The following is a 144,179-nucleotide window of genomic DNA, read 5'->3' as shown; positions in this document are numbered from 1 at the left end:
TTGTTAATGGATCCTATGAATGCCTTTAGTGATCTTTGTGTTTTCTCATCCTGCTCTCTCAATTCCTGTATTACTCTTTGCTTAGCTTCCTCCTGCTCCTGTTCATGCTATTCCTGTAGTTCTCTTTGAGTGTTCTCAGGCTGTTCACGCCATTCCTGTGTTTTTCTTTGAGTGTTATCAAGCTGCTACGTAAATCCTGTATCAGTTTTTGAGTAGCTTCCTCATGCTCATGATAAGGTCCTCATCTAGCTCTTCCTCCAGTCATCTGGGGTTTTATTGGTAGAATATCTGGGACTAACTCCAATGGAAATTTGGGGCTTTTCCAGAGGCTATTTGGGAACTCTTCTATAGTTTACCTGGGAATTCCTGTGGAGGTCATGTGGGGTTCCTGAAGAGCCAATTTGGGAATTCCCCACTTGTCATCTGGGAACTAAAGTGAGAAGGCATCTGGGACTTCTCCAGGGGTCATCTTAGGCCTTCTCAACAGGTCATCTCACATGTCCTCAGTACCTTAATTGGAAGCTTATCATGAGGCCATCTGGGACCTCCTCCGGAGGTCAACTGGAGACTTCAACAGGTCATCTGGAGAGTCCATTAAAGTCATCTGAGAACTCCTTGCATGGTTTTTTGTAGCCTCCTTGAAAGGCCATCTGGGACCTTCTCCAGCGGTCATCTGGGATCTCCTCAGAAGCCCTTATGGGATCTCCTCCAGAGGTCATCTCATACCTCCTCAAGAGGGCATCACTGAGAGATATGGGACATGTGGGTTTAGGGTTTATGGCTATTTCTGTGTGCTGATAGTTCTGTTTCCTGTATACACTTCTGCTTACTCCTTTTTTTTCCAGGATGGGAGTACAATATGTTAAAGTTCGTGTAACTGAAATATCATCCTTCTGCTGTTACAATTTCCCCCAGAAGAAGAAGCATCCTCCTAATCTGTGCCATCAGCATCTCTGATGTTCAGTCCCTCCATACCAGATTTAGTTTCTTGAACCAGCCTAGGTGGTACACAACAGGCAAATTGGGGAGAGGGTGGGCCAGCCAACTTTCTAATGCAATTTCCTTTTTCAATTAGTGTCATGTATTAGGGGAAATAGCAAAATCCGTTCTTTTCTGAAAAAGTGCAGGGCCTCATCTCTTTACATCAGCCCACCTGTGATGACTGAAGGCAACTTTTACATCTGCTTTCCACCTGGGAAGAAGGGAACGAATCCGGCACAATGGCTTGAAGGTGGTCCTTGGACCTGATCATTCCCTCACTGAAGACCCATTCCTATTGGAGCAAGTCTTTCCCCAGACTCAACCAAGCTGCGAGTAGAACAGCCATAAAGGTAAGAATGTGCTTAGCACTATTGAAAGCCTGTTAGCAGGCTAAGGGCAGTGGCTAGGAAGCCACCTAATTTAATTAAGTTAAAGGAGACTACAGTTCCCCAATGAATCCACTAATGATTTTCTAGAAAGCCTCCAAGAGGCCTATGGAAACTATATGCCTATAGATCCTGAGGCCCAGGATAATTGAAGAGCTCTAAATATGGCTTTCACTACACCATCGGCCCAGATATTAGGAAAAAAAGCTTCACAGTTTAGAAGGATTTGAGAAAAGGTACTATCTGAGTTGGTAGCAGTTGTCCAACAGATGTTTAATAACAGTTATACAGTGGAAGAAAAACAGTCTAAGAAGGGGTTTCAAATAGCAGCACCAGGACAGGGATCAAGAGACTCATAGTGAAGACAGTTTAATTCATTTGCAAATATCAATAGGGAATCTCTAGGACTAGATCTGTGTGTTTACTGGAAGTAAACAGCAAGGGGAAAAGGAATTTTTAAGGAAGAGAAGAATTAAAAATGACATGTTAAGTAGGCAGGATGTCACTGGGAAACTGTTATATCTCCTGAGAACAAGGCAAATGAGCTGGGGAGTCTGAAATCCAACTGTGGTAAACTTAAAAATCAGCCCTCTGAACTTAAGAAAAAAAATGTGTGATGAAAAATTTCACATATTTCTTTTTGAAAACAAAGGCTAAAAAATATTTTAAATCTCAAATACATGGCAATCAAAACCCACAAATAGGTAAAAAGTGCATTAAACAGCACAGTGGGGAAAAGAAAGAATTATCAGATGTGAAGGAAAGATTTCATGACATAAATTATAAAATTGTGAGATTCAAAAATAAGAACAAAAATTCACAAAATGAAACTGAGAAAAAGGCAGAATCAAATGAAATCCAAGTACTTCAGACAAGGTGTGCCTGTTACAAAGGTCGAGCCCACAGGTCACAGGCTGAGGACAAGGACACCAATGCTTCCATCCTTGCTGACTACAAGCAAGGCAGGGAGAAGATCCTGAAACTGTACGTGAAATCAAGGCCAGGTAAATGGAGCTGGTCATGATACAAGCGTGCATTAAGCTTTTACATTTGAAGGGTGTGAGCAAAAATGCAAATCACCAGAGGAAGAACAGAAAGGCCAGTTAGAAGAATAGACCCCAAATTCCTGTGTCATTGAAGAGGAGGCCGAGAAAAGTGAGCAGGATAATAAATGGGTCAAAATACGGATTGTTACACTTTAGAAAGAGTCAAGGACACTCATATTTTGATGGGGAATATCCGGGAAAAACAGCATTAGGCACAAAAAAACAAGAGTTAAACAGTTGAAAGACTTGTCATAAAAAGACAAGGAAGTGTAAAACAAGAAAGAGGAGCTGCTAGAGGAAAACACAAATACAATGACAAGATCCTCACCATAAATGTAATGCAGAAGTAGCATGTCCCAATGAAACAGATGGAGGTGAAAAAAAACCCCTCTCAATAGCACCACTGACAATTGAACAGAGGAGATGAAGAGCAAGAAAAGCTGCTGCTGAAAAAGAAGCAGTTGAATATTCAAAGGAACTTTCCTGTGACCCTGGCAGAACACTTGCAAGGTCAGGAGGATTTAAAAAGGAGATTGGGATCATAAAAGCAAGCTTTAAAGAGTGAAAAGGAGGAAGATAAATGGAAGAAGTCTCCAACCTCCAAACAGGTTCAGAAAAATAAAAAGGAGTTAAAGAAACGAGAGAACATGTAGGTGCAGAGAAACAACTGAGCTGATCAGGTAGCTCAGGAGACCACTCTAAAATCAGTCGTGGTTCTAGAGCTACTACTCATTAAGATTAAAGAATGAAGCAAAAAAGAGTGGTAACAAGTGTGTAAATGTGGATATTGATCTTGTGAAAAGAATTACATGCTCAAACCTTCTGTCTCTATCTGGTTATTTGACATGTTGGTAATTTGCCACCAGCCACTGCAAAAACTATCTTGAAAACCATTGAGGCGGCTGCCTGACAAACTTGTATAGAGAAAGTTGCCAACAGGTAAATTCTAGAAAGCTCCAACATGTAGTTCTCAAAAGAAAATTCAAGTCACAATATGATCATGATGTCACATCAGCAATTAGATATCACAGTGCTGATGAGGTCTCAATGGATTTGGGATGTCACAATGAGCTTGTAATATCACAATGATATGTCCGACTTCAGTTGCTACTAGTTCACAATGAATTCAATGTTCACAATGTTCAAGGAAGGAGCTTGATATCTAAAATGTTATGAGGTCATGATGAAGTGGGGAGGTCAGTTCTGGCCATCACCTTATTGGTCACATGGTTGGTTGAGGGGTCTAGCATCTTGCTTTCATGCTGGGGGAAGAAAACCCCCTCCCTATCACCTAACTACAAGGTAATGTGCATGACCATATCCCTGGAGACAGGGGTGGGTACTTGGCTGACAGGTAACTGAATTTGCTTGGACTGGGAATTTCCTGATGATCTGACCTCTGCACTGACCTACTTAGGTCTGAACCAGCTTAGACATCATTATGTCATGCCAATTGTCTCACTAATCATGTCCTGTGTCCTGTCTCCTGGCTCAGCTTCGGTCATCATTGCAACCCAATTAAGCTATCCATGCCATTGTTGGCAAGGTTTTTGTTTTTTGTTTCTCTTTAGCATGTTTCCTAGCTGTGTTACTTTTATTTGCTTGCTGTAGGTCTTTGTAACAATTGGCTACCTGCAAACTGTAAACTCTATTATAAATTTTACAATATACTATATTTGAAAATGAGGCTTCTGGGATGATTTCCCGTACAGCAATTAAAGTGTTCAGAAAACACTATGGGATAGTGATATTACAATGAAAATATGGTCAAAATATCATGTCATAATATTTTGAAGTCACCATTAGCTGTTGATGCCTACTGTGCTAAGGTCACAGTAGGTTTGAGATGTCACAAAGAGGTACGGATAGCAAAATGATATGCAGGATCACAATTTTCACTAACTCATAATGAATATATGAGTTCACAGAAGAACTGTGATGTCTCTAATGTATGTATTGTGAAAACTGTGTTGAAGTGCTTGCAGGTTTCTGATTTCACTATGTGACAGAATGGTCATGACATCTGGCAGTGTAATGTCAGAGTGGCCTTGATATCAGAGAAGATGTCTTTTATAACATGTCATATCTGAAATATTATGTTTGCAAACAAATTATTAGCTCACAAATTGAAAACAAATTATTAGCCTAAAGTATCACATGACAAAGAATGTTTGTGGAGAAGACAGGTTTGTGATGGCACAGTGGGTTACTGATATCATTATGGCAATATGATGTCACAATGGTTATTAGTTCACAATGGGTTTCTGATAATACACATGCCACATTTGAAATAGGATGACATTGCAGAATAGGCATTTACAATGTGTCTATAATGTCACAATGCAAGGTGATGTCATAGGGTATGATATGATTGTAAGTTTTGTGATATCACTATGATATGATCTGATGCTATCATAAGGACAATGTGAGACAGTTGGTGTCAAAAAAGGTTTTGATGTTACAATGGAAGGTTGAATCTCAATTGTCTGTAATTCACAATGAATATATGGGTATACTAGAGACTATTGTGTCACAAAGGACATGTGTTTTTTAAAAGTGCTTAGAGGTCCTAATAGTGTTAATCAACATCTCTCATAAAAACCAGTTTTATTGTTACAGTGCAAAGTCCAAGACTTTAGACTCACATGACGTGCCATAATAATAAAGAGAGCTTGGTCAGAGGGGAAAAATGCATGCAGCTTGGTTATGGAGACAGACTTGAGCTCTCAAAATTGTCCTTAGCAGTAGCTACAGCAGCTGCTACCATTGCCACCTCAGAAACAAATACAGCCCAGAACACAGTCAACAGAAGTGGTGTGTGAGCAGATTATAGTCACCACCAGCAAAAACTGACAAGGAGCAAACATCTTCATCCTGCTCACCACAGACATTTGCAGACCATAGATGGCCTGGAAACCCATGGAAAGGCGTGAGTACCACACAATCAAGACTTCCTTAATCCTTTCCACAGAGCAAGAGATGGAAAGTAGATACTCCTCAACCACAAGAGGAGAACTTCAACCTTGATACTGACAAAGACATGGCAGAACACCCCATACTAAGACCTTTGAAGAAACCAGTATGAGCCATTTAACACATCAAATGAACCTGACATGCCAGGTTCAGATCCAGGCAAGGAGAAAGTTTTACTTTACAGGCAGAGGAATCTCTGCCTGTAGATGTCTGACTTTACTCACTGGGTAAGAGGCTACCTCACCACAATATAGCACAGTCAGCAGACTTAGCTGCCTAAAAGTAAAAGAAAAAAAGTGGAAACTCAGTAAATATAAATCCTGAAAATGGATCCAGGCTGGGTTATATGAGTGTCGCAGGAGCTAGCCACTCAGGGAAAAGCTACACATTCTGACATGCCTCAAAATTACCCTGAGCCTAGCCCAATCAGAGCAATCCAAGCTAGAAGAAACAGGCACCTCTCTCTTTTGTGACACTCAAAGGAATTCACCATCACATTGAATTACCCTAGGAAGGTGTTATAAAATCTCTAGCAAGAAAGAGCATTGTTCTGCCTGCTGAAACAAACTGATTTAAGAAACCAATGAAGCCACAGGAAAATCAAACACTGTAAGCAAACCAGAGCACCAATAAACTGGTTAAGGTCTCAGGGGAGATAGAAGATCCTGCGTGAAAAAAAATTGAAGAACACTTGCCTATCTGTTTTTAGAAATTTTAAAATATTGTTTTCTAATTTTTCATCATTTTTATTTTAGATTTTATTGTTTTTACTTTTTTCTCTTGGTACTTTTGTGCTTCCTTTGCTATATTTAATAGCTGTTCAATTCATCTTCAGATATATATCCATATTCAATTATTTGACCTTATTCTTAATTGCGCACATACTAACTAATGTATTGATTACTTAATTCACAAACACTCATCATTAAATCCCTTAGTTGTATTATTCCTTTATACATTTTAAGTGTTTCATTTAAAAATGATTCCTTTTTCCTTTTCCTTTTCCTGTATCTCCCTTCTCCTTTCCTTCTATCCATTACCTCTCTCAGCACTTTAGGTATCATGTTATCTCTCTCCCTTTCCATCCCCACATGTCTCTAATTTTATTTTCTCCTCACAATTCTCCCTAAACTTACTAATTTCTGGTCTTCTGACTTCTTCTTTGATTTTCTTAGTCTATCCCTAGTTGTTTGTTGTTGAACTGGATTGTATCTAATGCACTGGATTGTATATGTACTTATTTTGATTGTGTTAAACAATTTGTGTAACTACAGAGCGTAGGTTGATGATTTCCTAAAACATTGTGTTGCACAGTATTTGTTTTGACTTCATACAAAAATTGGCAGAACACGGTGGAGAAAGACAAGAAAAATGGTATGGCCAGGTATCTCTACCCCCACTAACAATGAGTTGGAGTCCTTATCTTGGGGTTCATTTTGCCTAACATCACCTTATCTGACCGTTTCTGCTTGTTTCAGACATATACTAGTTATTGCAAATAAGGAAAACCATGAGACCTATTTTTCTTTGAGCCTGGATTGCTTCACTTAATAAATTTTTTCCAAGTTCTTCTATTTCCTAAAAAATGGGGCAATGCCATTCTGTCTGAGGGAGGCAGACAATTCAATTGTGTCTATATACTACATTTTCTTGATCCATTGATTTATTAAGGGGCATCTGTGGTGGTTCCATATATAGTAATCATAAATAATGCTGAAATAAAAATAGTTGTGCTGTAGCTTTAATGTGGTCTTGGTCTTGTTTGTGATTCTTCAGATAAATGCCCAAAAGTGGGATTTCCGGGTCAAGAAGAGGCCTATATGGAGTCTTTTGAGGAACCTGCAACACTACTTTCCAAATTGGTTGAATAAATTTACAATACAAGTTCTCAATTTTTTTCTAACATATTTATGATTTTTTGTTGATTTGCATGCCCCCCCCCCCCAAGGAATAACCCCTGTTTTCATTGTATTTGTGCAGGGGAAGGGAAAAACCAATTGTTTATATAGGGATACTGGTGGACCCATTGCAACAGTGAAATGTACAATACCTAATGACAAAAAACGAACTTTACAACATTAGTGCAGAAGTGGTGGTGGGATGGAAAGATTTGGAAAGATGAAACAAAGGAAGAGGCAATTATGAGTGATAGGAAATGTACTAATTAATTGCTTATGTAATTCTAACCCCTCTGTATAGTATTTTTACAATAAAAATAATATAATAAATAAATATAATAATCCACAGGAGAGGTCCCAAAATCCTCTACAAACACTACTGGTACATATGTTGAAAGAAATGTTTGAAAGCCTGCAAAAGCCTCTGTGTGAACGTGATAGGGAAATACAAGAGCATGATGAGGCCAAGGATAGATTAATACAGGAATTAATGAGCCTGAGAGGCTGATCAAAGAGTAATCGAGGAATTGCATGAGCAAGATGAGAAAAAAATGATTAATAGATGCACTAATGGAATCCATAAACAGAAAGCTTGGGCAATCCCTAGAGGCTACAAAGGAAATGCTGGATGAAGCCCAATGAAAGGAAAGTTTGTCCAATTAACTTATAACCAATCAATGATTTTAGAATACATACTGAAAACCAAGTTAAGAAGGTAAAGAAGTCCATACAAGACATAAAACAATGCTCCAACAAAGAATCTGAAGCCATCAAATCTGACCAATTAGAAGGAAAGGAAATAAGAACACAATAGAAAGCCTTGAGAGTAGGTTAGTCTGTGCAGGGGATCCAGTCTCTGGGACTGAAGACACCCTCGACATTATAAAAAAAAGTACAAATCTAAGAAATATGATAGATCTATTCAATAGTTAGAAGACACCACCAAAAGGCCTAATTTAAAGTTAATAATTGTAGAGGAAGGCTAAGAGAAGTGAAACGACTAGGACATTTATTTTACAGGATCCTAGCAGAGAACTTTCCAAACATGCAAAATGATATGTCCCTTTATACACAAGAAGACTTTAGAACACCAGATAGAACAGACCAGAATAGAACATCCCACTGTCACATTGTAATCCACACAGGATCAAATGAGAGAAAGGAAAGGCTGATTAAAGCTTTCAGGGAGAAAAATTAATCACATATAAAGGGAAACCAATCAGAATAATTTCAGAATTCTCAGCAGAGTCAATGAAAGTAAAAGGGCCTGGAATGGGCTGGGAAGGTGGCTCAGGCCCTAGGTTTGATTCCTCAGCACACCATAAGCAAAAAGAAAAAAGCCAGAAGTGGCTCTGTGGCTGAAGTGGTTCAGCGTTAGCCTTGAGCTGAAGAGCTGAGGAACAGCGCCCAGGCCTAGAGTTCAGGCCCCACGACTGGACCCCCACCCAAAAAAAAGGTCTTGTAATGATGCATGCCACATCCTAAAGACCAACAACTATCAACTAAGAATACACCACTCAGCTAAATTCTCCTTCATAACATCAGGACAAATAAAAATCTTTCAGAAAAAACAAACACTGAAACCATATATCTCCACCAAATAGACATGTAAATGTATCCTACACATAGAAAACCAGCAAGAGCACAATAAAAGCCAAGAAGTAGCCCACGATCAGAGAGTCTAGGAATCATAGGAAGAATCAAGTTGGTACAGCCACAAACAGGATGGATACCATAGAAGCAGTTACCAAACACCTCAGTCCTAATATCAGTTTAAATGGAATCAACTCTCCAATTAAGCGACATAGATTGTCTACTGGGATAAAAAAATCTGCCTTCAAGAAACATACCTTGTCCACAAAAACAAACGTCTTGTGAAAATGGAAGGATAAAGTAAAGTTTAGCAAACGAACAGCCACCATGAACAGGTGGGAGTTGAAATCCAAATGTCAGGTACAATGGACTTCAAGTTAAAATTAGCAAGAAGAGATAAAGAATATCATTACATATTCATTAAGGGATCTCTCCTTGAGAAGTATATTACAATTTTAAATATCTGTTCACCAAAAAAACAGAGGACCCAAATTAATCCAAGGAACATTCCTTGCCCTAAAATCTCATATAGATTGAAAGACATTAATTGCTGGGGACTTTAAATTACCACTATCCTATCTGGATAGAACAACACAGCAAAACTCAAGAGAGAAACCTCAAATATAAAGAACTGAATAGATCAACTGGAGATCACAGACATGTACAGAACACCCATCAGCATCTAAATACATATTCTTCTCAGCAGCTCATGGAACATTCTCCAAAATAGATCATATTTTAGGTCACAGGGGATTTCATGAAACAACATACTTCTGCAGGGGAAAGTACATAGCTACCAAGATCAAAGGAAAGCCCAGAGATTAGGAAAAAACCTTCATTACCCATCAAACAGACAAGGGTCTCTTACCTAAAATATAATTAGAACTAACAAAATTGAACCCAACACCAACAAATTCTCAAAGAAACCGTCGCCCCACTAATAAATGGGTTAAAGGCTTGCAGAAAAACAATAGCAAGAAAGAAAAAAATCACTTGTTTCGCTACCTTGGTTTGATTTCACTTAACATCATCTTATCTGGTCAATAGGTACATAGAATTTAACTTTTTTCTGCTTGCCCAGACATATACTAGTTATAGCAAATAACTTTTTTTTTTTTTTTTTGCTTTGTATGTTCCTCACCTACAGTATAACTCGTGTTTTCACTGTATATAATGTTGGTGCCTTGCATCTTGTATATACACTTCTCTAATTTGGGGAGAGAAAGAGAAAGAAAAAGTTTATATAGGGATACAGGTTGTCCATTGTAACAATGTCATCTACAAGACACTTCGTTGAAAAAGGAACTTTACAATAGGGGTGGGGAGAGAGAACGTAGTTGTGGAGGCGGAAGGGATGGTAGGGGAAAAACAAACGAAGAAGCAATGCTTGATAGGAAATGTACTCATTACCTTGCTCAGATAGCTGTTACCCCTCTGTAAGGTATTCTATTTTTATTGTGAAAATACCGTACAGAGGGGTTATAATTACATGGGCAATGAAATGAGTGCATTTCTACTTAAGCATTGTTGCATCCTTCTTTGTTTCCCCTTACTATCCCTTCCCATTTCCTCCCACAATAGCCATTCACCCCGCATACACCCCTGACAAAGTTGAAAAGTTCATTTTCGACATAATATCTTGTACATCTCTTTGTTGTAATGGGTCCACGTGTATTCCAATTTAAACAATTTGTTTTTCGTTTTCCCTCCACAAATTATACTAACATCAAATACAGTGAAAACAGGGGTGATACCGTCTGCAAGGGTCCAACAAAGCAACAAAGAAATATCTCTAAAATATGTTAGAAACAATAGCAAGCAAGAAAAAAAAATTAGGTCTTATCTAGGGGTTCATTTCGCCTAACATCAACTTGTCTTAATGTTTCTGCTTGTTTCAGATATACTAGGTACTACAAATATGGGAAACAATGGGAATTATTTTTCTTTGGGCCTGGCTTACTTCACTTCATATAATTTTTTCCAAGTCTTTGCATTTCCTAGCAAATGGGGCAATGTCAGTTTCCTAGCAAATGGGGCAATGTCAGTTTTTCTGATGGAGGCATTGAATTCCATTGTACATATATATATATATATATATATATATATATATATACCACATTTTCTTGATCCATTGATTTGCTGAGGAGCATCTACTTTGGAATACAGTATGGAGGTTCCTCAAAAGACTCCACGTAGAATTCCTCTATGACCCAGCAATCCCACTTTTGGGCATTTACCCAAATGATCACAATCAAGACAATAGTGAATCTACCAGCACAACTATGGTTACTGCAGCATTTTGTACCATAGCTAAGATATATACAGTATTTTACCGTTAAAAAAAAACATTTAAAAAGACTTTAAGAGAGACTTCTCTGAAGAGGAAATAAGAATGGCCAACAGACTCATGAAGAAATACTCAACTTCTCTAGGCACAAAAGATATGCAAATCAACACAACAGTGAGATTCCACATCTCCTTAGTTAAAATGAGTATGATCAAGAAATCTAATAAAAGATCCTGGAATGGATGTGGTCAAATTTATACCCTAGTTCATTTTTGGTGGGAGAATTAACTTGTTCAACCACCTTTGAAAGGAGTATGGAAGCTCCCCAAAGGACAATGCAGAGAGCTCACGCATCATCCAGCAATCCCATGTTTGGCCATTGGCACAAATGATCACAAACAAGGCCATAAAACAGCTGTCAGAATAAGAATATTTATCACAGCATTATTCACCCCCAAAACCTCAGTAGATGAACTAATCAAAAAAATGTGATAGATAGATAGATATAGAGAGAGGGAGAATGTATTTTATTGAATATATAGTTCAAATGTATGAACATATATGTATAAACATATATATACATGTTTATACATATATTCATATACATACATATATGCATATATATACATATATGTATATACATATTTATTCTTATATATATGTATATACGTATATGTATGTATATCGATGCATATATGTATATTAAAAACATTATTTATATATTAGATGTGTATATGTATTCATACACTGTATATATTGTATATGTATTATATAAGTATATATAGTATATATAATATATATTTCTATATATTTTTTTATATAATATATACAATATTTGTGTATATACATATATTTATATATAAATATATAGTATATATTGTTATTATAAATAATATTATAACATAAAATATATCAAATATATTATATAAAATACATAATAAATATATTATCATTTATATATACATATCTATCGATAGAAATTTATGTAATATGTAATATGTAATATAATATATAGGTATATATATGGATATTTTATTTGATATATAAGCATATATATTACACATAAGATGTATGTTATGTGTTTTTAGGTATATATATTAAATATAAATATGTCATATATAGTTATATAATTCTATGATATATATTTTATTTAATATATAATATGTAATATATTCTGTATATTTATATATAATATATATAGATATATGTATATATCAGCCTATATATACTTAAATTTTATAAATATATATCTGTATATATTCCTTTATATTAACATATATACCTAAACATTATATGTAGATGTCTGTATATATACCTATATATTATATATGACATATGTAGTATATATATATATACATATGATATGTATTCACATTATGTATGCATCTATATATACATGTTATATATATTATATATTTCATATTTTACATTACATATTTATGAATTTTGTATAATATATTACATATATACCTATATAATACTTATTAGATAGGTACATATATGTATATACCTATATATATGTAATTATATATATATTTATATAAATAATATTTATTATATTGTTTTATATATATAATATACGATATAGAGGCATATATGTATATATTATATATTATGGTAATATTCTTAATAGACTGTACTCATTATTTTACTCATGTAACTCAAACATCTTTGGTTTATTTTTTGGGGGGGTCTAGAAAGAGTGTCAATGCCCCATTTGTTAGGAAGTAGAAAGACTTAGAATAAATTATATAAAGTGAAGTATGCCAGGGCCAAAAACATAGGTCCCATGTTTTCCCTTATGTGCAATAACTAGTATATTTCTAAGAGAAGCAGAAACGGTCAAATAAGTTGATGTTTGGTGAAATGAAGTGCAATATAAGGACCCAAATGTTTTATTTCTTTTTTGCCATTGTTTCTAACACATTTATAAGATGATTTTTTTTTTTGCTTTGTATGTCCCTCCCCCATGACATCACCCCTGTTTTCATTGTATTTGTTGTTGGTATACTTTGTGGAGGAGAAAGAAAATAAATGTTTAAATAGGAATACAGGTGGAACCATTGCAATGAGATGTGCAAGATGTTATGTCGAAAATGAACTTTACGACTTTGACCAGGTGTGGGGGTGAGGGTGGGGTGTGGGGAAGGGGTAAGCAAGGCAGGAGAGTGGGGTCAGGGTGTAGGGATGAGAAGTGGGATGGGAAGTTGAAACAAAGGAAGAAGCAACAATGCTTGATAAGAAAGGTACTCATTACTTTGCCCATGTAATTTTTACTCCTGTATACAGAATTTTCACAGTAAAAATAAATGAATAAATAAATAAATAAATAGAATAAATCTCGTTGGACTGTATCTTTACAATGAAGTATATAATGAAATAAGTTAGGACTTCATAACTTTGCTTACAAACCATGACTTTGGAGACATCACAGCCCTTTTGTGAACATTTGTGCATTAATGACAATTGAGATTTGGCATTCCATTGTGACATCACCAACCAATTATGGCTTCACAAATGTATTGTGATTTCAACATGCTTGTGGCAACACCAATTGTGACATTAAAACATTATTACATAATATTATTACATCACATTGCCTTATGATATAACTGCCCATTGTGTTTTCAAAATCCTAGTATGTTCTCATAATATTTTAGAAAATTCCTGGCCTTTGGGACTCCCAGGTCTTTCCTTGAACTTCTGTACTCCTGTACTAGGAGCAAATAAAACTGAAGAAGTACTTGTGTTATTTCAATCTCACTTTTTTAATCTCAAACACAATTTGACCTAATCACCCCGCTTATATAACAACCCCATTATGATGTTACATTGCCATTTTGAAATCATGATCACATTGTGTCGATCATAGGTTTGTGAAAACCCCATGGGACAGTAATATCACCCTGACAATGTGATACCACAATATCATGTCATGATTAATTCTTAGCATATGAATAGCTCCTTGGAATAAACACAAGTCCATTGTGACATCACAATCCCTTTTTCTACTAGACCATATTCTCATTATGAACTAGTGAAAATTGAGATCAGATATGCCATGGTAATATCACAAACCCCTTGTTACATCATCACTATTTGGACATCACATTCCTGGTATAACACCATCAGCACATTTTGGCCTCACAATAGTACAATTTCATAATAGTATTATGATATCACATATGTATTGTTATATCATACATCCAATGTGGATGTGTATCATATGAAATCCTTTTATTTCAAATGTGACATGTGCTTGTTATCAGAAACCCATCGTGACTGCATAACCATTGTGGTATCAATAATCCATTGTGACATCACAAACTCCTGTTCTCATAATTTTGGTAAAATATTACCTTTGTGATATCTTAGGCCATTTGTGAGCTCATTATCTGTTTTCAACTTCCTAATATTTCATGTATGACATGTCAAGGAAACCACTGTGACAACATAGCTGCTGTAACATCACACTTCCAGATGTCATGCACATTGTGTCACATAGCAACATCTCAAACCTCTTTGGACTTTATCGCATTTGTGTTGAGACCTGCATTTGGAGATATCCCAAGCCCTTTTTGAACTTATATATTTATTTAGAATAAATGACAATAGAGATCTACCATTACATTTTGATTTCAGCATCCCATTGTGACCTCAGAAACCTGCTGTGACCTCATCACAATTATGGTATCAACAACTATTTATGACATCAAATCATTATGTCATGGTATGGTGACATCACATTTTGTTGTGATATCATTGTCCCATTTTGTTTTCACAAACCTATTTTAACTCCATCACATGTTAGAAAACTGATGTGCTTTCGGACTTCTAACTCCTTCCTTGAAATCAGATCCTCATTGGAAAACAGTAGCAATTGAAATCAGACCTGTGATTGAAATATTACAAGTGTGGTCACATCATTATCCTATTGCTGATGTCATAACCACTGTGACATCACAAAATAATTGTGACATCATATTGCTGTTGTGACATGATTATCACATTGAGAAATCCCAACCTGTTATGACCTCTCAGAACCACTGAAAAAACACAAGTCCTCCTTTGTGACATCAAAGTCCCTTTATTGACATCCTCATTGTGGATTAAGGACAACACACCTTACATTGCAACATCAGAAACCTATGGTGAACTCATAACCAGCATGACATCACAAGCTTGTTCCCTAGTCATAACTTTTGAAATGCTGCCAGTGTGATACTTACGCCCTTTGTGAACTCATATTCTGTTTTCAAGCACATAATATTTATGACATGTGATATTATAAAAACACTGTGACATCATGAAAATTGTGACATAACATTGTCAGAGGTCATGACCACTTTTCCACATTTTAAAAATCATAAGCTTGTTATGAATTCATCACATCCTGCCAACACATGCCTTTGAAGAACACACAGACCCTTTCTGAGCTCATATATTCATTAGCAGTTAGACAACCCGTAGGGACATCACAAAATTCTTGTGACATCTTCAACATTATGACATCAACAAATAATTGTGACAACATTACATAATCATGACACATCATATTGCCATTGTGATATTTCTGTTCCATTGGGTTTTCACAAACATCATGATTTTATTACATTTTAGAAAATTCATAGGCTTTGGGACTTTAGGCTCCATATGTACTTGTATATTATGACCCATAAAATCAAGACAATCCTTCGAGACACATTTAAGATAACAAACAAATTTATTTACAATAGAAAAGGACCTGTAACTACCCTGTACTGGACTAGATACCCAGAGACATGAGCAGCCTCGACCACCTCAGACCAACAATGGGCAGCCCTGTCCTTTACTAATTGGTCTGCAAAACAAGAGCCCCCCAAATTAAAATCTCCAAAGCTCCAAACTTCAAAGGGGAAGGCTTTTTTTCTTTTCGCTTCCTCCCACCTTTTCTACACAGCTCTCCTATCTTCCAGGTTCTTCTCCTTTCCCCTTCCACCACTTTCTTCTCTTCAATCCCCTCCACTCTCCACATGATTGACCTGCTCTACCCTAGTGGCCAATTGTCATGCTTCCCCTCCTACTCTTTCCCAACTCCGTTTCCTCCCAGGATTTTCCCATCCTATTGTCTCACGACTATCTTCCTTCCAGGACTTTCTCCTCTTTCTCTCCTGGTCTACTGTTCTGAACACACAGCCTATAGATAGGTTGTACCCCTCTGTCACATCAATGGCTCTCCTAAATCATCTCAAACTGCACACTTCCCAGTCACTCATGACAGCTCACCATGTCAGGCTTGAAACACTATCCCCTCCAGCAGCATGCTTTGTCCCATTTGGTGGAAATCCTTGTCCACTCCAGCATATCCAGCCAACGGGCTACACTGATTATTGTGCCGTGGTGACCATTGGAGCCCCATTGGCTAGTATATTCCCCACTGGTTTTCATGTACAATCTCTCCCCTGCCCTCAACAGATTTAAAATACAATTATAACAAATAATAAGGAGTAAACCATATAAACACAGTAGTTAGCAATAACTAACACTTGGTAAATCTTTCCCGAATGGATTCTTTGAGTTTCTCCTAATGCTGCCTTCTCTGGATGTTGTTCCACTTGAGAATGATGGATCCAGTGCTGTTTTCTGGCATCATTAATAGCCGATGATGTAATTAGCAACACCAAGTAAGTTTCTTTACAAATGGGCTCAAATTTAGGAGCAGGATGCATTTTTATCCAGACCAGCTCTCCAGGCAAGAAAGAGTGGTGTTTTTCTCCGGAGGCCAGCGGACAAGCCAAAGAACATGTTGCAAAGACTGCAGGGACTGTACAGATTGTGGTTAGATATTTCTGTTGATATAGCTTTCCCAAGTTTAGAAACAAAGGGGACCACAGATCAGAGGCTGAAGAAGGCACAGGATGCAATGCTGCCATCCTTGCTGACTACAAATAGGGCAGGAGAATATCCTGACACTCTACATGGAAATCAAGGCCCAGAGAAAGGAGCTGGACATGATGCAAAAATGTATTAAGATGAAGTGCATAGTAATTATAAACTATGAAACATGTGAGCTGAAATTCAACAAAGAAAGAATAGAAAAAACAGCAGATGGGGCTGACTAGAGGTGCCATGTCATAGAAGAAGAGGCCATGAAAACTGAACAGCAAAATATCAGAATCAAGAAAGAGATTGTTATTCTTCAGAAAGAGTTAAAGGACAGCCATGCTCTGATGGGGAATGCCCAGGAAAGGGAAAGAGCATTAGGCAGAAAAACAGAACAATTTAACAGTTAAAAGGTCTGTCACAAAATACACTAAAGGGAAAAGTAATAGAAGCTATTAGAGGAAAAGGCCAAAGAGACTTTTGACATCTCACCAAAAATGTAATGCAGAAGTAGCAGGTGTCAATGGAAATGAGGGAGGTGGAAAAAACCCTCTGAATAGCACCATTTCAAACTTAAAGGAGGAGCTGAAGACCAGTTACAGGTGTTGAGAGAAAGAGCAGCTGTTGGAGAGTGTAAGGAATTGTGTGCTCCTGGAAGAACACTTGCAGGATAAGGAGGACTTTGAAATGGAGATTGGGATCATGAAAGCTAGCTTCAAAGAAAAGGAGGAGGATAAAAGGGAAGAGGATTCCAAGTTCCAGACTGAGGTTAGAGTACAAAATAGGAGTTAAAGAAAATAGAGATACCTGAGGCTCAGAGAAACAACTGAGATTATCAAGTAGCTCAGGAGACCACTCTAAACACAGTGGAGTGTCAACAGCTACTAATCATTATGGTTGAAAGAAGGAGGAAAAATAGTGATATCAAGTGTGCATGTGTGGACACTAAATGTCTGTAAAATGGTTATAGACTCAAGCCTTCTGTCTGTTTATTTCTGGTTATCAGGCACCCTGGTAAATTGTCCCAAGCCAATGCCTAAAACAGTTGGTCTTCAGCCTTAAAAGCATATGTAATGTACGTAGAAATTTCCCAGCAGGTAAATGCTGGAAAGATTGAACTCATGAAGAGAGTGTTTATGCAAGTCACCTCACATGGTTAATTTGGAGAAGTGGATTCATAGAGGTAAAGTCTAAAATATGGGTATCAATATGATAATGTGATGTCAAGATGCTATGAATCATTATAGTTTGGTGATATCACTGTAAGCTGATAGTTTCATAATGACAATGTGATGTCACACTGGTGATGACACAAAGTGTATGTAATGTTAAAAGGCATGTCTGATATAAATTGTCCTAGGATCACATCAGGATATGGTACACAAAGGGACTGTGATGTCACAAAGGCTCTGAGTTGTGTCGAAGTTGCTAAGTGGTAAAACTAGGTTTGGGATATCACAACGTGATAGTGATATCACAAAGACAATGAGATGTCACAGTGGGTTTGTAATCTCACAGTAGTAATGAAGTCAGGATGTGAGAGTGATGTCAACATGAGTTTGGAATATGATCATCTCATGTCCGATATCATTTGAGAATGTTTCACAATGAGGATACTAGTTCATAGAAAGAGCTTGAAGTCCAAGGACCATGGATTTTGTAAAATGTTATGAAGTCAAAATAGAATTGTGAAAACACATTAGGACAGTAATGTCCTAATGGAAATGTGATGTTACAATATCATGTCATAGAAATATTTTGATGACACAATTGGTGATCCATAATGGTGATACTTTCACAATAATTTTGGGAGATGACAATGAGTTGGTGATGTCAAAATGGCATGGTGGATATCAATTATCCTTAACTCTAAATGAGTACATGTGTTCAAAAAGGGATGGTTATGTCCCAAAGGCATGTGTTGTCACAAATGAGAGGAAGTCCTAACAGGTTTGTGATGTCACAATGTGACAAAATGGTCATAATGTCTGGCAGTGTGATATCACACTGGTCATAATATCACTGTGGATTTCTTCTACATGTCACACCTTACATATGACAAGGTCAAAAACGGATCATGAGTTCAAAAATGGCATTAGAAATCACAATGGCAGAATGTCACATAAGTTATGAGGACAGCGCAGGTTTGTGATATAACAGTGATATCATAATGGCAAAATGATGTCACAGCATTGTAATTTCACAATGGTTATGAAATCATAATGGGTTTCTCATTTCAACACACATGCCACATTTGAAATGGAATGAACTCACAGAATAGGAATTCCTAATGTATGATGTCATTTTAGTTTAGTGATGTAACACTGAGTTGATGGTGTAAAAATGACAATATGAACTCAAAATGGTGTTGTCACAAAGGAAAGGTGAGCTTACAATGGAATGTATAATCTCATTTCAAGTTTACATTTAGACTAAGGATATGCAAAGAGACTGTGATGTCACAAAGGATATTTGTGTATTTACAGGTGCTAATAGGTCATAATAGGTTTAGGATATCACAATGGGATCAGGATGTCATAACAGCAATGTGTTGTCACAATGGGTTTGTGATGTCACATATATCTTTGAAATATCACAATTACATGTCCAAATTCACTTGCTATGAGGATACAAGTTCACAGAAGGACCTTGAAGTCCCAATGGCGAATTTTCGAAAAGATTATAAGGTCATAATTCATGAAATCACAAAGGGACAGTGATATCATGATGGCAAGTTGTCAAAATATCATTTCATAATAATGTTTTTATGTCACAATGAGTTGGTAATGCCCTAAGGGAGATGAAATTACAATAGGTTTGTGATGTAACAATGTGTTCCTGTCACAATGGCATTCTGGATCTCAATTTTCATAAATTCCCAATTAGTTTATGGGTTCAAAAATGGACTCTGATGTCTCTAAAGTCATGTTTTGTTACAAATGTGATGAAGTCCAAACAAGTGTGTGATGCACTAGGTGGCAGAGTGATGATGTCTGACAGTGTGGAGTCACAGTGGGCATGATGTTACAGTGGATTTCTGAAATCACATATCATATCAGGAATATTATGAGGCTGAAAACAGATTATGAGCTCACAAAGGCCTAAGATATAATAATGGAACCGAATCATAAAAAAAGGGGACAGGATAGGTTTATGACATCACAGTGTGTTAGTGATATCACAATGGCTTGCAATAATACAAAGAGGTTTTGATGTCACAATGGTTATTAGGTCACAATGGGTTTCTAATATCAACCAGTATGCATTACATTTAAAACAGAATGAAATTACAGAATAGGTATTCAAATTAATCTATGATCTCACAGTGACAACTATATGTCATAATGGTATGATCTCATTACAGTTTGACGATGTCACAATGGGTTTATGATGTTATAATGATAATGCAATTTGGCAATGATAATGATCTCACAAAAGTTTTGTGATATTAAAATGGCATGTCCTTTGTTCACCATAAATATGTGGATAAACAAAATTTCTAAGATATCACAAAGACCGTGTGTTTTTTTCAAAAATGCTAAGAGGTCATATAAAGTTTGGAATGTCACAATTTATTCGTGGTGTCACAAAGGCAATGTGATTTCAAAATGGGTTTATGAGGTCAGTTTTGGTGAGGTGTTAATGAGTTAGTCACAACTAGTGATATTACAAACTTTTTATGAAGTTTGTAATATCAAAATGAAATGTACAAATTCAATACCTTCTAGTTCAAAACGAGGCCACCATGATAACCAAGGGAGTATGTAAATTCTGCAGAAACTGAAAATCATCATGGCCCTTTGCTCTAGCTGTCTGGAGGAGGCAGGACATGTTGCTACAGTCAGATGGGCATTCTGCTGGGGGGGGGGGATATCAAGCTCCACGTGTTTGGCAATCAAGTAGTGATTGGGCAGTGGGCAGTTTGGGAAGTGACCATTGAAATATGTTAGACAGGAGACTGGTTGCTGTTGCATAGGGATACAGGCTATGTGTCCTGAGCAACTGAATAGGAGTAAACGTGGGGAAAATACGTGGATGGAAGGACATGGGAGATAGCAGGAAGGGAAAGACCTGGGAGGAGAGGAATTGAAGGAAAGTCATAGGGCAAAAATGGCAACTGGCCACTGGGGCAGAAGGGCAATCCTGTGGAATGTCCAAAGTCCTAAACCCAAGATAGGAAAAAGGGAAAGACCTTGGAAGGAAGGACAATCCAGTAGAGAGGGAGGGAGGAAGATAAAAGTAAAAAGCCTGCCTTTTGAAGTATGGAGATTTGGAGATCATAATTGTGGGGGGTGGTGATTTGCAGACCAATAAACAAAGGGTGGGGCTGCCCATTCAAGGTCAGAGATTTGTTGGTCAAGGCTGCTTTTGTCTCTGGATATCCATCACACAATCAGGCATTCTCAGGCCCTTTTTTTGTAAATAAATTTGTTTATTCTCTTAAATGTGCCTCTATGCACTGTTTTGTGCTTTAGAGGTTATTATTTTGGAGGCTTCAGTGAGATGGCTGTGGGCCTGGACTCAAGGAAACCCCTCTTATGTAAGTTTCTCAGGCCTCAGAACTGAAAGTCTCCCTGGAGTGTTTATTTCCCAAGGACCAACAAAGTTGAGACTCATTTAGAAATCCTCTAGTGTTGAGTCTGGTAAGCATTATAGCGTGTTTTGCAGACCTTTTCTGGAGGTCATTTGTGGCTTTCTTGAGATTCCATCTGGGACCTTGTCGAGAGGTCTTTTGGGCTTCCTTGAGAAGCCATCACTGTGATATCTTAGGACTTTTGTCAGCTCATAATTGGTTTATCTGTTTTATGCCTTATAAGGTTTCAGTTATAACATTGCTTGTGATATTAATATTGGAAATGTCATTGTGATATTACAAACTCATGTGATATTACAAACCCAATATGAGCTCACGGTCATTCACAAACCCACTGTGAAATCACACTGACATTGTGACATCATGATCACATTGTGACAAACCAAACATATTTTGACCTCCTACCAATTTTGAAAAAACACATGGTCTTTGTGTCGTCATGGTTTGTGTATCCATATCTTCATTTTGACCGGACTTAAGATCACAGTTTTAAATACATCATCACAAACCCTTTGTGACATCATCTTCAGAGTGACATTAAATTGTTAATATGCTATCAACCGGTCATTGTGACATCACTGAACTATGTTGATAGCATTATAACATCATATTTTTGTTGGGATGTGATAGGCACATTGTGAATGCATATTCTTTTTTTTTTTTTTTTGCATCCAGTCATGGGGTCTGAACTCAGGGCATGGGCGCTGTCTCTCAGCTCTTCAGCTCAAGGCTAGCGCTTTACCACTTGAACCACAGCGCCACTTCTGGCTTTTTTCTTTTTGCTTATGTGGTGCTGAGGAATTGAACCCAGGGCCTCAGGCATGCAAGGCAAGCACTCTACCATTGAGCCACCTTCTCAGCCCTGTGAATGCATATTCTGTGATTTCATTCCATTTCACATTTCCATGTGGGTTGATAGCAGAAACTCATTATGTCTCCATAATCATTGTCACATCACAATTTCTTTTTGATATCCCCATTGCATCAGCACTGCAACATTTCAAACACATTGTGCTTTCACAATCACATTGTGACATTGCAAACCTACTATGAACTGTTTTCTTTGAAAAAACACATTGCCTTTGTGACATCACAATCCCTATCTTTATCATTATCCTGTTTGTGATCTAATGATAATTGAGATGTCATGTCATGCCCTGGTAACATCACAACCCATTTGTGTTATCATCACCAGTATAACATCACATTTTTGTTATGACAAAATCAGCTCATTGGGACATCAAAAAACTACAGTGACATCATTGCATTCTCACATCTCAGTGTCATTATGATGCCATAGACACAGTGGGCATGCCTATTCTGTGATTTCATTCTATTTCTAAATGTGTCATGTGTTTTGATATAAAAAATGCAATGTGACATCACAATTATTGTGATATCACAGTGCAAATATGTTACAACTACCACACTGTGACATCACAAACCTGTCTCTCCTCATAACTTTTATGACATACTGCCTATGTGATATCAGAAATCCACTGAGATGTCATGACCACACTGACATTACTCTGCCAGATTTCATGACCATTGTATCACATGGTGACATCACTAATCGCATAGGACTTCATCATAGTTATGACAACACATGTATTTTAAGACATCATGGTCCCTATGTGAATTCATATACTCATTGATACTACAAATACATTGTGACCTCACAGACATTGTCACTGCATCATCACTGTGGTATGGCAAACCCATTGTGACATCACATTGCCATTGTTATATCAGAGGCACATTGTGACATCCTAAACCTGGTATGACCTCTTAGAGACACAATATCTCCCCAAAAAGATCTATGTGATTTTTTAAAATTAAATTGCTGTCCAGTTTTTTCATTTTTATTGAACTTTTGAATTCTTTTTACTTTATTTCCTATTTTTGTTTTTTAGCTTTACATGATTGCTCTTCTATTCATTCATTCTATTCATTCTAAACACACATCTTACATAAGACCATTTCCTTAATTGTGTATGCATGCTTAATTCAGATATCAATTACTCAATTAACAAACCCTCAGCTGTGACTCCTATAACGGGAGCATTATTTTTTATACTTATATAATTTTTTATGTTCCAATGTCGTTATTCTTTTATTAATAAGATTTTTTTAATTGTGAAAATACAGAGTGGTTACAATTACATGAACAAGGTAAGGACTCATATGTTTTCCTTTCTTGCTATTGTTTAACAATTTATATAATTTTTTGTTTCACTTTTAAATTTTTTATTTTTCATTTTCCTTTGTATCTCTCTTCTTTCTTTCTATCCTTTCCCTCTCTCTGCATATATCCTGGTATAGCCCCTCTCTCCCATTCCATCTCCACATTCATCTAATCTTATTTTTCTTTACACAATTCTCCCTAATCCTATCAATTTCTGGTCTGCTGACTCCTTCTTTGATTTTCTTAGTCCCTAATTATTTGTTGTTGAACTAGATATATCTACTGTACTTGAATATACATGTATTCGTTTTGACTGTTTCAAAAAATCTGTGCCACTAGAGAACTCTGATTGACGATTGCCATAAAATAGTGTCCTTGAATGGTATTGGTTTTGCTTTAATACCCGAAGCGGAAGAAAAAGAGGAGAAACACAAGAAAAATGGCAACTCCAGGTATCTCAACTCCCACTCATGATAATCAGGAAATAGAGCAGTTAATAATCGGAGGGGAGTTCCACAAATGGTCTACAACACTGATAAAAACTAATAAAAATGCTAAATAAAAAGATTGAACACCTGCAAAAGACTCTGTAATAAGGTGAAATGAAAAGGCGTGAGTGTGATAGGAAAATTCATGAGAATGACGAGGCTAATCAAAGATTAATTGAGGGATTGCTCAGGTGGGATGGGAATAAATACAAATTAATAGAGTATTCATCGAGTCCACAATCAGAAATGTGGAAGAATCTGAGGCCAGAAAAGGTATTCTGAATGAAACGCAGCAGACGGAAAGAGAGTCCAATGAAAGTATAACCCATCCTTGCATTCATGTGAGATATACATGGTAATTGTCAGACACATTTGCAGATCATCAACAATCCATGCAATATAAGAATATTTGTAAAAGCTCAAGCAATACTTCTATCAGAAAATACTCATTGATAATGCTATTGTATAATATTGTATTGTATTTCACCAAATCTGAAATTAGGAAACAGATAATTCCATTGACAACTATCAGAAATCCACATAGAACATCAAATTGCAATAATTTTGAGGAGAGAAATTTAAAAGGTATTTGAATAGGTGCATATTCTGCATATTCTGCTTTCATATAAAGGCTTGCTAGCTCACCTCTTCCTTGATCCACCAAGATTCCTTTATTTCATGGAACAGTACACTGAGATGGAAAATGCTAGTTAACTGGCAATCATGAGAGGGCCAAGAATAGAACTTAGGTTTGTAGAACCACTAAAATCAAGTTTTTTTACGTTGGGAGGGGTGGGCAAGTGTAAGAATCATGGGTAGAAAAAGGTAGCTTCTTTTTTTAAGCAACTCTAAATTCTATTGCTTGTATAATAATGACAGGGCTATGTTTCATAAAACCTTATACATCTCAATCAGTGTAGATTTTAACTCTTGGCAGCTAGCTCCCATGAATGTCAGAGATAATTTGCTCAAATTATATGACTTTATATGCAATGCTCAATATTCTTTTTCCTCTTTCAGAAATAACACCTGACATTTTCTGTTTGGATCCTTTTATTCAGAGGTTAGTTTTCTTGACCAGGAGGAACCTTCAAATAGTCTACAATCGGTATATCATGCTTTGATCTGGAGCTAAGAATATTTTTCTACAGTTTTAAGTGATGGTAAAAATAGACAAAACCCGAAAGTACTAATTATTTTAAACTATAGGGAATCTGTATCTTTTAATACATTTTACCATGCCCAGCTTTATCCTCATTCAGGTTGCCTGTAGCTACTTTAGCACCACAATATTCAGGACTGAGGTTCAGGTAAGAGACTATGTGGCCTGCCATCCCTATATTTTTTACAATCTGCATCCTCTATAAAAAGTTCATTCCCTCTGCACTCTGTTCTTTTCTCTTTTCACATCATACAATTCCAGAATAACCACTTGACGTAGGTTCTTGTCTCTATGTATATAATTACTTGAGTTTTCGCTTTGAACATTCACCAACAGAAGTCCAGAAGAGATCAAGTCTTTGCTTAAAACTTTTTCACATAATTCAAAAAATTATGACTTTTGAAATAACTTCCCAATTTAGTAAAAATTCATTCACTTTCCTATTTAAAATATAGTAGCTACTTTGTAAGTAAAACATGCTTTCCCAAAAAAATTATGCCCTTTTATGGTATTGTTGAAAAATCTGTGTTGGTCTGGGAGCTGACTTGATCATCTCCTGTTCTAACTTTGCTCACCTATATTATTCCTTAACACGCTTCTTATCATGGATAAACAATTAATTGGTTATTGCTGACACCTAATATAAACCACATTTAAAATTATTGGTAAGCTTGCTGCTGTTGCCTTCCCTGCCTAAAATAACTCAGGAAACTCCTCTATCAATTTTTAGACACAAAGAGGGAAATTGGTTGATGGAAGAATGCTGAAGCAAGCTTTCAAAACGTTGCTTGCTCTTAAATGGGGAAGCGTAATTAATGTCTGAACTTTCCTCTATGAATTTCATTAGTTCCAATACTGCCCAAGTTCACAAAATTTGGGAATTGAAGGAATTAAACATACGATATTAAAAAATTATATTGATTACAAATTTGATATTTCCATTCATAAATTTAAAAAAAGCCCTTAATAGGTTAAAGACCTCTGGTTATCTAAAAGAAACAACACAATAAAAAATCCAGAATGGGAAATTATGTTATGACATACACAACACATAAACCAAAAACAGGAATGGACATGTTTTAGATATAAGAGAGGATATTATTCATGTCAAAGTGACTCTTTATTATAAATCCAGATTTTACCACAGTTTGAGTGTTCCTGAAAATAAAATTAATCACAAATTAGTCTGGGCTTTCACAGGCTTTACAGTTATTAAGAAATCCTATAAACTGATTATTGTTTTGAATCTGTTATGGATCAAAGGGGTATGGATAAAGACAGAGACAGAGAGAAAGTCAGAGAGAAAAGGGAGATAATTGAGGAAAAACTGACAAAGTCGATAGTAAGAAAAGAATTGAGAAGAAGAGGCAGAGAGAGTCTACTACTTTGGGGAAAATTAGAAATTTGTTCAATTCAAATTTAGGATTACTATTGAAAGATAATAACATGTGTTCACTCTGACAATTTTATAAAGCTAACAAAATATTGGTTTTGGAAATCCAAACCCTCCAGATTCTATAACAAATCTGCTATGAGCAGCTAAAACTATGAGCACCATTTTTCAGAAAACATAAATTGAAATCCAGACATGTAGACTAATTTACACCAGCTAGTAAGTGGTAGGACTCAGAATTTGAAGATTTAATTTCAGAATCCCTACTGTAAATCACCATAAGATGCTTCTTTTCAACGAAGTAATCACACTCAGGCTTCAATTAATGTAATCTGTTTTTGTCACCAATAACTTTGTATTTTTTAATGCATTTTGCAAATATACATCATGAAACTACATTTTTAAAACATTTTTCATAGCCAACAAGCTTTTAAAAAAGTAATATTTAAGATGGTAAATGAGGGTGCCAGTATTATAATGCATTTAATATATCAACAATGTTTTATTATGAACTAAGTTATAGTATGTGATACATTGACATACTTAAACACTACTGTGATAAACACAGTAAAGATCAGTCAAATATGGCTTTTCTTTACCTCACATAAAGTTACCAAAAAGCTTACTAAATATTAACACAAGTAGTATGATTGAGGAGAAAGATGTAAATTTATTAATTCATTCTGAAGTGGAAAGAGTAGGTCTGGCCAGAGACATCTTGGCCACGTGGTGAATGGGAGGGTCTGGCTTCTCGTCTTCATGGTGAAGGAAAGAGAAGCCCCTACCTCCTACATGATTTGCAACCTTGAATTTCTGGAGGCAGGGGCTTGCACCTGAATGATAATTACCAAACCTGTCAGGCCCAGTCCCTGGAACTGGGAGTTTCCTGTTACTCTGCTCCTTAACCTGGACCAGTTCAGGTGCCTTTATGTCATTCTATGTGCTTCTGTGTTTGTGTCCTGTGTCCTGGTTCCTGGCTCCTTGCATTCTCTGTTCACCCTGGAGTCCCAAATCAGCTCCCAATTGGATCCTGAATTGGTTTGATGGTATTGTTTTTGTTCTTTTGTTCCTCTCCATCCTTCAAGGTTCAGTGTTAATACATTTGCTTCCTGTTGGTCTTTGAGACTTTAGTCCACCATTCAATCACTGGCCTTTTAATAGAGACTGAGATTTAACATCTAAAAATATGGCTTCTCAGTTTTCTCACTGTATGAAAGTCCCTAAGATTGGCATTCAGTCTATATATGTGATTCAGCAAATGAAAAATTAGGAAGCCCAGTCAATTTAAGATGAGGGAAAGAAATCACTAGCTGGGATATCTTGCTTTGGAAATCAACACTGGCTAATTCAAACTCATGGCCGAAGGAGTCTGGAACCAAACATCCTTACCATTGGAGTCAGTACTTTAAAGCATCTTCTGGTTAGTAGAGATGCATGAGGGAAAGTTGTGAGATGCCAGAAAGGCATGTCACTTATTTGTTACTTTTTCCTTACACTGAATGGGAATGTCAAGTCATGGTAATGTATTATGTAAAATATCAAAATCACAAGTTTATATAAAAATTGTCTTATTTATGCTATTATTGAAAGTAAATAAGACAATGTAAAAATATAAAACTTTAAGTATTTTAAAACTGTTTGATTGAGCCACCATAAAGAACTCACCCCGCAAGCACTATAGTATAGCTTAGTTCAGACGCGCTACCATGTTCTCCATAGACATAAAAAAGAAGGAAAAAATAGAGAAAGAAAGAGAGGGAGCGGGAGAGAAGTGAAAAAATGAAAATAGACAGGAAGGAGGGAGGGAGGGAGAAAAGACAAAAACAATGTATCTCTGTTGATTGTGTATTAAAAGGATATGATATAAAGAGTTCAGATGGAAATGTCTTCCAGAAAATGTATGTTGTTATTTGGGAATATTTTTCTACTTTCAATTTTTCTTCAGACTTCATGAATCATATTCTTCTATCTTCCCTCAATCATTATTTGCTTTTACTCTTTGTGACAGGAAGTTTCCATTTTAACTGTAATACCTCCATTTCCTTCCTAGCAGCTTCCACTCATGTGTAGTCTTATTTTCCATGATAGCCTCCTGAACTATCAAGGCTGCATCTCTGAAAGGATGAATTTTAGTTTAGTTGGTTTGTTCTTTCTTCTCAACTTAGATATTCCCCCACATTCTCACACTTGTATCTACAACTTGCGGGAAGGCACATCTGTGTTATGTGTATCTGTATCATCAATTCCTACCAAATTTACCTCTATGAGTTTTCTCAGCTCAATCCTTGTGTCAAAGTAATTTAAAAAATATCTGCGATATTTATCATTTAATCTTCATAGTACAGTTATTTACAAGAAAAGCATCGTCAGTGATCAAATCAATGCACATTAAAAATAAAATGACATCACAAAATATGTATGAAAATTACTTCACATAATATAACAATGACCATGTTAAATGCAAGAAACAGACAAAGTGGATGATGGCAGGAATGTCAAATAGAAAACCTACTTCTGAAAAGTTTGACAGGGTCCTAGAATATGAAATATTCAATGACTATATACCACAGGAATTGAGCTCTTCAGGCTTTCTCTCATATAAATAAAATGTAACATTCAGCAAAAGGCCAAAACAGGTTTATAAATAGGTTTATATAGCATTATTTCCTGTAGACAAAGAAATGGAAATCAATTCAGGCTTTCTTCAGGTGAATGGGAAGTGAATTGTGCTACATTCCCTAATAACAGAACCAAAAAGCAACTCGAGTTGCCTTAAGGCATACAACTGAGAATAATCTATCATAGATTTGAAGGCAATCCTAGAAACTTATTTACTGCATGACCTAGAAATTGGAGAAGAGCTATCGGTTTCCAGAACAAAATAAGTTTTAGATGGGACTAAGGGAAGAAATGGGTTTAATTATAAAAGGGGCGCAGGAGAAAGACTTATTTTTGGGAAAAATAAAGTTTCTGAAAATATAGAGTTGATACAAAATTATATAGGACTTAATATGTGCACAAAATAAAACAACTGAAGTCTGCATAGGTACTTGTGAAATATCGATGTCCTCGTGATACCATACTTTAAACATTTAAAGAAACTGGAAAAAATATTCGAGGGATTTCTCTATGCTCTTCTGCTAACATCAGAAAAATACTGAATAATCTCAATAGAATTTAAGGATATCTCGAAAACAGAAGTCAATATTGAATGTTTCATTGAAAAATTGTCTGGGTCCAAGCTTGAGACGAAATATGCCTTCCTGATTAGAAGGCAGAGATTTAGAAAACTGGGAACCAGGGCCAGTTCTGACAAAAAATATAGTGAGAAACTATAACAACAGAGAAAGCTGGATTTCATGTAATTTCCCTGTTATCTCACATTTGTGGAAGGCATAGGTAAGAGATTATTAATGGAGGCTTGGCCAAAAAGTAAGACCTCATCTGAAAAATAGTCTAAAGTAGTCAGAGCCTTAGCAACTTCAAGCACCAGTAATGACAAAGGAAAGAAAGAAAGAAGAAAGTAAAAAAGGAAAATAAAGAATAGAAAAGGCAAACTCTTTCCTCTACATTCTTGCAGATTCATGTCATTAGGTACAAGTGTTGATATATTTTGTTTACTATTTGAGGATATAGGCCTGTCTAATATGAAAGCATTTATTCCAAGTAATTATTTTATTTTATTTATTCTTACTATTTATTAACTGATTATTTGGCTTTCTTTGGGATTGAACCCATGGTTTTGTACACATTAGATAATTCTACAACAAGCACGAGCGCTTCCCCTAACATGTCAAAACTTCCAAAAATCCTGAACCACAAAACTCAGAGTAAATCTGGATAAATGGGATTACATCAAATCAAATCAATCAGTGTTTAGACTCTAAAGCCATGGAGGAAAAAAAAAGTAAATGTGTAGCACAGATTTACTAGGGAGCAAACCTACGCATGAGAGCCTCGGTCAATGCTAAACCTTTACTCGCTTTTATAACTAGGATATTTATACTGAGTTTACATGAACATAAGAGTTTTCCTGCAGGGATTAGTAAGAAAACAACTGATGGTAAAACATAGATAACATGTGAGATGGTTTGAAGCACGAGAAAGGAGAGATTAAGGCATGGGGTGAAGCTCGAAGACTTGCTTGGTGCCAGCTAAAGAAGGTATAGTTACACAGGGAAGGGCAGTAAATCAGGGGTGTTTAACGACAAAAGCAGAGCTCTGAAGCCTCAAAATAAGGACCTCTGTCTATGTGGGCTGAACAGTCTCTACCGTGATGTTTCATTTAAATTAAGAAGCACGATTTGAGATTTTTGCAGTATGGGATAGTGCATAGTCACAGGCAATCTCTGCTCTGTCAGCTAATCCAATCTAGTATTTATGTGTAACCTAATAGACAGGTTTCAACACAAACCAGTACAATGAGATTATACAAATAAAACTTTGACATTTCCCTTCACTGAATGAAAATTCTGCGAATTAATTTATCTTCCATTTATTTACAAAACATTTCTCATGATCTTTTCTACTAATTTGGCAACATTACTGATGTTCATAGTACTTTTCTTTGCAAAAGGGGGGTTCGTGGAGCCTGTACTGTGCCTGGGCCATGTCCCTCAGCTCTTCAGCTCAAGACTAAAGCTCTACCCCTTTAACCACATCGCCACTTCTGGCTTTTTCTTTCTGCTTATGTGGTGCTGAGAAATTGAACCCAGATCCTCATGCATGCAAGGGAAGTGCTGTACCACTGAGCCAGATTTGTGGGGCTTAAACTCAGTGTTTTATGGTCTCCTTAGATTTTTTTGCTAATGAATGATGACACTCTATTCTTTGAGCCATATCCTCACATTCTTCTTCTTGTGGGATAATTGGAGATGTTTTCACATTTTTGTCTGTTTAGGCTGATATTGAACCAAAATCTTCAGGTCTTATCCTCCTGATTTTCTAGGATTCTACACAAGAAGCCACTAACATCAAGCTTTGTGTTACTGTTCTTTAAATTATGCAGTAGAACAATGTGGAATTATATTTGTGTTAAGTATGTAATTTTCAAAAACAAGTTTGAATCAACTTGTTATAATGTAACTGATAGCAATTTTAACTGTTAAACCAATTAATGTTTAACATTCCCACAGACATATAATTGAAAACAAAAGGTATATTTGTTTTCTTAAAGCAAGTATTGGACCATGAATTTCTTTCACTTCACATTCATGCTTTATACCTTAATTAGCAGACTTCAATGAAGAAAATAAATATATTAATTGTATACCACAATAAGCAAAGTGATTGTAGTTAAGAATAGATATTTCAACGCAGCCAAAAGACAAGTTTTGAGCAGTCTCCTAAAAATGTAATGTTACTTAAACAACTAATGGATATTATATAGTTTGATCATTACACAACATATAAATTTATGGGATACCATTAAATTCTTCATAACTATTAAAAAATAATTGTGTAGGTAGGGGCCATTGGATAATGGTTGTAAATGTAGCTACTATAGAGGCTCAGATCTGGAAAGGCCTAGGCTGGAAAGTCCATGAGACTCTTATCTCCAATGAACCACCAAAAAAACTGGCAGTGGCATAAGTGTACAGCATTAGCCTTGACCTGAAAAGCTGGGGGAGAGCATCCAGTCACACATTTCAAGCCCCATGACTAAAAAAATTAAAATTAAACAATTAAAAATAAACTAATATTTTGACATGAATGTTAAAATATATATTCTAAAAACAAACTAAATCCTCACTAGATATACTAGTTTATATAAATGTAGAGATGTGTTTTCCGGTTTTAGTTGTCAGTGAATTGTGTAAATCAAACAATTCTCACTCAATTCACATTTATATGTTTATATGCCATAAGTATAATTGTTAAAAGATAGGCAGTGCTGTTTTAGGAATCTCCCTTGGCTTTCTAACATTAACCCTTCTGAGCTAAAATCGATATGCCCTCCAACCTTGTCAGGGTTTTCATTGACAGTAGTCACTCATCTCAATGGAGTAGGAAAGTATAAGCCAAAATAATTGTTTGGAACAACTGTCACATTTTACATGCTTTTCACTTCGTTTAAGATCTAAAGTATTGAAGACAACTTAACCATAACAGGAATAGCAAAATGTCTTCTGAGCCTTTCAATCTCTTAAGAGATGAAACACTTTAGTTATACATGTATTTTTTTTTATCCTCACTAACCTCCTATTCCTTAGGATAATCTTTTTATTTAACCCGTTCCTGATTAAAATAATAAAATTAATAAAAATAATAATTGTGCAAACACTTATATATTAAAAAAGAGTCATTTCCTTAGGAAGGAAAGTTGTGGTGTAAAGAAAACTAAAAAATAAAAGAAAGCATATTGGAAACTATTTTCTAGCAATATCAGTCTGTAGGTGTAGATTTTGTTTCCTATTGTTTCAGGGGGCCCATTTTTGTTATCCTCCTTTTCTCCACCTGGTGATCCTATAATATCTAATAACATCTTGGAATTGTTGTATCTTTACTGGATTCTCTCATTTCTGTTGGAAGGGTCGGAAGGATAAAAAATTGAATTTCTGTTTTGGTTTTACCTTTTTTTTTTTTTTATTATTTTAGGAACTGTCACTTAAAATGACATATATCAGGAGACAGATTTCATTTCCATATTCCTAACCTAGTCTTTGGTACTTAGTGATGCTCAAATGTGAAAATAAATATAGGGTGCTGCCTATTTAGGTATTCTTTAGAATTTCAAGACTTCATTAACGCAAAGCCCTTAGTATGTACATCATACATGTGTATAAATATGGTGGCAATTTTTACTTATTCTCAGAAACTAGGATATGTGGTGTCCCTGTAGTTGCATCAGGAAAACTGTAGTTGAGTTTAGCTTACTAAACCAAGACTGCTGTAACAAGTGTCTTCAACCTTAATGGATTGCATTTTCCATATTTATAATTTTACAGTTTTAAAGGACAGATATCTAAAAGAAGTCTCACCAGATTAAAATCTAGCCACAAACAGAGCTGAAATATTTTCAGAGATTCTAGGGGAGGCATTTATTTTTCTTTTCTTAATTGTGAGAATAACACAGAGAGGAGTTACAATTACATGGGCAAGATAACGAGTAGATTTCTTATCAAGCATTGTTGCCTCCTCTTTGTTTCCCCTTCGCATCCCTTCCCATACTATCCCTAGGTCGCCACACTCGGTCGTAACCCCCACACCAAAGTTGAAGTTGATGTTGGTATAATTTGTGGAGGGAAGGGCAAAAACAAATCATTTAACTAGGGATACAGGTGGACCAATTGCAACAGTGACATGCACAAGGCATTTACTTTCTGTTCCACTTTCCAGAAATTTCACAATACTGTTGTTGTCTTTTCCTTTATTTTCAATTTCACAATCTGGTTGTTCTTTTTTCCTTCATTTTCAAATGTACCATCTTTACACTTTTCTGATGGTTAGGCCCCAATCATTGCCCTTTCCAACTAAATCTGGGACATTTAAGTACCCATTTGAGTATAGTTCCTCCACGTGATAATTATTCAAATTTGCATTCCTTGGGTAAGGAAAGGTGATTATATTACTGATAACCCAAATCTATATTTGAGGGATTACATATTTGGGGACAATAGATGTTTTGGAAAGGCCTACCACAATGAATGTGTAGCATTCTTTCTACTATGTCCTCTTATACTCTCATTAGATTTGAACAAAGTATTTCTTCAATGAAATCTAACTTAAAAAAATTAAAATTATTCCCTGAAAGTAATACTGATTAAAACATTGTCACCTCCTAGAAACTTTAAATCCCAGAGAGCAGCTCCTGAAACAATTCTGGCACTGTCACTTTTTATACACTCTGTTTAAAAAGTTTCTCTTTTCAAGAGTATTCGACTGCTTTTTTCGGTAATATGGTTTATATTTATTTGACTGCTTTTTTTAAAGAATGCATCAGCCAATACTTGTTCTCTTTTTCTACCTTTCTTGTGCCTAACCTATTTCTGAAATAAACATAATTATTTGAATTATTTGAACTGCTTATTGAAGTTGAATCAGTATGGAGAGGAAAAGAAAAAAAAAATCTCTTTGTATATGTCCCGTTCAAAATGTACCTACAAGCTATTTAAATTAAAATCATCTATTTTTCATTATGTTTAGATTCTGATAAAATTTAGCCTCTCAACACACAATGTTTTTGCAACATTATTTCAGATCTCTCAAAAGCAAATAAAAACTTCCTATTTATTCCTTTTTAAAGCTTAGCTAAATCAAATGGTTTATTAGATATTTAGAGTCATGTTCAGACACTATGTTAGAAACCAGAGAAGGAAAGAAAATCATGTTTTTATTCTTCTATGAGCCACTGTGATTTATTTAAGCGATTTCTGAAAGAATGAAATTCTTGCATGGATGCCTTTTGCTTAATATCCACAATGAGTCATTCATCCTTTATTATTAGGAGATATTGGAGAAAGGATGAAATCATATTAGTAAAAGCAGAAGGTGAATATGAAGGAGAAATGTAGGCATTTTGTTTCTCCACATCTCAATCACAATGTCTGGATAATGATTGTGGATATTAGATATCATGCTCAAGAGTGATTAAACTCATGTATAGAAAAGATAACCCCACATGCAAGTGACCACATGGAGAATGCTTATTGATAGAAAAAAATGTAATAGCATCAAGCAGGAAATTTTATCTATTTGTTTACTTCTTGTCTATAATTTGTTAATTTCTGGTGTTCTATAGTCAATTCTTATGAAGGAACACAAGGATGGTAAGAAACTAACATCTAAATATTATGTCCTAATATTAGCTTAGTTTTTGCTATGTTACATGAGGTTGCATTTGAGTTTTGCCTTTGTTTCTCATGCTTTAGTCTTCAAGAATATAATTTGAAGGAAGACCCCCTCAGGAAATAAGCTACTTTTATTTATTTATTTTTCTTATTTTGAGTCCTGTCGTGGGCCTGAATTCTGAGACTGGGCGCTGCCCCTCACCTCTTCAGCTCAAGACTAACACTGTTCCACTGGAGCCACAAAATATGCTACTTTTATAGATATGGGAATACAATCATCTGTTGGGAACAGTCAATGGGATAAAAATCTTCCTCTATAAATAGTTTTTCAGTACTTGCTTCTGGTTCAATTTTGTAAGCTGAAGTTAGTCATATGACCTATCTTGACATTCTGGATTAGAAGGAAATCTCACTTACAGGAAGCTGATGTAGGTCATACAGTTATTTGCAAGGATTTGTAACACTTGAGAAAAAGAGAATAAAGAAGAGTATTATAATACAATCAATAATACTTTCCATCACACGTCTCTGCAGGAAGGTAGCTATTAGGTACCTTTGTTTATAAAACTATTAGAATTTCAAATCATGTTTTCATGACTTGGATGTTACAGGAATTAGAGAATATTGTGATACTAAGTTCATAAAATCTCAAAGAAAACTGGAGCAATCTTTTCAATATTAGCAGAAGAACTTTATAGTTTGAAATGTAGTATCTTTTCTTTTTATATAAATATATTTTGTTAACTATATGTGACTATCCACAAGAATAAATTTCTACATTTATCTGCATCTTGTGCAGAGAGCATAGTCAATTAGATAAAAATGGGAGTTAATCAGTAGCACTTTTTAAAATGCGAAATAAGTGGAGAGCAAGCTAATACACATATTTTCACCCTATTGCCTTCCACCTCCTCCTCCTTCCTTCCTAGAAAACACTCTCAACCAAAAAAAAAATGCATAGGTATTTGGCTCTTGACCTTGAAACTGGAAGCAGAATGGTATGGATGTTGGAGCTGACTGTTAATGCTGTTTTACATAATAATGCTACACGCAACAGTTCTATGAGTCCTGCAGGTCTTAACTGTACTTTCTTATGATGTGACATGAATGTCAGCCTTACTGGACTTAGAATTGTTTTCTACTGCATTTTCAGCACCTGGTCAAAATTGTGATACCGTGTAATGGAATGAAAATGTAATACCATCTTAAGAAAGTCATTTAGGGCTCTGGAAATGTGGCTTCATGGTACAGTGATTGCCTAGCATGCATGGAACCCTGAGTTCAATTCCTCAGTACCACATAAACAGAAAAAGAAATATTGGAAGTTGTGCTGTGGCTCAAGCTGTAGATTGCTAGCCTTGAGGGGGAAAAAAAGCTTTGAATTCAAACACCAGGACTGGCAGAAAAAAGTCATTTAAATAGTAAATGCAAAATAAAGAATCTATACTTTGAATATATAATTGCTCCATCCATACTGATACCTGACAAGAGCCCCTAATTCATGTGCTTACCTATATTAGGATACTGTGTTGAAAAAATTTGTATTGTTCATTAGGTCATGGCAATTAATGCCAGGAATGTGCTTAGAAAATAGGTGAAGATTAATCCTAGAAATCCAAAGATTCCAGGTTTTTGATTGGTCACTTCTAATTACAATGAAAAGGTTAATCTCAGTGAGATTTAGAAAACTTTTTGGTCAGGAACAGCACCAAAAACGCAGAGGGTAGTTAATAGTTGTGATAAAAGAGAAGGAATAATTCCATATGGAAGGAATGAATGATAGTAAGTAAGGTATACCAGAAACTGTTCCATGGAGCCATTTTTGGATATTGAAGAATTAGTCTTATTTATCTAGGCTTATTCCTCATTGCATTTAGCATTCTAAATATCTTACGCTAGATCTTAACCTCTGTGTACCAAGTTATATCTCCTTCTATGCTGATCTTTCATACCTGATCGCCTTTGCTTTCTAAAAATATCAGTCTTTCTCTCTTTGTCTATGAACATTTCCTGGCATAGAGTCCACCTATCTAGTAGGCAGAGGATGATAATGTAAGGGTCCAATAGCCAATCAGTCATTAAGGTAACACCCAAAAAGATGACATATTTATTGCTATTTCAACTATTCTGAATAGATGCAATGTCATTATTTCATTCAAATTTCCATGATTTGTCTACATAGTGTCATTAAGTACACACAAATGTAAATATTAGCTGGGTGCCAGTGACTCATGTCTGCAATCATAGCTAATCAGGAGGCTGAGACCAGAGGATTGATGTTCAAAGTCCCCTTGAGAAGGAAAGTCCATGATAATCTTATCTTCAATTAAGTAAGCACCAGAAAACTGGAAGCAGTGAGGCACATAAAGTGATAGAGCAATCATCTTGAGCTGAAGATTTGAGGGATAATGCCCAGAAGCAGAGTTCAAATCCCAAGACCAAAAATTTAAAAAAAAATATATGATTTTGGGTATCCCCAAGAGAAAATATGATGTAAATAGTAATCTTCCCAAGCGGAAAAAAAGTAATTTAGTGCACCTACTTTTGCTGAGTTAAAGCTATGGCTTCTTTGCTAGACATATTCTCTTTCAAAAATCGTCAAATATTAGCTTTATAATAGATTTCTACTAATATTTCTCGGTTCAAAACAGAACTCTTGATACAATTGGTGTCACTTGTCTTAGTTATTATCTCATTTCACAGCCAACCCAGGATGGACAGAATGTCAAACTAATAATTAAAACCAAAAAACCATAAGTGGAGTTGTGGCTCAAGCAGTAGAGTTCTAGCTTTGGGGCAGGTGGACAAAGAAATCAATTCTTCTGGCAAAAGGTTCAGAGTCTGAATTTAAGCCCCAGAATCAGCACAAACTAAACAATCAAACAAAAACAAAAACAAAAACCCCACCAGATATATCTTTGTGACCCTTCTTAAAGCAGTAATAGTCTGAGAAGAGTCTCCTTTTGCTAATTATATTCACTGGATCCTGCTTTTTTGCAATCCTTCTTGCTATGGAGAACCCAGGACCTGACTATAGGAATTAATAACTGATTCGTGCCACAAGAGAATCATTTCAGGAGTGAAATATCCACCAAAAAGGCACTTTAAAACCTCCATGTTTTTGTTTCTCTGCAGTAGAACACTTTGAAAACAAAGTTATTTCCTTTTTTTTGATGTTGGCCTTCAAATTGCATAAAGTTTCCTTTTGTAATACTCTCAACTAGAATTTTACAGACAAGGTTTATATGAGTAATGAACACACTCAAACAAGTCAGGAACAAAGTTTCCTTTAAGCCTTTGATTCTTTTCTTGTACAGTAAAAAGGAGAGCACAAATTATGTTGAACTTTGTCATCCTCTGTGTTCAATTCCTCTCCTTGATCAGTTTCCACTTCCAGTCACAGTTCCTTCCAGTTACTTCTAATAAAAATCTATGGTGCTGCTTTTTTAAAGGTGTTAATGTACAATGAATGTTTTCTTGCTTCACTGAAATAGCACAAGGATATCTTTGGACATGAGATAACATGTGTTTCAGAGACAACTTAGTAAAGAGAAAAAATGAAATTTAAATGGCTTATAAAAACATTAACCATGAGTAAATTGAGTTCAAATTTTGTAAGTGCTCCGTAAATTAAGGACATTTTAAATAGGAAAAAGATTCTCAGAAAATTGTGTGTGTGTGTGTGTGTGCGTGTGTGTGTGTGTGTGTGTGTGTGTGTTGTGCATTATTTCCCAAGTGTACACTAGTTACCAGTAGGGGAACAAGAGGAATAAATGAAAGAGAAGTACTGTCTTTAAGTATAAGGGCTCAAGACACTATAGAAGACTCTATAGTAGAAGACTCTATAAATAAGACAACATTGAAAAAGTAAAGCAAGGGCCAATATGTTCATCTATGGGAGTGATATAGAGAAAGCATTACTAAGTGGAACATGAAGGATGAAGTCACAGTCTTTCATCTCCTGGCTCTAAATCATAGTTGCTAATCCCACAAATTGGTAAAAAGTAGGAAGGAAGAATAATTCTGGTTCCAAAGCAAGTCAGATATAAGAGCATGGACTTAACTGGAAAAAAGACCATATTGAGAAAGCAGGGATTGTACTAGCAATGAATTGGTGGCAAAATCAAATTTCCTTTCTTTTCTTTTCCTTTCCTTTCCTTTTCTTTCCTTCTCTTTCCTTTGCTTTCCTTTTGTTGGTTCTGGGGCCTGAATTCTGGGCTTAGATGTTGTCCCTCATCTCTGCAGCTCAATGCCAAAGTCCTACCATTTGAGCCACAGTGCCATTTCCAGATTTCTTGTGATTAATTGGATAACAGTCTCATTGAGCTGGGAACTGGTGGCTCATGCCTTTAATCCTAGCTACTTAGGAGGCTGAGAAGTGAGGATCTCGGTCCAAAGCCTGTCAGAGCAGGAAAGTCTGTGAAACTCTTGAGTCTCCATAAACCACTTAGAAAACCGGAAGTAGCACTGAGGCTCAAATGGTAGAGTAACGCCTCAAGCTGAAGAGCTGAGGGGCAGTGCCCAAGCCCAGAGTTCAAGCCCCATGACTGACCAAGGGAAAACAAAAACAAAATCAAAAATAAAAAACAAAAAAAATTTAAAAAAAAAAAAGTCTCAAGGACTTTTCTATCTGAGATGGCTTTGAACTCCAAGTCTCAAAACTCAGTCTTTTGCGTAGATAGGGTTACAAGCATGAGCCACAGACACCTGGTTTAAGATCTCATTTTGAACAGTGTACAATCAGGATGTGTAATGTGTATGAACATCTTCATTTGTATGAATTCTGGGGTTTAAAATTAGGGGCTACAACTTACACTTCACAATCAAGTTTAAAAATTGACACTCCTAGAAAAATTAAACCTAAGTATGTATAGGGGGATGGGAAATGCAGTTTGCAGGCAGCGTTGGCAGAACAGTCTTTGAGACACTACCTATTATTAACCAGTCCAAAGCTGCTTTGGAAGAATGGCTCAAGTGATGGAATACTGTTCATGAGCAAGATTGCTTAATAAGAGCTTGAGGCTTTTGCTTACATACATACAAACCTACACATACACACAGAGGGACCTTATATGTGCAAACACATATACACAAATGATAAAAAATGATAACAAATTATAAAAATGGTAATAAATGATAAGAAAGATAAAAAATTATAAAAAAGAAACATAATCTATAGCTTCCAGATTAAAAAGAGACCAATATAATATGTCCCCCTTATGTAGGAACATGTGAAATATTTACTTGGTTTTCCCAAAATAAATGAGTACATAAAAAATAAAATAAATGAAGGCATAAAAGTAATTTTTTTCCAAATCTTTTCCTTTCCTAACGAATGGAGCAATGTCATAGAACCCATTAGAATTCCATTTTGTATATATAGCACATTTTCTTGATCCAATTATCTACTGAGGGGCATCTGGGTTGGTTCCATATCTTAGCTCTGGTAAATAAAGCTGAAATAAAAGTAGTTGTGCTGGCCTTATTTGTGAACATTTGGGTAAATATCCCAAAGTGGGATTGCTTTATCATAGGGGAGCTCTATGTGTCTTCTGAGAAAACTCCATACTGCTCTCCAAAGTGGTTGAACAACTTTACAATCCCACCAACAATGCAGTAAAGTTCCCTACTTTCCACATCCCCTCCAGCCGCTGTTGTTCTTAGAGTTCTTGATTTTAGCAATTCTAACTGGTTGTTTTGATTTGCATTTCTTTTACGGCTAGAGAGGTTGAGCATTTCTTCATGTGTCTATTGGCCATCCTTCTTTCCTCTTCAGAGAAGTTTCTCTTTATATCTTTAGACCACTTATTTATTGGGCAGTTGTTTCTTTGAAGATTTGTTGTTGGGGGGTTTTAAATTTTTGGGTTGCAGTTACATTTTTGATATGAGACTTTTGTCCATTGTATGGTCAGTGAAGATCTACTTCAAATCCGTGGGCTTTCTATTTAGCGTGCTAGCTATGTCTTTTGCCATGCAGAAACTCTGTAATTTCATGCAATCACATTTGTCCAACTTTCTGTGATTTTTGTATTTCTGGGTCTCTATTAAGAAAATTTTGGCCTGTGCCAAGGAGACCTAGGGTTTCTCCTATTCCATTCTGTAATGTTTTCAGAGTGGCTGCTTTGACTCTGAGGTCTTTAATCCATTTGGCGTTGATTCTGATGCAGGGTGATGCATAAGAGTCAAGCTTTAGTTTTCTACAAGTAGTTAACTAATTTTGCCAGCAACATTTACTGAAGAGGCTGTCTTTTTTCCTTTCTGTTTTTTAGCTTCCTTATTGAAGTTTAGGTGACTATAAGTCTTTATATTCATTTTGGGATTTATATGGAACAATAAAAGGCCCTAAATAGCAAAAAACGATCCTTAACAGAAAGAACAGTCCTGGAGGAATATCTATACCAAATTTCAAACTGTACTATACAGTCATAGTAATCAAAACAGCTTGGTACTGGCACAAGAACCGACCCCAGTACCAATTTTTTAAGAATTTTATTTTATTTTTTTAATGTCTCCTTTCTATCCCTCACCTACTCTCATCCAATCCTTGCTCTTCTCTCAATTTCATCTTTAAAATTAGATAATTTTTGTTTCACTTTTTTAATTTAAATTATTGTTTTTCCATTTTTTTCTTGTCTCTTTTCTTCTCTCTCTATCATTCTGTAGAAACCATTTCCCTCTTTGAGATTAGGACTTGGTTAATTTCACTCTCCTTTTACCTTTCCATGTCCCTCTAATCCTATTTTTCTGATTTCTCATTAACCTAATAATTTCTGGTTTGCTAAATTCTTCTTTGTTTTCTTAGCTCATTAATACATAGTTGTCTGATGTTGAATAGATTGGTATCTGTTGAACTAGATTGTATCTGCAGCCTGTGTAACTATAGGTCTTTGGTTTAAACTTGCCTTGAAATAGTTTGCTAGCAAAAACTGGTGTTAGTTTCACACCAAATGGATAGAACAAGCTGGAAAAACACAAGAAAAATGTCAAGTAAGGGTATCTCAACTGCAACTCATGATAATCAGAGGACATAATAGATAATGAATAACCCAGAGGAGAGTTCCCAAAAAGCTCTACAAACACTAATGGTAAACATGATGAATGCAAAATTGAAAACCCATAAAGGACTCAGTGTTAGCATAATAGGGAGGGAGAAGAGGCTAACCAAAGGTCAATAAAGGAATATCATGAGTGTGAGGAAGTTTCTCAAAGTTTTATACAGGAATTGTGTGAGGAGGTTAAGAAGACTCAAAGAGAACTAACAGAATTGTGTGAGCAGTCAGAGAACAGACAAAGAGATAGAACAGAAATATGTGAGCAACCTGAGAACAGACATAGAGAAAGTCAGGAATGGCATGAGCAGGCTGAGAACTGTCAAGGAGAACTACAGGAATTGGGTGAACGTGAGGAAGCTAATCAAAGAGTAATACAGGATCTGCAAGAGCAGGATGAGAATAGGCAAAGATCAATAGAGGCATTCGTGAGATCCATAAAGAGACAGACGAAAGATTCAGGGAGACCAAAAAGGGAATGCTGAATGGAGCCCAACAGAAGAAATGCGAGTCCAAGGAAACCATAACCAATCAACTAAGTGATTTCAGAATAAACATTGAACACCAAATTAAGGAAGTATAGAAGTTCACACAAGATCTAAAACAAAGTTACAAAAAAAATGAAGCCATCAACGCACACCAATTAGAAGGAAAAGAAATTTAAAAAGAAACAAACTATAAAGTCTTGATAATAGGTTACAGCATTCAGAAGATCAAATCTTGGGGATTGAAGACAGTCTAGATATTATAGAGGAATAACATACAGCTATCCAAGACAAATTCAAGAAATATTATAGATTTATTCAACATTTGGAAGACACTATGAAAAGGCATAATCTCAGGATAATTGGTGTAGAGGAGCACCTAGAGACCGAATTCAATGGTCTAGGAAGTTTATTTAGCAGGATCCTAGTAGAGAACTTCCCAAACATGCAAAAAGATAGGCCTATTCAGATACAAGAAGCTTTTGGGAACCCAAAGAGACAAGACCAGAAGAGGACATCCCACTGTCACATTATAAAGATCAATTCAGACCAAGGAAAAGATCCTTAATGATATCAGTGAGAAAAGATCAATCACATAGAAAGGGAAACCAAATATAATCACATCAGATTTCTCAGCAGAGACAATTAAGTGCCTGGAATGATGCATAGAATGCCCTACAGACAAACAACTATAAACAAAGAATAATGTGCCCAGCTAAACTCTCCTTCATAACCAAAGGTAAAATAAAAACTTTCCATAGCAAAGAAAAAGTAAGACCTCATATCTCAAGCAAACATCCTACAAAAGTTATACAGATGTCCTACACATAGAAAACCAACAATACCACAATAAATGCCAAGAAATCACACTCAAACTACGAATCCAAGAACCATAGGAAGAAGCCAGTTGCCACAGCCCCAAGAAGGTAGATAAAATGGCTGGAACTTCCAAATACCTCTCAGTCCTATCTCTCAATATAAACAGACTTAACTCTCCAATTAAACGACATAGACTGTCTAGTTGGATTAAAAACAGATCCTTCTATCTGCTGCATTCAGGAGTCACACCTTGCCCATAAAAACAAACACAGTTTGAAAGTGAAAGGTAAGAACAAAATCAATCAAGCAAATCGCCCCCATAAACAAGCAGGAGTTGCAGTCCTAATATCAGATAAAATAGACTTCAAATTAAATTTAGTGAGAAGAGATAAAGAAGGTCGCTAAATACTAATTAAGGGATCTGTCCTTAAGGAGGATATTACAATTCTATATTTCTATTTGCCAAACACTGGAGCACTGAAATTTATACAAGAAACACCAGGTTCCATCAAACCTCACATAGATCCAAAGACATTAATTGTTGGGGACTTTAACACACCACTATCGCCACCAGCTAGATAAACTCTGCAAAAACTAAACAGAAAAACCGCAGATCTAAACAACTGCATAGATCAACTAGATAAAACAGACTTCTAACGAATATGTCACCCAGCAGCATAAAAATACACGTTTTTCTCAACAGCACATGGAACATTTTCCAAAATATACCACATTTTAGGTAACAAAGCAATTTTGTCCACATTAAGAAACATTGAACATTATACCTTGCATTCTCTCACACCACAAGGAAATAAAGTTCGAACTCAAGAGAAAAAGCCAACAAAGAATGTCTTGTATCATATGGAGGCTGAACAACACACTGCTGAAACATGACTGGGTCATAGAATAGATTAGAAAGAAATTCAACTGTTCATGATATTCAATAAAAATGAACAATTACCAGTTTCTCTGGAACACAACAAAGTCAGTATTCAGAGGCAAGTTTATCACTCTGAGTTCGACATCAACAAATTGGAGAGATCTGAAAACAACAATTTATTGAGACATCTGAACCTCCTTGAAAAAGAGCTGCAAAATATGCTCCAAATCCAGTACCAGGAAAGAAATAATTAAAAATCAATCAGAATTACATGAACTAGAATTTAAAAAAATACACAGAAAGAATCAAGAAAACCAAGATTTGGTTGTTTGGAAATATTAACAAAATTGACAGACCCTTAGCAAATCTTATCAGAAAAAGAAGAGAACACACACAAATAAATAAACTCAGAGATGAGAATGGAAATATCACCACAGAAACAACCAAGTTTCAGAACATTATAAAGGAATAATTCTCAAAACTTTATACTAATATGTTTGAAAACTTGGCAGAAATGGACCTTTTCCTAGGAAATATTGACATGCCAAAACTAAACCAAGATGAGCTAAACTATATTAACAGGCCTATATCAAGCATTGAAATAGAAACAACAATAAGAGACCTCCCAGCTAAGAAAAGTCCAGGACCAGTTGGTTTTACAGCGGAATTCTACAAGGCCTTCAAAGCAGAGCTCACACCAATACTCCTCCAACTCTTCAATGAAATTGAAAGAAAAAGTTCACTACCGAACACATTCTATGAAGCCATCATAACCCTCATCCCGAAACCAGGCAGGGACTCATCAAAGAAATTGAACTATAGACCAATTTCTTTGATGAACATTGATGCAAAACTTCTCAACAAAATTTTGGCCAATTGACTTCAACAATTCATCCAAAAATTCATACACCACGATCAAACAGAATTCATTTCAGGGACGCAAAGCTGGTTCAATATACCCAAATCAATTAATATAATTCATCACATCAACAAGACCAAGGATAAGAACCACATAGTTATCTCAATAGATTCAGAAAAAAAAAAACAAAAAACAAAAAAACATTTGACAAGACCCAACACCCTTTTATGATGAAGGATCTGGAAAAATTAGTAATCCAGGGAACATTCCTCAATAAAATAAAAGTTGTATATGACAAAACTGCTGCAAGTATTATACTCCGAGGTGAACAACTAAAGCTATTTCCTCTTAATTCAGGACCAAGACAAGGATGTCCTCCCTTTCCACTTCTGTTCAATCTAGTATTAGAATGCCTAACTAGAGCAATAAGAAAATATGTGAAAATAAAATGGTTCCAAATATGGACAGATGAACTAAAAATCTCCCTCTTTGCAGACGACATGATTTTGTATTTAAACAATCCCTTGGACTCCACTCCCATATTACTCAAGCTGATTCAAAATTTTGGTATATGGCAAGATATAACATTATCCCTCAAAAATCAATGGCTTGTCTGTATGCCAACAATGAGAAAAGTGTGACTGAAATCTCGAAACTCTATTTGTAATGGTTCAACAAAAAGTAAAATACCTAGGAATCAACTTAACCAAAGAAATGAAGGAACTCTATGATGAAATCTTTAAAAACCTGAAAAAGGAAATCAATAGAATTTAGAAAGTGGCAAAACCTCCCATGCACCTGCATTGAAAGGATCACCATCGTGAAAATGGCAATACTTCTCGAGGCTATCTAAAATTCAGTGCGATACTAATCAATATTACAACCTGATTCTTCAGGGAAATAGAAGAGGTAATCCAAAAATAAATATGGAACAATAAAAGACCCTGAATAGCAAAAACGATACTCAACATAAAGAACTATGCTGGATGAATATCAATACAAAATTTCAAACCCTACTACAAAGCCATAGTAATCAAAATAACTTATTACAAGCAGACCTTAGGACCAATGGAATAGACTTGAAAACACAGACATGAACCAACAGACCTATAGCCAACTAGTCTTCTATAAGGGAGCTAAAAGAAAAAGAATTGAAGAAAGACAGCCTCTTCAGTAAATGGTGCTGTAAATTGGTTAACTACTTGTAGAAAACTAAAGCTAGATGCTTATATATCACCCTGCACCAGAATCAACTCCAAATGGATCAAAGACCTCGGAGTCAAACAGACACTCTGAAAGCATTACAGAATGGAATAGGAGAAACCCATGGTCTCCTCGGCAAAGGCTGAAAATTTCTTAATAGTGAAACAGAAACACAGCAAATCAAAGAAAGGTTGGCCAAATGGGATTGCATGAAATTACAGAGGTTCTGCATGGCAAAGGACATAGCTTACAAGATCAATAGAAATCCCACGAATTTGGAGAAGATCTTCACTGACCATACAATGGGCAAGAGTCTCATTAGTAAAATATATCTGGAACTACAAAAATTAAATCCCCCAACAACAAATCTTCAAGGAAACAACTGTCCAATAAATAAGTGAGCTAAAGACTTAAAGAGAAACTTCTCTGAAGAGGAAAGAATGATGGCCAATAGACACATGAAGAAATGCTCAACCTCCCTACCCATAAAAGAAATGCAAATCAAAACAACATTGACATACCACCTCACCCCAGTTAGAATGGCTATAATCAACAACTCTAATAACAACAGATGCTGGAGAGGATGTGGAGAAAGGGGAGCATTACTGCATTGTTGGTGGGAGTGTAATCTTGTTCAATAGCTTTGGAAGGTAGTACGGAGGTTCCTGAAAGACTCCACATGGAGCTTCCCTATGACCCAGCAATCCCACTTTTGGGCATTTACCCAAATTATCACTAACAAGACTCTATTAAAGCTACCAGCACAACTAGTTTTATCTCAGCATTATATACCATAGCTAAGATATGGAATCATCCCAGATGTCCCTCAGTGGATGAATGCGTCAAGAAAATGTGGTGTATAAACACAATGGATTTCTATGCCTCCATTAGAAAGAATGACATTTTCCCATTTGTTAGGAAATGTAAAGACTAGGAAAAAATATGTTAAGTGAAGTTAGCCAGGCCCAAAGAAACATAGGTCACTTGGTTTCCCTAGTATATGTTTGAGACAAGCAGAAAAGTTCAGATAAGTTGATGTTAGGTGAAATGAACCCCAAAATAAGCATTCAAGTATTTTTTTCTTTCATGTAATTGTTTCTATCATATTTATAAGATGATTTCTTAGCTGCTTTGTATGTCTCTCCCCTCTGTATAACCCTTCTTCTCACTGTATTTGATTTTGGTATAATTTGTAGAGGGGAAGTGGAAAAAACAAATCTTTTAAATAGGGATACATTAGGTCATTTTGCATCTATGAGAGGTACAAGCCATTGTGCAAAATTGAACTTTATTTTCTTTCTTGGTCGGAGGTGGGCGGTGCTGTGTTGGGGGGTGTCTGTGAGGATTAGCGAGAGAGATGGGAACGGGAAACAAAGCAGAAGGCAACTATGTTTGATAAGAAATTTTGTCATTACCTTTCCCATGTAATTATAACCCCTGACCCATTGGAATAAAGATATTCACAAGACACTATATGGAAAACAAACTTTACAGCTTTGGGGTGGAGGAAGGGTTGTGAAGGTGGATGAAGTAAAACATAGAAGAAAAAAAGAAAGAAGGGATAATAGTGCTTGACAAGAAATACACTCATTGCTGACATGAATGTAGTTTTTCTATAAAGCATCTTTTGAAGAAAATGATTTTAAAATTACAAGGCAAAAAAATAGCAACAGAAAACAAAAACCAAATTGATTATGGTTTTCAAATGCCCTATTATCTGTATGAGTTTGAAGTAGCTTTATCACATGTGACTATCATTGCATTGTGAGCTTTTTCTTCTTTTTAACTTCCCCAAGGAATTTAGCATTTCCTGAAGGATACTGAAAATATGAGCAGGAAGTAAATTTGATATAAATATACTGTTTGACATTGTACTGTATTACTTACTAAATGCTAAGTTAACCAAACTGTGTTAAAGAATGATGATTTTTTTTTATTCTCAAGGTTGGAATTTGATTCATAAGGAAAAGTGAAAAGCAAATAATTCAAATATAATGTTAACTTCCCCTGTATTAATAATCAGAATGACTTAATCCCCTGAAATCTTCTTGTCATATACAATCTGATTTGAAATACAAAACAAATGCTATGAATTGAGAAGATTACATTGTTGTTTGGAAACAAAATTGGCCTAAGAGAAAAAGAAAAAAAATAAAAACAATAATAATACTAACAACAACAATACACTTTTATTAGAATGGAATGTTCATTCAAAAGTTGGTATAGTTTATCATCTTTAATAAAAGCAGTAATTCATTCAAGTGACAATAAAATGTAAGAAAATAACTGAGAAATAAGGTTAAAATCGTGATTCATACTTGGCTAAAGAACTTCTGGAACTTTGTTTTATATACCATTCTTTTTGGTGGTGTGTGTGGGTGGAAGTTGAACTTGCCCATAGTTGTATTGGGCTGTAAAATGTTTTCTAAAATTCATGAATTTCACCACATAGTATAAATATATATATTGCTAGGTTCAATAGAGGTTTTCACATAGGTTCAATAGAGGTTTTCACAAATCACCTTACTAAAATATTTGACATGTGTTCTATTTGTAGCTTGTATTTTACTACGAGTAATTACTGCAATCTAAAGCGATCATACAACTTTCACCATTTCCTAAGTGATCACCTGTGATAAAATAATTCTGTCAAAACTCTGGCAGTTTATTCATGTTTAAAACGCGTTGAAAGTTCTCGGCCCATTATCAGTGTGCATTGAGAGTGGAGCATACGTATGCATATGAAATTTCTGTACAACTTCAAATTTTTTAATGGGTAATTTGATACTAATGAATAATACATAAATGGAAGAATACTATTCACTGTTAACAAAACCATATTTTTATATGTGTAAAAGACCTTACCATAACTTCTATAATCAGGAAATAACTGATGAGGTTATTCACAGAGATTGTTATAGATACAACAATTCTAAAAATAACAGTTGTTTAATTAGCCTAAAATTCTTTTATCCTATGTTCGTTTTGTATATGCAAAAAGAAGCTAATTGCAAAATCAGAATTCAAAGAACTGATATATATATATATAGTTATAATCATGTGTATCAAAGTGTGAAGATGTGATATGAAACACCAGTGTTTCCATCAATTCTATTATTTACATCGATTTTTTCTTTCTTATTTAAATTTTATTGTCATAGTGACCTACTTTGGGGTATACTTACACAAGTAATGAGTCCAATCCTTGTTGAATTTGTTACCCCCTTTCTCATTTTTCTCCCTCTTTCCCATAATCCCTAATGTTGTATAGATCCTATCCAATACAGTCTTGTGAGTATTGCTGTTTCACAGGATCCCCCGTTTTTATTTGTCATACAATATTATTTTCACATTAGTCATTGCATAACTTCAATGTTTTAAGTCTAACTTTTCACACTAGTATTGTGGTGAACACACAAGCCTCCACATAGTTTTATAAAACTTTTGGAAATACATCACATTGATTAAACCGAGTGTACTATCACAAATTACAGATTCAAAAATCAGGATGTGATGAAGAAATCCAATACAACTTTACTAGCTTTGGAAGTACTTTAGTCATGATTTTAGGTGACGACTGTACTCATTTGCTTGTTTCCTAAGCTCTTGCACATCACAATGTGAAGCGATCTGTGTACTTGGATGAGAATACTAAGATGCACTCATCAAGAATTATATTAATATTCAAAAAATTTTGAAGTGATATGATCCAAAGTCTTTAACATAATAACAACAGATGTGTCATGAATAAAGGTGTCCCTATGTTTAATCAGTATACATGTGAAACATGCAAATTTTTAAAGTATTAACGTCACATACATAGTGATAATAGGGAGAGATATAGAACGGTGTACAATTAGTTCTATTTTCATAAATATATTAATATCTGTCGATGTGAGTATTGCAATTGAACAGTGAAACATTAGGAGTTTCTAAAGGCTGCCTCTTGTTAAAAATTGTTTTTAACTTACCTATATCATCAGAACTCTGGTGAAAGGGAATATCAATAAGTGTAAGCTTTCTATGTGTTAGAGAAATTCATAGTTATTCTAATGGCATGATAAGAAGTGAGGAGTATAGGCAGAAGTCATGCAAATAATGACTTACTCTAAAATTTATGGCAAGGTGCCAAATTGCACATATGTACGTTTTGGTTGATCACAATAAAATAACGGGAACATTCATGCTTCCCAAATTAATGCAACAAAACTTTTGTTTTTACAACCAAGGAGGCATAAGTTGAAACAAGATTGCCAAATGTCCAACCAAATGCTTCACAAATATGCATGAGAGAATTACATGAAGAAACTGACACATAGAAAGGTTTGAACATAGGGGGCTGGGAAGTTGGCTCAGTGGTAGAGCGCTTGCCTTGCATGCCTGAGGCTCTGGGTTCGATTCCTCAGCACCACATAAGCGAAAAGAAAAAAGCTGGAGTTGTCACTATGGCTCAAATAGTCGAGGACTAGCCTTGAGCTCTTCAGCTAAGGGACAGGACACAGGGCCAGAGTTCAGGCCCCACGACTGGTCCCAAACCCCCCCCCCTCCAAAAAAAAAGAAAGGATTGAATATATACGCATTAACACAGTAAACAACTTGTCAGCAATTTTGCTTTGTACGACATTTCTTTGAAGGGGTGGGGGATGCGTGTTGGATGGGGCAACAGGCTGTGGAATATTTTCTAAAATTTGTGATTTCACAAATTTCACCAGGCAATATAATTTTATCTACTTCTAGGTGCAACAGGGGAAAAAATCACAATCTGAGAATACTCAGCATATGTAGTTTTTTAAAAAAGTTTTATTGTAATGTTGCTGTACAGAGGAATTCCTTTTACATGAATAAGGCAATGAGAACAGTACTTTTTGACCAATTATACACTTTCACTTGTTGATGGCCCACTATCACTTCCCAACTCAACTTCTTCACTCCTCCACATATCCCTTCTGAAGTTGTAATGTTCATTTCTAATATACTGCCTTGTGGGTATCCTGCTTGCAATGTGTGCTTATTTCAGGGATTTATTACACCCTTTCCCTTCCCAGATCAGACAAATATATATACAAGATTCATGGTACCAAAATTGAGTACCGTGCCAACAGGAGATATGCCATAGGAAACAACAATAAAATAAAATCAAAGAGCATATTTAAAACAATAACTATAAAGAGAGATTTCTTGTCTTCATATATTGGAATTCATTTCAATTACCATTATTTTATATGATCATATATACATCATTTTTGATCTTTTCAGTTCATCTAACAAGATTATCCTATATGTATACTATTATTGCAAATAAGGAAAATCATGGGACCTAAATTCTTTTGGACTGGGTTACACATCTTAATATTATTTTTCCAAGTCATTTCCTAACCAAAGGGACAGTGTCATGCTTTCTGATGGAAACATAGAATTGCTATCTCTATACATACGTACATACAAATGTTTATATTTATCATATTTTTGATGCACTCATCTAACTCATTTATTGAGAGTCATTGGGGTTGGTTCTATATATTAGTTATTGTGACTATTGCTGCAATAAATACAGTTGTGCTGGTAGATTTATGAAGGCTCTGTTAGTGATCATGTAGTTAAATGTCCAAAATTAGGATTACTGAGTCATATGAGAGCTCTATGCATAATCTTTTAAGGAACATGTACACTAATTTTCAGAATGTTTGAACAAGTTTACTCTCTCACAAACAGTGTGGTAGGGTTCCTTTGGAGCCACATCGTCAGCCCAAGCATCTGTCATTGTTAGACTATTTATTAAAGCAGTTCTAATTTGTAAAAAGTGGAGTATTAATACTGTTTTTTTACAGTTCTTTTATGGCCAGAGAAGTTGAGCATATCTTCATGTGTCTATTGACTATTCTCATTTGCTCTTCACAGAAGTAATTTGGTTTTAGCATTAAAGTAATTATGAAGACCAATTGTGTGACTCCCTGAAAATAAGAAGTGTACCCATTCAGAGAATTGTTCACATTAATTGCACAAAAAATATAAAACTTTTCTGATCGTACTCATCATCTATTTATATATTAAAACTTAGTTTTGCAAAGGAGAAATGTTTCAAATCAACAGTACCTTTTGGACTGGATCGTCTTTTCCAAAGGAATATGACAAAACAATATTCATATAATTTCTGTGAAAATGTAACTGAACACACATTCTGTAATCTGGAAATAACTAACAAGGTTAATCATAGGGGTTGCTATGGATACCAGAATTTTTAAATAGCACTTGACTAATTACACTAAAACTCTTGTCTGACAGATTGTCATTTTGTGGTCTAGACATTCTATTTAAAATATGTGATTAATAAGAAGAGATTATCACGTCTTGTATGATTTTTATGCAAGTATTTAGTCACAGTTCAATCCAAATTATTGCTTGTGTTTAGGAAGGAAGAAGTTTGCTTTTTAGTCATATATTTTCTTTTTCATTTCAAATAAGTAAATGAGTTCCAAATGAAAACGGTATTTCTGTTGCCTGTTGTGACAATAATTGATTGGGTCCACAAATTTTGGGGCTAATATGTTCTCAATCATAATTACTAGGAGAGATACAGATATTCATTTTAGGTGCAAGATGAGATTTGAGTTCAGGCCCTAGGACAACATATTTTACTTTGAGCCAGGTAGAAGGAAGTATATTGAAGACACTAATCTATTTCCATAAAACAATTAACGAATAAAAAAAATTACATCAATGGTTGTGCAGCCTCAAGGAGAAAGTAATTATGCCACTTTTTGACATGTTTTGTTCACTTCAGTTCAATTGCCATAATTCATGTAAAGTATAGATAGGATTTTAAATATTTTCACTTAAAAGGAAGAAAGGATTGACCAAATGATTTGGTGTATAAACATGACAAAAAAGGTGTCATCATTGAAGATAGAGTTATGCCTGATAGAATGCAAAACTGAAGGAGCTTTATTTACTAACCTAAGTCATTCTAAGAGAAAAGATAATGTCATGTTACCAAGAAATGTTGACTACAATATCAGAGAGATAATACATCTAGCATAGTAAAGGACTAAACATTCGACGTTATTGTAGGACTTGTGCTACAAATGAAGCTAACCTACAACTTCCTAATTCGTCTTTGGTGCCATCAAAATTAGTATATGCTTATTGGTTTGATTCCATCGGACACAATTCATGAATATTTTGAGGACACACAGTCAAATTGACAGAAAGATCGGATTGATTCTATGCAACCAATGTCTCATAAAAATATTTGAGCATTTAATATTTTAATGAATGCAATTTGTAGAATATTTTTAGATTATGGATAACAGCATTAAATAATTGAAAATTACCACAAAGTTGTCAATAACCCACTGCGGCTGAGTAGACTTATAAACTATAAAGATTCCTTATGATGAGAAGCCATTTCATGACGGCATTATATAGTTATGCCAATTTAGAGTTCAAAATCAATCAATTCAAAATTTTCCTCCAAAAATTTCCAAAGACAGATTTATTTCCCTATGAAGGAGAATGTGTGAGATCAATGTCCTTTGCCTACATATACCTAGATTCTTACCAGTTTGCTATATATTATCAAGAGACTTCCATGAAAGACTTACTGACAACAGATATTTATTCTAGCACAAAGTAATCTTGGTGAATATTGAGACTCGCAGATGGACTAGGAAATCTCTCTCTTCTATAAATATTAAGTACCCATTACTTAGCAGGCCTAAGTTGCTCAAAGAAAAAAGAAAACTGAGGAAAAGACTATTTGTAAGTGTAAATGGACCCATCGAAAAAGGTACATTGCCTGGGAATAATATCTTCCTTATTATTTATTATTTCTGTTGAACATAATAAAATATGAGAAAAATATAGTGATGTTTTATCCCTCATATAAATTTCCTATCAACTTCTATGTTCCAAACAGAAGAATAGGTAGGAAAATTTTGTTGGTTTTGTAAGTCAAATAATTTCGCAACGTATTTTTCAAACTAGAAGAGGCTAATATATCTCAATATTTTTCATGTGTTATCTAATTTGCAGAAGCGTAATGTGACTTTTTCACAAGGCCTGAGTAGGGCAAAAAATAGTCTCTTTCATGTATCCCTCAAATAGCAGCCAATATTTATTAGTTTGGGAGGTAAATGTACACATTCGGAAGACACCATACTTTTGCACAGAGAATCTGCCATTTATAAGGCAAGAACACATACATCATTTCAGAATTTCCCATTATATTTCTGAAATGTTCAAAAAAGATTAAGCTGTAATTTTTGATTATAATTTATGACACTTCATGAAACCATATCCATGAATCTCATGTTGTTTTCAAGCAGAGAAGATGAAAATCTATGCACATATAACCAGATAAGTTAATGTTAAGTGAAATATACCCCAACACAGGGCCAAATACAATTCTAAGTATAAATTCACCAAAAACTGAGGACACAAATTCATTGAAGAAGCACTGCGCTAATTTGGTGAAGGAAGAGAAATAAAGAAATGCATAAATAAGGATATAGGAGGACCCAATGTAACAATCAGATGTACGAGATGCTAACCTGAAAATGAACTTTACAACTTTGTCGGGTGAGGGAAGAGGGAGAAATTGGAGGGGGATGGTAGGGGATAAACACGGAGGGTTAACAATGCTTGATTGAAAATGGAATCATTTCCTTGCCATTTAAGTGTAACTCCTCCCCACCTCTTTCTATATATGTCTATAGGTATGTATATATATATACATATGTATATATATATATATATATATATACATACAAACATATGTATATATGTACATATATATCTTTGCAATAGCAAATATATTGGTTCTTCTCTCATTTGATTGCAACTTAAACCAACCAATTTTATAAATAAGCCAGGATCATTTCTGAATCATAACCATCAAAATTAAATATTTCCGGATTGTTCTTTGAATATCAAATATATCCCCTAAAGTTGTCCTTTCAGTTAAAAGGTTACAGATACATCATCGTGACTGGATTAGATGTACTCTGATCTTTCTAGGGACTGTAACTTGACACAACTTTAATGTAATATCCAATTTTAAGATTAATTGTAATGGAGATAGTTTGGGAAAAAACAAAATCCATGAACCTGAATATCTCAAATTATTTCTACTTCCTTATATAAAAAAGATAAAAGTGCATCATTAGAATCAGGAAATCTCATGCCAGTTTTTTTTCAAATTTTCCAAAGAGTGCATCAAAAATATACCCAATTCAGGTGTCATATATAGATACAAATATAACTTGAGGTGTTTATTTTTTTTCTCTTTAGAAGCCAATACTTTATCTTGAAGTAGTAATTCAAGTGTTGCTAACAAAATAATGCTATTACTCCTGGCTTTACACAATAAAGATAGAATCAAGTGCTGATTAGCCCAGTAAGGTTGATCACCAAAAAAATAATACATGCAGTGTCAGCCACATCTTGTCTTGAACCTTGTTTTTTTTGTTGTTGTTGTTTAGCATTATTAGTAACAGATTGAGCTGAATCGGTAAAGAAGCACAGAATCTCAGTTTTCTTGATTTGTGATAATAGGAATAGGATTTGCAGGACAGCAGGGAAAGCAGAAAGACCTGTATTGGATGATTTCTCTTATATTTTATTTTTCCTGGAACTTACTTAATTGTGAGACCTTCGCCTGGTAAGAGCAACTTTCCCTGGGAATAGAGTTAAGCCTCACATATCAGTTTCCTTTGACCTTTTGAATGGCTCCTATTGTCCTCTTACACATCCAGAATTATGTGCTAGCCCCTCTGGCCTGGTCTTTGTTAATATCTTCTCTAGTGATTGAGAAGGGCTACCTTCCCACCACTGTTCTATAAGGAGTTAGGACGTCTTGTGTGGTCTTTAAATATTATTAAGGTTAATCTTGTGTTTTGTGTCCTACTCCCAATGTGGTACTCACAACTTTCCCTAGGTTTCCGGGTCCTCCACAGTCTGTTATGATCTGTGTTCAGCAGAAAGAAGATTACAACTCCTTGTCAGTTCATGGTGTGGTGAATAGAATCTGCTTGCACATGGTTTTGGATTTTATCCCATTTTCTAACAAATGGGGGTGATGTGATTATGATGTAGGCATAGAATTCATATATATATATATATATATATATATATGAGTATATATATATATATATATATATATATATATATATATGAATATACATATACTATACATGGACAAGAGGGAAGATGAAAATCTATGCACAAATTAAGTTGTTGTGAATTGAAATATACCTCAACACAGGGCCAAATACTGTTTTCTTTCTTACTATTGTTTTCAATGTATCTAAAATACACTTTGTGATTTTTTAAATTTCTCTTGTATGTTCTTTCCCCACGGTACAAACTCTTTTCATTGTATTTGACGTTGGTGCCCTGCACCTTGTTTGGGGAGGGAAAGTGTTACAGCAAAATGCTGAAACAAGGATACAGATTGGCCCATTGTAACAATGAAGTATACAAGACACTGTTTTGAAAATAAACTTTAAAACTTGGGGAGAGGAGGGAAGAATAAGGGCGGTGGAGAAGGAAGGTTTGGCAGGGGAAACACAAAGGAGGAGGTAACAATACTCCAGGAAATGGACTTATACTTTACTAATTTAACTGCAACCTCTCTATACACTATTTTTCTGTAAAAAACAGAAAAAAAGTTTGAAAAGAATTAGTGTGTATTTCACATTACTTTATTCACTGCTTTTCCATATAAATGTTAAAATAATTGCATTGAATGACAAAATATGCACGTGAACATGATCACCTTAAGGAAATATCGATTTTTCCAAGCCTTTCCATTATTTCTGAAGGAGGCATAGAATTCCATTGGGTATATATACTACATTTTCTTAATTCATTCATCTAGTATGCGTCATCTGGGTTGGTTCTATATCTTAACTATGATCAATAATGCTGTAATAAACGGAGTTGTGCTGGCAGCTTTAGTATGGTCTTGTTTGTCATCATTTGAGTAAATGCCCAAAAGCGATATTGCTGTGTCATAGGGGACCTCTATGTGGAGCCTTTTGAGGAACTCCATACTACTTTCCAAACTTGTTGAACAAGTTTCCACTCCCATCCACAATGAAGTAGGGTTCCATTATGTCTACATTCCCTGAAGCATCTCTTGTTAGAATTCTTGATTATAGCCATTCTTACTGGAGTGAGATGGTATCTCAGGGTTGTTTTGATTTGTATTTATTTTATGACAAGAAGAGTTTGAGCATTTCTTCATGTGTCTATTGGCCATCCTTCTTGTCTCTTCAGATAAATTTCTATGTAATTCATTAGCCCATATATTTTTTGGGCATTTGTTTCTTTTAGGATTTGTAGTTGGGGGATTTATATTAAGTGAAGTAAGTCAGGCCCAAGGAAAGTGATCCCATAGTTTCCTTTATTTTCAACAACTAGTATATGTCTATGAGAAGTAGAAAAGGTCAGATAAATTGATGCTTGGCGAAATCAACCCCAAGACAAGGACTTAAATTGTTTTTCTTTCTTTCTGTTGTTTCTAACATATTTATATGATGATTTTTTTTGTTGCTTTGTGTGTCCACTTCCCCCCCCCCCACGATATAACTGCTGTTTTCACTGTATTTGATGTTGGTATAATTTGTGAAGCGGAAGGAAAATAAACTAATTCTTTAAATAGGAATACAGTTGGACCGATCGCCACAATGAAATATACAAGAATCTGTGTTTTAAAATGAACTTTGCAACTTTGGTGTGGTGGGGGTGTGTGGTGATGTGAAGGCCGGTATGGTAAGGGGCGAAAAAGGAGGAGGTAACAATGCTTGATAAGGAATGTATTCATTATTTTGCTCATGAAATTGTAACCCCTTTGTACGGTATTTTCGCAATGAAAAACATGAATAATAATATAAAAAGAAATATACTATTTTCAGTTTTGTTATTGGTATACAGATTCTAAGTAGAACTATATCATAGAAGCAATGTAAGCCTTACGAGAATGTATCATATAGACAAACCCCTTGCAAATTGTTGGGAAAGACAGCATATCATGATTACTCTTCATTTTCTTGTTGGCAATTAGCAACTTTTCATCAATCTATGAGGACTTCAGAGCACATCATGACTTGAGGATATTCATCAGTGCCATTTTCAATTTTCAGGTATCTTTCAGTCTTCCCATGAATATTGTTGCTAAACATTTCCAAACTAGACAAATGTATTTAAGATTATTTTACACATAAATGTAACCGGATTCATGTGCTAATCCATTTGGGAAGGTACCCATGATTTTAAAGTGTTTCTCATTGCCTGAAATGCAGTTGAAATGAATTAGTATATGGTGAATGCAATCAGTGTATCTTTTTTCATTTTCTTAATTACCTCTAGCCAATTTATTACGAATGTATATGAATTACCATGTAATTGTACAGGTAACGATATTTAATTACTTGTTGAAGTCACCAACACCTGCAGATATTTGTGACTTTGTCAAAACCATCCATGTCAGTCTTGATGTGTATTTTAATGTTAGGAATTTTCAAATCATTGAAATGTAAGCATACTTTGCTATATGGTAATTCCACTTCAGGGTTTTCATTTTTTGTCAGTTTTGTCAATGAAAAGGATGCTTCATTTTGTGTGTATTGTGTATAGTATGAAATAAATAATTAGTATATTCAATAACTCCTTGAAATTTTCAAAGGATTTATATGTCTCATGCCGAAAGATGCAATGTAGCAGTTGTAGGGTAATTTTCAAACGAAAGTATTGTGTACATTAATATTCAAGTATACAAAAGGGTGAGCAAAGGTAAATATTTGTAATGCTAATCTGCAATGACAAATTTCAGTAAGACATACTTTGAAAGAAAGCCAAGATCTAAGTCCAAGTACTTTCGAAGGGAAGGTTGTAAATTTGGCATCAAAATACACTGGTTTTGGAATAAAATATTATTCTAAGGCTTCAAGTGAATGTCCAATTGTATGATATCTAAATTTTCCAGCACCTCAAATGGAATTAACATGTGTGGGTTTTTGTCTTATATGTTCAATTTTCATCCACAATAACAGTGTTTTCTTCGAGTTGAATGAGTTTTGGGTAAATAATTCAAGGCAAAAAAAAAATGTGAGTGAGTGAATAAAAAACTCTTCAAAGTGGGATTCTGTCCTGGTTAAGCAACTTGTTTTAGTGACAAGCCAGATCATCATTCATTCTTTAATGTTTATTTTTGGGGTGTTAACAATGTGTGTGTGTGTGTGTGTGTGTGTGTGTGTGTGTGTGTGTGTGTGTGTGTGTGTGTGTATGACTAACATATTCTCATCAGAAATCAGGTCCTGACATTGTGAAGCTCATTTTTGACATGACAACTTGTACTTCTCATTGTTGCAACAGGTCCACCTGTATCCTTAAACGACTTGTTTTTCACCCTCTCCTCCACAAGATATACAGACATCAAATATAGTTGAAGCAGGGGTTATACTGTGGGGGAGGGACATAGAAAGCAACAAAGAGATAATCTTATAAATGCGTTAGAAACAAAAGCATGAAAGAAAAAAACATTAAAATATATATCTAAGGGTTCATTTTCCTAACATCAACTTATCTGACCTTTTATGCTTGACTCATATATATACAAGATATTGCAAATAAGGGAAACCATGGGGCCTATGTTTCTTTGGGCCTGGCTTACTTCACTTAATATAATTTTTTCCAAGTTTTTCCATTTCCTAACAAATGGGGCAGTGTCATTCTTTCTGATGGAGGCATAGAATTCCATTGTGTATATATACCACATTTTCTTGATCCATTCATCTACTGAGGGGCATCTGGGTTGGTGCGGGTGTGGGGGGAAGGGGGAATATTTGGTGGGGGGTTTTGGGGGGAGGATGGGAAGGGATGTGAAGGGTAAACAAAGGAGGAGGCTGCAATGCTTGATAAGAAATGTATGCATTATCCTGCCCATGCACTTATAACCCCTCTGTACATTATGTTCACAAAAAAATAAAATAATATTAAAAAAAAGAAATCAGGTTCTGAAATCTTACTGAAATATGTGAACATTGGTATAGTTCTTTTTATATGCAGAATAGAAGAATATATATATATATATATATATATATATATATACATATATATAACTGACTACACACACACACACACACACACACACACACACACAGTTGGGTGCTGTCCCTACATTCTACATCTCAAGGAGAATCTAATGATTGAGCCACAGCACTAACTGGTTTTCGAGTGGATTATTGGAGATAACAGTCTGGCCTTCATTTGTGACTGTCAGATCTCAGCCTCCTGAGTATATAGGATTATTACAAGCTTTAGAAACAAGTTCCCAATAGGAATAGATATTCTAAGAAGGAAAAAAGCTGAAAAAAATACAGTATTAACCACTTTATAGAATTCCATTTAATCTCATAGAGTTTTATTCAAAATAGAAGATGTGAACATTTTGTGATGTGGTTATAGGTAGTATTCCAAAATGTATTTATCCAACAGGGTATGGAAAGTAATGATAAAATGATCATACTCGTGTTGGTATGTGAATTGTATCCTTAATCATGAACTTTTGGGTAAAAGCAAGTGAATGGATTTCAGATATAGGAGGAGTTCTTTTTTTAATATTTGAAGAAATTGTACAGAGCTTTCCAAGATCTTTGAACCTTGTTTATATTCATACGTCAGGCTACTATTATTCCCACCTTGTGATATGATTTCTTTTTTTAATATATCCCACTGAAACTGGAGTAAGTAGCAATCTCATTGGAGTTCTAATTTACATTATTTTTTGATGGATATGGTTTGAAATTTGCAGACTAATTTGATGTTTATGCAAGGAATTTCATTTTTTTCCTTATTAACAATCTTGTAGGTTAAGCATGATGCATTTGCTATGTCCAATCCAGTATCTATCTCTGATTATTAGCTAAATTGAACGATTTTTCATAGGATATATTTGAATATTTCATAGTCACATTCAAGGATAACAAAATGTATCAACTGAGAGCCTAATAGACCTTTAAAGAAACTATATCAATATCAATTATGTAAAATTGAAAAGATACATCAAATAGGAAAATGAATTTGTACTCACTAAAAAATCCACTGTGAGGGTGGAATAACTATCACACATTATATGCAAAGACCTGCATTAGAATTTTGGTTTGAACAAACATCGTACAAAATTCAAAGAGAGTTATCATGAGAATTTAGATTTATCACTATACCAAATTGTCTTATACCCTTAATATAAATCCATATTTCCTTGCTATTTCTTTTATTTAGAAAAATTCATGCAGATGCTAGGAAGAAATCATTGGGTGTACACTGGAGTTTTTGACATTTCTATTTGGCCATATATCTTCACTCATGTATTGGCAAGGCAATGCAAATATAAAGGGGATCCAAAAAGGAAAAGTGGAAGTAAAACTCTCCCTCTTTGCAAATGACATGATCATATATTTAAAGAATCCCATGGACTCCACTCCCAAATTACACGAGCTAATTCGGCAAAGTAGCAGGTTATAAAATTATAATCAATGGCTTTTCTGTATTCCAACAATGAAAAGAGTAGAGCTGAAACCTGGATAGCAACAATTTTGTAAGAGCCCCACAAAAATTAAAATGTATAGATGTTATCTTAACTAAAGAAGTGAAGGACCTCTATGATGAAAACTTTAAAAACCTGAAAAAGGAAATCAAAGCAAAATTTAGGAAGTGGAGAAAACTGCCATGTTCCTGGATTGGAAAGATCAATGTTAAAATGGCAATACTTCCAATGCAATGTTCAAATCCAATGAGATAACTATCAATATTTCAACCTCATTCTTTAATGGTATAGAAGAAACAATCAAAAAATTCGTATGGAACAATAGGATTCCCTGAATAGCATAAACGATCCTTATCAGAAAGAACAGTCCTAGAGGAATACCAATACTAAATTTGAAACTCCACTGCAAAGCCATAAAATCAAACACCATGGTAATGCCACAACAACAGGCTTAAATACCATTTGAATAGAACTGAAAACCCAGAAAAGAACCCAGAGACCTATGCTATCTAATCCTCCATAAGGGATCTAAAAATAGAGTGGAAGAAAGGCAGCCTCTTCAGTAAATGGTGCTAACAAAATTGATTAATCATCCACAGAAAACTAAAACTAGATCCTTATATATCACCTTGCACCACAATCGACTCTAAATTGATCAAAGACCGCAGGATCAAAGCAGACACACTGAAAACCTTAGCAAAATAATAGGAGAATCCCTAGATCTCCTTGGCACAAGCTAAAATTTTATTAATACAGACACAGAAACTCAAAAAACAAATAAAGTTACGATGTGATGGCATGAATCTCTGGGGCTTCTCTATGGCAAAAGGCATAGCTAGCAAGATCAATATAAAGGCCGCAGATTCGGAGAAGACCTTTACTACCCATAAAACATATAAGGGTCTCATATCTAAATTATACTTGGAATGCAAAAAATTAAATCCCCCAGCCAATTTTTAAAGAAAACACTGCTCAATAGATAAATAAGCTAAACATTTAAAGAGAAAAATCTATGATGAGGAAATAAGAATGGCCAATAGACAAAAGAAGAAAAGCTCAACCTTTATAACCATATAAGAAATGAAGGTCCAAACAACATTGAGATTCAATCTCAATCAATTTTGAATTGTTATAATCAATAACTCTAATAACAGATGACAGACGTGATGTGGTCAGAAGGTACACCTATTGTATTGTTGGTGGGAGTGAAAAGTTTTTCAATCACTTTGGAAAGCATTATGGAGTTTCCTGAAAAGACTCCACATAGAGCTCCCAAATGATCCACAATCCCAATTTGGTCATTTCTGCAAATGATCACAAACAAGGCCATGTACAGATTAGCAGCACAACAATGTTGATTGAAGCATTATTTACCATAGCTAAGATATTGAGGCAACACAAAGGCCCCTCAGTAGATGAATGGACAAGGAAAATGTGGTACATACATAAAAAATGGAATTCTATGCCTCCATCATAAAGAATGCCATTGCCCCATTTGTTATAAAATAGAGACTTGGAAAAATGTATTAAGTGAGTAAGCCAGTCCCAAAGAAACATAGTTCCCATGGTTTCCCTTATTTGCAATAAGTAGTACATGTGTAGGACAAGCAGAAAAGGCCAAAATTTTTTTACATATGATCATATAAGATGATGTTAAGTGAAATGAACCCCAAGATAGGGACACAAAATATCTTTTTTCTTTCTTTCTGTTTATCCTAATGTATTTATAAAATACAATGTAATTTCTTTTTGTTCATTTGTATGTTCCTTGCCCATGGTAGAACCCCTGTTCTCAATGTATTTGATGTGGGTGTCATGAATCTTGCATATAAACTACTACAATTCGGGGAGGAAAAGGGAAAAAACAAAATGCATAAATAAGGATACAAGTTGACCAATTGTAACAATGAAATGTACAAAATATAATGTTGAAAACACACTTTACCACATTGCATGGGGGAAGGATGAGTTGGAGAGGTTGGGAGGAAAGGCATTGTAGGAAAAATCAAGGAGGGTAAAAATGCTCGATAGGAAATGGAATCATTATCTTGCTCATGTAACTGTCACCTCTCTTTACAGTATCTATAAAACACAGAAACCACACGCACACTCTCTCTCACACATAGACACACACACACATACTTGAAAAGTGTGGAAAATCAATTCACAGTATTTGACTACTGAGAGTATTTCTCTTCCACAGAATTATCATCCAACAATGCATATAAGAGAAAATGACAGAGGTATTTCTATTTTCATATAGCAAAATAGGGTTGAATTTCCTCAGTTTGTTAAAAAGAGGTGAGGATTATTGGCTACATCACAGTAACTGTGACCCACCCAGAAAAGACTCTACACAGAAGTATGGATTGCTGTAGAAATCCGAAGAATGGGATGTCTTCCATTGTACGGAGGAATGGATACTGAACTAGTTTGGTGAATCCAGTTAACTTTAGAAGACAGGTAACAGTTCCTTGCTCTCATTTCTTTCTTCCATATCTATTTGGCTGTGGTCATCACTGGGACATTTTCCTCTGAATTGCTTGTTTTCTTTCTACAAATGACATTGCAAGATGTACTTACAAAAGTTTCTCCAAGTTGGCACTTTTGTTCAATGGATAGAAGAATCAAAATACTTTACTTCACCATACATCAGAAAATAGCACTTTTCATTCTGGCGATCTTCAAATTTACTTCTAATCCCATGACATTTTTGTGAGTCCTGTGTTTAAATGTCTTCTGGCTCTACTTCATGGTCAACTAGACACTGTTCTAATGTAATTTACTAATTATTGAACAACAGTCCCAATTTAAAACTTTGACTCTCATGATTCCTTTGCTTTGTGGTACATATTTTCTCTAAGAAACAGTTATCTGAATAATTCTCCCTACTGATCGTATAATCCTAGCAGGAATCAATATAGATATAGAGGAATGGCAAATCCTCATTCAGATGAGTGTTCATTTTTATAGGTGTTCGATATTTTAAAAGGGTTTATGGAATTGATTAATTCAGACTTCTATAATTTAGGAAGTCTTTTTCAAATTCGCTTAAAAGTTGTCATGACATAATTTTCTTTACTGGTTGCCTATTATGGAGAAAACAAATACCTGAGAATTATGGAATGTGTTGCACTCAAAGTTATATATTTCTATTGCTTACTACACGTGATCCTAATCTGAGAAATAGACAGAGAAATCAATGTATTTCAGTGGATGTGTGTCTAGCTACAAAAAGATTTAGAGATAAATATGTTCTACCTATTTGCTTTACATTTCACTAAAGAAGTAATTTCATATATGTCATCTGATTTTGAAATATTTAGTCATGATTTTTCTCTGTGTTTTTTTCTCCCACCGGACTTGCAGACAGTTACTTACCTCTCAATAGAAGAACATACACATATTTTTAGAAATTATTTGCGTGGTCGAGTTCACCTTATTTTCTTCTTTTTTGAATCACAGAAGTTATATTCACAGCAACAGAACAGGATAGGTAACATTGCTCTTTATGGACTCTGAAATTTTAGACATGATGATAAATATAACTTTGACATTATGTATGCCAAATTGAGATGCAAGAAAACAAGTAAATTTGGGGCTTTTTTTTCAATGAATTATAAATATGCTGGTAAATCATGAATCCTGCATGTTGTATACTCTCAGAAGACAACATAGGGTAACAATTCCAGTTGACTCAAACATTAATTATTTAACTGGAATGAATATTTTAATAAAGAAAAAAAATAAGAACTACCTATAGGGAAGTGAGATACATCAGAAGGTAATTTCCATAAAACGTCATCATATTTTAAATCTTCATTCTCCTAATAGGGATTCCTAAGTTATTTTACAGATCTTAAAGGAATAGCGACAAAGATTTCTATTTTCCACTGTATATTTCTTTTCTCCAGTATATTTTTTCATTTTCAGAGGAATTTGGGGGTCCTGAGAGTTTATTGCAGTGTCCCAATGATAAAAATCAGAGTCTTAGATTGTGCAGATTCCCATACCATCTGGGGAAATGGAGAAAGTTAAAGTTTCAGTAGAATATATTGGTAGTACATAACGTTATCAGTTCATGAATACACTTGGGTATATCTTTTAAGGTAAATGTTGGAAAATGTTATAAATGACATGAGAGAGTATGTGGGAAGTAATGTCATGTAGACACTTTTCTATTTCTTCTGAAAACTGCAGAATTTTGTGGAAACTATGACAGTTGAAGTTAAACTTGTGTGTTTCTAAAGCAGAGCATGGGAAAGATGTTTTTTGTTGGACAATACACTGTTTTTGCCAGATTTCAATAATATTGGAGGTGGTTTCTTTTCACTCCCCATTGCTTAGTGGCAAACATGTAAATTCCTGACATTATGGAAGGTTAAATTTTAATATGTTAAGACATCCACTGTATTATCCTACAATCTGAATTCAGCTTCAATCCTTTAGATTTCAAGCCCCAGTTATAAACTTATAACATAGAGAGATTCATTGTTTCTCTTTTGGTATCTAGGGTATTGATTGCAAAATTGCTCTTATTTTGATGAAAAACCTCACAATATTTGAAGGTTGACATAATTGTAGGTAGAAAATTAGATTTTTCCTAATTTAACACTGTTACAATAAGTTCTAGAGATATAGGAGAAACAGTTTCTGCTCTTGTGTTTTGTAAGCAAGTCATTTGGGATGTTTTCAATATCCTTTTCTATCACCATTTGTATACATTCATCATTTATTTGTAAGTAAACATTATTTGCATAAACAGAGGCAGAAATTTTGTGTATATTTATGTTTCCAAAGTTTAATAAAAAATTCATGGAGCCTCGCATTGTTTCCTCATGTATGAAATCATATCAATCCAGCAGTTTAATATATGAATATCATTTTTCACTTGAGCCTAGACACCAGGTTCATAGAGACTGTGATTTGAACGATCAAGTGGGAAAAGAAGAATTGCTCTGGCAAATTAACCAACCTACCAAGTCACCAACCAACCCAACAATCAACCAAACAACCCACTGCAAGGATCAGTCAACCTACTAATCTTTCTGAGTGAAGTAAGATCTGCACCAGAGGTCATCACAAACAGAAACTTTCCTGTGATGGGACCCAAAGCCGTGCTCCATTCTTGTGACTGCCAGGTATCTCTTCCCTCTCTACACCCACCTCCAGCTTTCTCCATCAGCTCTCACCCAGAGTATCCTAATCGTGGCGTAGGTCTTCCTGCTCTCACTTACTGTCTTCCTATGACAGATTTGACTTACCCATGGCCTATGCCTTTCCGAGATGGTAATCCAGTGGGAGTCCATGGCCACCTTCGGGTTGATGAAGATAAAGGTTTAGAAGGAACAGGAGGATGCAGAGGAGGGAGGCAGCTGCCCCCTGTCTCTTACCCCCCACAGACGCCCCCAATTCCTATCTGGAGCTCTGGGGATAAAGCAGAAGAAGCCCTGAAAACATTCTGAGGAAGATAAGTGAATAATGCTGATCACCCACAGCCTCTGTTTTCCCTTCCCTCTCCTCGTCATTTGTGTGAATTTATTCCCGCCCACTTTCTGGAACAGAAAGTTTGTGGGGCTGGATCAAGCATTGGCTGGCTGTGAACTGGCAAAGCAGAACAGCCTAGAATCGAACATGTGATCCTTAAGCACTTAAATTTCACTACATATATAGGGCTGGATTACAGGCATTTCCCAGGCAAGGTGCTCTCAACCCCCACCCTGCCCCCCGGAAACCCACAAACACATCGTCAGATTTCCGTCACTGGACCTCCACGTGGCCACTGAAACCCAGGAAGGAAACCAAGTAAGGTCAGACAACCCAGGTTTGAACCAAAGAGCTTCCTCCACACTATGCCAAAATCACAATTCCTCCCTCCTTCCTTAATTTCATTCTTCCTTACTTCCAGCTTACTCTTCTTTTTACCTTTTCCTCCCTTTCTTTCTTGATTCTTCCTTCCTCACTCTCGTTTTTCATTCCCTCCTTCCTTCCCACTTGACTCCATCCCTTAATACTTTCTCTTTCTTTCCCTTCCTTCTTCCTTCCTTCCTTCCTTCCTTCCTTCCTTCCTTCCTTCCTTCCTTCCTTCCTTCCTTCCTTCCTTTCTTCCTTCCTTTTTTCCTCCTTCCTTTCATTACCTTCTTCCTTCCTTACTTCCCTCCTCCCACCCTACATTCTTCGCGGCTTTCCTATCTTCTATCCTTCCTCCCTCATTTCATTCCCTCCTTTTTCCCTGTCTTTCTTCCCTTCCTTCTTTTTCTTCCCTTCCTTCCCTCCTTTGTTCTTTTATCCTTCACATCTTCCTTCTTTCCCACAATATAAACCCCATGATAGACAAACAAAAAAATATAAGAAAGAGAAACGCTTAAAACATTTCTGTGTAATATTGAAAGTTCTAGTCTTTGTCAGAAGTACTGCAAATTCTTACTGCCTCATGATGTGGTGCCATTTTTCGATGGAATTATATAGAGAGCTTTGCCAAATTACAAAATTCAGAATCAATATTCAAAAATTCTCAAACACACATTACACATGTTTTTCTTATGATGGAGAAGTTGGGAGGTTGTTCCTTTCCTATATATACCTAAATTCTTATAATTGTGGTATGTACTATCAAGATTCTTCCATGAATTACTAAATGACAGCAGATATTTATCAATTTAGAAAGGAATCTGAGAATATTGAGACACCAACAAGGAATCTGGAATTCTGTTTCTTCTCAGAACACAAAAATTATATGACCATTTGTCTTGCAATGAAAATGACAGACTTAAAGAGAATTTCCAAGTCATATAGAAAGGTATCTGCTTTTTTCTAATGTTATGGGGAGTCAAGAATCTTGAGTAATATATCCAATCAACAATTGTGACTAACTGGAAAACAGTCACGCAAGCAAAATGTGGGATTGAAGGTCATGGGACCTAAAAGCGGGTCTCTCAGGGATAACTTGGACAGAGCCAAGTTTTGGATGAAGAAAGTAACCTGAAGAAAGGACTTTTTCCTAATTTCTAATCATACATAGACCCCTCAAAATTCTTACATTTCCATAGGAATAATATGGTCCATTTCATTTTTGACTGCTGTACAACGTAATAAAATATAAGTATAATGATAATGTAAACTCATGTAAATTTCCCAACAACTTCTGTTTTACAAAGAGAAGAATGTGACGTCTTCCCAATGCCAGTTGCAGATATAAAGAACATACTTACATTTGTCCAGTAACCTACCACCCAAATTTTATTAGTTTTGGGGGACAATGTTTACTTTAGGAAGATAGCTAATTTTATACAAAGAATGTGACATTTATCAGAAAAGAATACAGCACCATTTGAGAATTTTCCTGTATATTGCTAAAATGTTCAAAGAAGATTAAACTGTCACTTTGGATATAATTGAAGGCTAGATTATGAAACCATATCCGATGAATCTAACTTTGTTTTCACCTTTTATATCATAAGTCCCTCATATTTAGATGACCCACCACCACAATTTTATGGATGATTTTCTATTTATGGTCCACAGCATTGCTATTGCTTAATGGAATAGCTCCGAAGCATATTTTAGGAAGAACTACCTTGCCAAAATATTTATTAGTAGTTAGGTTTTCTATGTATTCAATAGAGTTGAAGTATTACAATACAGAAGAGGAAGTTTCACATGTGAGAAACTTGCTCACATTTATGAAAATGTGAAGGTGTGAACATAGGAGGGTTTCCTATTTGGGGCATATTTCATCACCAGGAATTTCCTGGTTTGCAATTTCACATGAGTACTGGAATTTCTACAGAAATATTTGAACAATTTGTTTTTTCCCTTCCCCTTCCAAAATTATACCAACATCAAATACAGGGAAAACAGGGGTTTTACCGTGGGGGAGGGATATACAAAACAACAACTGAATACCTTATAAATAAGTTAGAAACAATAGCAACAAAAGAAAAACACAGTGAGTTCTTATTTTGGTGTTCACTTGATTTAATATCAACTTACCTGACAGTTTCTGCTTGTCTCAGACATATATTAGTTATTGCAAATAAGGGAAACCATGGGACCTATGTTTCTGTGGGCCATGCTTATAGGGATACATATAGACCCATTGCAACATTTAGATGTACAAGACGTTATGTCGAAAAACGAACAACACAACATTGGAATGGGCGTGGGGGTGGGACAACTTGAATGGGCAGGGGAAGGGGACGTTGAGGTGGTGTCAATGGGAAGGGATCGTAAGGGGAAACAAAGGAGGAGGCAGCAATGCTAGATAAGAAATATATTCATTACCTTGCCCATGTAATTGTCACGCCTTTCTATGGTCTCTTCACAATAAAAAATAATCAATAAGTAGGTAAAAAAAGAAATATTTGAATAAAAATGAATTCAGTATTAATTTGTAATTTGTCAATATTGGCTTGGAACCTGGTGACGTAGGGAATCTTATGACTTTTCTATGTGTTTAGGAATGTAAAGAGAACAGAATTATTTCCACATGTCTGCACTACAAACCCATCAATATATGTATCTATGTGGAAATTTATGAGAATTGAAAAGTGCATGTACCAATAATTTTCTTTTAACGGAATCTTATTGTCAAGTTGATAGACAGAGGGAATAGAATTATATATGTACCATCAAATGAGTACATTTCTGGTCATACGTTATTACCCAATGATCATTTCTCCCATACGTTTCTTCTGCCTCAAATCTCCATCCACTCCCACCAGATGTAAATTTTATTTCCAACGTGTTGTTTTGTCATTGTTTTCTCTCGGTTTGCTCTTTGGCCTTTGTCCAGATTTTGATGTTCCCCTTCCCATTTCTGATTCTCATTAACTTACATGTAGTACACAGTGTACCAAAATCAAATACCATGAGTACATGATAAGAAATGCACTTACCTTGCTCACGTAACTGTAACCCTTTTGAACAGTACTTTCACAATAAAAATAAAACTTATAAAAATGGGAAAATAAAGAAAAACACAAGTAAAAAGAAATAGCTTAGCATAGTACATTTTTTAAAAAAAAGCAACAAAATAAGCCTATGGTTTCTGTAGCTTGGATTTCATTTTGCTTAGCCTAATCTTCTATAGTCATATGTATATTGCTATTAAGTTATTGTGATACTATTCTGAGACTAAAGTGGACATATACAAATTTTTGCAAATAAGAGAAACCATGGATTCTGTTTCTTTTGTTCTGGACCCTTCAATTCATATGATTGTTTCCAAGTTTTCCCATGTCCTTAACATTGGGATTATGTCATTCTTTATTATAGAAACCTAGGAATCCATTGTGAATATACACCATATTTTCTCGATCCATTCATCTATTCTCAGGCATTTTGGGTGGATCCTTGTTTTCCCTATGGTAAATAATGCTGCAATGAACATGACCTTGCCATTCTAAAGGGATGCAGTGAAATCTCAATGGTGACATGATTTGCATTGATTTTATCACCAGAACTGTTAAGAATTTCTACATATGTCTTTTAGGCATTCTCAATTCTTCATCAATGAAATCTCTCTAAATATTTACCCTTCTTATCATATGGTGGCTTTATTGTTTGGAAGTTTTTTGAGGAAATCAACTTTTTGAATTCTCATTATATTTCAGATAAGATTTTTTTTCTGTTTCATGGCTAGTAAAGAACTACTCCCAGTCTTTTGACTTTCTATTTACCTACTTAAATAGGCCCTTGTCATGAAGAAGCCCTGTATAGGCATTTATATTAAGACAGTTTCGAAGTTTTCTAAGGAGGCCTAGGATTTCTCATATTCCTTCCCGTTAGAATATTTTCCTTTTACTTCAGATATTTGATTCCCTTGGAATTGATGCGGACAGAAGGTGATATATAAGTATGTAACATTATTTTTGTAGCTATTTAACTAATTTTGCCAGAATTGGTTATAGAATATAGCTTATTCATTTTTCAGCATTTTCCCTGCTTAAGTTTGAACTTGCCAAATGAAGTTAACTTTTTTTGTTACTAGTGATACTTACATTCTAGGTACCAGGGTATATATCCTGGTTCAGTCTAATAGAAGATTGTAAAAGTTTAACAGCTAAGCACATATAAACATACAAAATACTGTAAAGAACTATCTGTCTTTTTCTTATATTTTTAACTTTATTTTCCATAGAATTTCTTCCTTGCTGCAGCACTATTTGATTTTGTAGCCTGTGGTTGTATGCACATTAATCTAAATAAGTCATGAAAGGGGAACAACAAAATCTTGAGCTGGAAGGCACAGATTAACCAATGCTACAATATTCCTCAGAGAGCAACATGTTGGAAGAGACATGTACAATTAGGGAAAGGGAGATTTGAGGCAAAATAAGTGTGAGAAAAATGAGGGATATGGCAAAATATGACAAGAAAAGGATTCATTGCATTACATACATAATAATTACTTTATACATCACATTGACAATAAGATTTAACTAAAAAAGAAGGGTGTTGTTACATTGTTAAATACACTTCTCTTGATTTGCTTAAGTTTATTCATTGATATATATATATATGTATATATATATATATTTTATATATATATATATATATATATATATATAAAATATATATATATATAGTATTCCTTATACAGACATGTGTTGATAGTTTGTGTCTCTTTACTTGCCTACTCACGTAGAAAAGTCACAGGATTCCCTGAGTGTACAGGTTCCAAATTATCCTTCAGAAATTAATGCGGAATAGATTCTTGCTGTCTATTTCTACAGAAAACCAATATATATTTCAAATTACACAATAGGTGAACAAATGCAACCATAATCAGAAATTCTCTGATTTCAACACCAAAAATTATAAGCCAAATTCTTTTTAACTCCCTCAACTGTCCTCAAATAATTCAACTCCACTGATTTCATAGAAATCCCCCATAAATTTTTGTCAAGGTGGATTTTCCTAAAATATACATCAAAAAGTATTCCATTTTGCATCAGGAATTTTGTGGACGACAGTGCCAAATTAACTATATATATGTGGGGGCCATTTATACATGTGGCAAGTTGACAATGAACATAAAGTCATTGAATATGGTTTCATGAAAGTGCCTTGTATTTTACTCGACAGTCACAGCCCTCTGTTTTTGGAACATTGTAAATATATATTGTGAAATTACTAAAGATCCATATCCTCTTGCCCTATAAATATCACTTCTATGCACAAATATATCCTATCTTCATCAAACGTATTTTGTGCACTTGTTTTTTCCTTGCAATAGGTTTGGAAAGAACTCACGGTGTCCTTCAGGTGAGATATCACATGGAAATCATTGAGATCGATGAGCATCTTGTATAGTAAAACGTACACATCAGAATTTTGGGTGAAAAATCCCGTTTAAATTTTCATGCCATTCTATATGGAATTGATGTAAGATTAATATAAGGGATAATATAATGTGTCGTTAAACTTTTGTTAAAGATTTATTGGGCTTTACAATTATTACAATAAATTAAATGGAAGTTGATATTCATAGGAAAACCTGAGGAAAGTGAAAAATTAAGTACGACTTGTTCTCATATGATGCATATGCCTGAACAGAACCAAGGGCTCCAGAGTAAAATTCCCAGTTCTGTACTTCAAGTTGAAGGCCCAAAGATCAAGGACAGGCCCTGATTTCAATCCTCAGACCCAGAATTCAAGGACATGGGTCCCAGTTAAACTACCAGCCAATGACTTCATATCCCAGGCTTTAAGTTCAAGACCCCGGTTGTGAGGTCATGCCCTGGTTTGAGTTTCAAGACCCAGGTTGTGAGTTTAGATCCCTGGCCTAGTTTTAGGCCCAGCTATGGGTTGAAGTCCCAGGTAAACAGTTCAATGTCCAACCATCCAGTTTGAAGCCTAGGTTTTGAGTTCAAAGTCCAAGACTTTAGTTCAAATCACAGGCCTCAACATAGAGGTCCATGTGCTCAATTCAAATGCCACACTGAGAGTTCAATCCTCAGTCTCTAAGATTATTTCCCAGGTTTTAAGTTCAATGTCCAGGCCAAAAGTTCAGTCTATGAGTTCAAGTAATAAGCTTTGAGTTAAATAGCCCAGCTCAGAGTTTATGGCCTGGCCAGTAGTTCAAATTCTAAGACAACAGTTCAAGTTTCAGGCCAGGAATTCAAATCCCAAGCTGAGAATTCAAGTACCAGGCCATGAGTAAAAATGCCAGGCTGAGAATTCAAGTCACAGGTGCCAAGTCCAAGTCCCAGTCCTTGAATTGAAGTGCATGGCCACTGTTTAAATCACAGGTCATAAGTTGTGGGTCCAGGTCCTGAGGTTACTGCCCAGGACATAAACTCAAGTGCCAAGACTGGGTCAAGGCCCAGGCTGTGAATTTAAGTTCTAGGACCCATGTTGAAGTCCCAGGTTCCCTCTTCCTCTTACAGTTCAACATTGTGGGATCAAGACCCAAGCTCTGAGTTGAAGGCCAAGTCTTTGAGTTCAAAACCCAGACCCAGAGTTTCAGGTCCAGTCTATGAGTTCAAGTTCCAGATTCCAATTCAAGTTTGAGGTACCCAATTCAATGTCCAGATTACAAATTAAATGCCAAAGCATTGAATTCAAGACCCAGGCACAGACATCAAACTCTAGGCTTTCAGTTTAAGTAGCAGACCAGGAGACTAAGCCTCAGACCATAAGTGAAGTACCAGGCCCAAAACTGAAGCACCACTATCCGGTTCTTGCTAAGTTAAAAGTCCAGGACCACAGTTCAAAAACCAGGATATAAAATCAAATCACAGACTGTCAGTTAAAGACATTGAATTCATGGCCCAGTTTGGATGTTCAAGGCCCAGGCCTAGGATTATAGAACACATTGTGAGATAAAGGCCCACACTGTCACTTCAAGAACTAGGTTGTGAGTTCAAGGCCCAAGCCGAGAGTTTCAGCCCCAAATATGATTTCTATTCCTAGGCCCTAAATTCAAGGCTCAGGCACCCAGTTCAAAACCTGGGTTTTGAGTTCAAAGCCCAAGCAGGATTTCAAATTCCAGGATGCATGTTCATTGTCCTTGCAGCATTTCAAGTACCACCCCATGAGTTCAAGCCCCTGGCTGTGTGTTCAAGTCCCAGGCACTGAAATTAAAGATAGGCCATGAGCTGAAATTCCAGATCCTGATTTTACACCTAGTTAATGTTCATGTCTCAAGCTTTGTTAACATCCCTGCCACATGTTCAGATGGCACACTGTGAGTTCAAGGCCTGAACACTGAGTACAAGGTCCAGACAAGGCCTAATTCAAGTACCAGCAAGGGACTTCCAGTCCCTAGCCTGAGTTCAACTACCAAGCTCCAAGTTCAAGGTTCAGGACCAATTCATTTCCTAGGCTGAGTTAACATCCCTGGTCCCATGTTCTAATTGCATACTGCAACTTTAAGTCCCTGACACTGAGTACACTGTCAAGGTCCAAGTCCTATTTTGTGAGTTCAAGGCCCAATATGCAATTTCCAGTCCCAATCCTGAGTTCAATTCTTAAGGTCCAAGTCAAATTCCAGGCCCCATGTTCAATCACTAGGACACAAGTTAAATGCCATGGATGTGACTTTAACTCTCATACCTTGATTGCAAGTTCCAGGCTCACAATTCAAGACCCATGGCCTGAGTTCATTGCTCATGGTTCAAACTCAAGTCCCAGGAACTGAGTTCAAGACTGAGTCCCTGAATTCCAGGACTAGGTCAGAATTTCAAGGCTCAGTCTGAGATTCCAGTCCCAGTTTCTGAATTCAAGTCTCAGTCCCTGAGTTTAAGGCCCATGTCAAAAGCTGAAGGCTAAGGGTCAGAGTTCAAGGCTTAAGCTGGTTATTCAAGTCCTGGATGCCAAGTTCAATGCTCTGGCCCTGAGTTTAGTTTCCATGCTGAAATTTCAAGTCCTTGGCCCAAATTCAAAGCCAGGCAGAAAGCTGAATACCTAGGTCCCAACCCCAAAGCCTAGGCTATGAATTCAATTCCCAAGTTTTGAATTCAAGTCTTAGGCCCCGAGATCAAGATTTAGGCTAAAAGTTTAAGTCACAGGTCCTGAGTTAAAAGTTCTGGCCACAATCCAAGTCCCAGTTCCCGATTTCAAGGATCAGGCATGTGTTCAAGTTTCAGGCTGTGAGTTTACATCCCAGGTTCCCACTTCCACCAGAAGTTCAAGGTGCAGGGCCCCATTCAAATAACACATTTTGAGACGAAGGCTCAAGCTGTGAGCTAAAGGTTCAGTGTGTGAATTCAATGTGCAGGCCTATACTTTCAGGTCCACAAATAAGTTCAAATACCGGGGCCGAGTTCAAGGCCCAGGATTCCAGTTCAAATGAGTGTTTTGAATGACAGGCCATAGCCTTGAATTTAGTCCCAGGCCAAGAGTTCAAGTCCAAGACCATGAGTAAAAATATCTGGTCCCAACTTAAAATTGTAGGCTCAGAGTTCAAGGTCCAGGGGCCCAGTTCAACTTCCAGGCCCCGTGTTCAGTTCCAAAGCTGTAAGTTCAAGGCTGAGACAAAGTTTCAAGCCCAAATATGAATTCAAGTCCTAGGACCGCAGTTCAAGTCTTAGGCACCGTTTTCAAGGTCCAGTGCTCCAGTTCACCTCCCAGACACTGACTTTAAGGCCCAAGCCAAGATTAAGTCTGCTGCAGTAATTTCAACTTCCAGGAGTTAAATTCAAGGCCCAGGCACTACTGTCAATGCCCATCCTGACTTCAAGGGCAAGCCATTGGTTCAAGACCCAGGCAGCAAGTTCTACTCCCAGGCCCTGAGTACAGGTCCCAAGACATGAATTAAAGTCCCAGGACCGCAATTCAAAGAGCTGTCCACAAGTTAAATGTGCAGACCTCATATTCAAGACCTATTTGTTAGTTCTGCAATATACAGCAATATACATTCTGTGGTTCATAAGCCAAAACAAATCAATTTTTAACTATTAATATTTTCTTCCCTCCTTCATTTCTTTTTTTTTCCTACGGATAGCTAGGAACATCTTGAAAATGCTATCTTTAGTAAACAAACAGGCAGCATCATTTGAACATTAGGAAAATTCTCATGTTCATAAATGGTGCATGCTGAAAAATGATCATAAGAGATCACAAAAATAAATCTTACTGCTGCTAAGTTACTAAAGCAAATGGTCTCGGGTTAAGTTGGAGTGCTGTTTATACATAAATCTTTCATGTTCATTCTCTGACTCCGTGATTACACAAAGTTATCCATATTGTTGTAAGGGTAGACTTTTTCTCAGAATGACAGTGTTTATTTTTATATACAGGAATGCCAATTAGCTATATGTTATTAAAAAGTAGTTTCATAAGATATTTTTAGAATACATTTGACTTATGGCAAAAATATTCATCCTCTTTACTTCATGTACTTCATCTTTCTGTATGTCTTTTTAATTCATACCTTAGATACATATTCAAGTAAAGTACTAGTAAAATGGGCTAAGATTTCTCAAAGCAACTACTTGCAAATATAAAATAAACAGAGCAAGAAAAAGACCAGATCCCAGAATGGATACAAATATTAACGTTAGTATATAACACAAAAAACCAAAGCATTTACTCACTAAAGAAATATTACTGAATGTGTGGGTTTATGTACACACATATAGTTTTATGTATTTGTGTTCCATATAATAGGAAGAATTTGCATATTTCAAAAGAATATAACTTCTTTGTAGAATTTTCAATTAAAGCCTTTGTTGACAGATCTATCCAGAAAACATGAAATCAAATTGTGCATTATTAAAAAATAGTATATTCAAAGATCTAAACATTGAAATCAACATGTGTAATGACATATTGAAGGTGGTCCATTGTATTTGTCACTATTCTAGTATTAGGTAGATTCAATACTCATAGTTTTCATAAATACCAAGTAACTTTTTTAAAAATCTCCTACCCAATATTTTGTAGTCATATTCAGGGGACTTTGCGAGTAGAGAGACTTAAGCAAATTGCTACTATGTATTACTCAGTGGCACATTCCTTCATTAAATATCTTGTGTATCTGAAAAATGTACTGCAAATATAAGTATTTGTTATTAAAATATAAGGAACGGATAATGTGGATTGTCAAATCTCCCTGTTTGGAATTGCTCTTTGGTGAACCTGAGGAAGTGAAGAATTTCAATATTGCTATGTGTCAAAGAATGGAACATGATTTGAGACAATTCTAACAAAACCGCAAAGAGAGAAAACTATTAAAAACCATTATTTGTCTTTAAATGGAAGTTAGACCAAATCCCTGAACAAAAACAAAAACATGAACACTTAGGATCTGATAAAGGATGGTATAGGAGTGCTTGATATCTGGTGAAGAAGGGGAGGAACCCTCTCTGAAGTACATAGAAGTGATTCCCTTCAGAAGGCTTCTCTGGAGTAAATATGAGGTTTTGTGGCTATTGAGGATGTATTCATCATTCTTGTGATAAGACAAATCAAGCTCATGTAAGAATCAGGATCTCTGGACTTCCAGCCCAACATGTGTTTCTGACAATTAAGACAAAGTCTAGGACAACTTCCAATATCTTATATTCTTCAATGAAGTAGATTTCATTTCAACTGTATTAAAATTCAGTAATTTGATCAGTAGATGATTTCTCACTGTTATTGACCAGCATGCAATTTGATCCTCACTCTAATTCCTTCCACAATTCAGTCCCGTTTTCACTATCTCTGTTGTGTATGCTACTGCATTGTAAGCTACTGCATACAAGATACTTTGGTTAACACCAATTTCAATGGAAGTAATAGAGATAAAATTAGGCTACATTTGAAATCACTAAGCACATTATACAGATGGAGTAGGCTTCAACTGGTAGCTACAATTACTAATAATTCATGCACATTGTATATATTGGGAAAATATTTGATAGGACAGTTTCTCATGAAGAACCAAAAATAATCACTGAAGTTGTATTTTAGTGAATGGCATTCAGGGATTCATGAATATTTGCAATTTGTTCTAACAGTAATCGAGCAAAAGGTGCACCCAGGATAAGTAACAAAGAAAACAATTCAATGAGTGCTTTGCTTCATGGCACTATTGGAGTTGAAATGTCATGGACCAAACTGAAAAACTATTCAAAAATGATTTGTCACAAATAAGTCTTCTGAGTTAAACATCTATGAATTGTTTGATGACAGAGAAATCAATCATGTTACTTCTGAAATTGAGGAGTTCATCCAAGTTTCAAGGGCAATACTGGCTTTAATTACTTTGTTCGGGTGTTTTTTTTTTTTAATTTAATTTTATTTTATTTGAGAACATACTGTACAGAGGGGTTACAATTACATGGGCAGGATAATGCATACATTTCTTACCAAGCATTGCAGCCTCCTCCTTTGTTTACCCTTCACCTCCCTTCCCAGCCTCCCCCCTCCCCCCCCACCCAATCATACCCCCCTCCCCCCCACCAACATTGTAAAGCTGGTTTTGACATGACATTTTGTACTTCTCATTGTTGCAACAGGTTCACCTGAATCCTTAAACGACTTGTTTGTCCCCGTCTCCTCCACATGTTATACTGACATCAAATATAATGAAAGCGGGGGTTACACTGTGGGGGAGGGACATACAAAGCAACAAAGAAATAATCTTATAAATGCGTTAGAAACACATGCATGAAAGAAACAAAAACATTAAAATACATATTTGAGGGTTCGTTTTCCTAACATCACATTCTCTGACTTTTTCCGCTTGACTCATACCTATACTAGATATTGCAAATAAGGGAAACCATGGGACCTATGTTTCTTTGGGCCTGGCTTACTTCACTTAATATAATTTTTTCCAAGCCTTTCCATTTCCTAACAAATGGGGAAATGTCATTCTTTCTGATGGAGGCATAGAATTCCATTGTGTATATATACCACATCTTCTTGATCCATTCATCTACTGAGGGGCATCTGGGTTGGTTCCATATCTTAGCTAAAGAGCTGAAGGAAGTCAGGTTGTTCGGGTGTTTTGAACCTACACAACAACCAAATACAGAATAAGAAAATGTGAATATTAAAAAATACTTTGCTCACCACAAACAGGCTTCCATTTTCCTGACATGAACACTTATAGAAACGTGTAGAAATTTATAAAAATGGATGTCTTTTGACTTATGTTGGTCACTGTCTGGAAAGGAAGATATAGTCAATCTATGTATATATACTCACATTTTTCCATTTTAATATGCGTTGTGAAACGTTTCTGCTTATGTTGATTCCTTGGTCTTTCTATAGTCTCTACACAATCCAATAGGAATACAAATTGCTTAGGGTAACCCATAAACTCTCTTTTGTAGGATTCAAGTAAGTATTAGTTTTGAATCAAGCTCAACAGTTGTACTCATGTTAAATTTTTTTGCAAATATTGCAGCCAATATCTTATATTATTCAATAGGAAAAATACTGATGACTAAATATGCACATCACCAGAAACAACCTGTTTGCAAAACCAGCATATGTGATGATCATCATCCGTATTCGTATATCTAACCTATACCCTAACTTCACATTTCCTGTTTCTATCACAAGGTAGAAATTCATAAAAAAAAAGCTTTGAAGAACCAGTCTAATTAGCAACAGGAATAGTTTCATAGTATAATTTATTCATGGCAAATACTATTTGAAAACAATTTGTAATTGAGAATAAAAAATAATAATAACATCGGTTTGTATGAAAAATGAAATACATTTTGTGGGAAACAATTAGTAACTAGTGTTTCAACTCATGTGCAAAATTGTTAAAATTGACATGAACTTGGGTAGCATGTGCTTCTGGCGCATCAGTACTTTCAAAATGTGCAGATAATAGTGTTTTAGCGTTTATCCAAATTGTAATTTTTCATTGAAAAGTAAGAAAAAATATGATCAATAGCATTTTTTCTAAAATTCTCATGGAGCAACATTTTGAAAAACCAAGAATGCATTGATCTCAAGCAAATGATATATATTTATTTTCCCATTTGCTCTATGAAAGACATAGAAAGAATGTTTTCCTTGACTAAATTCCTTCTTCATATTTCATGCATTTTGTTTGTTGGCATATTTTGTTAATATTCAAAAAGGAAATTCCATTCCTTCTTTATGTATTTATTACTAGAGTACAGGAAATCGCTAAGTATTTGCCCTCATAACTATCTCCTGAAATTAATCAAACGAAGTGTATTTGAAATGACACATTGAAAGTTTAATATAGATCATTGGATTTCAATTCCTGCCAATAAATATATAGTCCACATTTCATATCAGACTACAATCCATTTAGCAAAGACTGTGTCCCTTTAGGTCTTGGACACCAAGTCCAGGTCTCCAATTTTAATCATCTAAAAAGGACAGGAAAAAATGTATAGCAAAATTAATGAAAATACAGTGAAACATATGATTTTGCAATTGTCAACAAAGTTTTTAGTTGTAACTGGACAGGTAATAATTTTATCTCACTATACCTGAGCAGTATCTATTGAATATTTCTCAACACCAGTTTTATCTCTTCTAGATGTAATTGGTATAGAAATTTATAGAATTCCATTTGAGTCTCTTGTGTTCATATTTATTAGGACTGTCCCTTCCAAATGACCAACACAAATGAATCATTTGCAATAATTGGCATATGTATATGATATCAGATTAGCAGAAAGTGAATCAGATTGACAGATTATAGATAGATAGGTAGATAGAGAGAAATAGACAGAAAGATAGGTAGATAGATAGGTAGATAGATAGATAGATAGATAGATAGATAGATAGATAGATAGATAGATAGAGGTACATAGTTATTATAATACTATATAAAACTATGTTACATGAAATCAAAAAAAGATATGGACAGAAACTGTTTTTCTTTGTTTTTCTTGATTTTAATATATTACATGAATTTTGTTGTTGTTTCTACTGTATGTTCTTTCTCCTTTGGTATATTCCTGGCACTGCATTAGATTTTGGTACCTATATTCTATAAATTGGTCTAGTTTGCAAGGAGAAGGAGAAAATTAAAATCCTGGAACAAGAACAAAATATGATCCATTCAAATGATGATACTCTCAGGACTCTCCTTTGGAAATGAACTTTACCACATTGTGATGGAAAAAGGATATTGGAGAAGGAGGAGAGACATGTTAGTGTGAAAAAAAAAACAAAACAAAACAAAGGATGGGTAACAATGCTCCACAAAGAATATAGCCATTAGTGACATAAATATAACTCTGCTCTATAGCATCTTTTCACAACATTTTTAAAAAAGAACAAAAAATACCAACACAAAACAAAAATGAACTATTTATGGCATTCAAATTCCCTATTACTCTATTTCGTAGAGGTAGCTTTATCACATATGAAATTTTTTGCATTGTGAGATTTTTGTTCTTTTTGAATTCTCAAAGGAAAATAGCCTTTCCTGAAAGGTACAGAAAATAAGACCAGGATTTAAGAGAATATACCAGTTGATGTTAGACTGCATTATTCCCTAAATGCTACGTTGAACAAACTGTATTAAGGAATGATCATCTTTTTTTCAATTCTAAAGGGTGGAATTCTATTGATTTAGCAGAAAATTGAAAAGCAATTAAACAGAAGTGAAATATAATGTTTACCTCATGTTTATTGATATTCAGAATGACTACTCCCAAAAAATTCTTGTCAAATATATTCTGCTTTGAAATAGAAAGACCAGCATCATGAAATTAGAAGCATACAAATGAAAGCATCCTAAAGAAAAAGAAGAAAAAGGAAACTAAACAATAAAAACACACACTTTTATTATAGTGCAATGTCCAGCCAAAAGAAGGTATAGTTTATCAAATTAATTATAAGAAGTAATTCATTAAGTAACAAGAAAATGATGTAACTTACAGTTAGTGTTAAGTGTGGGATTTGAACTTGGCTAAATGAAATTCTCAGCAACTTAGTTTTATGTATCATATTTTGTTGGTTTGTGCGAGTGGAGGTGTAACTTGACAACAGTTTTAACATGATGTGGAATTTTTTCCTAAAATTTATGAATCTCACCATATCAACACCTAATATACATTTTCATGTTGCTAGTTTCAATAGTTTTTGACAAATAACATTCTTAAAATATTCAACATTTCTTCTCTCTTTGAAGTTCCTTCAGCAATATGAGTAAATACTAAAATCTTAAACCTCACTTTACATTAACCAATTTACTCAGTGATGACCTGTGATAGAATGATTCTGTCAAAACCATGGCAGTAGTCTATTCTTGTCTAAAAGTTTTCTTGAAAGTTCTAGTTCAAATGTCAGTGGGAATTCCTGTGTTTGGGGCTTATAAATCCTTTTGAATTTTCTGTAAAATATAAAATTTTGTAAACACTTATTTGGTGCTCTGAAACAATGACTTTAAGACAATCCTTAACATACACCCATTGATAAAGTTAACATAGAACTTAATATTAGGGGTCCATGACTGGATCCCCTATCTAATTTCAAGAAAAGGGGGGGTATGTAGAACCCTACCAAGACAATCACCATTTTGTGCATAAAAGGTCCAATTTGAGACATGGCCTATTTCCAGCATATGAGCTTAGGTCTCCGAAATGATCACAGATGTCCCACCTTCACCCTACCTTATAAGTTCCCCTAGCAACAGCCAATGAGTGAGAAGGTTGAAAGCCCCAGAGACTGAGGCCCTGAGACCCTTGTGTTACAATGCCAGCATATTTTTTGTGGTTTAGCTTGCTGCCCTATCTAATGAGACTGTTACAAGACTGTTATAAAATGCTAACTAAATGTCTGCTAAAATTGGTAAAGAAAAACCAATTGTACTAACCAATAAGAATGTGACAAAACTTACTAACCCTTAGCTACCCAATTGTTAGCCAATGATGTAACTGCTAAGTTGGGGGCCACCTGCCCTTGGTTTAATTGTGATAAAAACCCTGACATCCCATAATTTGGGGCTCTCAACTCTGACCCGCTGCATCTGTGAAGGTTGGGAGACTAGGTTCGAGCTTGCAATAAACGATTCTCCTGTGCTTACAAAAAAAAAAAAAAAAAGATTTATTTGGTGCTAAAAAATAATTCCTGAATTGTAGAATACTATTCACTGGAAACAATACAATATTTATATATTTTCGTGCAAAAGACCTTAATATACTTTCTGTAATTAGGAAATAGCTGGCACATATATTCATGGGGCTTGCTATAGATCCAAAATTCTGAAAATAGAACTTGTCTGAGGCTGGGAGGTTGGCTCAGTTTTAGAGTGCTTGCCTTGCAGGTATAAGGTCATGGGTTCCAATCCGCAGCACCAAATAGCAGAAAAAGTCATTAGTGGTTCTGTGGCTGAAGTGGTAGAGCACTATTCTTGAACTATAGATTTGAAGGACGGTGCTCTGATCCAGAGTTCAGGCCCCATAACTACCTCCCCCTAAATAAAATTAAAAAAAATCTCTTGCACAACACAACGTGAAACTATGAATATTCTGTGATGAAAAAACTAAGAATTGATTCAAGAACTGTATCAATTTACAAAAAACTATGAAGTGATATGATTTTAAAAATCTTCAAAATAATTACAAAAGGCATGCCATGCGTAATTCTGCCCTATATTTAAAGTGAGAATCGCTTTGTTTCCCTTAAGAATTGTGCAATATTTGTAAAGTAACAACAGTCACAGTATGTAGTAATATTAGGGAAAGCTATAGAATTATGTGTAATTAATTATATTTTCATAAATTTATGAATGTTAAAGGTCAATATTGCACTACAGCACAATGTGAGGAGTTAATAAAGACTGAATCCTGTTTAAAATTAGTTTTCACATATCTGTATCTTCAGACCTGTACTGAAAGGGAATATCTATATTTTTTAAATCCTGTAAATGTTAGAGAACTTAGTGGTTATCCTTAATGAGTGATAAGAGAGAATTTTAGGCGGGAAACATAAAAAATGTTTTATTTCAAATATTATTTCAAAGTGCCATATTGTATAAATTTATGCTTTGGTTAATCCTATTAAAAGCATGGGAAATCTCTGCTTCCCTAAATAATGTAAGAAAAATTTTGTTGTTGCAACTGAGGAGGCATAAGTTGAAACAAGATTGCGCCAGATCAAATCAAATACTTCAGAAACATGTATAAGAGAAAATTATAGGAAGAAACTCACAAGAACATAGCAATTGATGAGTACACACACATTAACATAGTTTGACACAAAGAAATAAATAAATACTTTGTAGAAAAAAATGGAAAGTATTCATTTGGCCACTATATTTTCACATGTTCTCTTTACACAAATATCTAGACTATTGTATACTTCCCTCCTAAAAGAACTAAAATTTGAGCTAACAATTATTTTCAAAATGAGGTTAAAATATTTGAATTATCATTAGGTCATATTAAACTGTTTTGTCTAAATTTATAATCGGGAAATCATATTTCCTTAGCACACTGCCTTTGGGGATTTTCTCTCCAGGAAATTCAAAGAGAAAATGGAGAGTATTTCAGATTCAGCAGATGGAGTGCTGTCTCAAATTGACCAACTATTACAAGTTTGAAAATATTTTCATAAGTAAATCAACCTTCATCTGAAAAGAAACAGAGCTTGTGATTTTATAACCAGATATACAGTGTTGTTTTTGTTAGGTCAGCTGTGCATCTTATATACATTAAAGATAGAATGTGTGAGTATAATTACTATTAACTACATAAAACGTAGATCCTATGCAATGTCATCTGAACAGTGTTTTTGTACTCCCAGAGCACCTAAACTGGAGGACATCCACTTAATCACTATACACTTCCAGGCAGAAAATGAATTAAATGAATAAATAACTCAATTCAAAACATAGTACAGGTAATGTAAAATGTCACTCATTTTCCAAGTTAGTTAACACAAGATTATTTTGGGAGTTGTTTCTCAAAAGGTGTTTATTCATGAAACATGTTCCCTTTTTCAGAATTGTCAATGACTTTTGGTTATTGATGGTGAAGTTTTTTTTTCTCATAAATTATTGATTGTGAGTCCTTCTGATTGATTATTCTTCATTACTCTTTCGGGTGAGGTACTTTTTTTTTATTTTCTACTTTATTTCCCACATAACTTTCAGGAAATATGCTTGCCTTCTGGATTCCTCTCTCCAGAGTTGCTACAAGCTAGGTAGATCTGACTATTGCAGAATATATTAAAATACTTTCCTGTTTCCTTCAAATCAAAGGCATTGCAATGTCTCCCCTGGGTCCATGTTTAGAAACTATGTTGATGTGAAAAAATGGAAATGTTATCTCAGATATGACACATCTGGCTAACTACTAAATTCATTTGAAGTCCTATTTTAGATAGAAAGATTTCTCAATATTTATTTAATATACATTTTGAAATTAAATGTTAGGAATGTTTCTGGAATTAATTCTGTACTATTACTTGGTGCATAGCATATGGAGGATAAACAGCCCAATTCTCAGGACTATTTAGAGGAATTTAATAAAAAAAAATTTCCTTTATTTTTTATTTTCAAAATATTGTATAGAGGGGTTACATTTACATGGGCAAGATAATGAGTACATTTCTTATCAAGCATTGTAGGCTCCTGCTTTTTTCCCCCTTCCCATCCATTTTCATGCCCCCCTCCCCTCCACCCAATTCTCCTGCCCCCAACCAATGCTGTAAAATTCGTTTTCTACATAATGACTTGTACATCTCATTATTACAATGGATCCACCTGTATCCCTATTTAAACGATTTGATTTTCCCTAAATTTTTAATAAAATTTTATTTTAAAAATGTATATTTTGTTTAGTGAATTTTGTAGAGCCTTTCTATTTTGTGGATCACAGGTTGAATTATGAGGAAAAATTCCCAGGAAGCTACTGAAAATGTATAGTCATATAGTTTCTGTTCCTGGATAATGTCATTTTTTGACAGTATAATTTGATACTTATCTGTGTGCTATTATTAACTGTTAGGAAACAATTGTAAAAGTTTCCTAGCAAAGACAAAGGTTTAAATTTGGAGAGTTAATGGAATATTGGCCAGATATTTAGAGAACAGTTCCACAATTATGTGATAAGAACAACATTGGAATTCATTGTGTAGTATTCTGGCATTTCAATCAAAACTGGAGAATGGGACTAAAGAATGAACTTGGAGGAAGACAACAACTGATATTCAGAAAATCTCTGAATATGAGTAATGTTTAGAACTGAGAGTAAAAGGAAAAATCCTGAGGAAGAAGTTTCAAAGCCAGCATGGGCCGGAATGTCAGTGAGAATTTTGTCTCCAAATAACCACCAGAAAACCAAAAATGGCAGTCTCTTTCAAGTGGCAGAGCGCAAGCTTTGAGCTGCAGTGTTCAGGGAACAAGCCCAAGCCCAGAGTACAAACTCCACCACAAACAAAAAAAGGAAGAAACATTCACACTATTTCTGTGTAAAATTGAAGGTCTACAAACTTAATGTTTGGCAGAAGTGCTTCAAAATACTCACTGTCTTATGATGAGATGGCAGTTTTTGAAAGATTTTTACAGAGCTTGGCAAAATTACAAAGTTCAGAATCATTCCATTCAAAATTTTCCTTCAAAAAGAATCTCACATTTTACAATGGGGGTTTCCATATGAGGAGAATGTATGATATTAATAGCCAATTCCTTCATATACCTTAATTCTTACTAGTGTGCTATATACTATCAAGAATTTTCCATGAACGACTTACTGACAGCAGATATGAACCAATGTACAATGGAATATTTGATAATAATGAGACACCAACAAGGGATTTGGAATTATGTCTCTCCAGAGAATGAAAAATTTATATGACTGTTTTATCCTGCAATGACAGCGACAAGAGTTACAGAAAAATTTCAAGGCAAATAGAAAAGAATCAGCTTTTTTCTGATTTTGGGGGAGTTAAGTATCTTGACTACTTTACATATTGAATAATTGTGCCTAATGCCAGAACAGTCAATGAAATAAAATGTGGAACTGAAGGGCATAGAAAACCAAAAGCACATCTTTCAGGGACACATTGGCCATAGCAAAGTGCTCATTACTTAGCATTCCCAGTTTGTTGGGTGAAGAAAGATAACTGAGGAATGTACTGTATCCTAAATTCTAAATGTAAGTGGAACCATCACAATATTTATCTTTTTCTTGAAATAATATGTTCCATTTCAAAAGTTATTGCTGTAGAATATAATAAAAATATGAGAAGAGTATACTTATATTTGGTCCCTTAAAAAAATTTCAGATCAGAGTTCTGGGAAGATGGGGGGGTGGGGAGAAGCTGGAATCTAAACAAGCTCTCGCAGAGAAAGCAGTTTTAGAGTTCCAGTAAACAGTCCTAAGCCAGAGAATCACACCAAATGTGCCATCACAGGACAGAGAGTCAGGCCAGAGAAGAAAAATCCAGGCAAGGAGACACATCTGAGCTATTGCCAGCAGCCACCGCAGCAGCGGCAGCTGTGGGGGCTGAGGCCGAGACCATACCTGAGCCAAAGAGAGTCCGGGACGAAGGAGCCAGATGAACCAGGCCAGTAGATTCTACTCAACACCAGCAAGAACGGACAAGGAGCGGACTTCTTCATCCTGCAGTTCACAGACCAGAGACGGCCCAGGGATCAAGACTTGCCGTGAGTAGAAGCCTGACGTCCTCATTCCTTCTCAGGGAGCAGAGGAGGTAAGGCCACCCCTCCCCCCTCAGTACCATCTTGGATACTGACAAAGCTCGGCGGAGCTGCTAGCTCCAACTCAAGCCTTGGAATAAAACGAGTCACTTAGCAGGTCACAAGAACTTAATGGCAGCATGACCTGCCAGACTCAGATCCACCCAGGGAAAAGTCACCCAGCTAGGGGGCCAGCACTAGGAGTGGCTTTCTTCACTGGGTAATCACAGCCAGAGGCTGCCCCTCCCTCTTGCAGCCTTGACAATCAATTGAAATTCAGTAAACAGAAACCGTGAGAATGGATCCAGGCTGGGCTCTGTGAGCTTTTCACAAACTAGCCTCAGGGAAAAGCTACTGTTTGTTGAAAGGCCTCAACTCTACCCAGAAACTCACCTCATCACTGCATCCCCCTCTTTGTTGCTACTCAAAGCAATTCTGCCTCCCATTGAACTAGCCTGGGAGGAGGATTGCAAAATCCTGGGTAAAGCGGAGCATTTTTCTGCCAGTTCGAACAAACTGACTTAAAAAACCAACCAAGCCACAGGACCGCAAGCAGACCAGAGACTCCAACAAGGGGCTGGTTACGGATACAAGGGAGATACAGGATTTTTCCCAACACTCCCCAAAAAATCAAAGAACTTCTTTTTTCTTCTTCTTGTTCTTCTTTTTTTTTTTTAGTACTTATATAAAAAAATTTTTTTCTTTTCTAAAACTTTTTTAAATGTTTAATTTTTGCCATTTTTGAAAAATAATTGTTTTCCAGTAACTTTTTTTTTCCTCTTATAATTTTTATTTTAGGGATACGTGAGTGTGCGTTTTTCTTTCTTTTTCTGTTTTCTTTCTCTTTTTTAATTATCTTTTTGTTTAGCTCTACTGAAGGACTGATCGTTTTTTCTTCCTTTCATATCCTTTTCACCTTTTCCTCTCTTTCGTTCTTCTTTATGTGACTTAAGTGTTGTCCTGCACATCCTCAGATAAACCTGCAGTTGACTATTAGACCCTATCCCCCATTGTGTACATACAATCCACAAATTTATTACCCAGTTCGAAACCTCTGAGACTTAAATTCCTCAATAGCAGTACTACCTCTTTATACCTATATAATATTTTAAGCATTTTTATTTTTAATTTTTTCACATCTCCTTTATATCCCTCCCCTTCTCTCAATATATTCACGTTCTTCTCTAAATAGATTGTTTTTGTTTCTATATAATATTATTAATTTTTACATTTCTATTTTTTTCTGGTCTCTTTTCTTTTCCTTTCCCTTTCTTCCTTTTTTCTCTCACTCTACTTTCATCCTACCCAACCTATTTCCTGCTTTGAGATTAGGACTTAGTTACCTTTCCCTGTGCCTCCACACATCAATCTATTCCTATTTTTTACCCACATCTCTCCATAACCCTAATAATTTCTGGTTTTCCATATTCTTCTTTGTGGTTCGTAGCCCATTAACATATAGTTGTTTGATGTTGAATAGATGTATCTGTTGAACTAGATTGTATCTGTAGACTATTGACTGTGCAAATTCAGATTTTGGTTGATGCTTGCCTTCAGATAGTGATCTAGCACAAAACTGCTGCTATTTTCACCTGAAGTGGGCAGAGTAAGCCAGAAAAACATAAGAAAAATGGCAATTTCCGGGTATCTCAATTCCCAATCTTGAAAATCAAGGGACAGAACAGATAATGAATAATCCAGAGGAGAGTTCACAAATAGTTCTACAAACACTGCTGGCAAACATGATAAATGAAAAGATGGAAAACATACAAAGGAATCTGTATGAGCGTGATATGGAGAGAGAGGAGGCAATCCAAGTTTATGCAGGAATATCATAAGAGTGAGGAAGCTACTCAAAAACTGATACAGGATTTGTGTGAGCAGCTTGAGAATACTCAAAGAGAAAGGCAGGAATGGCGTGAGCAGGCTGAGAACACTCAAAGAGAACTACAGGAATCCCAGGAACGGGAGGAAGCTAATCAAAGAGTAATTCAGGAATTGAGAGAGCAGGAAGAGAATACACAAAGATCACTAAAGGCATTCATGGAATCTATTAACAAAGAGCTGAAGGAAGTCAGGGAGACCACAAAGGGAATGCTAAATGGAACCCAACAGAAGGAATGGGAGTCCAAGGAAACCATAACCAATCAACTAAGTGATTTGAGAATAAACACTGAACACCAAATTAAGGAAGTAAAGAAGTTTATACAAGATCTAAAACAAAGCTTCAATAAAGAATTTGAAGCCATCAAAGCTGACCAATTCCAAGGAAAAGAGATAAAAAAAATGTAGAAATTCTTGACACCAGTTTAGACCATGCAGAAGATCGAATCTCAGGGATTGAAGACAGCATAGATATTATAGACAAAGAACATACAACCATCCAAGACAAGTCCAAGAAATATGATAGATCTATCCAACACTTGGAAGACACCATCAGAAGGCCTAATCTAAAGATAATGGGTGTAGAGCAGCACCGAGAAACAGAAGTTAATGGTCTAGGAAATTTGTTCAACAGGATCCTAGCAGAGAACTTCCCAAACATGCAAGAAGATAGGCCTATTCAGATACAAGAAGCCTTTAGAACCCCAAAGAGACCAGATCAGAATAGGACATCCCACTGTCACATTATAATCCACACTGGATCAACTCAGACCAAGGAAAACATCCTTAAAGCTGTCAAGGAGAAAAGATTAATCACCTATAAAGGGAAACCAATGAGAATCACCTACCTTTCTTTGGGCCTGGCTTACTTCACTTAATATAAGTTTTTCCAAGTCTTTCCATTTCCTCATAAGTGGGGCAATGTCATTCTTCCTGATGAAGACATAGAATTCCATTGTGTATATATACCACATTTTCTTGATCCGTTCATCTACTGAGTGGCATCTGATTTGTTCCATATCTTAGCTATGATAAATAATGCTGCAATAAACATAGTTGTGCAGGTAGATTTAGTATGGTCTTGTTTGTGATCATTTGGGTAAATGCCCAAAAGTGGGATTGCTGGGTCATAGGGAAACTCCATGTGAAGTCTTTTGAGGAATCTACATACTACTTTCCAAAGTGGTTGAACAAGTTTACATTCCCACCAACAATGCATAAGGTTCCTTTTTGTTCACATCCCCTCAAGCATCTGTTGTTATTAGAGTTCTTTATTATAGCCATTCTAAATGGACTGAGGTGGTATCTCAATGTTTTTTTGAATGTTGATTTGCATTTCTTTTATGGCTAGGGAGGCTCAACATTTCTTCCTATGCCTATTGTCCAACTTTTTTCCTCTTCAGAAAAGTTTCTATTTAGTACTTTATTAATTGGGAGTAGTTTCTTTGAAGATTTGTTGTTGTAGGCTTTAGCATTTTGAGTTCCAGGTATAATTTAGATATGAGACCCTTGTCCATTTTATGGTTAGTGAAGATCTTCTCCCAATCTGTGGGCATTCTATGGATCTTGCTAGCTATGTCCTTTGCCGTGCAGAAGCTCGGCAAGTTTACTTGGGTACAGTATTCTTGGTTCATAATTGTTTATGTTTAAGGCATAGCATATATCATTCCAGGCTCTTCTTGCTTTAATTGTCTCTGCTGAAAAATCGGAGATGATTCTAATTGGTTTCCCTTTATAGTTGATTGATCTTTTCTTCTAGACACAGTAAAATGATCTTTTCCTTGGTCTGAATTGATCTTGTTCATATTATATTTGGATGATGGGAGGTTCTGTTTTGGTCTGCTCTATTTGGTGTTCTAAAAGATTCTTTTATTTGATGGCCTATCCTTTTGCATTTTGGGGAAGATCTCTGTTAGGATCCTTTTAAATAAATTTCCTAGACCACTAACTTCTCTATAGGTGCTCCTCTACAACCATTATCCACAGACTAGGCCTTCTGATAGTGCCTCCAAATATTGAATGGATCTATCATATTTTTGGATTTGTCTTGGATAATTGTATATTCTTTCTCTACAATAACTATGCTGTCTTCAATCCCCGAGGCTGGATTTTCTGCATGGTCTAACCTACTGTCAAGGCTATGTTTTTTTCTGTTTTTATATTTCATTTCCTTCTAATTGGTGAGCTTTGTTGGGTTCAAATTCTTTGTTGGATCTTTGATTTAGATCTTGTGTGAAATTCTTTACTTCCTTAATTTGGTGTTCAGTGTTTATTCTGAAATCACTTAGTTGATTCCTTCTGTTGTGCTCCATTCTGCATTCCATTTTGGTCTCCCAGAATTCTTTCATGGTTTGTTTACCTGTCCATGATTGCCTCTATTAATCTCATCCCACTCTCCCAATTCTGGTATTACTTTTGTATTACATTTCTCATGTTCACACCATTCCTGTTTTTCTCTTTAACTGTCGTCAGCCTGCTCACTCATTTTCTGTGTTTCTCTTTGAATGTTCTCAGACTGCTCATGCATTTCCTGTATTTCTCTTTGACTGTTCTCAACCTGATCATGCCATTCCTGTATTAATCTTTGAGTAGCTTCCTCACAAGCATGAGATTCCTGTATTAATTTTGGGTTGTCTCCTATCTTTCCCTATTACACTCACACTGAGTCCTTTGCAGGTTTTCAATCTTTTCATACAACATATTTATTAATCCTGTTTGTAGAACTTTTTGGAAACTTTCCTCTGGATTATTTATTAACTGTTTTGTCACCTGATTATCAAGAATAGGAGTTGATATACCCAACTTGCAATTTTTCTTGTGTTTCTCCAGCTTTTTCTGCCCATTTGGTATGAAAATAACACCAATTTTGTGTTAGAGCATTATTTTAAAGCAAGCTTCAAGGGGAATCCTGTAGTTGCACAGTAAAAATGGCTGTAGATAAAAATCTAGTTCAATAGACACAATCTATTAAATGTCAAACAACTACTGATTAATGGGCTAAGGATAGGAAAGAAGGTTTTAGCTATCCAGAAATTATTAGGTTAAGGGAGAAGGGTGGAGAAAAATAGAATTAGAGGGATATGGAGATGTAAAAGGACAGTGAATTTAACCAAATCCTAATGCCAGAGAGGGAAATGGATTGGACACTATTATAAGAGAAAGATTTTTTTAATTTTAATTTTTTGTGAACATACTGTACAGAGGGGTTACAATTACATGGGCAAGTTAATGAGTACATTTCTTATCGAGAATTGCAGTCTCCTCCTTTGTTTACCCTTAATTCCCTTCCAAGTCTCCCCGCCTCACCCCTCCCAATCCTTCCCACGCCAACCCCCACACCAAGATTGTAAAGTTCGTTTTCGTCATGACAACTTGTAATTCTCGTTGTTACAACAGGTCCACCTGTATCCTTAAACGACTTGTTTATCCACATCTCCTCCACAAATTATACCGACATCAAATATAGTGAAAGCAGGGGTTATACTGTGGGGGAGGGACATACACAGCAATAAGAAATAATCTTATAAATGCATTAGAAACAAATGCATGAAAGAAAAAAAGAATAAAATACATATCTATGGGTTCATTTCCCTAAAATCACACGATCTGACCTTTCCTGCTGGACTCATACATAAATTAGATATTACAAATAAGGGAAACCATGGGACCTACGTTTCTTTAGGCTTGGCTTACTTCACTTAATATAATTTTTTCCAAGTCTTTCCATTTCCTAACAAATGGGGCAATGTCATTCTTTCTGATGGAGGCATAAAATTCCATTGTCTATATATACCACATTTTCTTGATCCATTCCTCTACTGAGGGGCATCTGGGTTGGTTCCATATCTTAATTATGGTAAATAATGCTGCAATAAACATAGTTGTGCTAGTAGCTTTAGTGTGGTCTTGTTTGTAAACATTTGGATAAATGCCCAAAAGTGGGATTGCGGGTTCATAGGGGAGCTCTATGTGAAGTCATTTGAGGAACCTCCATACTGCTTTCCAAAGTGGTTGGACAAGTTTATACTCCCACTAACAATGAAATAAGTTCCCTTCTGTCCACATCCCCTCCAGCATCTGTTGTTGTTAGAGTTCTTGATTTTGCCATTCTAACTGGAGTGAGGTGATATCTCACTGTTGTTTTGGTTTTCATTTCTTTTATGGCTAGGGATGTTGAGCATTTCTTCATGTGTCTATTGGTCATCCTTCTTTCTTCAGAGAAGTTTCTCTTTAAGTCATTAGCCCCCTTATTTATTGGGCAGTTGTTTCTTTGAGGATTTGTTGTTCGGGGATTTAGTTTTTTGAGTTCCAATTATATTTTAGATATGAGACCCTTGTCTGTTGTATGGCTAGTGAAGAACTTCTCCCAATCTGTGGGCTTTCTATTGATCTTGCTATCTATGTCTTTTGCTATACAGAAGCTCTGCAACTTCATGCAATATCATTTGTCCAACCTTTCTTTGATTTGTTGTGTTTGGGCGTCTCTATTTAGAAAATGTCAGCCTGCACCAAGGAGACCTAGGGTGATAGGAGAAAGATTTTTAAAAAAGAAAAAAAATGGAAAAACAAAAATTTAAATTTAAAAAGTGAAACACGTAAAATAATGTAAGTCTAAAGTAATTATATTGAGGGAAGAAAAGGATATAATGAGAGGGAAGGAGAGGGACAATAAGGAGACATGAAAAACTAAAAAATGTAATTTCTTAAAAGTAGTTATTAATTTTATTAATTATTATTAATTATAAAGGTGTAAAAATACTCTATTAAAGTAGGGAAGCCTAAGAGCTTCTGAATCAAGTAATAAATTTCTGCATTAAATATGAAAGCAATGGAGGATAAGCTCTAATGTTCAAAGATGGGTGTATATCTCGAGATCAGCAAAACAGTAATTAAGTCATCCAAAAAAGAAAGATAAAAACATGAAAAGAATGTCAAAAAATGAAAATAAAAAAAAGAAGTACACACACACCCATATATAACCTGAAATAAAACTTTGGAAGGAAAAAAACAGATTAATAGAAAACACTTCTTAATTTAAATTTTAAAAAGGTACAAAATTAGTTCTTTGATATATTTTTTCTGGGGAGGGTATGGGAACATCGTGTATCTCCCCCAGGTCCATAAGCAGTCTCTTGGTAGGGTCTTGGTCTGCTTGTGGTGATTGGTTTTCCTGTGGCTTGATGGATTTCTTAAGTCAGTTTGTTTGAGCAGGCAGAAAAATGCTCTGCTTCAACCAAGATTTTGTGATCCTCTTCCCAGGCTACTTCAGTGGTAGGGATATCTGCATTGAATTTCACAAAAGAGGAAGATGGCTGTTTCCCCTAGTTTGGAAATGTTGTGAGGCTAGGTCCTGAGTAGTCTTGGGGGCCTTTCAGCAAACAGCTTTTTCCTGAGGGGCTATTTCCTGAGACACTCACAGAGCCCAGCCTGGAGTTTATGTTTACTGAGTTTCAATTGTTAGTCTATGCTTCTGTAGAGAGGGGCAGTCTCTGACTTTGTATACCCAGGGGCAAAGCTACATGTTCCTGGGAAGAGTGACTTTCCCCTGTGTGGTGCTGAGACTGGCAGGTCAGGTTAGGTTCTTGTGACCTGACTCTTGTTTTCTTCTAAGGCCTGAGTTGGAGCTAGATGCCCAGCTAGGCTTTTGTCAATATTAATGATGGTCTTCTCCGTGGTGGGGGAGGGGCAGCCTTCCTTCCTCTGCTTCCTGAGGAGTGAGCATGCCACGGTTATATCACTCCATATTTGTGGTTCTTGGGACATATCTGGTCTGTGAACTGCAGGATGAAATTATCTGCTACTCCTCAGTTCTTGCTGGTGTTGAGTAGAGTCCACAACCCTGCTGTGTCTGGCACCTTTGTCCTGAAGTCTCTCTGTTGTAGGTATGGAGGCTACAGCTGCCACCAGGGCCACCACTGCCTCCACAGCTTGGGCTAACGGCAAGTGGTCCTATCTGTCTCCTTGCGTGGATTTTCCCTCTCTAGCCAAACTCAGTACTGTAATGGCACGACTTGGTGTGATTCTTTAGCCTAGGACTGCTCACTGGAACACTAAATCTGCTTTCTATGCAAGAGCTTCTTTAGCCTCCAGCTTCTCCTCTGCCATCTTCCTCTCCCTCCTAGGCAGTTGTTTCTTTGAGGATTTGTTCTTATAGAATTGACATTTTCAAGTTTCATATATATTTTATATATAAGGCTGTTGTCCATTGTACAGCTAGAGCAGATCTTCTCCCAATCTGTGGGCTTTATTTAATCTTGCTAGCTATGAATACTTTGCCATGCAAAAGCTCTGCAGCTTCATGCAATTCCATTTGTCCATCATTTCATTGATTTGTGGTGTTTCTGTGTCAAGGAGACCTAGGGTTTCTCCAATTGATGGCTGTGATGTTTTCAGGGTGTCTGCTTTGACTTTGAGGTCTTTGATCCACTTGGAGGTGATTCTGATGATAAACCAATTTTGCCAGTACCATTTACTGAAGAGGCTGTCTTTGATTCTACTCTTTTAGCTCCCTTATCAAAGATTAGCTGCTATTGGTCTTTGGGTTCATTTCTTGGATTTCTTATTCCATTGGTCCTTAGGTCTGTTCTTGTGCAACTACCAAGATATTTTGATTACTATAGATTTGTAGTAGAGTTTAAAATTTGGTATTGATGTTCCTCCAGCACAGTTCTTTCTCTTAAGGATTGTTGTTGCTATTCATGGTCATTTAGTGTTCCATATAAATTTTTGGATTGCTTCTTCTATTTCATTGAAGAATGAAGTTAAATATTGATGATTTGCAATGAATTTATAGATAGCCATGGGAAATATTGTCATTTTCACTGTTGATCCCTCAAATCCAATAGCATGGGAGGTTTTCCACTTCCTAAGTTCATCTTTGATATGCTTTTCAAATAATTTAAGTTTTCATCATAGAGATACTTCACTTCTTTGGTTAAAGTAACTCCTACGTATATTATTTTTTGTAACGGTATTACAAAAGGAGTAGCTTTACTGATTCCAGCAGCTCTCTTCTCATTGTTGGCATACAGAAAACCCACTGCTTTCTGAGGGTTAATTTTATGCACTGCTACTTTGCCAAAATTTCAGACCTCTTTAAGGAACTTGTGAGTAGATTCCGTGAGATTCTTAAATATGACATCATGTCATCCACAAAGAGGGAGAGTTTTACTTCATCTGTCAATGTTTGGTTCCCCTTTATATGTGCATCATCTTATTGATGTAGCAAGGCATTCTAATACTAAATTGATGAGAAGTGAAGAGAGTTGACATCCTTGACTCAATCCTGGTTTTAGAGGAAATGTCTTTAGTTTACACCATCTAGGTAAATACTTGCTATAGCTTTGTCTTATATAGCCTTTATTATAGTGACGAATGTTGCATGGATTCCAAATTTTTCCAAAGCCTTCATCATAAAGTGGTGTTGGATATTGTCAAATATTAATTCTGCATCTATTGAGAAAATCATTTGATACTTATCCTTGATCTTCAGAAGTGATAATTTGTAATAATTGATTTGCATATATTGAACCAGCTTTGCATCCCTGAAGAGAATCCTGTTGCTGATTGTTTCTGTGATTTTTTTTGGATTCTAATTCACTCAATTTTGATGTAATTTTAATTGTTTCCATCTACTGCATTGGAGTTTAGTTTTTCAAGGAGGTTCAGATGTCTCATTAAATTGTTGGTTTCACATCTCTCCAAAGTGTTGATGAAGGATCTCAGAGCTATAAGCTTGCCTCTGAGTAATGCCTTTCCTGTGTCCCAGAGGAATTGGTAATTTGTGTGTTCATTTTTGTTGAATAACATGAACATTTAAATTTCCTCTCTAATCTTTTACATGGGCCACTGGTGATTCAGCCATGTGTTGTTCAGCCTCCATGTGTTAAAAGAAACTTTCTTTGCTGGGTTTTGGTATTGAATTCTAATTTTATTCCCCTAGGTATGAGAGAATGCAGGGCATAATTTCAATGTTTGTGAATATGGACAAGTTTGCTATGTGACCTAAAATATGTTCTATTTTGGAAAAAGTTACATTTCCTGGTGAGAAGACTGTGTATTCTGATGTTGCTGAGTGAAATTTTCTGTTAAATCTAGTCTGTTAAATGTAGTTGGTCTATGCAGTTGTTTAGATCAGTGGTTTCTCTGTTTAATTTTTGCCAAGTTGATCTATCTAGAGGGGATAATGGTGTGCTAAAGTCCCCAACAATTAATGTCTTTGGATCTAAGTGAGATTTGAGGAAAAGTAGGGTTTCTTGAATAAATTTGGGTTCTCCGTTGTTTGGCGAATAGATGTTTAGAATTTTAATATCCTCCTGTAGGAGAGATTCCATAACTTGTATGTAGGGACCTTTTTTATCTTTTCTCATTAATTTAATTTTGAAGTCTTTTTTATCTGATATTGGTATTGGAACTCCTACTGGTATATGGGTACTGTTTACTCGCTAAATTTTATTACACCTTTCAATTTCAGAATATCTTTGTTTTTATGGCAAGTTGTGATTTTGAAAGCAGCAGATAGAAGGATCTTGCTTTTTAATGCATCTGGAAAGGCTATGTCGGTTAATTGTTGAGTTTAGTCCATTAATATTGAGCGTTAGAACTGATAGATCTTTGGTCGTTCCTGCCATGTAGCTCACATTCTTGGGGGATATCACACTGTGTTCTTCCTATGGTTCTTTGATTCTCAGTTTGGGTGTGGTTTCTTGGCCTTTATAATGCTCTTGTTGGTTTTCTATCTGTAGGACATCTTAAGTATATTTTGGAGGGCTAGTTTTGTTCCATATATTGTTTGAGTTTTTCTTTGCTATGAAAGGTTGCTTTATTTTTATTCCATTATAAAGGAGAGTTTAGGTGGGTACAGTATTCTTGCTTGATAGTTTGTGTTTAGAGCATGCCTTATATCATTCCAGGCTCTTCTTGCTTTGCTTGACTCTACTGAGAAATCTTTGGTTATTCTAATTGTTTTTCCTTTTTGAATGATTGATATTTCTCCCTGACAGATTTAAGGATTCTTTGATTTCTCTGAATTGATCATATATATATTATACTGCGTTGGTGGTAGGTCCTGTTCTCGTCTGATCTATTTGGGGTTCTAAAAGGCATAGGTTTTTGCATATTAGGCTAGTTCTTTGCCAGGATTCTGTTAAATAAATTTCGTAGAACATTTATTACTGTCTCTATGTGCTCTTCTACACGCATTTTCCTCAGATTAGGCTTTCTGAAGGTATTTTCAAAATATGCAATAGACCTATCATATGTCTTGGATATGTCTTGTATAGTTGTATTTTCTTTCTCTGTGTTACCTAGGCTGTCTTCTCTCCTAAAGATTTAGTCTTCTGCATGGTGAACCTACTGTCAAGACTATCTATATTGTGTTTTATTTCCTTTCCTTCTAATTAGTCTGCTTTTATGACTTCAAATTCTTTGTTGGAGCTTTGTTTTCGATTTTGAATGGACTTCATTGATTCTTTAATTTGGATTTCATGAATGACTCCATTAAACTTTGTCTTTCTCATCCAGCTTGCACAATTCCTGTATTCCTCTTTGATTAGCTTCCTCATGCTCAGGCAATTCCTGTCTTTCTCTTTGGCTATTCTCTGCCTGCTCAGGCAATTCCTGTATTATTCTTTGATTAGCTCCCTCAAAGTCAGGAAGTTCCTGTATTAATTTTTGTCAGCTTGAGTATGCTCTCGAAGTTCCTGTGTCAATCTTTGGTTAGCCTCTTCTTGCTCCCCAGCATGCTCACACTGAGTCCTTTGCAGGCATTCTATCTTATTATTCACCAATCTTATTATTCACCATGTTTCCCAATGTTTCTAGAACTTCTGGGCAATTCTCTGGATTATTCATTAACTGTTCTGTCACCAGATATCATGAGTGGAAGCTGAGACACCTGGACATGCCATTTTTCTTGTGTTTGTATGGCTTTTTCTGCCCACTTGTTATGAACCAATTTAGTGCTAGGACTATTTTAAGGCAAGCATCAAGCAGAGCCGTTTAGTTGTACAGATTGATTGATGCAGTCAAAATGGCTGCAGATACAATCTATTTCAACACATACAATCTAATTTAACATCAAACTACTATGGATTATTGGGCTAAGAACATCAAAAAGGTATTCAGCAGACCAGAAATTAATAGGTTTAGGGAGAATCATCGGGAAAAATAGAATTAGAGCAATAAAAATAAAAGTATATATTTAAAAATAAAAAAGAAATATTGTTACTTTTCAGAAAGAGCTAATATACACACATGCTCTGATTGTGAATGCCTGGGAAACAGAAGAACATTGGACAGCAAAATATTACAGCTAAACACACAGTTGAAAAATCTGTCAAAAAAAAAAACTGAAATGAAAAACAAGAAAGAAAACTAGTAAAGAAAAGACTTAACAGACTATTGGGATCCTCATGGGAAAGTAATGCAGAAGTAGCATGTCCCAGTGTAAAATGTGAAGGTGGAGAATTTCAAAGTGAAACTTAAAAGCAAAGGTGCTGTGAAAAGGAGCAGCAGTTTGACAGCCAAAGTAATTCTCCTGTGACTCTGGAAGCACACTTGCAACTTGAGGAGTTTGAAAAGGAGATTAGGATCATGAAAGGGAGCTTTCATGAGAGAAAGGGAGGAGGATAAAAAGGGAGCACTCTCCAACTTTCAGACTGAGCTTACGGATACTAAGCAGGTGTTAAAGGAACTAGAGTCCTCGGATGTTCAGGGAAACCACTAAGCTAATTTCGTAGGTGGGTAGACCACACTAAAACTAGTAGATAACATTGAAAGAAGCAAAAAGAGTGGTAACAGGGTATACATGTGGCGAAACATGTGTTGTAGCAGAATTTCAATGTAATAACGTGATATAATGGTCACAATGTCTGGCAGTGTGATATCACAATGGTCATGATGTCACAGTGGAATTCTGATGTCACTTGTCATACCTGAAATATGAGGTCCAGAACAGATTATGAGCTCAGAAAGATCCTAAGATATAAAAATAACAGCATATCAGAGATGATTTGAAGACAGGAAAGGTTTGTGATGTCTCAGTGGGTTAGTGATGTCCCAGTGGAAATGTGATGTCAGAAGGGATTTTGATGTCCCAATGTTTATGAGATCACAATGAGTTTCACAGATCAACAAACATGCCACATTTGAGATAGAATGGAATTGCAGAATAGGCATTCACTATGGGTCTATGACCTCACAATGACATTGTGATATCCTAATTTTGATGTCATTGTGTTTTTGTGATATCACATTGAAATGATGGTGTTATAATGTCAATGTGATTTTACACTGGTGATGATGTCACAAGGGATTTGTGACATTACAATAGTATGTCATCTCAATTGTCTTTTGTTAATGAGGACATGGGTACACGTGGTTTTTCAAAGTTGCTAAGAGGTTATAGTAGGTTTAGGATGTCACAATATGATAATGATATCAGAACAGCAATGCAATTTCATAATAGTTTTGTCACAGTGATGATGAGGTTACAATGGGTTTGTAATGTAGCTAAAAGTTTGTGATATCACAATAACATGTTCAGTTCATTTTCATCAGTGTCCAGTGCAGCTGATGGGCCCCTCTGTTGTATGATCTTCCCAGTTTTCCTCTGATTTGGTGTATTCCTCCTAGTTTCCCTCAGAATTCCAAATATATGCCATATAGTTGGTCACCAGAATTAGGTCATTATGTAACGATATAACAAGACGAGTGGAGGTCATTGGTTCTAGGGACCTGTCATAACTCCATACATTTTGTATTTTACATTCACATACCAGGGACATCATACCATCTGTGTCTTTACTCTTGGCTTACCTCCTTTTTCTAAATTCCCTGCATTTTCCAGCAAATTCCATTATTTTCTCCATTCTAATGACTGTATAATATTCTACTCTATACAAGTGAAATAATTTTTGGGTCCATTCACCTGCACTGGGGCTTCTGGGGTTCTTTTTATATCTTGGCTATTGTGAACCGTGCGCCAATGAATGTGGAGATGAATGTGTCCCTGTATACTGCTTCCTATTGCTCAGGGTAGATTCTGAGACATGGTGTGGCTGGGTCATACGGGAAGTTTATATTTAGCTTTCAGAGGTATCTCCGTACTGTTTTCAAAGTGTTTGTATTAGTGTACATTCCCAACAGCAGTGCAGTAGGGTTCCTCTTTCTCTGCTTTCATTCCAGCATTTGTCATTGGCTGAATTTAGGCTGTGGACCATTCTGATTGGGTAAGGTGATATCTCAGGTTTGTTCTTATTTGCATTTCCTTTACAGACAAGGAGGATGAACATTTCCTCGTGTATTTCTTTGCTATTTTTATCTCTTCTAGAAGTCTGTCTTGAGTTCCCTTGGTCATTTAGAAATTGGCTTGTTAGTTTTTGGAAGGATCATGTTGTTGAGTTCCCTGTATATACTGGATATATCATGGGTAAATTGTTTTCCCAATTAGTTGTCTGTCTTTAGCAGTGCAGAAACTTTTTAAGGTAGTACCATTTGTGGAATCTCTCTTCAATTTGTTTTGACCCTGTGACTCTCTTCAGGAAATTCCTGCTGTGCGTATAACTTCGTGTCTGTCCTTCTCTGTTCTGAAGTTATCTCAGAAATTCACATTTGTTGTTAAGATCTTCAATTCATTTTGTGTTGATGTAAGTTCGATTTTTAGCTTTGTGCATGTGACTGCCATGTTTCCCCAGCCCCAGTAGTTGAAGAAGCTATGGTTCTTCATTGCATGTCTTTGGCTTCTTTGTGTAATATCAGCTGACTGTAAGAATGTGGTTTTTTTTCTGGATCGCATAATCCATTCCAATGGACTTGGGGCCTGTTTTTTTGCCAGTACCAAGTTGTTCTCTTTACTATCATGGCTCTATAGTATAGTTTGAGAACCATATCAGCATTTCTTCAGTGTTGTTTGGGCTTCTTCATAGAATTGTTTGGCTGTGAATTTTTGGACTGTTTTGTCGAGTTTAATATAATACGTCATTGGGATTTTAATGGGAATTGCATTGAATTTGTATATTAATTTAGGCAGTATTTTCATTGTCTCACATTAAATCTGCCTATCTAAGAACATGGAAGATCTTTCCATTTCCTGGAGTCTTCTATGATTTCTTTCTTTAAGTTTTTATCGTTTTCATTAAATAGTTTCTTTACATCTCTGGTTAGGTTAATTCCTAAATATTTTATGTTTTTTTTTTTTTTTGAGGTTATTGTGAATGGGGATCTTTCCTTGATTTCCCTTCCTGCTTGTATGTTCTTAGAGTGCAGAAAGACAAATGATCTTGTGGGCTAATTTTGTATCCTGCTACATTACCAAAGTGGTTTACAAGTTCTAAAAGTTAGAGGCTGGAATTTTGGGGACTAATGAGGAATATTATCATGTCATCTGCAAAAAGAGATAGTTTCTCACTTACAGGTAGCTGATGTAGGGGCGGGGAAGGTGGCTCAGTGGTAGAGTGCTTGCCTTGCATGCTGAGGCCCTGGGTTCGATTCTTCAGCACCACATAAGCAAATAGAAAAAAGCCAGAAGTGGCGCTGTGGCTCAAGTGGTAGAGCACTAGCCTTTAGCTGAAGAGCTGAGGGATAGCGCCCAGGCCCAGAGTTTAGGCCCAACGACCGGACCCCCACTCCCCCAAAAAACGAGAAAGGAAGCTGATGTAGGTCATACAGTTATTTGCAAAGATATGTTACACTTGAGAAAAAGAGAATAAAGGAGAGTATTATAATACAATCAACAATACTTTCCATCACGTGTCTCTGCAGGAACGAAGCTATTATAACCTTTGTTTATAAAACTATTAGAATTTCAAATCATGTTTTCATGCCTTGGATGTTACAGTAACTAGAGAATATTGTGATACTAAGTTCATAAAATCTCAAAGAAAACTGGAGCAATCTTTTCAATACTAGGAGAAGAACTTTATATTTAGTAATGTAGTATCTTTTCTTTTTATATAAATGTATTTTGTTAAATATATGTGACTATCCACAAGAATAAATTTCTATATTTATCTGCGTCTTGTGCAGAGAGCATAGTCATTTAAATAAAAATGGGAGTTAATCAGTAGCACTTTTTAAAATGGGAAATAAGTGGAGAGCAAGCTAATACACATATTTTTCCCCTACCGCCTTCCACCTCCTCCTCCTTCCTTCCTAGAAAGCACTCCCAACCAAAAAAAAAAAAAAAGGCATAGGTATTTGGCTCTTGACCTTGAAAGTGGAAGCAGAATGGATGTTGGAGCTGACTGTTTATGCTGTTTTACATAAAAATACTACATGCAACAGTTCTATGAGTCCTGCAGGTCTTAACTGTACTTTCTTAGTGATCTGACATGAATGTCAGCCTTACTGGAGTTAATATTGTTTTCTACTTCCTTTTCAGCACCTGACCAAAAATTGTGATACTGTGTAATGGAATGAAAATGTAATACCATCTTAAGAAAGTAATTTAGGGCTCTGGAAATGTTTCTTCATAGCACAGTGATTGCCTAGCATGCAGGGAACCCCGAATTCAATTCCTCAGTACCTCATAAACAGAAAAAGAAACACTGGGAGTGGTGCTGTGGCTCAAGTGGTAGATTGCTAGCCTTGATGGGGGAAAAGCCTTGAATTCAAACCCCAGAACTGGCAGAAGAAGATCATTTAATTAGTAAAAGCAAAATAAAGAACCATACTTGGAATATATAATTGCTCCATCCATACTCATACCTGACAAGAGTCCCTAATTCATGTGCTTACCTATATTAGGATACTGTGTTAAAAAAAAAAAAAGGATTGTTCATTAGGTCATGGTAATTAATGCCAGGAATGTGCTTAGATAATAGGTGAAGATTAATCCTAGATATCCAAAGATTCCAGGTTTTATTCTGGTCACATGTAATTACAATGAAAAGGTTAACCGCAGTGAGATTTAGAAAACTTTTTGGTCAGGCACAGCATCAAAAACACAGAAGGTAGTTAATAGTTATGACAAAAGAGAAGGAATAATTACAGATGGAAGGAATAAATGATAGTAAGTAAGGTATACCAGATACTGTTCTATGGAGCCATTTTTGGATATTGAAGAATTAGTCTTAATTAGGCTTATTCCTCATTGCATTTAGCATTCTAAATCTCTTACGCTAGTTCTTAACCTCTGTGTACCAAGTTATATCTCCTTCTATGCTGATCTTTCATACCCAATCACTTTCGCTTTCTAAAAATCTCAGTCTTTCTCTATTTCTGTATGAACATTTTCTGATATAACGTCTACTTATCTAGTAAGCAGACGATGATAATGTAAGGGTCCCATAGCTAATCAGTCATTAAGTTAACACCGAAAATGAGGACATATTTGTTGCTATTTAAATTATTCTGAATAGATGCAATGTCATTATTTCATTCAAATTTTCATGATTTGTCTACATAGTGTCATTAAGTGCACAAAAATGCAAATATGAGCTGGGTGCCAGTGACTCATGTCTGTAATCCTAGCTAATCAGGAGGCTGAGACCAGAGGATTGAGGTTTAAAGTGCCCTTGGGAAGGAAAGTCCATGAGAATCTTATCTAAAATTAAGTAAGTATCTGAAAACTGGAAGCAGTGAGGTACATAAAGCGATGGAGCAATCATCTTGAGCTGAAGATTTGAGGGACAATGCTCAGGACCAGAGTTCAAGCCCAAAGACCAAAAATTTAAAAAAGAAAATATGACTTGGGTATCCCCAAAAGAAAGTATGATGTAAATAGTAATCTTCCCAAGTGGAAAAATATAATTTATTGCACCTGCTTTTGCTGAGTTAAAGCTATGGCTTATTTGGACATATTCTCTCTCAAAAATTTTCAAATATTAGGTTTATAATAAATTTCTAATATTTCTCAGTTCAAAGCAGAATTCTTGATACATTTGGTGTCTCTTGTCTTAGTTACTATCTCATTTCACAGCCAACCCAGGATGGAAAGCCTTCAAACTCATACTTGTAATTAAAACCAAAAAACCATAAGTGGAGTTGTGGTTCAAGCAGAAGAGTACTAGCTTTGTTGGCAGGTGGACAAAGAAGTCAACTCTTCCGGGACAGGGTCCAGATTCTGAGTTTAAGCCCCAGACCCTGCACAAACTAAACAATCATACAAAATGAAAAACAAAAAACCCACCAGATATATCTTTGTGACCCTTCTTAAAGCAGCACTAATCTGAGAAGAGTCTCATTTTGCTAATTATATTCACTGGATCCTGCTTTTTTGGAATCCCTGCTGCTATGGAGAACCCAGGGCCAGACTATAGGAATTAATAACTTATTCCTGCCACAAAAGAATCAAATCAGGAGAGAAATATCCACCCAAAAGCACTTTTAAACCTCCATGTTTTTGTTTCTCTGCAGTAGAACACTTTCAAAATGAAGTTATTTCCTTTTTTTTCGATGTTGTCCTTCAAATTGCAAAAGTTTCTTTTTGTAATACTCTCAACTAGGAGTTTACAGACAAGTTTTATATGAGTAGTGAACATACTCGAACAAGTCAGGAACAAAGTTTCCTTTAAGCCTTCGATTATTTTCTTGTACAGTAAAAAGGAGAGCACAAATTACCTTGAACTTATCCTCTGTGTTCAATACCTCTCCTTGATCAGTTTCCACTTCCAGTAAGAATTCCTCCCAGTTACTTCCAAAAAAATCTATGGTGCTGCTCTTTTAAAGGTGTTAATATACAATGAATGTTTTCTTGCTTCACTGAGATAGCACAAGGATATCGTTGGACATAAGATAACATGTGTTTCAGAGACAACTTAGTAAGGAGAAAATATGAAATTTAAATGGCTTATAAAAACATTAACCAGGAGTACACTGAGTTCAAATTTTGTAAGTGCTCCGTAAATTAAGGCAATTTTAAGTAGAAAAAAGATTCTCAGAACATTGTGTGTGTGTGTGTGTGTGTGTGTGTGTGTGTGTATGTGTGTGTGTTGTGCATTATTTCCCAAGTATACATGAGTTAACAGTAGGGGAACAAGAGGAATAAAAGAAAAAGAAGTACTCTCTTAAAATATAAGGTTCAATACACTATAGAAGGCTCTATAAATAAGACAAAATTGAAACTGTAAAGCCAAGGCCAGTATGTTTATGTACGGGAGTGATATTAAGAAAGCATTACTAAGAGGAACATAAAGGATGAAGCCACCCTCTTTCATCTCCTGGATCTAAATCATGGTTGCTAATCACACAAATTGGTAAAAAGTAGGAAGGAAGAATAATTCTGGTTCCAAAGCAAGTCAGATATAAGAGCATGGACTTAACTGCAAAAAAGGCCATATTGAGAAATCAGGGATTATGCAAGCAATGAGTTGGTGGCAAAGATCTTTTTTCGTTTCCTTTTCTTCTCTTTCCTTTTCTTTTCTTTTGTTGGTTCTGGGGCATGAAGTCTGGGCTTAGATGTTGTCCTTCAGCTCTGCAGCTCAAGGCCAAAGTTCTACCATTTGAGCTACAGTGCCACATCCAGGTTTCTTGTGATTAATTGGAGATAAGAGTCTAATGGAACTGGCCACTGGTGGCTCATGCCTTTAATCTTAGCTACTTAGGAGGCTGAGAAGTGAGGATCTCGGTCCAAAGCCTGTCCAGGAAGGAAAGTCTATGAAACTCTTATCTCCACTAAACTACTTAGAAATCCAGAAGTAGCACTGAGGCTTAAGTGGTAGAGTGATGCCTCAAGCTGAAGAGCTGAGGGGCAGTGACCAAGGCCAGAGTTCAAGCCCCAGGACTGACAAAGGGAAAACAAAAACAAAAACAAAAATTAAAAACAAAAAAAATAAAAAAAAACAAAAATAAGTCTCAAGGATTTTTCTCTCCGAGATGGCTTTGAACTCCAATTCTCAAAACTCAGTCTTTTGTGTAGATAGGTTTACAAGTATGAACCACTGACACCCGGTTTAAGATTTCATTTTGAACAGTGTACACTCAGGATATGTAATGTGTATGAACATCTTTATTTATATGAATTCTGGGGTTTAAAATTAGGGGCTACAACTTACACTTCACATTCACAGTTTAAAAATTGACACTCCTGCAAAAATTAAACCTAAGTATGTAAAGAGGTATGGGAAATGCAGTTTGCAGGCAGCGTTGGCAGAACAGTCTTTGAGACACTACCTGTAATTAGTCAAAAGCTGCTTTGGAAGAATGGCTCAAGTGATGGAATACAATTCATGAGCAAGATTGCTTAACAAGAGCTTGAGGCTTTTGCTTACATGCATACAAACCTACACATACACACAGAGGGACCTTATATGTGCAAACACACAGACACAAATGATACAACTCAGAATGTGTACAAATGTTAGAAAACAGTAGAAAATATGTCCTGAGTAAGATTGGAATCAATTGATAATTTTTAATGCTAGAAAGTCCTCATGTGAACTGTCCTCCAAAAAGTTTGAGAATATTACATAGCCAGGGAGCAGAGATAGTCAGAAATTTGTGTAATGGTTATTAAAATTATCAGATCCATGGAGGAATCAATCAGAGACCACTGCCGGTCCATCTGAAAATATTCATTTGCTGTGTCCAATGTTAGAATATCTTTGAAAATAATACATACAGCCTGAACAGTCATTCTAGTGGATAAGATCATAGGAGAAGTTCAGAATTGCAACTTTGTATCTAGATTAAATAAACCAACAAACTATGGCAGGGCAATGTAATACAAGCCTGGAATTCTAGCAGTCAGTCTGAGACAGGTGATTAGAGATTGGAATTACATAGTGATACCCTCCCTGGAATAGGTAGTATAATTTTGTCTCAATAAAATAAACCAAACAACAAGAAAGGGACACAGAGTTGGAAGTTTGGGTTAATTTTGTCATTATGTTTTGTGAAGTCAAGTTTCCTATTAAAATGCAATTCATGTGTAATCCTTATTTGTATTTTGAATACTCTCTTCATTAGCGAATTTTTGTAGATCTAATATCACTGGTGGTTACCAACCAAATTGGGAAAACCTAAGCAGCTTTCTCTTGTACTTAAATAAATGATTGCTTACAGAAGCTGAAGCCTAGAGAAATAGCAAAGTTCATCTAATGTAGGACTTTGTAGACCTTCCTGAATTAGAATATAGATTTAAATAAATATTTTGGTTTTGTTTGTAATTGGGTATTATATAGGACACTACAAAAGTCTTTTTTAGTAGCAGATTTAATTTACAAATTCAAAAATGATTCTGGCATGCTGTTTGCCTAGAATATTCTTTCAAGAGAGGAGAAATTAGAACTTAGTTAATAGATAATTTAAATAGTTCATGTAAGATTTGATAATGTGAAGAATCTAGACAGAGTTTCCAACACATGGATATTAATTTATAAATTTAGAAAAATTGTAATATTTCAGGGTTTGATTTAACATGATATGAAGGGAATATTTGTGTGAAATCGTGGTTTTTCTACCAATAGGAAACACAGGAAGAAATTTCCTTAATTACGTGACTCTATATACAATAAGAAAAATGCTAGGTATGGGGTTTGTTTTCATTTTTGTTTTTGTGTTTTGTTTGGTCCTAAGGGTTGAGCTCGGCCTGGACGCTGCCCTTGAGTCTTTTTGTGCCTAATTCTAATGATCTGCCAATGGAATGGCAGTGCCACTTTGGTCTAGCTTTTTCTGAGCAGTTATTGGAGATAAGAGTCTCAGAAAACGTCCTTCCTGGGTGGTCTTTGAACCATAATCTTCAGATCTTAGTCCCCAGAATATCTAAAATATTTCAAACGATAAATATAAATAATATTTTTCAATTGTTTTCATCTCAAGAATACCACAGGGAAAAATGATGCAGCAAAGTTAGTACAGTATTCTTTCCATAAATGGAATTAGCAGAGGTGTAGTATTTTTTAACAATTGTGATAAGCCAGTAGTGATACGAATTAACGGAATTTAAAGGTGCAGCTTACAAGTTGGAAAATGATGAGCTAAGATGAGATTATGGCATAAAAGCTTGGGATCGATTTTCATAGAAATAACAGCTTATTCTTTCACTAGCCATACAACAGGCAAGGATCTTATATCTAAAATATTCCTTTAACTGAAAAAATTAAATCGCCCAACAACAAATCCTCAACGAAACAACTGCCCAATAAATAAGCGGGCTAAAGACTTAAAGAGAAACTTCCTGAAGAGGAAAGAAGGATGGCCAATAGACATATGAAGAAATGCTCACCTCTCTAACTATAAAAGAAATTCAAATCAAAACAACATTGAGATATTACCTCACCCCAGTAAGAATGTCTATAACTAAGAAATCTAATAACAACAGTTGCTTGTGGGGCTGTGGACAGAAGGGAACCATAATGCATTGTTGGTGGGAGTGTAAACTTGTTCACCCACTTTGGAAAATAATAAGGAGGTGCCTCAAAAATCTCCGCATAGAGCTCCCCTATGACCCAGCAATCCCACTTGTGGGCATTTACCCATATCATCACAAACAAGACCATACTAAAGCTCCCAGCACAATTATGTTTATTGTAGCATTATATACCATAGCTAAGATATGGAACCAACCCAGATGCCCCCTCAGTAGGTGAATGGATCAAGAAAATATATATATATATATATATATATATATATATATATGTATATATATATATATGTATATATATATATACATATATATATATATATACATATATATATATATGTATATATATATATACATATATATATATATATATATATAATGGAAATCTAGGCCTCCATCAGAAAGAATGACATTACCCCATTTGTTAGGAAATGGAAAGACTTGGAAAAAATTATGTTAAGAAAAGTGAGCCAGGCCCAAAGAAAGATAGGTCTCATGGTTTCCCTTATTTGCAATAACTAGTGTTTCTCTGGGTCAAGCAAAAATGGTCAGATAAGTTGAAGTTAGGGAAATGTATGTATTCAATATTTTCTTTCATCCAATTGTCTCTAACATGTTTTTAAGATGATTTCTTTGTTGCTTTGTATGTCCCTCTCCAACAGTATAACCTCTGTTTTCACTTTATTTGATGTAGGCATAATTTGTGGAGGGGAAGGGAAAAAATTCGTTTACATAGAGATACTGGTGGACCTATTGTAACAATGAAATGTACAAGTCGTTATTTCCAAAAATGAACTTTACAACTTCGGTGGGGGGCATGATTGAGGAGAGTGGTGGAGGGTGGTGGGGAGGGGGGTAATGGGAAGGGATGAGAAGGAGAAACAAAGGAGGAGGCAACAATTCTGGATAAGACATGTATTCGTTATTTTCCCCATGTAATTGTAACTCCTATGTATGGCATTTTCACAATTAAAAAAAGATAAATAATCGCTTATTGTAATGAACAAGTGCTTACTCTTGAGGAATTATTATGTTTCAGAGTTATACCTTCTACCAGAATGTGACTATTTTTCCATCGAATTTTCAATATGTAACACCTGCTGTGAAACAGCATCTATTGCAGAATTATATAACATGCAAACAGGTGATGTTTTGTATTTCTCTGGAATGGAATGTGGAGAATTTGAGGAAATTTTGAGAACACATCTATTCTGTCCTCTTAACAACTTATCTACTTTTTAAAGTTATGAATTTCCAAAGAATTAAACTGTTTTCTGGTTTACAATGAGACAATACTAAAATAATCTTTATTTTTCAAAATGTCAAATGTAAAAATATTGTGAAAATATTGTATAGTTGATACAATTCAAGTTGATGAGCCTCTGATAAAGAAGGGGTGATTAATTCAAATTAGATGGCAAATAGTATTAATTTTTAATAGGAAATACACTTAGAATAATATTTACTAATAGGAAATACACTTAGAATAATATTTACTAAACCAATAGAGTGAAATTATATTTTATGTACCTAATTTTTTAATTTTAATATTATTGTCAATGTGATGTACAGAGGGGTTACATTAAAAAGGTTTGACAATACATAACTTTTTAAATTTGTTACCTCATTCTCATTTTTCACACTTTTCCTTCACCCTAAGACCCCTCACAATTTCTACAGTAAATTTCCAACATATTGTCTTCTGAATGTTGTTATTGAATTGCTTTCCCCTTTTTCCTTTTTTCACAATTTTGTTGTTCTTCTTCCCTTCTCTAATTAAGATCAATTTATATACCATACACAATGTACCTAAATCAAATACAGCAGAGGAAAAAGCAAAGGGGGAAAACACACACACACACACACACACACACACACACAAGAACGCAATCACATATTACACCAAAAACAACTGCAAAGAAAAACCTCGGTTAACCTATCTTGGAGTTCATTTTGCTCAGCATCATCTTATCGCGTCATATATACATAGGTATGGCCCATTCTGCTCATCTGCTAGACTCTCTTTAACATTTCCTAATTAATACAAATGAGGAAATCCATGAAATCTGTTTCTTGTGTCTTGCTTGTTTTATTCAATAGGATTTTTCCATGGCTTTCTATTTACTTATGAATGGTGTTATATCATTCTTTCTGATGGGAGCATAGAATTCCACTGTGAATATATATACCACATTTTCTCGATTCATCCATTGAGAGGCAGATGAGTTTTAAAGATGCTTATGTGAAAGTATCACATAGGAACATTCAAAACTTACAGATGCCAATTTCACAGACGTTCTAAAAACATGATTTCTATGTAAGATAGGATTATGTGGTGGTAGAAGCATTGAGATATCTGAACGATTCTAATTTATATGTTGCACTGAATTACACAAGAAGATATCCAATATAATATAGGATAAAACTAGAAGTGATAAAATATAAACTTGAGAAAGATATAAGAGTCTGCCAGAAGGATAAAGTTCAGATAATGTTGAAGAATTTAGAAATGAAAGGTCAACTATGTCTCTTTAAATAAAATCATGTACATGAAAGGGCAAAAGAAGGGGAGGAGAAGAAAATAACTGACGGCCGATCATTGTCCCTAATAAGAGTATAAAAAACAATCAAACATAATCTATAGCTTCCAGGTTAAAAAGAGACCAATATGATATGTTCCCCTTAATTTAGGTACATGTGAAATATTGACCTGGTTTTCCCAAAATAAATGAATACATAAAAAATAAAATAAATGAAGACATAAAATATTTTTTTCCAGTCTTTCCCTTTCTTAACTAATGGAGCAATGTCATAGAAGTCATTAGAATTCCATTGTGTATATGTAGCACATTTTCTTGATCCAATCATCATAGGAGAGCTCTACGTGTCTTTTGAGGAAACACCATATTGCTTTCCAAAGTGGTTGAACAAGTTTACAATCCCACCAACAATGCAGTAAAGTTCCCTTCTCTCCACATACCCTCCAGCCACTGTTGTTCTTAGATTTCTTGATTTTAGCCATTCTAACTGGTGGTTTTGCTTTGCATTTCTTTTATGGATAGAGAGGTTGAGCATTTCTTCATGTGTCTATTGGCCATCCTTCTTTCCTCTTCAGATAAGTTTCTCTTTAAAGTCTTTCGACCACTTATTTATTGGGCAGTTGTTTCTTTGAAGATTTGTAGTTGGGGGGTTTTAATTTTTTGGGTTGCAGGTATATTTTAGATATGAGACCTTTGTTTGTTTTATGGCTAGTGAAGATCTTCTCCAAATCCATGATATTTCTATTGATCTTGCTAGCTATGTCTTTTGCCATGCAGAAGCTCTGCAATTTCATGCAATCCCACTTGTCCAACTTTCTTTGAATTGTTGTATTTCTGGGTCTCTATTAAGAAAATTTTGGCTTGTGCCAAGGAGACCTAGGGTTTCTGCTATTCCATTCTGTAATATTATCAGAATGTCTGCTTTGACTCTGAGGCCTTTAATCCATTTAGAGTTGATTCTGATACAAAGTGATGCATAAGAGTCTAGCTTCAGTTTTCTACAAGTAGTTAACTAATTTTGCCAGCACCATATATTGAAGAGGCTATCTTTCTTCCATTTTTTTAGCTTCCTTATTGAAGATTAGATGGCTATAAGTCTTTCTGTTCTTTTCGCGATTTATATGGAACAATAAAAGGCCCCAAATAGCAAAAAACGATCCTAAACAGAAAAAACAGTTCTGCAGGAATATCTATGCAAATTTTAAACTCTATTGTAAAGCCATAGTATTCAAAACAGCTTGCTACTGGCACAAGCAACGACCCCAGTACCATTTTTTTAAGAATTTTATTTTTTTTTAGAGGGAAACTCTTTGAGATTAGGACTTGGTTAATTTCACTCTCCTTTTACCTTTCCACATCCCTCTAATCCTATATTTCCGATTTCTCCCTAACCTAAAAATTTCTGGTTTGCTAAATTCTTCTTTGTTGTTCTTAGCCCATTAATACATAGTTGTCTGATGTTGAATAGATTGTTATCTGTTGAACTAGATTGTATCTGCAGCCCTTTAACTGTGTATTTACATGACTTTGGTTGAAACTTGCCTTAAAATAGTTTGCTAGCAAAAACTGCTTTTAGTTTCATAGCAAACGGACAGAACAAACTGGAAAAACAGGAGAAAAATGACAAGTAAGGTTATCTCAACTCCAACTCATGATAATCAGGGGACAGAACAGATAATGAATAACCCAGAGGAGAATTCCCCAAAAGCTTACAAACACTAATGGTAAACATGGTAAATGAAAAGATTGAAAACCCATAAAGGACTCAGTGTGAGCATAATAGGGAGAGAGAGGAGGCAAACCAAAGGTCAATACAGGAATATCATGAGTGTGAGGAAGCTTCTCAAAGTTTAATATAGGAAATGAATGAGGAGGTTTAGAAGACTCAAAGAGAACTAAAAGAATTGCGTGAGCAGTCTGAGAACAGACAAAGAGATAGACCAGAAATACGTGAGCAGCCTGAGAACAAACATAGAGAAAGTCAGGAATGGCGTCAGCAGGCTGAGAACAGTCAAGGAGAACTACAGGAATTGGGTGAACATGAGGATGCTAATCAAAGAGTAATACAGGATATGAAAGAGCACGATGAGAATAGGCAAAGAACAATAGAGGCATTCATGGGATCCATAAACAGACAGATGAAAGAATTCAGGAAGACCATAATGGGAATGCTGAATGGAGCCCGACAGAAGAAATGGGAGTCCACGGAAACCATAACCAATGAACTAAGTGATTTTAGAATAAACATTGAACACCAAATTAAGGAAGTATAGAAGTTCACACAAGATCTAAAACAAAGTTACAAAAAAAATGAAGCCATCAAAGCTGACCAATTAGAAGGAAAAGAAATTAAAAAAAAAAACAAAGTAAAAAGTCTTGACAGTAGGTTAGGTCATGCAGTAGATCAAATCTTGTGGGTTGAAGACAGCCTAGATTTTATAGAGGAAGAACATACAGCTATTCAAGACAAATTCAAGAATTATGACAGATATATTCAACATTTGGAAGACATCAGAAGGCATAATCTGAGGGTAATTGGTGTAGAGGAGCACCTAGAGACCGAAGTCAATGGGCTAGGAAGTTTGTTTAGCAGGATCCCAGTAGAGAACTTCCCAAACATGCAAAAAGATAGGCCTATTCCGATACAAGAAGCTTTTGGGAACCCAAAGAGACCAGAACAGAAGAGGACATCCCACTATCACATTACAAAGATCAATTCAGACCAAGGAAAAGATGCTTAAAGATATCAGTGAGAAAAGATCAATCACATAGAAAAGGAAACGAATTATAATCACCTCAGATTTCTCAGCAGAGACAATTAAGTGTCTTGAATGATGTATAGAATGCCCTAAAGACAAACAACTATAAACAAAGAATAATGTACCCAGCTAAACTCTCCTTCATAACCAAAGGTAAAATAAAAACCTTCCATAGTAAAGAAAAAGTGAAACCACATATCTCAAGCAAACATCCTACAAAAGGTATTCAGATGACCTACACATAGAAAACCAACAATACCACAATAAAGTCCAAGGAATCACACTCAAACTGAGAATCCGAGAACCATAGGAAGAAGCCAGTTGCCACAGTCCCAAGAAGGTGGATAAAATGACTGGACCTTCCAAAAGCTCTCAGTCCTATCTCTCAATATAAACAAACAACTGTCCAATTAAAGGACATAGACTGTCTAGTTGGATTAATAGCCAGATCCTCCTATCTGCTGCATTCAGGAGTCACACCTTGCCCATAAAAACAAACACAGTTTGAAAGTGAAAGGTAAGAAAAAAATCAATCAAGCAAATCGCCTCTAAACAATCAGGAGTTGCAATCCTAATATCAGATAAAATAGACTTCAAATGAAAATTAGTGAGAAGAGATAAACAAGGAAGCTACATACTAATTAAGGGATCTGTCCTTAAGGAGGATATTACAATTCTATATTTCTATTTGCCGAACACTGGAGCACTGAAATTTATACAAGAAACACAATGTTCCTTCAAACCTTACATAGATCCAAAGACATTAATTGTAGGAGAGTTTAATACACCACTATCCCCACTAGCTAGATCAACTCTGCAAAAACTACACAGAAAATCCGCAGATCTAAACAACTGCACAGATCAACTAGATTTACAGACTTCTAACGAATATGTCATCCAGCAGCATCAAAATACACGTTTGTCTCAACAGCACATGGAACGTTTTCCAAAATATACCACATTTTAGGTCACAAAACAATTTTGTCCAAATTAAGAAACCTTGAAGCTATACCTTGCATTCTCTCACACCACAAGGAAATACAGTTCGAACTCAAGAGAAAAAGCCAACAAAGAAAGTCTTGTATCATATAGAGGCTGAACAACACACTGCTGAATCACGAGTGGGTCATACAAGAGATTAGAAAGAAATTCAACTGTTCATGATATTCAGTAAAAATGAACATATAAATAACCAGTTCCTCTGGGACAGAGCAAAGGCAGTAATCAGAGGCAAGTTTATCGCTCTGATTTCCTACATCAACAAATTGAAGAGAACTGAAACAAACAATTTAATGAGACATCTAAACTTCCTTGAAAAAGAGCAGCAAAATAAACCCCAATACATTACCCGGGAAAGAAATAATTGAAAATCAATCAGAATTACACGAACTAGAATTTTAAAAAATAGACAGAAAGAATCAACAAAACCAAGATTTGGTTCTTTAGAAAAATTAACAATATTGATAGACCTTCAGGAAATCTTATCAGAAAAAGAAGAGAACACCACGAAATAATTAAACTCAGAGATGACAATGGAAACATCACCACAGAAACAATCAAAATTCAGAAAATTATAAGGGAATACTTCTCAAAACTTTATGCTAATAAGTTTGAGAACTTGGCAGAAATGGACCTTTTTCTAGGAAATATTGACATGCCAAAACTAAACCAAGATGAGTTAAACCATCTTAGCAAGCCCATATCAAGCATTCAAATAGAAACATCAATAAGAGACCTGCCAGCTAAGAAAAGTCCAGGATCAGATGGTTTTACAGCAGAATTCTACAAGCCCTCCAAAGCAGAGCTCACACCAATACTCCTCCAACTCTTCAATGAAATTGAAAGAGAAAGTTCACTACCGAACACATTCTATGAAGCCATCATAACCCTCATCCCAAAACTAGGCAGGGACTCATCAAAGAAAAAGAAATATAGACCCATTTCTTTGATGAATATTGATGCAAAACTTCTCAACATAATTTTGGCCAATCGACTTTAACAACTCATCCAAAAATCTTACACCACGATCAAACAGAATTCATATCAGGGATGCAAAGCTGGTCATCTTTGCAGATGACGTAATTTTGTATTTAAACAATCCCAGGGTCTCCACTCCCATATCATTCAAGATAAATCAAAACGTTGGTAAATGGCAAGATATAACATTAATCCTCAAAAATCAATGGCTTTTATGTATGCCAACAATGAGAAAAGCATGACTGAAATCTGGAAACTCTATTCTTAATGGTTCAACAAAAAATAAAATACCTTAGGAATCAAAGAAATGAACCTAAGACCTCTACGATGAAAACTTTAAAAACCGGAAAAAGGAAATCAATAGAATTTAGAAAGTGGCAAAACCTCTCATGCACCTGCATTGGAAGGACCACCACCGTGAAAATGGCAATACTTCTCGAGGCTTTATACAAATTCAGCCCGACACTTATCAATATTGCAACCTCATTCTGCAAGGAAATAGAAGAGGCAACCCTAAAATAAATATAGAACAATAAAAGATCCTGAATAGCAAAAACGATCCTCAACATAAAGAACTATGCTGGAAGAATATCAATACCAAATTTCAAACTCTACTACAAAGCCATACTCATCAAAATAGCTTATTACTGGCACAAGAACAGACCTCAGGACCAATGAAATAGACTTGAAAACATAGAAATGAAGCTGCAGACCTATAGCCATCTCATCTTTGATAAGGGAGCTAAAAAAACAGAATAGAAGAAAGACAGCCTCTTCAGTAAATGGTGCTGGCAAAATTGGTTAACTACTTGTAGAAAACTAAAGCTAAATCCGTATATATCACCCTGCACCAGAATCAAATCCAAATGGATCAAAGACCTCGGAGTCAAACAGACACTCTGAAAGCATTACAGATTGGAATAGGAGAAACCCTAGGTCTACTTGGCAAAGGCTGAAAATTTCTTAATAGTTAAACAGAAACACAGCAAATCAAAGAAAGTTTGGCCAAATGGGATTGTATGAAATTACAGAGGTTCTGCATGGCAATGGACATAGCTTACAAGATCAATAGAAAGTCCACGGACTGGGAGAAGATCTTCACTGACTATACAATGGACAAGAGTCTCATTTGCTAAATATATCTGGAACTAAAAAATTAAATACCCCAACAACAAATCTTCAAGGAACCAACTGTCCAATAAATAAGTTGGCTAAAGAATTAAAGAGAAACGTCTCTGAATAGGAAAGAAGGATGGTCAATAGACACATGAAGAAATGCTCAACCTCCCTACCCATAAAAGAAATGCAAATCAAAACAACATTGAGATACCACCTCACCCCAGTTAGAATGGCTATAATCAACAACTCTAATAACAACAGATGATGGAGAGGATGTGGAGAGAAGGAAACATTACCGCATTTTTGGTGGAAGTGTAAATTTGTTTAACCGCTTTCGAAGGTATTATGAAGGTCCATAAAAGACTCCACATAGAGCTTCCCTAGAACCCAGCAATCCCTCTTTTGGGCATTTACCCAAATGATCACTAACAAGACTCTACTAAAGCTACCAGCACAACTATGTTTATCCCAGCATTATATACCATAGCTAAGATATGGAATCATCCCAGATGCCCCTCAGTGGATGAATGGGTGAAGAAAATGTGGTGTATAAACACAATGGTTTTGTATGCCTCCATCAGAAAGAATGACATTTCCCCATTTGATAGGAAATGTAAAGACTTGGAAAATAGTATGTTACATGAAGTAAGTCAGGCCCAAAGAAACATAGGTCCATTGGTTTCCCTAGTATATGTTTCAGACAAGCAGAAAAGTTCAGGTAAGTTGATGTTAGGTGAAATGAACCCCAAAATAAGCATTAAAATATTTTTTTTCTTTCATGTAATTGTTTCTAACATATTTATAAGATGATTTCTTTGCCGCTTTGTATGTCTATCCCTTCCGTATAACCCTTCTTCTCACTATATTTGATTTTTGTATAATTTGTAGAGAGGAAGGGAAAAAAATCGTTTGAATAGGGACATATCTGGACCTTTTGCATCTATGAGAGGTACAAGTCATTGTGCAAAATTGAACTTTATTTTCTTCTTTGGTTTGGGGTGTGGGTGGTGTGTCAGGGGGTGTCTCTGGGGATTAGCAGGGTAGATAGGAAGGGGAAACAAATGAGGAGGCAACTATGTTTAATAAGAAATGTAGTCATTACATTTGCCATGTAATTTGTAACCCTGACCCATTGGAATAAAGATATTCACAAGACACTATATGGAAAATAAATTTTGTAGCTTTGGGGTAGAGGAAGAGTTGTGAAGGTGGATGTAGTAAAAGATAGGGGAAAAAAGGAAATAAGGGATAATAGTGCTTGACAAGAAATGCACCATTACTGACATGAATATAGTTTTTTTATAAAGCATCATTTGAAGAAAATGATTTTAAATACAAGGCAAAAAAATAGCGACAGAAAACAAAAAAACAAATTGATTATGGTGTTCAAATGCCCTACTATCTGTATGAGGTTGAAGTAGCTTTATCACATGTGACTATGATTGCATTGTGAGATTTTTGTTCTTTTTAAGTTCCCCAACGAAATTAGCATTTCCTGAAGGACACTGAAAATATGAGCAGCAAATAAATTTGATATAAATATACTCTTTGACATTATACTGTATTACTTACTGAATGCTAAGTTGACCAAACTGTGTTAAAGAATGATGATTTTTTTTATATTCTCAAGGGTGGAATTTGATTTATGAAGAAAAGTGAAAAGCAATTAATTCAAAAATAATGTTAACTTCACCTGTATTAATATTCAGAATGACTTAATCCCATGAATACTTCTTGTCGAATACAGTCTGATTTGAAATACAAAACAAATATTATGAATTGAGAAGATTATATTGTTGTTTGGAAACAAAAGTGGCCTAAAACAAAAAGAAAAAAAAATAAAAACAATAATAATACTAACAACAACAATACACTTTTATTAGAGTGGTATGTTCATCCAAAATTGGTATAGTTTATCATCTTTAATATAAGCAGTAATTCATTGAAGTGACAATAAAATGAAAGAAAGTAACTGAGATATAGTGTTAAAATTGTGATTCATACTTGGCTGAAGAACTTCTCAGGAACTTTGTTTTATATATCATTCTTTTTTGGTGGTGTGTGTGGGTGGAAGTTGAACTTGCCCATAGTTGTTTTGGGCTGTAAAATATATTCTAAAATTTGTGAATTTCACCACATAGTATAAACATATATATTGCAAGGTTCAATAGAGGTTTTCACAAATCACCTTATTAAAATATTTGATATGTGTTCTATTTGTAGCTCATATTTTACTATGAGTAATTACTGCAATCTAAAGTGATCATACAACTTTCACCATTTACTCAGTGATCACCTGTGATAGAATAATTCTGTCAAAACCCTGGAAGTGGGACTGGGAAGGTGGCTCAGTGGTAGAGTGCTTGCCTTGCATGCATGAGGCCCTGGGTTCAATTCCTCAGCACCACATAAGCAAAAAGAAAAAAGTGGAAGTGGCACTGTGGCTCAAGTGGTAGAGTGCTAGCCTTAAGCTGAAGAGCTGAAGGACAGCGCCCAGGTCCAGAGTTCAGGCCCCACGATCGGACCTCCCCCCCACAAAAAAAAAAAAAACTCTGGAAGTTTATTCATTTTAAAACTTGCGTTGAAAGTTATTGTTCCATTATCAGTGTGCATTGAGAGAGGAGCATACATATGCATATGAAATTTCTGTACAACTTCAAATTTTTTAATGAGTAATTTGGTACTAAAGAATAATACATAAATGGAAGAATACTATTCACTGTTAACAAAACCATATTTTTATAGTGTAAAAGACCTTACTATAATTTCTGTAATCAGGAAATAACTGATAAGGATATTCATAGAGATTGTTATAGATAGAACAATTCTAAAAATAACAGTTGTTTAATTAGCCTAAAATCATTTTTTCCTCTGTTCATTTTGTATATGCAAAAAGAAGCTAATTGCAAAATTAGAATTCAAACAACTGATGTATATATATATATATATGTATATATATATATATATTGTTATAAAATCTGTATCAAAGTGTGAAGATGTGATATGTAACACTAGTGTTTCCATCAATTCTATTATTTACATTGATTTTTTCTTTCTTATTTAAATTTTATTGTCATAGTGACCTAAGTTGTGGTATAGTTACACAAGTAATGAGACCAATCCTTGTTGAAATTGTTACCCACTTTCTAATTTTTCTCTCTCTTTCCCATTAACCCCTAATGTTGTACAGATCCTATCCAACACATTGTTTTGTTTGTATTGCTGTTACACAGAATCCCGCGTTTTTATTTGTCCTACAATGTTATTTTCACACTAGTCATAGCATAAGTTCAATGTTTTAGGTCTAACTTTTCACACTAGTATTATGGTGAACACACAAGCCTCCACAGAATTTTATAAACCATTTGGAAATACATCACATTGATAAAACCGAGTGTATTCTCAGGAATTACAGACTTTCAAAAATCAGGATGTGATGAAGAAATACAATGCAACTTTACTAGCTTTGGAAGTACTTTATTCATGATTTCATGTGACTACTGTACTTATTTGCTCACTTCCTAAGCTGCTGCACATCACAGTGTCAAGCGATCTCTGTACTTGGATGAGAATACTAAGATGAAATCTTCAAGAATTATATCAATATTCAAAAATTTTTGAAGTGATACGATCCAAAGTCTTTAACATAATATCAATAGATGTGTCATGCATAACCATGTCCCTATGTTTAATTTTAATATATATGAAACATGCAAATTTTTATAGTGATAGGGTCACATACATAGTGATAATAGGAAGAGATATAGAACGGTGTAGAATTAGTTTTATTTTCATAAATATATTAATATCTGTCGATGTGAGTATTGCAATTGGACAGTGAAACATTAAGAGTTTCTAAAGACTGGCTCTTGTTAAAAATTGTTTTTAATTTACCTGTATCATCAGAACTCTGGTGAAAGGGAATATCAATATGTGTAAGCTCTCTATGTGTTAGAGAAATTAATAGTTATTCTAATTGCATGATAAGAAGTGAAGAGTATAGGTAGAAGTCATACCAATAATGATTTACTTTAAACTTTATGGCAAGGTGCCAAATTGCATATTTGTACGTTTGGGTTGATCACATTAAAATAATGGGATCATTCATGCTTCCCAAATTAATGTAACAAAAATTTTGTTTTTACCACCAAGGAGGCATAAGTTGAAACAAGATTGCACCATGTCCAACCAAATGCTTCAGATATATGCATGAGAGAATTACATGAAGAAACTGACACATAGAAAGGTTTGAATATACGAGGCTCGGAAGTTGGCTCAGTGGTAGAGCGCTTTCCTTGCATGCCTGAGGCACCGGGTTCGATTCCTCAGCATCACATAAACAAAAACAAAAAAGCTGGAGTTGTCACTGTGGTTCAAATGGTCGAGCATTCGCCTTGAGCTGCAGAACTGAGGGACAGGACACAGGGCCAGAGTTCAAGCCCCACGACTAGACCCCACACCCCATCAAAAAAGAAAGAATTGAGTATATACACATTAACACAGTAAACAACTTGTCAGCAATTTTCCTTTGTATGACATTTCTTTGAAGGGGTGGGACATGCGTGTTGGGTGGGGCAACAGGCTGTGGAATATTTTCTAAAATTTGTGATTTCACAATTTTAACCAGGCAGTATAATTTTATGTATTTCTAGGTCCTACAGGGAAAAAAACCCCACAATCTTAAAATACTCAGCATATATTTTTTTTTTTTTATGTTTTATTGTAAAGTTGCTGTACCGAGAAATTCCATTTACATGAATTAGGCAATGAGAACATGTCCTTTTTGACCAATTTTACACTTTCACTTGTTGATGGCCCACTATCCCTTCCCAACTCACCTTCTTCACTCCTCCTCATATCCCATCCAAAGTTGTAATGTTCATTTCTAATATACTGACTTGTGGGTATCCTGCTTGCAATGTATCCTTATTGCAGGGATTTATTACACCCTTTCCCTTCCCAGATCAGACAAATATATATACAAGATGCATGGTACCAAAATTGAGTACATTGTCAACAGGGAATATGCCATAGGAAACAATAAAATAAAATCACGGTGTATATTTAAAACAATAACTATAAAGAGAGATCTCTTGTCTTCATATATTGGAATTCATTTCAATTAGCATTATTTTATATGATCATATATACATCACTTTTGATCTTTTCAGTTCATCTAACAAGATTATCTTATATGTATATTATTATTGCAAATAAGGGAAATCATGGGACGTAAATTCTTTGGGACTGTGTTACACAACTTAATATTATTTTTCCAAGTCATTCCATTTGCTAACCAAAGGGACAGTGCCATGCTTTTTGTTGGAAACATAGAATTGCTATCTCTATACATATGTACATACAAATGTTTATATTTACTATATTTTTGATACACTCATCTAACTCATTTATTAAGGGTCATTGGGGTTGGTTCTATACCTTAGTTATTGTGAATATTGCTGCAATAAATATTGCTGTGCTGGTAGCTTTACGAAGGCCATGTTAGTGATCATGGAGTTAAATGTCCAAAATTAGGATTGCTGAATCATACCAGAGCTGTATGCATAATCTTTTAAGGAACATGTATACTGATTTTCAGAATGTTTGAACAAGTTTACTCTCTCACAAACAGTGTGGTAGGGTTCCTTTGGAGCCACATCTCCAGCCCAAGCATCTGTCATTATTAGACTATTTATTATAGCCATTCTAATTTGTAAAAAGTGGAATATTAATACTGTTTTGATTTACAGTTCTTTTATGGCCAGAGAAGTTGAGCATATCTTCGTGTCTATTGACTGTTCTCATTTGCTCTTCACAGAAGTAATTGCATTTTAGCATTAAAGTAATTATGAAGACCAATTGTGTGACTCCCTGAAAATAAGAAGTGTACCCATTCAGAGAATTGTTCAGATTTATTGCATAATAAATATAAAACTTTTCTGATCTTACTCATCATCAATTTATATATTAAAACTTAGTTTTGCAAAGGAGAAATGTTTCAAATCAACAGAATTTTTTGGACTGAAGCATCCAGTCCAAAAGGAATATGACAAAATATTTATATAGTTTCTGTGAAAAATAACACACATTCTGTAATATGGTTGCTATGGATACCAGAATTTGTAAACAGCACTGGACTAATTACACTAAAACTCTTTTCTGACAGATTGTCATTTTGTGGTCTAGACTTTCTATTTCAAATATGTGATTAATAAGAAGAGATTATCACCTCATGTATGATTTTTATGCACGTATTTAGTCACATTGAATCCAAATTATTGCTTGTGTTTAAGAAGGAAGAAGTTATCTTTTTAGTCATTTTATATTTTCTTTTTCATTTCAAATAAGTAAAAGAGTTCCAAATGAAAGCGATTTTTCTGTTGCCTGTTGTGACAGTACTTGATTGTGTCTACAAACTTTGGGGCTAATATATTCACAATCATAATTCCTAGGAGAGATACAGATATTCATTTTAGGTGCAAGATGAGATTTGATTTCAGGCCCGAGGACAACATATTTTATTTGAGTCAGGCATAAGGAAGTATATTGAAGACGGTAATTTATTTCCATAAAACAATTAACGAATTAGAAAAAAAATTACATCAATGGTTTTGCAGCCTCAAAGAGAAAGTAATTATGCCACTTTTTGACTTATTTTGTTCACTTCAGTTCAATTGCCATAATTCATGTAAAAGGATAAATAGGATTTTAAAGATTTGCACTTAAAAGGAAAAAAGATTGCCCAAATTATTTGGTGTATAAACATGACAAAAACAGTTGTCATTATTGAAGATAGATTTATGCCTGATAGAATGCAAAACTGAAGGAGCTCTATTTACTAAACTAAGTCATTCTAAGAGAAAAGAAAATGCCATGTTACCAAGAAATGTTGATTACACCATCAGAGAAATAATACATCTAGCATAGTAAAGGACTAAAAGGTCGACGTTATTGTAGGACTTGTGCTACAAATGAAGCTTAGCTACAACTTCCTAATTAGACTTTGGTTCCATAAAAATTAGTATATGAGTTTTGGTTTGATTCCATATGACACATTCATGAATATTTTGAGGACACAAAGCCAAATTGATAGAAAGATCGGGTTGATTCTATGCAACCAATGTCTCATACAGAAAAAAAAAAAAAAATATTTGGGCATTTTATATTCTGATGAATGAACCTTGTAGAATATTTCTAGATTATGGATAGCATTAAATAATTGAAAATTACCACAAAGTTATCAATACCCCACTGTGGCCCAGTAGACCTATAAACTATAAAGATTCCTTTACCAGTTTGATGTCATTTAATGAAAATATACCATGGTCTTGCAAATTGGTTAACAACTAGTCAATATGACTGAACAAGTCCTTATGAAAGATTTAAAATAAAAATATGAGGAAAGTGAGGAAATATTGAGGCCCATATTGCAAGATTTCAACTTCAGTTGCATAGGTAGAAAATATCTTAACAAATATGTAGTTGCTTATGTAGTTGCTTGGAGTTATAATAAATACAGTAACGTTTAGGACAATTAATTTGTCAAAAGCCAAACCATTAAATTTTAGGGAAACGAAGGAAAATGTATATTATTTAGAGCTAAGAGAGAAGTGAAGAAAATAAACTAGTACATGCTACAAGATTGAAAATAAACTGAACCTATCATACATGTGACAATATAAACCAGTTTCACCAAGGAGAGCAAACACCTTAACCTCTGAAGAAAGAAGCCTACATTAAGAAGATATGTGAACTGATGTTGTCCCTTGCTTCCAGTGTGCCTTCGGGATGGGGCTCTATGTATTCTATTATTTATATAACAATAATTTCTTTTTTTATTTTGAAAATACCAGACGGAGCGGTTACAATTACATTGGCAAGTTAATGAGTTCATTTCTTATCAAACATTGTTGCCTCCTTTTTTTCCCATTCCCATCCCTTCCATTCTCTGCCCTCACAACCATAATTTCTTTGTCAAGGTTACTCAGTTTATTGAACACCCCCCCACACATTATGGCATATGAATGGCTCCCAGAAAGAACTAATTTCAAAAGCGAAGATACCACAGCACGCCCTAACTTTGCCCTTTCAGACTTCCTGAGAATTGTGCTGTGGTTCAGTAGAATTGAACTCTGGTTGGAATTCTTACCCTTTTTAACTATATATAAAAATATCCTACTGCTTATATTTATTTGCCCTTGCCTACCCATCATCTAAGTTTGATTGGTACACTCGTTTCCTCTGAACTTCTCATTCTTTTTGCTACCAATGTTCATCTAAATAGAAATTATAAATCTGGACATTATATATTAGGTTTCAATCAGGGTGATTCTAGGGCAGTAGAAGAACCTTCTTCAAATGACCTTTCAATATTTACGACTCCATATTGAAGAAATGATCTCATATGAAGAAGCCTTTACCACTATCATGACATTTATCCAAATCTTACCATACCAACAGGCATTACTTCAGAATTTGTTAAGGAGGTTTTGATGGATGAATGTGGAGATAAAGAGAGATAGTAAAACTTGTGAATTATTAAGTTTTTCCAGACCCCGTGAGTAAAAGTACATGTTTACAAGAAATTGTCTTCAGAAACAGAATATTATTTCAGAAATATTTTACTGTCTACAAAGGAAACTGTACACAGTAGAAATCGTGTTTAAACTTATAAAAAAAGAGGCAAATGTTACCATACTTTTAGAGGTAAATCTGTTCTTTTAATGCAATCATGACAAAAGAAAATCACTGGCTTCAAAAACAATCTTACTCCCATGAATGAATCCAACTCAATACAAAGGAAGAATTTTCTTTTTTTTTTTTTTAAATTTTTTGTGAACACACTGTACAGAGGGGTTACAATTACATGGGCAGGTTATCAAGCATTGCAACCTCCTCCTTTGTTTACCCTTCACATCCCTTCCCAGCCTCCCCCTACCCCCTCCCACCCAATCCTCCCCGCTTTCCCCCCACCACCAACATTGTAAAGCTCGTTTTCGACATGACAACTTGTACTTCTCATTGTTGCAACAGGTCCACCTGTATCCTTAAACGACTTGTTTTTCCCTATCTCCTCTACAAGTTATACTGACATAAAATATAGTGAAAGCAGGGGTTATACTCTAGGGGAGGGACATACAAAGCTACAAAGAGATAATCTTATAAATGCGTTAGAAACAAATGGATGAAAGGAAAAAAAAACATTAAAATACATATCAAAGGATTCATTTTCCTAACATCACATTATCTGACCTTTCCCAGTTGACTCATACATATACTAGATATTGCAAATAAGGGAAACCATGGGACTTATGTTTCGTTGGGCCTGGCTTACTTCACTTAATATAATTTTTTCCAAGTTTTTCCATTTCCTGACAAATGGGGCAATGTCATTCTTTCTGATGGAGGAATAGAATTCCATTGTGTATATATACCACATTTTCTTGATCCATTCATCTACTGAAGGGCATCTGGGCTGATTAAAGAAAGAATTTTCTACATGATTGTTTGCTCCATAGATTTCTGAAAAATTTCATTTCCCTTCCTAACTGATATCTGGGTTTGCTCTTCAGGTGGAAGCAACATGAAAGTTGGAAGGAAAACTTCCATGAAAGTCTTCTCTTTGGAAATGATGCAAAATTACTTCAATATTATTTAAATACTTCAGCATGATATTAAATTTTCTATTTGGTATTATATTTTCAAAGTAAGAAGAGCCAAGTGTTGGTGGCTGGTGGCGTTTGCCTGTAATCCTAGCAACTCAGGAGGCAGAGATCTGAGGATTGTGATTCAAAGCCAGTCTGAGCAGGAAAGTACATGGGAGTCTTATGTCCAAATGACCTCCAAAACCAAATAACCGAAAGTGGCCTTGTGACTCAACTGGAAAGCTCACGCTTTAACCTGAAGAGAAAAGGGACAGCCTCCAAACCCAGAATATAAACCCTATGACAGGCATGTTACGATTAAAATAGCAAGAACAAAGCATTCACCGTATTTCTCTGTAGCGTTGAAAGTCTGCAAATCTTGTATTAGGCATAAATGCTTCAACATACTCACTGGCTTATGATGAGAAGCCATTTCTTGACGGCATTATATAGTTATGTCAAGTTAGAGCTAAAAATCAATCAATTCAAAATTTTCCTTCAAAAATTTCCAAACACATATCACAGATTTGTTTCCCTATGAAAGAGAATGTGTGAGATCAATGTCCTTGGCCTACATATACCTAGATTCTTACCAGTTTGCTATATATTATCAAGAGACTTCCATGAATGGCTTATTGACAACAGATATTTACTACAGCACAAAGAAATCTTTGTGAATATTGAGACTCGCAGATGGACTAGGAAAATCTCTCTCTTCTGAAAATACTAAGTACCCATTACTTAGCAGGCCTAGGTTGCTCAAAGAAAAAAGGAAACTGAGGAAAAGGCTATTTTTAAGTGTAAGTGGACCCATCGAAAAAGGTACATTGGCCTGGGAATAATATCTTCCTTATTATATATTATTTCTGCAGAACATAATAAAATATGAGAAAAATATAGTGATGTTTTATCCCTCATATAACTTTCCTATCAACTTCTATGTTCCAAACAGAAAAATAGGTAGGAAAATTTTGTGGGTTGTGTAAATAAAATAATTTTGCAACGTATTTTTCAAATTAGAGGAGGCTAATATATCTCAATATTTTTCATGTGTTATCTAATTTGCAGAAGCGTTCTGTGACTTTTTCACAAGGCCTGTGGCATGGCAAAAAAAAATAGTCTCTTTTATGTATCCCTCAAATATCAGCCAATATTTATTAGTTTGGGAAGTCACCATACTTTTGCACAGAGAATCTACAATTTATAAGGCAAGAACACATACATCATTTCAGAATTTCCCTTTATATTTCTGAAATGTTCAAAGAAGATTAAGCTGTAATTTTTTATTATAATTTATGACACTTCATGAAACCATATCCAATGAATCTAATGTTTTTTTTCAACTTGTGTGTACATTGCCACGCATATTTAAGTCACGAAATGTCATTGTATAGCTTATTTTACATTACATTCCTTGTCTACAACATTCCTACTCTAAGTAAAATAGATTTTGCAGGATATTTTACAAGAATACACTTTGCAAAAACTACATTAGAGGTCTGGATTTCAATTTAATCATAGAGTTGAAGTATTTGACCACAGGAAAGGAAGTTTCACAAGTGAGAATCTTGCTCATATTTAGGATAGGTGTGGAAAGCTGAGGGTTTCTAATTTTGTACATATTTGGGCATCAAGATTTCTCCTATTTTATAATTTCATTCATTGTGAAGCATTCGACATAAATATCTGAAAAAAAAAATGATTTCAACATCGATTTATAAATGATGGCTTGGAACCTGGAGACTAAGGAAAACCTGTGTCTTTCGACAGATGTAGGGATGTAAAGAAAAGAGAACTATATCCACAGGTCAGAATACATACTACAAACCCATCAACATAATATCATTGTGAATAAAATAATTTCAGAGAGTGTATTTATGAATAGTCTTCTTATTTATAGAATCTTATTAACAATGTGATGCATAGAGGGATTAGTTATATATGAAAGTCCTTGAGTACATTCCTGGTCATATGTTCTTACCCACTCCTCATTTCCTCATGTTTTTTTCTTCTGCCTCAAATCTCCATCCCCTCCCTCAAGGTATAAAGTTTATTACAAGAGGTTGTTTTGTGAGGATTACAGTTGCATTGGTTGAATCTTGGTCCTTTGTCTGAGATATTGTTATTCCCTTCCCTTCCCTAACTTAGATTAATGTACATGAAATATACCAGATAAGAAAAGCAAATACAGTGACAACCCTAGATATGCCATGGGAATATAAAGGAAAAACACAAGGAACAGCTTCACATAGTATACTTTAAAAAGAAGCACCAAGGAGATATCTATTTTTTCTATATCTTTGAGTTCCATATATATATACATATATATCTTCCATATATATACACATATATATATGTATACACACATATGTATATATACACACATATATACATGTATATGTATATACATATATGTGAATGTTATTGTTATTAACTTAAAACAACATAGATTTGATCTCCATTTCAGTTTGTGAAAGGATTATCAAAGCAAGGCACAACGATTGATTATGTCATGAGAGATGTCCTACTAAAGGATACATGAATAATGCAATGCATGAAACAGGCTTGAAGAGATAAGTAAAATTAAGAGGAATGTTCCATGGCCCTTTATGTGCATAAGCTCCAACAAAAAACTGCTTATGCATTCTTAAGTGTGGACAAAGCAAATGCCATAATGAAGTGAGAATTACATTATGAAGTGATATCTAGTCAATATGTTCAGGGATCAGGAAATAAAATTAACATTTAAGATACATGCATGTCACTCTCTGTATAAACACTGAAATATTGGATTTTGATAGCAACATTGAAAAGATTACCATTAACGTAGGTAGCATTTCTTTGTTAACACTACTTTCACAAATATACATGCCTTGGAGAATTCTGTTCAATCGGCCCACCAACATTGGGAATACATGACTGAGATCAAGCCCAATATAAGAGGCTTGGATACTAATAGCACCATCATGGTATCAATCCTCCTGAACAAGGAAAAAAATCTAAGAAATAAAATCCACAAAAACCTGTGATAAAAAAAATTATCAAAATTGAATTAAATCAGGAATTTAAGAAAGGCAAAAAATCACCTCAATTTTGAATTGAAAAACATAGTAATGTGCCCTATCGCACTGTATGGATGTTGAAACCACAGTAGGGAAAAATTGTAACATAATTTCAGTTTGTTCACACACACAAACAATTATTGCCTCTACAAATGGACCGATAACAGAAATATATGATTAGACATACAATACTGCTCACATATGTATAATAATAAAGATACGGTTTGCAAAATATTAGCCAACTATAAGAAACAAATCAGGAAAAAATAGCATGTGTCCTAAATTGTCACAATTATCTAATCAATTCACAAGTTCTCTAGTACCATCCTCTTCTTAGAAGACAGAATATTATGATTCCAGAAGTAAGACATATTAGCAAAAGTGAACCAGATTCATATCACAATGGGGTCATATTAAGTGATTTAACAACTTTTGGAATTAGGGAAATATCACATATCACATTACTCTGTAGATGTCAAAGAGAAAATGCAAGAAGTTCCATATAGGGAGTGAATAACATCTTAAAGGCTCTTATGTGGGCAGAAATAATTGAGACACTTTTTCTAAAATAAGTATACCAGTGAGTATTGTGCATTGTTGCCGAACATTACGTTATTTTTGTGTCGATTTTTCCAGTTGTTTTGGTCATTGGCCTAAATCTCAGAGGTTGGTGCTGTCCCTGAGTTCTTCAGCTCAAGGATAATTCTCTAGCACTTGACCAACAGGGCCACTTTGAATTCTGAGGTTCTTAATTGGTCATGAGGGACTCATAGAGACTCCTGCTGGGCTTCCTTGAAACCTGATCCTCAGATCTCAGCCTCCTGAGTTGGTAGGATTGAGGGTTTCTAAGCCACCCTCAGGCTTTATTTTCTGTTTTTCCTTGGTGTGTTGATAGATTTCTGTGTTTGTTTTTTAGGACTTTCATCCACACCGCAGTTCTATGATGTATCTATGATTTTTCCCAAGGATAAGACTCTCTAGTGTTGAATTTTGTGGGGATTCATTTTAGAAATGAATTTCAGAGAAAAAAAAAAACTCCAGTTTATGAATCTGTATGGAGATCCTCTTAGGGTAAATGCCTGAGATACTAGGATTACCATCAAGATCATCTGGCCTGGCTCAAGTGGGCTTCCAAACTCAAAAATCCCATAACCTATTCATTTTCTTCTTCATGGAGGTTGAGAAACTCCTAACCACAAGGATAAACATATAATATTGATTGAATTTTGTATTGACCTTACAATTTGAAAGCAGTATGAATTTTAGTCTTCCCTATAATTTTCATGAATGAGAAAATTAGTTATAGGATGGAAAGGTGAATTTCCCATTCCCATTAGTCCTCCTCAGTAAGCACATTTTTCATTATATAAATGGAAAATTCATTATTTACATAGCATTGAAATACTTTTGATATGAAACAGAGAATTGAATTCAATTTTTCAGTATTTATATTACTTTTGCAGTGACAGGCTAACATAAGTACATCATAGTCTGAAGTAGGAAAAGCTTGTGGTTTTCAGCATTGATCTGAAAAGAAAATAGTTGAATGAATAATAAATGAATCTAGAATGGGTTGTCTTGCTCAGAGGAAAGCTGAGGGTCAATATTGACAAACAACACAAATTTCATGATTACAAATGGAATAAATGCTTACAAGAAATTCCTAGGAAGACCAATTTGCTGTTCATTGTTGTTGTATTTGCCATCTTCCTATTTCAGTAAGAGACACTTTTGTTTGGTCATTCTATTAACTAAAAAGTACAATTGATTTTGTGAGCCTAGATGGACAAGTTCATTATAGCAATTACAATCCTTTGAATAATTTCCTAAGTACTCTAATTGAGATGCAGTAACTTTTGCAGTTTTATATCTTCTTTAGATTTTTCTATCTTCATCTAATTAAATACATTTCATATTTCATTCGGAAATGTGTAATTTGAAATCTATGTATGTATAGCTGGTTAAAAATAAACTCTAAATGCATTTCATTAATAGAGATATTCAAGGATCTATTTCACCAAATAATTTGTTTTTGTCGGTGTGGGGCTTCAATTCTGGGCTTGGGCACTGTCCCTATTCTCTTCAAAGCAAGGCGAGCACTGTATAACTTGATCCATAGCACGACTTTCGGTTTTCTAGTGTTAATTGGAGGTCAGAATCTCAGAGATATTCCTGCCCAAGCTGTGTTTGAACCGTGATCCTCAGTTCTCAGAGTTCTGAGTAGGTAGGATTACAGGCAGGAGCCAACAGCGCCTGGTTTCATCAAATATTTTTATAAAAATGCCATGATAGAATTCAGCCAATTAGTCATATATGCAATATTTCATTAATCACTTTGAGAATGGTGGTACCCATCGCAAGTGTATATATTGATCAATTACCAGGAAAAGATTCTTCAATTCACATTTCACTATTTATGAGATGAGTGAATGTGAAATGATGAAATGGGCATAAACATTTTTATCCAAAATATGTGTCATTTATTCCTTCCCAGAATTGAAATTGAGAATAAGAGAATGAGAACATTCAGATAAGATAATTGTAATTTGACATATTTTGGGGGAGGAAGTTTCTTATTTTTTCCTAGTGAAGCCACACCAATCAGAGTGTTGCTAGGTCCGAAAGCAATTCCAAACCTCCTTTGTAGTGGGCAAAATATATAGGTATGTAGACCAGAAAGTTGGTTGTTCATTTATCCTATTTCTTTACTTTCAATTTTGAAAGATAATAGCAAGTCATTAGAAAACAGCATTTTCTTTACATGTTGCCAGAGGATTTGATTGTGTCCCAAACAAAACTTGGGATAGGATGTTCCAAAGATTTTGACAAAGGGAGAAATACATGCTTGGTTGAGGTGCTAGATTAGAGTGACACTAAAGTTATACATGGATTTAAAAAAGAACAGGAAGATTGACCAATGTAAGAGTGATACAAGAGTTTGTGTTCAGTGCTTGTGCATAGTTTTTCTGTGGCTACTCTTCTAAGAATTTGGCCCTACCACCTCTTATACCTTTCTATTGGATAATGGAGATAAGAGTCTCTGTGACTCTTAAGTCCTGGCTGGTGACAAAATCTCTTACTCAGATCTTAAACTCTTGCATTGATAAAATATCTTACATGAAGAACAAGTGCTAGGCTCTATAAACATATTTTATCAAAGTTTAAAAACTTGCATGTATTCGAAAATTTGGCCTCCGTTTACTAAAATATTAAATCCTCATACAAAATTGATCAATGTATACAAAGGATGATTGAAAGGATATTTGAATCATACGGAATGTCGGGTTATCATATCTGTCTTCATCACAAAATATAAAAGCAGAATTATATGTCCTACAGCACTAAAACTTACATTGGATTAAATTAGGACACATTTAATTTACTACCCACAATTCTGTCCACCTTCAAATATTGTGAAGTTTTCCATCAAACTAAGAGGAACAATTTTGTTATCAGTACCCTGTATATAGAAAAGGGACACATTGAATCTCTTCATATTATCAGTTTATTACCACGGTAAGAAAGTTAAAAATTTAAGCTGCATTCCAGGTCACATAATAATACAGTGGATGTCTTAATATATTAATTTAACATTTAAGAATACAATTAATTTACATTTTGACCATTAGGTAATAGTGAGTAAAAGAAACCACCTCTAGGGTTTGGGAAATATGGCACACACAGTGTGACATAATTACCCATACAAAACATCTTGCCTATGCTCTTCTTGGAATAAAACTGTAGAAATACACAAGTTGGAATTCCCCTGCCATATTTTCCAATACATGCTGCAGAGATTCCAAAAGAAATACAAAAATCTGTCCATGACTTTTCTCCCCACACCACTGTCACATCATTTGAATATATTTCCAAAAATTTACCTTAGCAACAATACAGAAATTAATCATGAATAACAGAAGTTTTGTACTGCCAACATTTTCTAAGGAAACATAAGTTTCTGTATTTCACCATAGTTATGGCAACTTGCACTGTATGATCTTGTGATTTTTATCATAGAGACACTGCATAACCTCATGATCCATAGAATTTTCTAAAAAATACCTCTTGAACAAGCAATATACTTGGGAATATATAAATCTTTACTGTTCTTCCTTTATAATCTATATATTACCTTATGAATCCCTCTTGGGAGAATGAATTCACAAACATGTGATAGCTGTGGAAAATACCTTCTTTTTAGTATTAGGAAAAAAGTTTATTTTAGTTAAAGAATTTCTTATTTTCGTCCACAGTTATCTTCAGAGATGATACATCCATTGAAGTTCTGCTTTCATACATTTCAATCTAGAAAGCGTCCATAATTTTCCTCCTTGCTTACATCTCAATCTAGCATATCTAAACTCAGAGGCTGGGAAGGTAGCTCAGTAGAAGGGATTAACTAACTTGCATGAGGCTCTGAATTACATTCCTCAGCAACCCTTGTAAAAATTTCGGAAGTGCCACTATGCCTCAAGTAGTTCAGCATGAGCTATGAGGTGTCGAGCAGAGAGAGAGCACCAGACCCAGATTTGAGGACCAAAAAACATATACCACCATCACCACCAGAACAACAGCAACAAGTACTCCTGTCAACATGAAATAAGACCAGTTGAAATAATTTCTCAAAACAAAGATGGAAGATGTGTATTTCTTTTCGTTGTGACAGGCAGGCAAATGTCAGCATTCCTGTTTGGAGAAAAACATTCTTAGAGAAAAGATCATTAAGTATTTCACAATTAGACATCTTAAATGTGATTTTCCAATGAAAGGAATAGCAACCATGTAGAACATATTAATCTCTAACTTTTTTTTGTACCTAGACACACTGAATTGAAATACATTGACTTCTCTAATTCACAGGTTAGGGTAATTTATAGAACTTATAGAAGCATCTTTGGGTGTTTGGAGATTTCAATATTGACATTGGATTTGTGTAATATTCAGTGGAAATTGCTTTGTTGAAATATCGAACGCATATGAACAATGTACCAGATATCACATTAATAAGGAGATTTCACATTCATAAGGAGAGGGAAAGGTGGGTTGTCAAATTTCCTTTATTAGTATTACTGAGGAGTTGAAGCACACAATAATGCTCTGGGTAGGAAAAGCAGACATGTTTTGAGACAATTTTAACAAGACCAACATGGGAGTGAAGAATTAGAAGGCTATGAATTGTCTATAAATGGAAAAACTGACAACATCTCAGTCTTACAAAGAACATGGACACTTAGGTACTGATAAAAAGAGAGGATATTATGGGAGTGATTGATGTCTCAAGAAGTTAATCAGACACACCAAAGCAGAGCTGGAACCCTGTCTGAAGTATATAGAAATGATGGCCATCAGAAGACTTCTCAGAAGCAATGATCAGGTCTTGTGTGGGGGTGATCATCATTTCTTTGATAGCACAAATAGAGCTCTTGTAACAATCATAATCTTAGGACTTTCAGCCCAAATTTTGCTTCTCTCAATTAAGACAAACTGGAGGACAGTATCCAACTACCTATATGTAAATGAACTATATTTCATTTCAATTTTACTAAAATTCAGTACATTTGATCCCTAGATGGTATTCCCTGTTACTAAACACCTTGGACCTTCATCCTTATTCCCATCCTTCCTGATAACCCACTGGTGTTTTCTATTACTTGCATGTTTTCCAGTAATCTATGACATGCAAATGACTTTTGTTAACAACATTTTTCAATACAACTAATAGAGGTAAATATAGATACCAGGTTTGCAGGAATTAAGCACATTGGCCAGATGAAGAATACTTCGATTGCTTTTCTTCATAGTTGCTGCCTAATGATAACGACAACAACAAATAGTGCACATTGTACACATTGGAAAATTAGCACTTGATATGACTGGGTGAGTCATGAAGAAACAGAAAAAAAAATCACTGAGTTGTGTTCTAGACAGTGACCTTCAAAGATTTATGAACATTTAAAATATGTGCTAAGAAAATTTGAGCAAAATGTGCACACAGGCTTAGTGACAGAATAATTGACGTAATGAACCTTTGCTTTTGTGGAAATGATAGAATCAAAAGGACAGGAAACTAGCTGAATATGTCTGAAAATGGATTCTCACCAATCAGTTTTCTGAAGTAGGTATCGTTTGGCAATAGAAAATTCATGATCTCTCAAAAATCTATTAGTACATATATTTCTCAGCAATTATACTGGCTTTCAGAGTCATGTCCATTAGTTTGTTCCTGGAAAAAAGCCTAGCACTGTGAGAAAATGTTATTTATAATTGCTCTACTCACCACATCCAAGATTCTATTTTGCAGACATGAACACTTATGGAAAAATTTAAAATTGAAACCAAAGAGATGTTCCTTTATTTGTGTTGGTCGCTGTCTGGAAGGTAGAAATAATTAATCTCTTTATATAATAATCACATATTTCCATTTTAATATGCCATGTGACAGGTTTATCCTTTCATTGTTTCCTTAAGGCTCCTATAAACTCTACATAATCTAGCATGTATAGAAAATGCTTATGACTACTCCTAGTTTCTTCGTGTCTAGGATTTCATGTAAATATTAGTGTTGACTTAAACTCAAGAATTGTAATCATGTTCAAATATTTCTGCAAAATTGCACCCAATATTTTATATAATTCAACAGGAAAAAGATCACTCTCTATATGTGCACATCATCATAAACAACATGATTTCAAAACGACCATTACTGGTGGTCACATTATGAATTCAAAGGTCTAACTTATATTGCAATTATAGTTCCCAACTTTCTTTCACACGTTAGAGCTTCATAAATTTTACTTATTAACCAGCATATGTAGCAGCCTGAATGTTTACAGTGTATTATTCCTTCATGTGCAATACAGGCTAGAAATGAATTGCATTTTCAGAAAAAAGATATGCATGACACTGGTATGTATGAGCAATGAAAGACATTATGGAAAAAACACAAGTATTGATTATTTCCCTCATTTGTAAAATCGATTAATTGGAAATCGATTGGGAAATGTTTATGGCACATCAGTACTTTCAAAATGTGCTTTAATAGGGTTCTTAGCATTTATCTTAATTGTATATTAGAAGATTGTAATTTGTCTTTGTCACAGGGTAGAAAGATCAAAAACATATTTCTAAAATTATAATGAAGAAGCATTTGTAAAGAACTATTATTACACTGATATTAAGCCTACGTCAAATATTTATGGTTCCCTTTGCTGTGTTAAAGAATTAGAATGTTACAGAGCTTTCCTTTATGCCCTTTCTTCTTCATATTTCGTGTATTTTGTTTGTTGACAATTACCATTCATTCGTCATCCTTTCATTACTATGGGTGAAAATCTCAAAATATTGGTCATGATAACTCTCATCTGAAATTAAGAGTAACAAAGAATATTTGAAGGAAGAGTTTGTGCTATTAATAAATATCTTTCAATTCAAATCCATGCCTGTTTTTACACTGTAGAATTCATTACCTCAAACTAATGTCAATCAGTCAAGCAATATTTGTGTACTTTTAGTCAATTGGTTTTGAATCAAACATATTTAAGTGAAATTTCATGTCTTCAATAATATTCATCCAACATACAGGAAAGCAATGATATAAAAATACATGAAAATATATCAAAACAAGTGACTTACAATCTTCAAGAAAATTGCATGACGGTTGTATTTGGGCAGCTAGTAAATTTATATGCAGTAACTATGCCTCAGCAGGATCGACTGAACATGTTTCTTGAGGCAAGTTTTAACCCTTAAAGTATAACTCAAGTAGGAAATTATAAAAGCATGTCCTCTCTCCTATTATTTTTATGTGATTACTCCTTTTTAGTAATAAAATCAATAAAATCTGACAATTGTGAACAAATGTCTGATAACTCTGTATATGCTCGAGATAGATTTATCATATAATAACAATTTTTTCCATTGAAAATTATTTGCTGCCTTAAGTACTAAAATGAGACCAGGATGTAAGAGTCGATATACAGACTATGCCATTGGAAATTAGTGATACTTCCTAAATGCTAAGTCAAACACACTGTGTTAAAGAATTTTCACCTTTTTACTTGTGTGATGGCTGGAGTTGCATTGATTCATGTAGAAAAGTGAACAGCAATTAAACTGAAATAAAATTTTAATGTTTACATGTTAATTGATATCTACAATGGCCTATTAGTGTCAGAAAAAATTCTTGTCAAATACATTCTGGTTTGAAAAGTGAGGAGAAAAATCATGAAATTACAGGTCTCCAGGAAGATGGTGGATGATCAGCTGGGGATTAACAAGCTGTCGCATAGAAAGTAGGTTAACGTTTCTAGTGAAAAGTCCAAGTCTACAGAGTCACATCAAGTGTGCCAACGTAGTACACAGACTTTGTCCAGAAATGAAATATCCAAGTATTCATATCCAGATTTGAGTAGTTGCAGTGCGGTGGTGGTGGTAACTCCTACCACTGCCTACATATCAATTGAGAGAGCCCATGAAAATGGTGCCAGAAGTGACCTAGGAGTGGAATCTACTCATTGACATAAAGAACCAACAAGAAGTGAAAATCTTCATCCTACTGACCACAGACGGTAGCCAATTGAGGACAACTCTGAAACCAAGGGAAATATGTAGGTATCCCCACAACTTCCTAACACCTCAAGGAGTAGTGGTGGGAAAATAGACCTGCACGCATCAATGGAGAAGATCTCAATCTTTGATCCTGATAAAGACCTGACCGGAGTAACCAACACATAACTCAGCTTTTGGAAAAAGACAATAGGAGCCACTCAACAGGTCAAAGTAACTTCAATTACATGGCTCAGCTTGCCCCCGCAGAGGGAGATCAGCCCATGGAAGAGTGACCTTCCTTACTGGGTAAACAAAGTCAGAGAATGCCACTATGCCTTACAGCATAGGCAACAGACTCGGTAGCAAAAGGCATACAAGAAAGGTAATTGAAACTCAGGAAACAAAAATCCTGAGAATGGCTCAAACCTGGGCTGTGTGAGTGTCTCAGGAGCTAGACCCTTACGGAAAAGCTACTGACTGTTTTAAGGTCTCAACCTACCCACAACTTAGCCCCAGAGCAACTCTAATATAGAGGAAACAGGAATCTCCCTCTTTTGTGATGATCAAAGCAGACTTACCTCCCATTGAACTATTTTTGAAGGAGGGTCATAAAGCCTCTGAGAAGGCAGAGCTTCTTTGTGTACGCTCAAACTGATTTAAGAAACCAGTCAAGCCATGAGACTTTCAAACAGAACAGGAAAAAATAGACTCCACCAAGAAACTTGTTCACACATTTACCCTGCACAATGAAAAAATCCAGTAACTCCTTTCTACCTAATTAAAAAAAGTATTTTCTTTTTTTTTTCTTTTGATCATTTTTATTATAGGTGTGTGTTCTAAAAATTATTTCTATATTTTTCTCTTTTGGTCTTTTTGTGTTTTTTTTACAGCACTTAGTTGCTTTTGTATTCATCCACAAGTATATATGCAACTTCTATTATTAGATCTTATCATTTATTGTGTTGATCTTTAATTCAGATATAAATCTCTCAATTCACAAACTCTGATTTAACTTCTTTCATTGTACTATTATTACTTTATACTTATATAATTTTTAGCTCTCATATTTAGTTTTTTATTTTTCGTTTCCTTTTTTCTTTTACTCTTCCTTTTCTTATATGCTTTCTGGCTCTGAATCCCTCAGTTCTTTCCTCTCCCACATTCGTCTAATCTTACTTTTTCACCACAATTCTCCCTACACCTATTAATTTCTGAACTGCTGACTCCTTCTTTGACTTGCTTCTTGACTAAGATAATTTATTTTGGTTTGTTTGTTTGTTTGCTTGCTTTTTGTTGAACTAGATTGTATGTGTTGCACTAGATTATATGTGTACTTACATTGACTGCATCAAAAAATCTGGGCAATTACAGGTCTATGGTTGATATTTGCCTTAAAATAGTGTACTAGCACCGAATTGATTTTCTTTGCATACCCAAAGTTGAAGAACTAGCCAGAGGAACACAAGAAAAATATCATCCAGGAACTCAACTCCCCTCATGATAATCAGTAACAGAAGAGTAAATGAGTAATCCAGACAAGAGTTCCAAAAATGCTCTACAAACACTACTGGTAAACATGCTGAATAAAAGGAATGAGAGCTTGGACAGGGTCTGAGCATAATGGGCTTACCCAAAGATTATTACAGTTATTATGGGAGCGTGAGAAGGATGAGAATAAGCAAAGATTAATAGAGGCATTCCTGGAATCCACAAACAAACGGCAAGGGAAAACCATAGAGGCCACAAAGGGAATGCTGAATGATGTAAAATAGAAGCAAAGGAAGTCCAATGATACTATAAGAACTGAACTAAGGAATTGGAGAATGAACACTAAAACTCAAATCAAGGAATAAAAAAGCTTAAACAATGCTCCAGCAAAGAAATCAAATGACAAAATCTGAACATTTACAAGGAAAGAAAATTAAAAAAAATAAATAAATAAAAAGAAAAAGCCTTTTCAGTAGGTTAGCTAATGCAAAAGATTGGATTTCTGGGATTGAAAGAGCCTAGCCATTACAAAGAAATGACAACTATTCAAGACAAATCCAAGAAAAGTGATAGATCTATTTCATATTGAGAAGTCAGCATCAAAATGTGTTATTTATGGCTTATGTGTGTAAACAAATGTTTATAAAAAGAAGTGAAAGGTCTAGGAACTTTATTTAACAGGACTTTTACACTGAACTTCCCAAATTTGTTAAAAGATAGGGCCGTTCTGATACAAGAAGCTTTTAGAACCACAAATAGAGACTGGCCCAGAACAGGACATCCTGATATCACATTTTAATATGCACAAGATCAAATGAGAACCAGGAAAGGATCCTTAAAGCTGTTACAGAATAAAGATCAATCACTATAAAGGGAAAACAATCAGCATAACTTCAGATTTCTAGCCAGAGTTAATTAAAGCAAGAAGAGTCTGGAATTATATATACAATGTCCTACAAACAAACAACTATGAACCAGGAATACTGGATCCAACTAATTCTCCTTCAAAGAAAAGGTCAAATAAACTACCTTCCACTGCAAAGAAATATTCAAACAATACATCTCTACCAACCCAGCCCTACAAACGATACTTGAAATATCCCACATCTAGCAATCCAATGAGAATATGATAAAGGCAATGAAATGGCTTCGAAAGAGAGAATCTAAAAATCATAAGAGTACCCCAGTTGTCACAGGTCAGAAGACAATGAATAACATGGCAGGAACTACCAAAAACCTCCCAGTTCTAATTCTCAATATTAGTAGACTGAACTGTCCAAGTAAGCAACATTGATTGTCTAGTTAGAAAAAACAAGATGTTTCTATCTGCTGCCTTCAAGAGACACTCCCTTTCACAAAAACAAACGTATTCAGAAAGTAAAAGAGTGGAATAAAAAGGACAGAGTTGCAATACTAAATAACAGATAAAATAGATTTCAAATTAAAATAACCAAGAAGTGACAAAGAATTAATGAATCAACCCTTCAGAGGGAATTCTTAATATCTCTTCACCAAAAAACAGAGCACCGAAATTCATCTGAGAAACTGTACTTTCCCTCAAGTCTCATATAGATCCAAAGACATTAATTCCTGGAGAATTTAACACATCACAATCCCTACTGGATAGATCATCTCAGCAAAAAGTCAACTGAGAAACCTCATATCTACACAACTGCATAGATCAAATAGACAATACACATCTACCACATAATTCACCCAGCAGCACCAGAATACACATTCTTCTCAGCAGCACATGGAACATGCTCAATAATAGCCCACATTTTAGGTCAC

This window comes from Dipodomys spectabilis, unplaced genomic scaffold (assembly GCF_019054845.1).
Source record: "Dipodomys spectabilis isolate Male_0828 unplaced genomic scaffold, ASM1905484v1 ptg000533l, whole genome shotgun sequence".
Taxonomy (NCBI): Eukaryota; Metazoa; Chordata; class Mammalia; order Rodentia; family Heteromyidae; genus Dipodomys; species Dipodomys spectabilis.
This window is presented reverse-complemented; position numbering follows the sequence as displayed.